The sequence below is a fragment of the Schistocerca americana genome, chromosome 1 (genome assembly GCF_021461395.2).
Source record: "Schistocerca americana isolate TAMUIC-IGC-003095 chromosome 1, iqSchAmer2.1, whole genome shotgun sequence".
NCBI classification, from domain to species: Eukaryota; Metazoa; Arthropoda; class Insecta; order Orthoptera; family Acrididae; genus Schistocerca; species Schistocerca americana.
In genome coordinates, this window is record NC_060119.1 from 121,245,834 (window position 1) to 121,390,012 (window position 144,179).

The 144,179-nt window shown below is 40.1% G+C and overlaps 1 protein-coding gene across 2 annotated transcripts; it reads right to left on the minus strand.

Annotated features, from left to right (window-relative positions):
* Positions 1-7,051: 7,051 nt before the first annotated feature.
* LOC124550257 (tRNA (uracil-5-)-methyltransferase homolog A-like) lies at positions 7,052-97,639 on the minus strand. 2 transcript variants are annotated; one of them, XM_047125298.1, is made up of 11 exons: positions 97,535-97,639; positions 76,816-77,040; positions 67,348-67,518; positions 57,174-57,332; positions 53,922-54,114; positions 41,201-41,328; positions 15,590-15,843; positions 12,816-12,924; positions 10,584-10,706; positions 9,585-9,777; positions 7,052-7,576 (listed from the first exon to the last, which is right to left on the minus strand). In XM_047125298.1, the coding sequence occupies exons 2-11, from the start codon at positions 77,035-77,037 to the stop codon at positions 7,272-7,274; spliced, it is 1,857 nt and encodes a 618-aa protein (XP_046981254.1). In that variant the 5' UTR covers positions 77,038-77,040; positions 97,535-97,639; the 3' UTR covers positions 7,052-7,271. The 2 variants fall into 2 exon arrangements, with proteins under 2 accessions (XP_046981254.1, XP_046981255.1); XM_047125299.1 differs by lacking the exon at positions 97,535-97,639 and adding an exon at positions 96,484-96,634.
* Positions 97,640-144,179: the final 46,540 nt, after the last annotated feature.

The window sequence follows — 144,179 nt, forward strand, 5'->3', positions numbered from 1 at the left end:
TTGGAAGCATTGCCCATCTCAGCCGTTGATCTGTCGAAGTGCTGACTGCTGCTGTGCAAACTCCACTGGTCATAAGCCTCCTTGTTTGACTGCTACCGCTTCTGAATATTATGTCTTAACATGTCAAAGCCCCTAAAATTTTCACTTAACCTTATGCATTTTTCTGTTGGATCTCTGCTTTGACAACATAAAAGAACATAATTATTATAAACCCTACAGTGGATGTCAAAAGGCTGGTGATGAGAACCATGAAGATAGAACCACTGTTACATTGCCATATCATTGAGGAATAAATCACTATCTTGGGTGAGTAACAATCAAATGCATTCTACAACAAGAATAAAAAATTTCTAACACCTAACAATGGGTAGGAATTATAGAAGGTATAGGATTAGGTCCACTATCAGGAACCGTCATAGAATTTACCTGGAATGGAAAAGTTTTAAAAACTGAAATGTTTTACATTCACTATATCTTGTCATAATGACAATGAAATCTATTCTTGGAATCCTTAGAGTGAGGTATAGGTTATGTATGCTTACTGATATGGTGTGTCAGTATGAAAGTTTATATTTGTGAACCAGAACTGTTTGAGGTGTTTTCAGTGCTGTTGTTAGAAGATTCAGTTAACCCTTTTTGTTTATTATTAAATACCAACAAAGAGAAAAGAGTGATCAATCTGGGAATGTGCTACTTCAATAGTATCATTCCCACCTGTGTGATCTCCAACAGATAAGCTCTTTGGTACAGGCGAGAGATTCAGTGTTATGGAGAAGTACCGACAATGGGCTGTTACTTGCATTCTCACTTCTCAAGTGATCTGTCACCCTGATGGTGTTTATAGTAAAAGTGAACTTATTCAGTTTTGACGGTAAGCTTGTTGTATTTTCTTGAAGCTGTGGACCTGTTGCTCAGTTCCACTAATTATACTGTACAGACTTCTCCATTGTCTGCAGAGGGCTGTAGCCGCTTTTGAAACAACTCTTCTGTTTTTATACATTAAAAGAATTTGCAATTGTGAATAAGGACAATGATCATCTGTAGTTTATCAAGAGTGGTTGCCTTACCATTTGGCTATCCGTGCATGACTCACAGCCAGACCCAAACTTCCATATGTCGTCAACCACGTGTCTATAGCCTGTACTTGTACATCCATCATGTATATTCCCATACAGGTCAGGTGTTGTACTTTGAAAGTCACTTGCCCGATATCGGCAGATTCTGATTATGGTGCAAAGTTCCTTTGGACATGCATGTGCCTGCACTGCAATATTGTATTTATCTGCCAATACTGGGCAAGCGACTTTCAAGTACAACGTCTGACCTGTACAGGAATATACACAATCGATGTGTGAGACATGTGGTTGACAACATATGGAAGTTTGGATCTGGCCGTGAGTCATGCACAGATAGCCAAATGGTGAGGCAACTGCTCACAATAAGCGGGAATTCCGGGTTCGAGTCCCAGACCGGCACGATTTTTCACTGTTGTCATTCCATTCAACAGCTGACGGATGCCCTTATTTGCAATTGTGAATTCATTTAATGTATTTCATAATGGCTGTAGTCGCTGCATGCAAAAGAACTTTGCATCATATCACTTCATGATAGGGAACAAAAGTAATGTGATGAAAAGCAATGACTTTTTGTTTACATGCAATCTTTTGAAATGAATTGTATTAATTTTTTAGTTCATCTTAGAATGTCAGAACAAACATGATGTTTATCTGTTATATAGTACTTGATTTATAGGACTCTGCACAATGTATACTCTTTTTATTTGCATATCTCTCTCTCTCTCTCTCTCTCTCTCTCTCTCTCTCTCTCTCTCTCTCTCTCTCTCTAGTTCTGAATTTATAGAAGTTGAAAAGCATTGACCTGATAATTTTTGTGTAATTTAAACAAAATATTGCTTCATTTTGCTCATTCATAATTTATAGCAATAGTTCTACTTAGTGACCATGTCAGTGTCATCAGTTCATGCATTACACCCATTGACCTGTTGCAAACTTCAAACTTGACCTTTTCTTTGGTCATCTCACTCTTTCAAACTCTCTAGGCTAACAATAGTAGAGAGCATAACTGGATCATTGGTGACATTAAAAAAAAGGTAAACCTAGAATCAAATAATGCATGGATCTATTAACAAAAGTTGGTGGGTAAACAATGAAAATAAGGGAGGTAAAAAATTGTAAAAGTGCTTTCTCAGTAAGTACTTGATATAATCATAATCAGATGCTGACACATTTAGAAACATGTCTTTTAACAGTCCTGTAATTATACTGAGGTGTCATCTGTTATCACTTTCATATACTGTATTTTAATATTTGCACAATGTTTAGTGTTGACAATCATAATTAAGTTTCAATTCTTTGTCAGGGAATTAAAAAATTAAACTGGAATCTCTGTTATTGAATATAGTGGTCAGAGATTTAGGGCAGTGTTAGATGCTGAAATACTGTTATGATTATCTTGAAAGCCACAGTACTGTCCTCATCCTCAACTGTTGTCTTCACTCTTTCTTTTTGAAAATTTTATTATGGCAACCATGCACATATGTGCCCAAATACACACCATTTGCTGTCAATTTCTATAAATAAAATAATGCTAAAATTGTTCCAAAAACACATCTGACTGAATTGTTCTTATGACACAGCTTTAAATCACAAGAGTGTTTTACTGGGCATATGTTGCTGAATACACCACAGCCAACAGATAGATATTTTTGGGATTTTTATAACTGCAGAGTACGAGTGACAATTTGACATTCTGGCAAAACTCTTAAACACTAAATAATTCATGATTAACTTTATAGGTTATATTCTGTGCTTAATTTATAATTTGAAAGTTAAAGCAATGTCAGTGATATGTTTACAACAAAGGAAATATTTTGCAGACGAACTTTATGTAATATCTGATCTGTCTTCCTTCACTTCCATAGAAAGTACCCGTACAAAGGTAATGTTTCTCGAACGATTCATTCACACATAATGTTCGTAAAATCCCATCATGAAGGCACCGTCAGGGATGTGGAACCAGTCAACTAATACATTCACAGTTAGTAGCAGCCACTGTATGCTAGTAACACATTATGACTAGTGCTACTAATTTACTCATGCTGATAATTAGAAGAGTTACTTCTAGATTACTTTATACCAGGAGAAAAACAGTAACTCTGAAATGAGCCTCTGGTTCTCATCTTAGACTACTAAGCTGCTTTTTTTACCTAGTACTGAAATAGACCAAAATAAGCTCTTTCTGTATTGGCAACGTCAAGGTATGTGCAATAGGAGCATTAGAGATAAGCAAAATTTACATACCTGGATCCCAGTATTCTGATGCATACCAGCAACTTGTTATAAGACTGTGATTCATACAGTATAAGGAAATTATTTTTTCATCCAGTATTATGGCTGTGAAATACACTGTTCATCCTAAACTCACTGTTGTTGTTGTTGTTGTTGTTAGCCACCAGTACCACTACAGAGTATATGTATTGGCATGTAAGTGTGTGAATCATTAGACACCAGAAGAGCCATCTACAAAATGTTCATGTTGCACTCTTCTGTAGAATAAATACTTGTTCATCTTAGCTGCATTGCACCAGGGTACTGATGAGTAAAAGTCTGCTGGCAATCCTATCTGCCAATGAATGCAAAGAAAGAAGTTTCTAAGTACAAAGCAGGCAGAATGGAGCATTCTTGTTAACTTATCTTCATGATTGTGTCACTATGACTTGTTATCGATCTGGAGGCAAGGTGTCTCATCTGGTGTGTACCCATTCATATCTATACTTCTTACAACTGCAAGTTATCTGTTTGGAACTCTGTAATGTGAATATTTGTAAAATTAAGCTGTAAACAGAAATGATTTCACTTTGGTAAACTACTTTCTATTGTTTAAACTGACTAGTGTAGCTGAGACTGTATGTATGATTTTGGAAAACTATACTTTTCTTAGTTTATCATGATTAATGGAAATTCTTTATTGCTGCTATTTGATCATCATTGGACTCTCAACTCTTTCGTGAAAGACACTTCATACATCAGTGACTGATAATTTATTTCTAAATGTATGTCATATTCTTGTTGGGAACAAATCAAAGCATAACAACAGTAATTCAAAGTGCCCTTAATCAGAACTATCCAAGATGCAATCAGTATTGAAATATCCTCATAGTGACTTTGCAGTCATTCGTATTAAGACTTGTTAACACCCTCTTGTGCCTGATTAATGAAATTTAAAACATTTGCTTTTGGGGCCAATCCACAGTCAGAGCTGCTATCTTTTATGTTTCCAAGTCATATTATTTTACAGCACTCAAATACACTCCTGGAAATGGAAAAAAGAACACATTGACACCGGTGTGTCAGACCCACCATACTTGCTCCGGACACTGCGAGAGGGCTGTACAAGCAATGATCACACGCACGGCACAGCGGACACACCAGGAACCGCGGTGTTGGCCGTCGAATGGCGCTAGCTGCGCAGCATTTGTGCACCGCCGCCGTCAGTGTCAGCCAGTTTGCCGTGGCATACGGAGCTCCATCGCAGTCTTTAACACTGGTAGCATGCCGCGACAGCGTGGACGTGAACCGTATGTGCAGTTGACGGACTTTGAGCGAGGGCGTATAGTGGGCATGCGGGAGGCCGCGTGGACGTACCGCCGAATTGCTCAACACGTGGGGCGTGAGGTCTCCACAGTACATCGATGTTGTCGCCAGTGGTCGGCGGAAGGTGCACGTGCCCGTCGACCTGGGACCGGACCGCAGCGACGCACGGATGCACGCCAAGACCGTAGGATCCTACGCAGTGCCGTAGGGGACCGCACCGCCACTTCCCAGCAAATTAGGGACACTGTTGCTCCTGGGGTATCGGCGAGGGCCATTCGCAACCGTCTCCATGAAGCTGGGCTGCGGTCCCGCACACCGTTAGGCCGTCTTCCGCTCACGCCCCAACATCGTGCAGCCCGCCTCCAGTGGTGTCGCGACAGGCGTGAATGGAGGGACGAATGGAAACGTGTCGTCTTCAGCGATGAGAGTCGCTTCTGCCTTGGTGCCAATGATGGTCGTATGCGTGTTTGGCGCCGTGCAGGTGAGCGCCACAATCAGGACTGCATACGACCGAGGCACACAGGGCCAACACCCGGCATCATGGTGTGGGGAGCGATCTCCTACACTGGCCGTACACCACTGGTGATCGTCGAGGGGACACTGAATAGTGCACGGTACATCCAAACCGTCATCGAACCCATCCTTCTACCATTCCTAGACCGGCAAGGGAACTTGCTGTTCCAACCAGACAATGCTCGTCCGCATGTATCCCGTGCCACCCAACGTGCTCTAGAAGGTGTAAGTCAACTACCCTGGCCAGCAAGATCTCCGGATCTGTCCCCCATTGAGCATGTTTGAGACTGGATGAAGCGTCGTCTCACGCGGTCTGCACGTCCAGCACGAACGCTGGTCCAACTGAGGCGCCAGGTGGAAATGGCATGGCAAGCCGTTCCACAGGACTACATCCAGCATCTCTACGATCGTCTCCATGGGAGAATAGCAGCCTGCATTGCTGCGAAAGGTGGATGTACACTGTACTAGTGCCGACATTGTGCATGCTCTGTTGCCTGTGTCTATGTGCCTGTGGTTCTGTCAGTGTGATCATGTGATGTATCTGACCCCAGGAATGTGTCAATAAAGTTTCCCCTTCCTAGGACTATGAATTCACGGTGTTCTTATTTCAATTTCCAGGAGTGTAGTTGTAAAATGCAGTCTCATTTAGGTCTATTGCTTGGGACATTATTCCACTTTTTGTGTATGTAGCCACTCTCATTTCTTTATATGATATCTAAAGTAAAGTAATGTGATTTATCTATGTTCAGTTCCCACTGAATATAAAAATATAGATGTGAAAGGCAGATATTAAAAATGTATCACTGTGGTGGAAAACTAAGTATGAAGAATTAGGAAACAGCACAACTTATAAAGGTCTATAAGGTCAATGAAATCAGTGCATACTTAAGAAATAAAGAGGGTACAACACAGAGTGAGCTTTGGAGCAGAGTGGTTGCTGATTTTTTTTCTTTTTTTTTCAGCAAGTTCTACATGTTTTTATAATGGGGTGTAAGTTCAATTTATTTGATGCAGGTTTGTATGTATCACTGATAATTCAATATGTCCACACTCAGAGTACCTGAAGCACACATTCAGACGCTGGGCTCCAAAATGTTCTGTTTTTGACATTTTAATCAATAAAAGATAAATATCATGATTGTTCATAATAGCATCTGCAGACTTCGTAGTTCTATTAAGTCACCAGTTCAGCTGCAACCTTTCAAGCATAAAACTTTACATTTGAATACTATGTCTGGATAAATTGAATCTAATTCTGTTTGTAAAAATTAATTTCACAGTTGCAAATCATCAAACAGTATAACAGTTCTGTAAACGGTCTGCATATTAATTCTTCTGATTTTAGAAGTATTTCATAGTTGAAAATTTATAAGTGAATATTATACTGTCACTAAAAAAATTAGGAAAATTTTTCGAAACATAAAGTTCTCATAGGACTTCGTAAGTTGTTATGGTGATTTAGTCACTGGTTATCATCAATGATTTAATTGCCATGAAGAATAACAAGAGTCCTACAAGAATGTTGTTTTTAATCTGTTCCTATGACACAATAAGTCAAATTTCATGCTTGAACATGGCACAAATGCTAATGTTGCAATAGTGCATGAAACACTTGCAGCTAAAAGCAAATATGCCGTCATTTAAAAAATTATAGAAGCTGTAGATCCATATTACAAAAGTTAATTATAGTAGAACCAGGGGTGCACTTGAAGTTTTCACATACTGAGACAGCAGTTTTTGATGTAGCTAAACACACAAATGGCAAAGGTTCCAAAATATCAGCTGCGTTACGAGGTGAAGTGCAAATAAAAGATACTTATTGTGTACTAAAATGTAAGTGAAAGTTGTGCTAGGGATTCTTCACATCTTAGGAGATGCAATTTTGGTACCACTCTGTGATTTAACTAAGTGTAACAATGACACAGTTGACACTTCCATGTTATATTCTGACACACAGCTTTTGTGTACAGGAGCTGACATTTTATTTTTTCCAACTGACAGAGGCACATCCACTCTGCAGGAAGCATCTCAGATTTCTTAGTATTTCTCACTGAAAGTTCAGCTACTTGTTTTAAGTATTGATCATGTAACAAGAGAATTTGAAATAATTTATTTCTAAAGCCAGCTGTTATAAATAGTTCACAATCAACTGTCCTTTAGGTTCATATCCACTGTAACATGAGGTTTAGCTTCAGCATCTTCAGGTGCAACAGGTGTAGTATTAACGTCACAGTATCGCTCAAAATATATGATAAGTTCACAGTGTGGTGTATGTGGGAACATGTCAACAGCAACAGCTCTTACTGGTACTATAGGATCACCCCAGTATGTTTTGGAAGCAGGCCGACTTAATGACAAAAAGTTTTCTCTGGCTGCTTGTGGATCACACGACAGGAACACCATTCGTGTTAATGCCTCTGTCCTGCGAATAAGCTTGATTGCTTTCTGGCCTGAAAACACAAATGAAAGATATTTACTATCATCTACTAACTGGCAATATAAGAATACACACATTCTTACACAAAAACTTCTTACTTAACCCTAAAGCAAAATTTACAAGAAAGAATTAAATGGAATAGATGAAAGCCACCTATGTATTAGTTATTAAAGCAAGGATGATAGTGACAATGGAAAAGGGGGGGGGGGGGGGCGGAGCAGTACACACCACATTTTGTGACATGAATGATTTGAGATTCCATACGTTTTGGAAGCTCAAATTTTGCTTCCACAAGTGTGCGTGACCTATCAATACTGTCTAGTAATTATGTTGTGGTGAGTGAATCATATATACACTTACAATATTTATTCTGGTTCTATATGAGTCTTTGGAATGTGTATTGTGGTGGCAGATCGATCTGTAGCATAACCTAAGGTCTAAGATTGGAAAGTAATAGATTGGTTGTGAGATTATGAAACCAAAATAATTCTACCTCTGAAAATAAGTAGGCACTATTATTTAAATGTAATAATGAACACAACGTAACAGTAGCAGTGGGTCCTGCTAATGTGTGTGTGTTGACACCGGACAAATCACTTTGCAACCTTACCACGTAGGTACTTCGATAAACAACATACTTTCACACTGTATCATCAGAGTCCCCTTTCCAAAAGTAAATGTTATACTTTTTTTAGGAAAAGGATAGACTGCTGCTCACAATAAAGATGAGGTTGAGTTGCAGATGGGTACAATCAAGAGACTGTTAAACATTATAGCTTTTGACCAAAGCCTTCCTCAGAAAAGAAAAGAAAACACGCACATTCACACAAGCAAGCACACCGAATGTACGTATGATCACTGGAAGTTGTGACTGTCATGTGAATAGCAATCTGGAGTGGAGCAGGGAAGGGGGAAGGGAAAAGAAGAGTGCTGTCCGGTGGAGCATGCAGGAACTAGAGGACTAGAGACTGCCAGGTGTAGTTGGGAGGGGGGGGGGGGGGGGGGGGGGGGTAGGTACACTGGCAGAGCGAGGCACACAAAGAGGGTGAGGGAATGTGAAAATCGAGGAGATTATTCAACGATTCGGTAGAAACTGTTGGGTGGAGAGTGTGGGAACAACACGTTCAATACGTTACTGTCGGTTGAAGCCAGGATAATTTTGGGAGCAGAGAATGTGTTGTAAGATTAACTCCCATCTGGCAGTTCAGGAAAGGTGGTGATGGAGGGGAGGAACCAGATGACCCAGGTTGTGAAGCAGCCACTGAAGTCAAGCCTGTTGTGTTCATCTGCATATTGTGCCATGGAGTGGTCTGCTTTGCTATTGGCAACCACCAAACTCCCCCCCTTCCCTGCTCCACTCCATATTATTATTCACGTGACAGTCACATTCCATTTGGCATTTTGCTGAAGAAGGCTTTGGCTGAAAGCTATAATGTGTAACAGTCTTTTCATTGTGCCTGTCTGCAACTCAATGAGTCATCTTTAAATTGAGTAGAAATCTATCCTTTTCATATTACTGTTGATATTCCAACCTGGAGTTTCCATTGTTTGTTATACTTCTTTCATTCATAAAGTTATGCTGTGAATATTTAGGGCCCTGGTGCTTAATGTTGTCACTGAGCTGATAAAGATTACTTTAAAAGTAAATTTCTTTACCACTTGTTTCAACATTTATGGATATTGGCACAAAGGACAATATATATTCTCCCACATAACACCTTTCTGCATTTAACAGTTACACATTTTTAATATGGGGGCAGGGGGGGGGGGGGGAGATAATTGTGCTGGATTCTGAATATTTATGTTTATTATTTGTAATTATTTATATTTATAATTATATTTACATTACAATTTGTTTATGCTTCACTCTTTACTCATATTTTAAATACTCAGTACAACATTAATATGTGAAAATCTCTTTTCAAAGATTATGTCTTCTTTTCACAGAAAGATATCCAATATTTGCTGACTCAATTAAATACTTAATAAAAGTGACTGATATTATAAATACAAATACTTACGTAAGCCAGCACGAGGAGGATCAACAACAGCCAAAAGGTCTTTACAGGTAGCACGACGAATAACTGAAGACAAAATCTCCTCTGCTGCACCTGAGAAGAATTCACAGTTCTCCACAGAATTGATGGATGCATTGGTACGGGCATCTTCCACAGCACGTGTAATCAGCTCTACACCTAGTACTTGCCCACACTTCTAAAAACAGAGCAACAAGTTACAGTTTGTCGCAATTTACAATATACTCAAAATAATTTTGTGTACATGAGTGTGTGCGGGGGTGGGGGGGAATTATTATAGATTTATAGATGGCGTACAAATAAATATTAGTATATGTGCCAGAGGGGGGAGAGGGGAGGGTGCAACCACATGGCTCAAAGCCATATTCAAACGGATCTGAAAATTATACTGTGACAAAGCAATATGTATATTACACTAAATTTTGTCATTGCTTCACAACAAGATAACCCACTTCAAAATGGCCTCAAATTAAAGGCTGGTTGTGGACTTAGATACAGGAAATATCATTAATTGAGTATACAGTACTGGAGCAACAGCACAATCTCAACATGGAGAAACTAACACAATGTGATTATTATGATGATTTCAGATAACGTGCCTCATCACTGATGCTGATCAAATGTGTTCTTCACTTTCTGTGTAAAGCGTTCCACCTGCTGCACAGTAAGAACAAGGCCACATTAAACTATTACTTTACTGAGCCCCTCTTTACAACGTGGTAGCTGTTCTTAAATCAATTGCTCATCAGTGTAATTGTTCATTTTACCAAGAGAATGATACTGAATAGATTAGATGAGACTGATGCCAAGAGTTTTGTCTTCACTTAAGTTAATGAAAATAACAAATTTCTGAGGTTTGTAATAGGGTATATAAGACGTATATGTTGCTACTGGCTTGGAATCAATTTCATTATCATGCAAATAAAAAAGCAGATCTAATATAAAAGATTTTCTGATGCAACTGCTTCACGGGTAATTACGTACCTTAGCCAGACAAAGTCCTATAGCTCCTGAACCACAACATACATCCAAAAGAGATGTATCTCTAGTAGGTTGGGCCACCTCTTCTACCGCACCATACAGTACTTCGGCAGCAGCACTGTTCACCTAAAAGGTTACATCCCATTATGAATTTATTTCTACATATATCTTCTGTTAATACAGATTTTTTTTTTTAAAAAAAAAAGCACCAAATATGCTGAGAATGATACCTAATACAGATACCAAAATTCAAGTTTTTGGCTCTGCTGATATATTTCTTAAAACCTGAAGACAGAGTGAAGAAAGCAATCACCGAACGATTCCAAATGAGTACAGAGAAAAAAAAATTAAATTAAATGCATGCAGTACCTGTCAGTTTGTGCCATTTACCAAGCTAATGGTGATTTCAATGCAGACTGCTAACTGTATACACACTAAACTTAATTTGGGCACTGATTACTTCATCGTTGAGGACCCCTAATCCACAAACACACAAGCGGTAATTAAAATTAAGCAAGAACATACTTATATTATAAAACGAATCACACAATTTGTTTCCTTAATTTCATTTTCAATTTGATTTCCATTTATTTATTTACAGCCCTTTACATTCTATACTAAATATAATTTACTACTTCTTTCTCAAAAGGGACAAACACATTAAACAGCTGTTTAATGTCTGATTATAAAGTTCCTTTGATATTTGGACTCACTCCAGCATTTTGAGGTTGGAAATTGTGCTCAGTTGTACTATACTCACATATGTGGGTGTCACCTATATCCAAGGTCAAAGTGCAATAGCGGAGATGTGTATGGGTGAATAGATGTGCAACTGTTGAGCAACTGACCACCTAGATGAACAAAGGGCTATCAACAGTGTCTCCTCAACGACCACTCAGCAAACATTGGTGTGTGTGGGCCTCCGCAGTAGGCGCTTGGTTCATTTACTAATGCTGGCTGCTGTTCAGTGGTGACAAAGTCTGGAATTTGCTTGCCAATACCACAACTGGACATCCACTGAGCAATGAAAGGTGGGCTTCTCAGGTGAATTCCATTTTATGCCCCACTGGCATGAAACGTCTGAAAGCGAACACACTGTAAGAACCGTCGGAAGGATCCAGGCTGGAAGAGAGAGTGTTATGATCTGGGGAACATTTTCCTGGTATTCCCTGGGTGACCTCTTCATTCTGGAAGGCACAATGGATCAACAACATTATGCATCTATGCTTGGGGACCACGTCCACCCCTACGTGCAGTTTGCTTTTTCTCAACATGATGGCATCTACCAGCTCACAAGATGAGCTTACCATACTCCTTTGGCCACCAAATCTGAGAATCTGTGGATCACATCGATCAGTTTGTTTGCGCCATGGATCCTCTACCAAGAAACCTAGGGCAGCTCATCACGGCACTTGAGTCAGCACGGCTACACATCGCTGTCGGTACCTTCCAGAATCTAACTGACTCTCTCTTGCAGCGGTCCCCACTGAAAAAAGTGGCAGGTTGTCACATTAATGTGACTAGACAGTGTACATTCTTTAACTCGTTCCACGTCCTAGTGTCTAACACGCACATAAGGAATCTGTGTACAAATAAAATTAATAATAAATAAATCTTAGACTAGCTTCTGAGAGTTTCAACCCCATATCATCTGTTACCTGTATACTGTGGTCTTGGACTATCTCATTAGAAATACATATTTTTGACTGAACCTTCAGAGTAAAAGGTTATGCTTACATTCACAACGGCCCTCCTGAATAATACAAGACCTCATTTTTCCCTAGTAGCTTTTGAAAAAAACTGCTGTTTACTTTGACAATAAACCAGAGATAAGCTGCTGAAAGAAGACCATAATTATTTTATAACATAATGTAATTGTATTTAAGCTTAATATGAAAGATGGAACATGTTTCAGAGCTAGTGAAATAATAAAAGTTACTAGAGCATTTAGAGTCTTATGTCACATTGACAATGAGGCCATTTGAGATGAGAGTAAGTTCGAACAGGATGAGGAACCATCCTGGAATTATATCTAAGTGATTACAGAAAACTTTATAATCCTAAATCTGGATGATTGGACAGAAATCTGAACCCTGCTCCTCCAGAATGTGAATCCAGTACCTCAACCACGATATCTGCACAATGCAGACAGCTATAAGCATACAATGTGGAACAATAGAAATAATAATAATAATACACAATAATATGTTATAATTTTGATTATTATTGTATGACCTGAAAGAAGGCTTCTGGTGAAATGCGTAGAGTGACTCCACAGATACTTTCCTCAATATGAGAGGCACCCATCAGGAGCTCTGGTGGAGTGGGATCAGTCCCTGCTTGCCTGTATATAGAAAAATGTAACATAATGTAGACACAAATGCCAGGAAGATTCATTCTTCATTACTATTAAAAACAGAAACAAGCAAGCTCCTCATTACCATAAAAATGCAGAAAACAAGCATGGAAATGAAAGCACTAATACTTGAAAAAATGAGTCCCACTTAGCACCCCTAATCAACTAAGACATAAAAACACAAGGTACACAGTATAGTAGTAAAGGTCCTAAAATCTGATTGATTAAACCAGCAAATTTAAGAACTACACTTTAATAAACTGTCTCAAATATTTACTCATTTTTATTGATGCCACAAGCATCTATAAATTGAAGTATGGAAGAATGGTAAAGGACACTCATTTTAGCCACTCAATTTCTTCCTTTTTTATTCATCTTCATAAACATAATCACCCAGTTAATCTCAAAGAACAATATTCAAATATCTTTGTTCAAGTACAACATCACTAATATTTACTAGTGGCAAAACCATTCACATGCCATGGCCTCACAGTCAGTCCAATTCAGAGGTATATTTATTCTGCCACATAGATTCCAAGGTTTCAGAACAAAACTACGTTTCTGAGCCAAGATTTCCTTTATCTAGAAACTGTGTGACTCTCACCATCTGTCGGCACTAATGGTGGTAATTTGGTCTGCAGTTCATTCAATATTCATGTTTTGAGGAGGACACAATGAGATGCTTATTGTGCCTTGAGACTGCACTGTTAAATTAGCTGAAGCATTAGACAAAATATAAATAAGGATCATTCAATATATGTTGCTAATAAAAGTAAGTTAATAGGGAACCCTAAAACAAAACATAACAGAAAGAAATTAAATACCTGCCTGACAATAAAAAAAGCACCCAGGAGACACAGTAGGACATCAGTGTAGCTTTGTACACAAACACAGCATAGGTTCATATGTTAATGATTAGAGACACAACACTCTGTGACCAATAGAATGGCCATCAGAATGCATTAGGGTTGTTTGTGTTTAGTTTTATTACCAAGCTTGGTAAGGATTATAAAGGGGGACGAAAGACACTGATGTCACATACTTGTATAAGTCAGCATTATTTAGCACTTGACAAGAGTTTGAAGGGGGCCTCATTGTGGCTCTCCATCTTGCTGGCTGAATGAATCGTGAAATATCCAGACTTTCAGGGCATTCAAATGTGACAGTGGCTCAATGTTGGACTATTTGGGAAGTTGAGAGCAGGCACATGGACAAGGTTCAGGTTAACCACATGGGAGGATCAGCATATTGTGCACTAAGCACTTCCCAACCCCCTCATATCTGCACCTGCCATCCTAGAATGAGTAACAGGCTCCCTGCAACATTCTTTGTCATCTCGTACCATTGGTCATAGAGTAGCAGCATCCAGATGGAGAATTACTGTCCCGTGCATGGACAGTTATTAACACCAGGGCACAAATGGCTGCATTTCGAGTGGTGTTGGGCCTGGGAAGCATGAACTGCTAATGAATGGCTTTGGATTGTGTTCAGTGTTGAAAAGCAGTTCTGCACTTTCCAGATGACCATCACTGGTGAGTATACCAATAACCTAGAGAAAGGTCCCACGATTCCAATGTTTTGGAGAAGCACAGCAGTGTTACTCTCGGCATTAAGGTATGGAGAGTCAGTGGGTACTTTTAGGTCACTGCTGGTTGTGATTCAGGAAACTGATGTACTGTTATGCCATCACAGACATCCTGCATCCTCGTATGTTACCTCTTGTCTCTATGAACTGTCTGTGCGATGTTAAGGTACTCCTATCATCAGCAATCTGTATTCGACAGAATATGTGTGGGACCAGCTTGGATGTTAACTCCATCCTAGTACCAGTATCCATGATATCAAGGACCAATTACAACAGTTGTAGGCCAGCTTTCCTCAGCAGAGAATAAAATAGCTTTATGACACCTCAAATTAATCAGTGCATGCATCCAAACTGGAGTGGATGCAATGCCATGCTGATAAGTAGGCTAGTACCGCCAAGTTCTTTGAACATTTTATTCAATTTTGTAATTACTGAAATAATATCACATAGTCTTTCAATCTATGAAGTATCATTTCGTCTCCTCCTCCCCTTCCAGGTGTTTCGTCATCATCATTATTATTATTATGTCAGGTAGTGTAAACAGAAGTCACTAAAGTAATATTGCACTGATGGCAGCCTAAAAACGTCTTCATGTATGGCAACAACAAAAACAGTAATAATTTACTTCATAGGCAATGTGTAAATAAATGCTTCTAAAAGTATGTTTTCCACATGAAGCCAAATGTTCTTTATTTGATGGAGATTCAAATGCAATCATAGCTGCAGCATGTGCTTGTTAGTCTGGGCCCACAGATTGATCTCCATTCAATTCGTTTTTCATGAGGAGCAATATTTTGTGAAAAGTAAAACAAAAACTGCATGAAGAGAAATTCATGTTGAGCAGTGATAATCAAACAAAAGAACAGAACAAGCCTCTGGAATATTAGTGAGCAAAACAGATGATGGAGAGAGGAAATATGTTTCAGAACAATCAGCAGAGAATTTTCAGTTGTTAAGGAAGAAGACCAATCTCTATGGCAAGCTGCCTAAATTGGTGGTCCTGATGACAGTGCAGCCTTGTACACTTAAATCAAGTAACAACAATTTTAATTCTTCAAATAAACTTACCTTTTGGAAATCAGTTGAAAGTAAAGTGATGTTACATTGCAATCTTTCCCTCCTCCATGCATGAAAAATTCTTTCAGCTCAGTTTTCACATCGTTCAGCTCATCTGCACTAAGTTGTTGTGGATGCAATCCAACAACAAGCATTAGCTGATCATTTGACATAGACAATCTACATGTCAGCTGCCTCCAATACCCTGATTGGTGTTCTGGTTCAAATACAGGAAGTTTTGATGACCGTACAAATTGCTCAAAAACCTAATGATAACAAAAATATGGATCAGTGTCTCAAAACCAACAAACACATCATTATGAAGTACAATGACCATGTTTCCAACAACAGAAAAGATTAAGTTCACATGGCTTTAAGGCTTTCTTGGCTTTTAAAAAAAATCATTTCCTTTTCTGATATCTTCTTAGGATGCTAAATAGCTTTACACTTGTAAAAATTCTGCAAATTTAAGGTCTTTGCCTGCAGATCACACCATATAAAACTGACAAAGCTCACACCACAAAAATTTATGTGGTATATTTTGTTCACAATATGCACCTAATGGAGGATTAAGGGAACCAACCAGCAGGCATTCAATCCAGGTGTTCATAACAAGCAGCTATATATAACACTCCTATTGTCAGGAAAGTTCCAGGACAGTTTTCTTTTCTTCTTCTTGTAGTCCCCTTAGCTATCTATACACAGTTGGCAACATTTCAGGAGGTCTTGGGAGCAAGCAGGGAAATTTTCAGCTGCGATGCTTGTAAGCTCATTTGAGCCGCCCACTGGATGCCTGCGATATCTTGATGAAGCTTTCCTTTCAATTGCCTTTTCACTCATGGAAACAAGAAAAAATTGCAAGGCAAGTGGTCAGGGGAATACAGCAGATGTGGGATGGCAATAATAGAATGTTTGGTCAGATACTTGGTAACAGATTAAGCAGTATGGGATCTTGCATTGTCATGAAGTGCGAACAAGTTCTGAAAATGCCACAAATCAGGGAGGTGACATCGGATTGCTTGTCACAAACATTTCAAGAGTTCAATATAAGGAGCTTGGTTCATTTTTGATCTAAAGGAACATACTAATGGTGAACTAATCCTTTATTATCAAAGAATGTGATTAACATTGTCTTTGTTCTCAAATGTTGCCATTTCAATTTTTTCAAGGCTAGTGATCCACAACTCTGACATTCTGCACTTTGATGCCTCATGTGAGGATCATCCCCATAGCATCAATTTTCATCCCCAACAAATAATCTTTGATAGAAGTGTGGGATCATACCCGGCTCTATAAAGTAGTTCAGCGGAAATTCTATGTTTTTCTTTTCATGTTCATCTGTCAGTACGTGAGTTTAGCATTACGTTTCTGTTTCCCTAAATCTTTGTGTAAAATCTTATGACACACATCACGATTCAAATTAAGTTCTTCTGATACTGCATGCATAGTTACACGATGGTCTTCTTTCAATAACTGCCTTACACGCTCCATGTTTACCTCGAGCAATTAAACAGAGAACCGACTCGTGGAGATAACATCTTGGACCTACTGATAACAAACAGACCCGAACTTTTCGACTCTGTATGTACAGAACAGGGAATCAGTGATCATAAGGCCGTTGCAGCATCCCTGAATATGGAAGTTAATAGGAATATAAAAAAAGGGAGGAAGGTTTATCTGTTTAGCAAGAGTAATAGAAGGCAGATTTCAGACTACCTAACAGATCAAAACGAAAATTTCTGTTCCGACACTGACAATGTTGAGTGTTTATGGAAAAAGTTCAAGGCAATCGTAAAATGCGTTTTAGACAGGTACGTGCCGAGTAAAACTGTGAGGGACGGGAAAAACCCACTGTGGTACAACAACAAAGTTAGGAAACTACTGCGAAAGCAAAGAGAGCTCCACTCCAAGTTTAAACGCAGCCAAAACCTCTCAGACAAACAGAAGCTAAACGATGTCAAAGTTAGCATAAGGAGGGCTATGCGTGAAGCGTTCAGTGAATTCGAAACTAAAATTCTATGTACCGGCTTGACAGAAAATCCTAGGAAGTTCTGGTCTTACGTTAAATCAGTAAGTGGCTCGAAACAGCATATGCAGACACTACGGGATGATGATGGCATTGAAACAGAGGATGACATGCGTAAAGCTGAAATACTAAACACCTTTTTCCAAAGCTGTTTCACAGAGGAAGACCGCACTGCAGTTCCTTCTCTAAATCCTCGCACAAACGAAAAAATGGCTGACATCGAAATAAGTGTCCAAGGAATAGAAAAGCAACTGGAATCACTCAATAGAGGAAAGTCCACTGGACCTGACGGGATACCAATTCGATTCTACACAGAGTACGCGAAAGAACTTGCCCCCCTTCTAACAGCCGTGTACCGCAAGTCTCTAGAGGAACGGAGGGTTCCAAATGATTGGAAAAGAGCACAGATATAGTCCCAGTCTTCAAGAAGGGTCGTCGAGCAGATGCGCAAAACTATAGACCTATATCTCTTACGTCGATCTCTTGTAGAATTTTAGAACATGTTTTTTGCTCGCGTATCATGTCATATCTGGAAACCCAGAATCTACTGTGTAGGAATCAACATGGATTCCGGAAACAGCGATCGTGTGAGACCCAACTCGCCTTATTTGTTCATGAGACCCAGAAAATATTAGATACAGGTTCCCAGGTAGATGCTATTTTTCTTGACTTCCGGAAGGCGTTCGATACAGTTCCGCACTGTCGCCTGATAAACAAAGTAAGAGCCTACGGAATATCAGACCAGCTGTGTGGCTGGATTGAAGAGTTTTTAGCAAACAGAACACAGCATGTTGTTATCAATGGAGAGACGTCTACAGACGTTAAAGTAACCTCTGGCGTGTCACAGGGGAGTGTTATGGGACCATTGTTTTTCCCAATATATATAAATGACTTAGTAGATAGTGTCGGAAGTTCCATGCGGCTTTTCGCGGATGATGCTGTAGTATACAGAGAAGTTGCAGCATTAGAAAATTGTAGCGAAATGCAGGAAGATCTGCAGCGGATAGGCACTTGGTGCAGGGAGTGGCAGCTGACCCTTAACATAGACAAATGTAATGTATTGCGAATACATAGAAAGAAGGATCCTTTATTGTATGATTATATGATAGCGGAACAAACACTGGTAGCAGTTACGTCTGTAAAATATCTGGGAGTATGCGTGCGGAACGATTTGAAGTGGAATGATCATACAAAATTAATTGTTGGTAAGGCGGGTACCAGGTTGAGATTCATTGGGAGAGTGCTTAGAAAATGTAGTCCATCAACAAAGGAGGTGGCTTACAAAACACTCGTTCGACCTATACTTGAGTATTGCTCATCAGTGTAGGATCCGTACCAGGTTGGGTTGACGGAAGAGATAGAGAAGATCCAAAGAAGAGCGGCGCGTTTCGTTACCGGGGTTTTTGGTAACCGTGATAGCGTTACGGAGATGTTTAATAAACTCAAGTGGCAGACTCTGCAAGAGAGGCGCTCTGCATCGCGGTGTAACTTGCTCGCCAGGTTTCGAGAGGGTGCGTTCCTGGATGAGGTATCGAATATATTGCTTCCCCCTACTTATACCTCCCGAGGAGATCACGAATGTAAAATTAGAGAGATTAGAGCGCGCACGGAGGCTTTCAGACAGTCGTTCTTCCCGTGAACCATACGCGACTGGAACAGGAAAGGGAGGTAATGATAGTGGCACGTAAAGTGCCCTCCGCCACACACCGTTGGGTGGCTTGCGGAGTATCAATGTAGATGTAGATGTAGATGTAGTGTGTGCTGAAGATAGCCAACCAGTTCTGGGATCATCTTGCCCTAAATCTCTGCCTTTACAAAACTTTTTGTGCCACTCGAAAACAATTTATTGAAAGTGCCTCATCTGTGTAGGCTTGTTTAATCACTGTTCACGTTTCACGAAGGGTTTTCGCAAGCTTAACCAAAACTCAATGTCCACTCTTTGCTCACAAGTAGCATCCATTGTCTCACTGTAACTAACATGTCAAAAATCCAGAGTGCTGCTAAGCACAGCCCTGCCACATAGTGTATTTGCGCAGTAACATGACCAAGGTCATTTCAAGGACACATACGTACCAGGTAACAGAAATAAAAAAACTTGCCCTGGAAATTTTTTGACAAAGGGTATTCATCCCATCTTAAGACAACACTCTGAGGGACAACAAACATAGACAGGCTGCTCATCAACATATACTGTTTGGTGTTCTATAACATGCAATGTAAGAAATTCATCTGGTGTTTGGCAAATAAAATAAAATAAAACAGACTGTGAGAGTGAGTGAGAGAGACAAAATGAAATTAAAAACAGAGCATGTTTTACTACAGAAGAAAAGAGAAAGGAGAAAATTTAGGTGCAAGTTTTACTGTAAACAAGAAAATACTTTAAAAAACACTGATATTTAATTAATCTTGAAAATAATAACAAAACTTACATTAAAAGCAAACAAATATATTCACAGAAAATCCCTAATGTCTATGCAGTAATATTCTCCCATTTCTCTGTGAAAGCTTGACATCTGTGGCAACTGATTCGTAATAATGTCTTTGAATGCAGTCTACTGCTATTATTACACATTATTACAGTCATACTCTTTGGGGGAGATAGAAGAGCTGTCTACAGGAAGTTAAATAAACTCATGAATGACAGAAAATTCCACTATATCATGATGATGGAAGGGTGTGAGGAAAAGTAGGATAAAACAAAAGAATGATCCTTCAGTGGGGAACCTCTGAATATGATGCCAGGAATGACAGAGGTCACACGTTCTATTAGAATTTGCTGAAAACAACAACATGTTTAACATCAACACATTCCTCCAGATGAAAACAAACAGAAGATACACATGGCAGTGACCAAATGACAATAAAAATGAAACTGTAACAATATTATGAAAACGATAGTTGCAACTCATCAAATAGTGGAGATGCTAGATGAGTCACAGATAGGCACAACTGTCGGAAAGTGAGATTTTGGTCAACAAGGCCAAGGACAATGCGCACGCACGCACGCACGCACGCACGCACACACACACACACACACACACACACACACACACACACACACTCTCTCTCTCTCTCTCTCTCTCTCTCTCTCTCTCTCTGTGTCTGTGGTTGCCAATGCCAGACTGAGGGCAGCAGCAGCAGCACCTGATGGGAGAAGCTGCTGGGTGGTGGGGGTTAGGAGGAGGTTGGGGTGGAGAGGGGGAAGGATATTGAGGGAGGGGGAATGAATGGTAAAGTGCTGCTTATGGGAGTATACAGGGATGAGGTGGAGAGAGGACAGGGCAGCTAAATTGGGAGGTTAAATGGAGGGTGGGTGGGGGGAGGGGCAGGGGGGTAGCAGTGAAGGAGAGAAGTAAAAAGACTGTGGGTGCATTGGTGGAACAGAGGGCTGTGTAGTGCTGGAATGAGAACAGGGAAGGGGCCAGATAGGTAAAAACAATTAATGAAGGTTGAGGCCAGGAGGGTTACGGAAACATAGAATATGTTGCAGGGAGACTTGCCACCTGTGCAATTCAGAAAATCTGGTGTTGGTGGGATGGCCTGTGTCATCTGTATCCTTCCCAACACCAGCTTTTCTGAACTGCACAGGTGGGAACTCTCCCTGCAACATATCCTACGTTCTCATAACCCTCCTGGCCTCAACCTTCTTTAGTCACAGTCCTTACCCAACTGGCCCCTTCTCTGTTCCCATTCCACCACTACACAGCCCTCTATTCCACCAACACACTCAGTCTTCTTACTCCTGTCCTCTCCTTTACTGCTAACCCCCCCGCCCCCCCCCCCCACTCTCTCTGTCTACCTCTGTCTAACCTCCCAATTGCATCTATCTGCCCTATCCCCCCCCCTCCCTGTATACTCCCACAAACAGCACTTTATTGTCCCCCACCACTTCCCTGCTATCCCTCCCCCTCCCACACCAGCCTCCTCCTTACCCACACCATCCAGTTGCTTCTTCCATCATGCACTGCTGCTCTCAGTCTGGCCTCAGCAACCAGAGACTGGTCATGCGTGCATGAATTGCATTTGTGTGTGTGAGTTGGCTTTGTGTGCTGCCTATTTCCAAAGAAGGCCTTGTTGACCAAAAGCTCAGTTTCTGACAGTCTTTTTGTTGTGCCTATCTGTGATTCAGCATTTTCACCATATGGTGAGAAGCAGCTATCCTTTTCATAATACTGTTACATTCCATCCAGGATTTTACATTGTTTAGAAATGAAACTGATTACATTTTATCAAAGAGTACAGGTGTGACGGCCACAAGTCACTTTAGAATTGCAAGTGATCAAAGACTTAAGTGATCAAAGAATTGTACTTCTGCTTCTACATCTACATCTATACTCTACAAGTCATCTTATTGTGCGTGGTGGAGGGTAATTAGTGTACCACTGTCACTTTCCCCTTCTTCTATTCCACTCACAAATGGTTTGCGGAAAGAAAGATTGTTACTAAGCCTCCATGTGAACTCGAATCTCTCAATTTTACATTCATGGTCTTTCCTCGAGATATACGCAGGAGGAATCAATATACTGGTTGAGTCTTTTAGGGACACATACTCTTGGTATTTTAATAGTAAACCACCCCATAGTACAGAACGCCTCTCTTGTAGTATCTGCCACTGAAGTTGGCCAAACGCTTCCATGTCACTTTCGTACATACTAAATGAGCCTGTAATCAAACACCAAGCTCTTCTTTGGATTTTTTCCATTTCTTTTATCAATCCTATCTTGATATGGATGCCAGACTAATGAGCAATATCAGACAGTAGTCAAATGAGACTTTTATGAGATATCTCCCTTGTGGATGTACTTCACTTCCTGACCGTTCTTCCAATGACTCTCTGTATGGCATCTGCCCTACCTGCATTTGGTCAGCCCACTTAAAATAACTAAGTATACAAACTCCTACATGTTTTATGACAGCTTTCAGTGATAGTTCTGCATGTAATCAACCAATAATGAGACTTTCTGCTTATGTGTAATACATTACATTTGTTTCTATCGAGGGTAGTTGGTAAACCTTGCACCAAGTTTCAATACCTTGCTGGTATCCCTGCATTTCAGTACAAGTTCTTAGTGTTGTGACTTCTTTGATGTAAATGCATCATTTGCAAAAAGCCTTTTGGAACTTTAAAAGCTATCCATTAAGTCACTTACATATATTGTGAAAAACAATGGTCTTACAACACTCCATTGAGGTACATGCGAAGTTATTTTTATGTCTGAACATTTCTCCCCTTTGAGAATGACATAATTGTTCTGTTTTCTAGACACTCTTCAATCCAATCACATTAGCTGGTCTGGTTCCCTACACTCTTATTTAAACAATGGAAAGTCCAGGATGGAACAACAAGTAGAAAAATATACATTTTCTATTTCAGAAGAAGGCCAGTTGGCTGAAAGCTTAAACGTTAAGCAGTATTTTCACTGTGCCTGTCTGCAACTCAACATCTCTATATGGTGAGTAGTAACACACACTCTTATTTTGTCAGCATGGAACAGCATCGAATGCCTTCTGGAAGTCAAAGACCACGGCATCAACCTGGACTCCAGTATCTGGATGGCTATATCCTGCAGTGGGTGTCAAATTGATAATGATGAAACTATGTATAGATACTTTGGAACCATTAACCTTATTTGTACTTTGGGCATAATTTCAAATATAGCATTAAGAGGACCAAAACAGTGTAACTCAAAGAATAAGATTTGTAAGCACATATAACACTTACCATCTTTTAAGACATTTTTTAAAAACATTTTTATGTATGAACCACAGCTTTAGCTCTCACACTATTTTTAACTGTATTTTTTTGTTGCAACTGAAATAAACCATGTTAATTCTTTATCATAGGTACACATCACTCAAAATACAAACAACGCAGAAGGTTTATTTTTTCCTGTAAGTTCTTTACAGTATTATCTATAAAGCAGACTACAGAAAAGATGGTGCTGTCATAAACCGTGGTAAAAAAAGTTTTGAGTATGATTATCAAAAATTTTGGAAATTAATTCAGGGTTTTTCTTCAAAAAAGGATTTTATTTACAAAGTTAAATCACAAGTGTAATCTACTTTTTAGTTAAGCACATTTTAAGACAGTATACAGAATTTCAGGTCTCTATCTTTAATAGTATTCAGCCAAAGTGTACCAGAACATGAAATAATTTAATTTTCGGGAAATTCAAGTTAAAGACAAAACTTCTACATCTACATCTACATGATTACTCTGCAATTCACATTTAAGCTACCATTCCTCTCCCGAACAGCGCACGGGATAAATGAACACCTAAATCTTTCTGTTCGAGCTCTGATTTCTCTTATTTTATTTTGATGATCATTCCTACCTATGTAGGTTGGGCTCAACAAAATATTTCCGCATTCGGAAGAGAAAGTTGGTGACTGAAATTTCGTAAATAGATCTCGCCGTGACAAAAAACGTCTTTGCTTTAATGACTTCCATCCCAACTCGCGTATCATATCTGCCGAACTCTCTCCCCTATTACGTGATAATACAAAACGAGCTGTCCTTTTTTGCACCCTTACGATGTCCTCCGTCAATCCCACCTGGTAAGGATCCCACACCGTGCAGCAATATTCTAACAGAGGACGAACGAGTGCAGTGTAAGCTGTCTCTTTAGTGGACTTGTTGCATCTTCTAAGTGTCCTGCCAATGAAACGCAACCTTTGGCTCACCTTCCCCACAATATTATCTATGTGGTCTTTCCAACTGAAGTTGTTCATAATTTTTACACCCAGGTACTTAGTTGAATTGACAGCCTTGAGAATTATACTATTTATCGAGTAATCGAATTCCAATGGATTTCTTTTGGAACTCATGTGGATCACCTCACACTTTTCGTTATTTAGCGTCAACTGCTACCTGCCACACCATACAGCAACCTTTTCTAAATTGCTTTGCAACTGATACTGGTCTTCAGATGACCTTACTAGACGGTAAATTACAGCATCATCTGCGAACAACCTAAGAGAACTGCTCAGATTCTCACCCAGGTCATTTATATAGATCAGGAACAGCAGAGGTCCCAGGACGCTTCCCTGGGGAACACCTGATATCACTTCAGTTTTACTTGATGATTTGCCATCTATTACTACAAACTGCGACCTTCCTGACAGGAAATCACGAATCCAGTCGCACAACTGAGACGATACCCCATAGGCCCGCAGCTTGATTAGAAGTCACTTGCGAGGAATGGTGTCAAAAGCTTTCCAGAAATCTAGAAATACGGAATCAACTTGAGATCCCCTGTCGATAACGGCCATTACTTCGTGCGAATAAAGAGCTAGCTGCATTGCACAAGAACGATGTTTTCTGAAACCATGCTGATTACGTATCAATAGATCAAAGCCCATGCCTACTACAGTAGTACAAGTTTATATGCCAACTAGCTCTGCAGATGATGAAGAAATTGATTAAATGTATGACGAGATAAAAGAAATTATTCAGGTAGGGAGACGAAGATTTAATAGTCATGGGTGACTGGAATTCGTCAGTAGGAAAAGGGAGAGAAGGAAACATAGTAGGTGAATATGGATTGGGGGGAAGAAATGAAAGAGGAAGCCGCCTTGTAGAATTTTGCACAGAGCATAACTTAATCATAGCTAACACTTGGTTCAAGAATCATGAAAGAAGGTTGTATACCTGGAAGAATCCTGGAGATACTAAAAGGTATCAGATAGATTACATAATGGTAAGACAGAGATTTAGGAACCAGGTTTTAAATTGTAAGACATTTCCAGGGGCAGATGTGGATTCTGACCACAATCTATTGGTTATGAACTGCAGATTGAAACTGAAGAAACTGCAAAAAGGCGGGAATTTAAGGAGATGGGACCTGGATAAATTGAAAGTACCAGAGGTTGTACAGAGTTTCAGGGAGAGCATAAGGGAACAATTGACAGGAATGGGGGAAAGAAATACAGTAGAAGAAGAATGGGTAGCTCTGAGGGATGAAGTAGTGAAGGCAGCAGAGGATCAAGTAAAAAGACGAGGGCTAATAGAAATCCTTGGGTAACAGAAGAAATATTGAATTTAATTGATGAAAGGAGAAAATACAAAAATGCAGTAAATGAAGCAGGCAAAAAGGAGTGCAAACGTCTCAAAAATGAGATCGACAGGAAGTGCAAAATGGCTAAGCAGGGATGGCTAGAGGACAAATGTAAGGATGTAGAGGCTTGTCTCACTAGGGGTAAGATAGATACTGCGTACAGGAAAATTAAAGAGACCTTTGGAGAAAAGAGAACCACTTGTATGAATATCAAGAGCTCAGATGGCAACCCAGTTCTAAGTAAAGAAGGGAAGGCAGAAAGGTGGAAGGAGTATATAGAGGGTTTATACAAGAGTGATGTACTTGAGGACAATATTATGGAAATGGAAGAGGATGTAGATGAAGATGAAATGGGAGATAAGATACTGCGTGAAGAGTTTGACAGAGCACTGAAAGACCTGAGTCGAAACAAGACCCCGGGAGTAGACAACATTCCATTGGAACTACTGATGACCTTGGGAGAGCCAGTCATGACAAAACTCTACCATCTGGTGAGCAAGATGTATGAGACAGGCGAAATACCCACAGACTTCAAGAAGAATATAATAATTCCAATCCCAAACAAAGCAGGTGTTGACAGATGTGAAAATTACCGAACTATCAGTTTAATAAGTCACAGCTGCAAAATACTAACGCGAATTCTTTACAGACGAATGGAAAAACTGGTAGAAGCGGACCTCGGGGAAGATCAGTTTGGATTCCGTAGAAATGTTGGAACACGTGAGGCAATACTAACCTTACGACTTATCTTAGAAGAAAGATTAAGGAAAGGCAAACCTACGTTTCTAGCATTTGTAGACTGTGAGAAAGCTTTTGACAACGTTAACTGGAATACTCTCTTTCAAATTCTGAAGATGGCAGGGGTAAAATACAGGGAGCGAAAGGCTATTTACAATTTGTACAGAAACCAGATGGCAGTTATAAGAGTCGAGGGGCATGAAAGGGAAGCAGTGGTTGGGAAGGGAGTGAGACAGGGTTGTAGCCCCTCCCCAATGTTATTCAATCTGTATATTGAGCAAGCAGTAAAGGAAACAAAAGAAAGATTCGGAGTAGGTATTAAAATCCATGGAGAAGAAATAAAAGCTTTGAGGTTCGCCGATGATATTGTAATTCTGTCAGAGACAGCAAAGGACTTGGAAGAGCAGTTGAACGGAATGGACAGTGTCTTGAAAGGAGGATATAAGATGAACATCAACAAAAGCAAAATGAGGATAATGGAATGTAGTCAAATTAAATCGGGTGATGCTGAGGGGATTAGATTAGGAAATGAGACACTTAAAGTAGTAAAGGAGTTTTGCTATTTAGGGAGTAAAATAACTGATGATGGTCGAAGTAGAGAGGATATAAAATGTAGACTGGCAATGGCAAGGAAATCATTTCTGAAGAAGAGAAATTTGTTAACATCGAGTATAGATTTAAGTGTCAGGAAGTCGTTTCTGAAAGTATTTGTATGGAGTGTAGCCATGTATGGAAGTGAAACATGGACGATAACCAGTTTGGACAAGAAGAGAACAGAAGCTTTCGAAATGTGGTGTTACAGAAGAATGCTGAAGATAAGGTGGGTAGATCACGTAACTAATGAGGAGGTATTGAATAGGATTGGGGAGAAGAGAAGTTTGTGGCACAACTTGACTAGAAGAAGGTATCGGTTGGTAGGACATGTTTTAAGGCATCAAGGGATCACAAATTTAGCATTGGAGGGCAGTGTGGAGGGTAAAAATCGTAGAGGGAGACCAAGAGATCAATACACTAAGCAGATTCAGAAGGATGTAGGTTGCAGTAGGTATTGGGAGATGAAGAAGCTTGCACAGGATAGAGTAGCATGGAGAGCTGCATCAAACCAGTCTCAGGACTGAAGACCACAACAACAACAACAGATCATTCCCTTCGAGGTGATTCATAATGTTTGAATACAGTATATGCTCCAAAACCCTACTGCAAACCGACGTCAATGATACAGGTCTGTAGTTCGATGGATTACTCCCACCACCCTTCTTAAACACTGGTGCGACCTGCGCAATTTTCCAATCTGTAGGTACAGATCTATTGGTGAGCGAGCGGTTGTATATGACTGCTAAGTAGGGAGCTATTGTATCAGCGTAATCTGAAAGGAACCCAATCGGTATACAATCTGGACCTGAAGACTTGCCCGTATCAAGCGATTTGAGTTGCTTCGCAACCCCTAAGGTATCTACTTCTAAGAAACTCATGCTAGCAGCTGTTTGTGTTTCAAATTCTGGAATATTCCATTCGTCTTCCCTGGTGAAGGAATTTCGGAAAACTGCGTTCAATAACTCTGCTTTAGCGGCACAGTCATCGGTAACAGTACCATCGGCACTGCGCAGCGAAGGTATTGACTGCGTCTTGCCACTTGTGTACTTTACATACGACCAGAATTTCTTCGGATTTTCTACCAAATTTCAAGACAATGTTTCGTTTTGCTTTTCCTATTAAACGTGCATGGCACTAATGCATCCCAGGTCCATATTCATCTTGTTTCCTGTATTGTTCTTTTTCACACTTCTTCTTCTCCTTATTCTTTTTTCTTTGGTGGCTACTATCACTGATTTTTCTGCTTCGAAGAGTCTCCTTCAGTGAATGGCTATTAGAGATCTGTGCATATTTAGTCCACCACGCACTCCCATCAGTTGACACTGTACCATCATTGAAACAGAGAGCAGCATCTACCACATCTATTTTCAAAGTATTTATTCCCATATATAATTGTTGAAACTTTCATTTGGATTTTGAGTCCTACCATGTAAACATTTTTTTAAATAATCTTGTGTCACAAAGATCCCTATATATAGGTTTTATAGCTTCCATTATAGCAAATGGCAAAGAATGTTTATGATTGTAGGTCTCATCTTGAGTAACAGCTTTCTGGTAACCACATTGTGAATCACTGCCAGGTACACAGAGTGCATGACATGGGTTGTCATCTGTGGAGGATTTATGAAAGAAGGTATCCCATACTGCCTTTTTCATTCCCTCAAGGTCATTTTTATTTTGTCTTATGGATTTTCCATAATAATACTGCAACCTGTCAATTTCTTCTTCTGTAAGTCAGTCACGTCCACTGATGAACTCACCATCAGTTCTCTTCAAATTCCTCTTCAAGTTCTTTAGTCTTATACCTAACTTTTTTCTGGTCATGACCAAAACATTCCATTTTTCCAATTTTTGTGTCAGCATAAGGTTTGAATTCACAAACTTTTTGGTGCCCTTTTGAGTCTTCATCTCCTAGGTAAGATGTATACATCACATTACATTTCTCCAATGACCTGTGAAATGTCTTCATGACATCTTCTGATCCCATCCCTCCACTATAACCATTAAAATTAATCAAACATTTATGATTTCCAGTTCCACTAGTGCAGCCATGACAGTACTTGGCAATAAATTCCACATAAATGATCTTAACACTGTCAAGGACGTAGCTGCCACTACATCATTTAGGGAACAGTGACCTCTTCATTGCCAGGATGCATCCAGGGCTGAGATGTACATGGTATTGCTGTCATTCATGTCTACACTTTGCTGAACAGCATTTTTCATATCATTTGATACTATTTCTAAAGTCTGTAGAATAATTTTATCATACCTGTCAAACCTTGCAGGGGGAGGTTCAAATGGCTCCAAGCACTATGGGACTTAACATCTGAGGTCATCAGTCCCCTAGCCTTGAACTTATTTAAACCTAACTAACCTAAGGACATCACACATACCCATGCCCGAGGCAGGATTCCAACCTGCGACAGTAGCAGCAGCGCAGTTCCAGACCGAAGCGCCTAGAGCTGTTCGGCCACAGCGGCCGGCATAGGGGGAGGTAAGTCCATAAGAGCATAGAAAATTTGTGAACTTCTGTAGTCTTTGCCTATAAATCTCATAGCATAATTAAGTTTGTGATATAAACTCTCTGGTTAGTTATGCCATAAGAATAACCATATTCGCTTAAATCACAAAAATTACAAACAATTCTTGATTTTGATGCACTACCTCTTCTAGCACGTATCTCCTCAACAACCTTCAAATCACTCTTGTCACATTCCTTACACTGCAAACCTTTATTTATTAGTTCAGTTAGAGCAGAAAGTTCAACAATAACACAACCCGAATCAATAGTTGGTGTCTCAGTATTATCAGCATTAATACTGTCCCGCCATTGTCCAAATATTTCAGTTTTAGCTTCGATGTACTTTGAGCAACTGAAGCTGATTAAAGTGTTGTATTACGTTGTGTTTCAGTATTAGAAGAGTTAATCCATTTGGTGAACCAATTTCCATAAAATTTACAGTTTTTAACACTGAACTTCTTAATTCTTCCCATTGCTTTCAAGAAGAATAAGAAACTCACGTATACAATAATGAACTCACGCACACAATTACTTCACTGTAAACAAAGTATTTGTGCCAAAACAACAGCAAGCTATGGCTAAACTCTCTGTATAAACAAAAGATAAGCAACTGCAAAGCACTCACAGGTTAGCCAACTAGTTGTTGCTGTTGTTGCTGTGGTCTTCAGCCCTGAGACTGGTTTGATGCAGCTCTCCATGCTACCCTATCCTGTGCAAGCTTCTTCATCTCCCAGTACTTACTGCAACCTACATCCTTCTGAATCTGCTTAGTGTATTCATCTCTTGGTCTCCCTCTACGATTTTTACCCTCCACACTGCCCTCCAATGCTACATTTGTGATCCCTTGATGCCTCAGAACATGTCATACCAACCAATCCCTTCTTCTAGCGAAGTTGTGCCACAAATTCCTCCTCTCCCCAATTCTATTCAATACCTTCATTAGTTATTTGATCTACCCATCTAATCTTCAGCATTCTTCTGTAGCACCACATTCCACATTTCAAAAGCTTCTGTTCTCTTCCTGTCCAAACTATTTATTGTCCATGTTTCACTTCCATACATGGCTACACTCCATACAAATACTTTCAGAAACGACATCCTGACACTTAAATCTATACTCGATGTTGACAAATTTCTCTTCTTCAGAAACGCTTTCCTTGCCATTGACAGTCTACATTTTATATCCTCTCTACTTTGACCATCATCACTTATTTTGCTCCCCAAATAGCAAAACTCCTTTACTACTTTAAGTGTCGCATTTCCTAATCTAATTCCCTCAGCATCACTCGATTTAATTCAACTACATTCCATTACCCTCATTTTGCTTTTGTTGATGTTCATCTTATATCCTCCTTTCAAGACACTGTCCATTCCGTTCAACTGCTCTTCCAAGTCCTTTGCTGTCTCTGACAGAATTACAATGTCTTTGGCGAACCTCAAAGTTTTTATTTCTTCTCCATGGATTTTAATACCTACTCCGAATCTTTCTTTTGTTTCCTTTACTGCTTGCTCAATATACAGATTGAATAACATCGGGGAGAGGCTAAAACCCTGTCTCACTCCCTTCCCAACCACTGCTTCCCTTTCATGCCCCTCGACTCTTATAACTGCCATCTGGTTTCTGTAAAAATTGTAAATAGCCTTTCGCTCCCTATATTTTACCACTGCCACCTTTAGAATTTGAAAGAGAGTATTCCAGTCAACATTGTCAAAAGCTTTCTCTAAGTCTACAAATGCTAGAAACATAGGTTTGCCTTTCCTTAATCTTTCTTCTAAGATAAGTCGTAAGGTTAGTATTGCCTCACGTGTTCCAACATTTCTACGGAATCCAAACTGATCTTCCCCGAGGTCCGCTTCTACCAGTTTTTCCATTCGTCTGTAAAGAATTCGCGTTAGTATTTTGCAGCTGTGACTTATTAAACTGATAGTTTGGTAATTTTCACATCTGTCAACACCTGCTTTCTTTGGGATTGGAATTGTTATATTCTTCTTGAAGTCTGTGGGTATTTCGCCTGTCTCATACATCTTGCTCACCAGATGGTAGAGTTTTGTCATGACTGGCTCTCCCAAGGCCATCAGTAGTTCTAATGGAATGTTGTCTACTCCCGGGGCCTTGTTTCGACTCAGGTCTTTCAGTGCTCTGTCAAACTCTTCACGCAGTATCTTATCTCCCATTTCATCTTCATCTACATCCTCTTCCATTTCCATAATATTGTCCTCAAGTACATCACCCTTGTATAAACCCTCTATATACTCCTTCCACCTTTCTGCCTTCCCTTCTTTGCTTAGAACTGGGTTGCCATCTGAGCTCTTGATATTCGTACAAGTGGTTCTCTTTTCTCCAAAGATCTCTTTAATTTTCCTGTGGGCAGTATCTATCTTACCTCTTAAGAGACTATAAAGTCATAAAAATGAAACAAATGAGGGCAAAACTTTATGTTTGGCAGAGCTGACTGTGTGCCATGGGGGCACTGTGGTGCACGCAGCCACCTTTAAATTCCTCTTATTTTGGCACTTTCTGTGGTCTATTTTCCTGGAAGTAAACTTTTTCTCACTCAGAAAACTACAGACGATTTTTTAAGACATAAATTTAAGAAATTGATTTTTTGACAATTATTCACGTGCAAGTCCCTGTAAAGGTGACCTAAAGGAAGTAGTAGCAGCAACAGCCCACACCCATGTGGAGATTTTACAGTGTCTTGACCAGTCCTGGGATAATATGGCTGTAAAAGCACACAAGACAAAATCCTGTGATTCCTGGAGTCAAAGGGGGCACATTTTTCAAGTTACAGTCAGGTTACAGATGGAGAGTATAGAAAGGAATTATAGCAGAACAAGACCACAATATATGTAATAGTTTCCGAGAAAAAAAATTAATTTGTTTCAACAGAACATTAGGGTGTTTAAAAATGAGACAGATGAACTTCTTGTATGCCTAGAAGATGTGGACAATTTTGAAGTGATAGTTGTTCTGTGCCCCTGAAGACCACATAACCAAACGCATAGAGAAGTTAAATATCAAGTAATGTAGACTAGCATCATTTTCATACAGAGTTAAAATGGAAAAAGGAAGAGTTACAACATATGAAAAAAAAAATAACAGCAAGCCAAAAATACTGAAACAAATAGTTTTTGTTTTGATCAAAACCTAGAAGAATGTGGTTGTAAGTTGTTGCTGCAGAATATATGTCTGATAATTGTAATAATCTACAGAACCTCTATAAAAAACTTTCAGCCATCTATGACAAATTGAGATACATTATTGAGCTATCTTTCAGACAAGAGGAAACATTTAGTGGTCTGTGGCGATTTTTTAATGTATATTTTTTAAAAGATACAGATGGGAAAAATGAACTAGAATCTTCATCATTGAGTTGCAATTTAATTTCAACAGTCAATTTTCCAACCTGGGTGTAACAAGATAGTAGGACACTGACAACATTTTTATAGACAGGGCTCAGGTTGAAAAAATTACATGTACCCCACTGTTAATGGACTATCCAAGTGTGATGCACACTTAATTGAAACAAACGATAAGGCATCTTACAACCCAAAGGCAGGTTCATACAAAGCAATGAGGCTTATTAAAGAGAACAGGATACAATATTTTAAAAGTAAGTTAAAAGAGGTGGGGGTATATGTAAAAAGAGATGCTAATGTGAAATTCCATTGGTTCCATAGCAAATTTGTGTCAATATTTGTAAGTTGCTTTCCTAAAAAGTTACCCAAACACACACACACACACACACACACACACACACACACACACACACACACACGTTAGCTGTGGACAACTGAGGGAATTAAAATCTCACGCAATTGGTAGACGGAAATTTATATGAAGGTCAGAATACATCAAGATATAACATTACATGCATACTACAAAAAAGACTGTGATATTTTACGGAAAATCGATAAAATGTCAAGAAGTATGTGTGTCCTGACAGTAATAAATAATGTGGATAGTAAGATTAAAACTTTATGGGATACTGTAAATGGAAGACAGGAGAGCCATTCAGTATACAAGACACAGTAACAACTAAACTAAATGACACTGTTGTGACTGATAATTCACAAGTTGTGAGTAATTTTAAGAATCACTTTCTAATTGTAATGGGCAAAGCAGTTTAAATGATTTAGTTGAAAGGGTGAGAGAATATATTTAACAATGTCATTCTACAAAACTTTAAGTGCACCAACATCCATCACTGAAATTAATATATGAGGGCTATTCAGAAAGCAGGGAACGTTTTGGCATTTAAAAAAACTAAGTACAAGAAATACATTTTATTATATACGTCTGAAGAGCGACTGACATACTACTTTTCCACATAGTCACCAAACACATTGAGGTACTTATCATAGTGGTGGACAAGCTTTGAAAGAACTTCATAGTAAAATTCTGTCACCTGAGACTTCAGCCAGAGAGTCACACCCACCAGGAGTTCTGTTTTGTCATCAAAGCAATGTGTTGCAAGCCAGTTCTTTATCTTAGGAAACAAGTGGAAGTTGCTTGGTGCAAGATCAGGGCTGTAGGGTAGATGAGGGAAAATTTCCCATTTTAATGAATTAAGGAGTTCTTTAGAGTGGTTTTCCATGTGAGATCGGGCATTGTTGTGCAAAAACAAAATTTTGGACATCAGCTTTCCTCGGTGTTTGTTTTGAACTGCTCTTCTAAGGCTCCATTATTGTGAAGTGACAGTTTTCACAAATCGTTTCATCAACTTAAGCAATAAGATCGTCAGTCACAATGCTCGGGCATCCACTCTTCTCTTCATCATGAACGTCAGTACGGCCATTTTTAAACCGAATGCACCATTTCCGGACGGAACATTCACTCATTACATTGTTTCTGTACACTTCGCACAGTTCATGATAAATTTCTATAGGTTTTAGGTTTTTTGTCAACAAAAACCATATCACAGACTGCATCTCACAACTGGCAGGATTTTCAATTGCAGCACACATTTCAAATTCGAATATCGAAAAACCAGACGTGCAGAGACATTCCCACTGCCATGGATGGATGCTGACTGAGCTCCCGAGCACACACATACCAAAATATATGCGATCGGCGCTCACCTAGCGGCATCAAACGGAAACGTTCCTACTTTGTGAATAGCTCTTATAATAATACAAATTTTAAAAAATGAAAGCTAATGTGGTCTTGCTGGAATTTCAAACATAATTCTGAAATGTTGTTCCAACTTAATAACTAACACCCTTAACGATATATGGAATGCATCACTAGCACTGGGAATGCAACTGTTAAATCGCTTCATTGGGAAGGTGACAAGAAAGACTTAAACAATTATCATACAATTTCCTTGCTGACATCTTTTTTGAAATTAATCAAAAAAGTTGAAAGTAATGAGTGTCAGCCAAGCCAATGGGAGGGGTTTAATCCCACGATCCCACGGAGCTTGTTCCCATGAAGGGAAGAACAGTGGTTATGCTGAATTGACACCGCCTGCAGACAGACAGCAACACAGAGATCATCGGAGGGAGTGGAAGAACTAGCGGACTGAGGTACAAGGACTGCAGCCTTGGCAGCAGTGTCAGGGGCTCATTTCCCATCAGAACGACATGACCAGGGACCCACATAAACATCACAGTGACTCCATCAAGGGCAAGCAAGTGAAATATTTCCTGGATCCTTTGCACTAAAGGATACAGCACACAGGGGCTCTGAAGGTCACTGTGAGAGTTGGAACAGATGACACAATTAAAAAGCCTGAATGCCAAATGTACAGTGTTGCCTGACACAGGGCTAAGGAGCTCTGCTGCAAATACTGAGCAGTGTTCTAGAAGCAGATACCGAAAATCGACTGTGTCAATGATGATGGCACACCCGACACCATGGTCAGTCCAAGAGCCATCAATGTACACAAAGATACTATCATGAAGTTCTGTGTAAAGGTCAAGAAAATTACGGTGATAGAGCAAGGCTGGAGTGGAGTCCTTAGGAAGCAAATGATGTCCCAGGTTAACACAGGCAGCTGAGCAAAGCCAAGGTGACGGATAGTTCGCATCCATTGGAAAAGTGGCAGGTAGCATGAAGTTGAGCTGTTGAAGCAATAGCTGAAAGAACTCCAGGAGGTAACAGAGAAGAGGGACACACCCCATACTGCCATCAAAGGAGTCATTGAAGAAGGAAGCATAGAAAATCATGATGGTATGACAGCAGTAGTTCAGCAGCTTCTGCATACAGACTCTCAACCAGGCTATTGTGAAAGGTGCCAGTGGCCAAATGGAAGGTGGATTGTATTAAGACAGTGTAAGATGGATGGATGTGTAAATGCATAAACGAAACACCTATAGTCTCGTTTTGAACAGTCATGGGACTAGTACAAACAGAAGAGGGTGGTCCAATCTGCTCCCCAGGAAGAACACGTAGGACACTGAGGGACTGCATACAGCTGACAGCCAGGTAAGACAAGTTGGAGGACCAAGAAAGTTGCCTATCGAGCATGAGCCCCATAAATGCCATAGTTTCAATGAATGGAAGAGCAACAGTCCAAAGATGTAAAGATGTTGAAAGAAACCAACTGCACCGCCAGAAATTCATACAAACAGTTTTTTTCAGTGGAAAACAAAGGCCACTGTCAATGCTCCGTGAGGAAAAATGATTGGGACAATGCTGAAAACACTGCACAAGGAGAGAAGTCCACAGAGAACTACAATAGATCACAAAATCTCAATGAAAAGGGAGCCAGAGATGCCCAGTGGAAGACAGGCCATAATAGGATTAATGGCGGTAGCAGAGAGAACAGAACCCTGAGGCACACCATTTTCCTGGATAAAAGTGTCCAACAAGGCAGAACCCACACGTACCTTGAAAACCCGATCTTTCAAAAATTTCTGAAGGAAATGAGGCAAGCAACCTCAGAAGCCCCATGTGTAGAGAGTACAGAGGATACCGGTCCTCCAGTAGGTGTTGTAGTCTTTCACCAATAGAGAAACACGGCCACAGTATGGTATTTTTGCTGAAAACCATTCATGACATGAGTTGACAAAATGACAAGATGGTCAACTGCAGACAGCACATTCAAAATCCACACTGTGTAGCAGTTAGTAAATTGCATGACTCAATCCACCATACCAGTCAGGTATGAATTATACATTCCATCACCTTGCAAACATAGCTGGTGAGAGAAATGGGGCAGCAGCTAGGAGGAAGGTGTTTGTCCTTACCAGGCTTAGGTGTGGGTATGAGTGGCTTCACACCAGCATCTGGGAAATGTGCCCTCTGCCCAGATGTGGTTGTACGTATGAAGCAGAAAGTGCTTGCCTGCAAGACAAAGGTGCTGCAACATCTGAATGTGAACAATGTCTGGCCCTGGGGTGGAGGACTAAGATGAAGTGAGAGAGTGAGCTAGCTCCTTCATAGCACCCACGGTTCTGAGAAGAAAAGGGTATCACCCGAGCCTCCTCAACTTGTTACCAATGGAAGGAGGCAGGGTGATAGTGGGTGGAGCTTGAAAACTCCACAAAACAGCAGCCCAGGGTGTTGGAGAGGATCCACTAAGATATCACCTGTTATGATTAGGCTGGAAATTTTGGAATGGACCTTAGTCCCAGAGAACTGTCAGAGGTTGGCCCACACAACAGAAGAGGGTGTGGAACTGTTAAAAGAAGTAGTAAAAATGAAATCCAGCTACCTTTTTTGCTATCCTGAAGAATGCGATGACACTGTGCATGCAACTGTTTATAACAAATGCAGTTTTCCACTGTAAGGTGACAGTTAAAAATGCAGAGAGCATGTCTTTGCACGCGAATTGCATTGTGCCATGCCTCACTCCACCGAGGGACCACAACACGGTGTGGTAAACATGAAGTGTGAGGAATGGAATGTTGTACGGCAGTAAGGATGATGTTTGTAAGATATTCTACCTGGTCATCACAACTGGGGAAATGTTGTTCATCGAAGGTCACTAAAGAGGAGCAAAGCCTCCACTCGGCCTTAGAAAGCTGCCATTTGGGTGTGCACATAGGTGGGCTAGGAGTCAGCAAACAGATGGCACACATAAATGATTGCGCGCGTACGTGTCAGAGAGAATGGACCACTTGAGATGACGGGCAAGCTGGGCAGTGCAGCAGGAGAGGTCCAAATGGGAATAGGTGTGAGCGGAGTCTGAAAGGAGTGTGGGTGCTCTTGTGTTAAGGCAGATGAGGTTAAGTTGACAGAGAAGGTCAGCCAAGAGGGCATCTCTCTGACAGGTTCTGGGCAAACCCCAAGAGGGATGGTGCACATTAAAGTCACCAAGCAGCAAAACAGTACAAAGGGAAAAGGTGAAGTGAGAAAGGAAAACGCAGACTGCAACAGTTTGAAGTCGTGTAGTCAGGAGATGGTTTGGCTATAAACATCTACCCAGACAAGCAGCATGACTCTCCCGTAAGATGTAATGCCATCCTCAGGGGAAAGGTCATAGTGGACCAGAAAGAAATGTGAGAGGTCAAAGCAGTTGTGTAGATAAAACTTTGATTCCTGGAAGCAGAGAATAAGTGGACGCTGTGATTTCAAGAGCAGCCATAATTCCTCTTTGTTGGATCTAAGGCCACGAATGTTCCATTGGAGGAGAGTCTTGAGAAGGAAATGGGAGGAGGGAAGAAATTAAGGGGTGTCACCTCGGCTGCTGCTGAGTGCCAAGGCTCATTGCTAGAGGGCACAGAGGCTGGAGGATCACCCTCCATGAGATCTACTGAGATGTTGGCATTCTCCCTCGGTTGGTCTGTGGAGTGCAGGGCAGAAAAATGGTTCGTGGTGCACACTGGTGACACGGAGGTCAGCTGGGTGAGTATGTCAGGCAGCAACACTGTTGAAGAGGATCTGTGAGTTGCCGAAGAAGAGGACCATTTGCCTTTGATTTCTTGGAGCCTTTCCAGTTGTCAGAGGAGGACGCAGATGTTTTATGGCTGGAGGGACATAAAAAAGCTTTGCGGGAGTATTCCTTCTATCTTTCCCAGCTTGCTGGTTGTGTAGCAGGTAACTTCGTCCCATGAGGCAAAAGTTTGGTAGCTTGTTGCACAGCTGGAGGAGGAGATGGGGATGCTATTGAGACACTGTATGATTTTAAAACTGTGGTGCTGAATTTGAGGTTGCATGTCTGCATGGCCATGTCCTTCGTGGAGTGAAAAGCAGTACTGTAAGTGCTGGATGGTAGAATGCAGGGTTTCCAACTAGCCAACAACTTGCGAGCAACAGAGTAAGGCACTTTTGCCTGCACCCAGATCTCCTGGACAGCCCACCCATCGAGATACACTGGACAATATCGGGAGGAGGCTGCATGGTCACCACTGCAGTTGATAAAGCAGGGAGAAGTAGGTGGACAATCGCCGTCATGAGCATCCCTACCACAGGTTACGCATTTGACCGGGTGTTGACAGGACATTTGAGTGGGGTATAATGATGACATTGGTAGCAGCCCATTGGGTTTCTAATGTATTCCTTGTGATAACTTCATAGTGTGATGGAAGCATTACTCAATAAAAAGTGAGAAAAAGAGTGCATGTAGGCACTGAGGATGCATCTACCTTTTTTATCACCCGATGGACTGCAATGACACCCTGATCAGAAAGGTACGTTTAAATTTCTGCCGTGGTCGGACCATTGAGCAGCCTAGTCTAAACAACACCATGGGAAGAATTCATTGTTTGATGGGCTTTGACACAAAGAGGATAGCTGTGGAGGACAAAGCTGCAAGCAGTTATTGTGTTTGAGAATCAGTAGTAGTCTCCAAAAGCAAAGTGGCATTGTGTAAACAAAAGCAGAATTTCACAGGGCCGGCAACTGCATCAACACCTTCCTGAATAATAAACAGATTTACTGTAGCAAAGGAATGATTGTCTTCAGTATGTGAAACCACAAGGAACCATGGCGTAGCTGGAAGGGTCTTTGAATTGTGAGCCTCATTCCATTTATGCTTGGCAGACATTGACTGTGAAGAAGGAGATTGGCTCATTGTGAGAAAATCCCTCATGACTGCCAGCATCTCCAATGGCACACTCCTTCCAACTAGGGGCCTCTCCTCAGAGAGTGACGCATCCACTTAGGTCATTGCTCACACTTCCTGAACACCTGAAAGAGGGACCAATTGGCAATTTGGGAAGGTAGCAGCTCAGGCAATTACCCCTCCCTAGGCCTGGCCTGTACCAAGCGATACGTGCAAACCCTATCTGTCAAACCGGGGATGGGAATTACAGATTACCCAGTATATTCGCTACTGAAATTCATCACAAATAATCCGTCACAATTTAAGAAGAGCAGTAAGCTCCATGCCTACAACACAGGAGGGAAAAATGACCTTTATTGTTCACTATTAATGCTGTTACGTGTCAGATGCATGGACCAGCCTTCAGGAGCACACAGGGAGGAAGAAGAAAGAGAGGAACCTCAAACACCAAAGCGGAGGGAGGATAGGAGAAGTAGGATGAAGAAAGTAAAAAGGAATGAAAAGCAATGGAGAGACCTCCAATGACTGCTACTGAAAATGCAGAACACATTCCCAAAAACATCCCCGACACATCAAAGACTGGGGGCCCGTGGTAGCCAAGCAGGAACCCACCAAAGAATAGCGAGCTCCCTGGGTTGATCATGTAGGTAATTCTTCAAGGAGTTAGGCATTTTTAGTGCATCATCACAATACCTACATTCGATACTGAAATTAATCACAAATAAGCCATCACAATTTAAAAAGAACAGGAAGTTCCATTCCTACAACACAAGAGGGAAAAATGACCTTTATTTTTCACTATTAATGCTGTCAGCAGGTCAGAAAGGAGTTCAATATCTAGAAAAAAGTACTTTGATCATTTTCCCCAAAACATAAAATGTCTGACATGTAGCAAATCAAATTTTACATCTAACCTAAAATCGTTTCCCCTGGACAGCACCTTCTATTCCACAGATGAATTTCTATTTAAACACTGATAGAATTTATAAAGAAAAAGGAAACTGTTTTTGAGTGTAGTTGCATGAGTAGAACTAAAATATATTGTGTTCATTAATGTTAATGCTAATCACATGAACCTATCCTATAAACTGATTCATTGCGCATCATTTCAAAAAATGAATTATTCAAATGATCAAAGGAACACGTAACTAACCAACTCTATTTTTTTATCAGACATGGCATAAACTGGAGACACAAGCAACATGGTCAGATTATGTGCTGTTGTTTTTTTAAAATGTGTGCCCATTCCCTTTTCCACCTGTAGTAGACAGTTTACAATATAAATGGGTGTTGCACACTTGACTAGAAGAAATTCTTATTCTGCGCTGCCATCAGAATATCAGCACCCCATCTTTCACTAGAAAACAGAGCAAATCAGACTTGACAGAGGAATAATTTTCCATCATTCAAGAACACAAAAAACTTGAAATTTTCTAAAAGAGTTTCCTAATTTCATGAAAACCAAAATCATAACACCAAATGACATCTTACTAAGCAAAGTGAAGGCCAAGTTAAGAAATAACATTTTTTTTTTTTTTTTTTTTTTTTTTTTTTTTTTTTTTAATGGAGCAATTACAGTAACCCTCTGGTGTCACGTCAAAAGCTCCAAATGTCAGTCAACAACAATAGTTACATAATTTTCCTTACAGATGGAAGTATTCCCATACCACAGAGCAAACAAATTCTGCAGACTTCAATAAGAGATAGAAAATAATTTAAAAATACATTTACCTTTGCAGCAAGCTTCATGCGCTGAGGGATATGTACTAAACTATCAACTGGTCCTACAGCAGTGCTACCCTGAGCATAACTGCTCACTCGGAAGCCAACAGTTCCTTCACCTGTTACAGGGTTTCTGCCTGTTGAAGATGAACAAATCACATTAGCATATTGTCATTGCAGTTATACTGTATTTATGAGGATAATCCCAAAAGTAAGGCCTCCTATTTTTTTATAAGTACAGAGCTCTGTTTGTATGGCAGCTGGCCACACTGTTATGAAGAGTGCTTCATGCGCTGTGTGTAAACATGCACATGCCGCACTGAGGCGCTCTGTCTCGGCTTGGCAGCCATTGAGAATGGAGCTCCCGTTGGATGTTGCCGCCAAGTGTGAAATGCACGCAGTTATTTGGTTTTTGAACGCAAAGCACACTGCGCCGACTGAAATCCATCGCCAATTGATGGAAGTGTATGGTGAGTCGTGCATGGATGTCAAACATGTTTGTAAGTGGTGTAGAGAGTTTGCAGCTGGTTGGACCGAAACTCATGATGAACGAAGGAGCGGAAGACCGTCAACTTCTGAGGAGACGGTGTTGAAGGTTGAGCAAAGCATGCGTGATGATCGGTGGATCACCTTGGATGATCTCTGCATGTTGGTTCCTGAGGTTTCCCAAAGCACCTCTCGCAGAATTTTAACGGAAACATTGAGCTACCAGAAGGTGTGCGCACGATGGGTGCCACGCATCCTGACTGAGGACCACATGTGGCAACGAGTTGACACTTCCCGCACATTTCTTCACCACCTTGCAGCCGAACAGGACAACTTTCTGGACTCAATTGTCATGGGTGATGAAACCTGGGCATACCACTTTACACCTGAGACCAAGCAATGTCAGTGGCAGCATCTTTCTTCACCAAAGCCGCAGAGCTGGCAGTGAGCTAGTATGACATGGGCATACAAAAACTGCCACAGCGTCTACAAAAATGCATCGACAGAAATGATGATTATTTCGAAAAATAGCTAATTGTTCAAGCTGTAAACTAATGTAAACCATTGTAGAAATAAATAGGAGACCTTTCTTTTGGGATTACCCTTGCACTTTCTCACTTTTTAAACTTTTGTGCTATTAGACAATAAATTTCATTAAATTGTCTTACATACTGCACATAACTTCTTCCAATTTCAACTTGTGTAAGGATATTTATACCACTAAATATTGTTTACTAGAAATCAGTAACAACTTTAGATAAACAATACTAACATGGCACAACACAACAACTATATCAACAAAACAAGACTACAAGCTGTCTGCCTAGAAATTATCATGCACCATCAAAACAAATAATGACAGCAATGAACAAAACACAGAGAGAAAAATGACGGAGTGTGATAAACAGCGGAAAGAACTACAACGGAGACTAACTGCACAGTAAAGAACACTCCAAATAGAAACTATGGGCACATTGTTGTTGTCTTCAATCTGGAGACTGGTTAAATGCACCTATCCATGCTACTCTATCCTGTGAAAGCCTCTTCACCTACAGATAACTCCTACAGCCTATGTCCAACTGAACCTCCTTACTGTATTCATCTCTTGCTCTCCGTAGACAATTTTTATTTTAAAACCCCACCCACTCACCTACACAAACTTTCCTCTATTACCAAATTGGTGATTCCTTGGTGTCTCACAATGTCTTTATCAACTGATCCCTTCTTTAAGTGAAGTTGTGCCATATATTTCTTTTTCCCCCTGATTTGATTCAGTATTTCCTCATTAGCACTCAGTCTACCAATATTATCTACAGCATTCTTTTGTAACACCAGCTTCAACTAACTTCTGTTCAAAACTACTCATCATGCACGTTTCATTTTCATAAAAAGCTCAAAACCAGACAAATATCCACATAAATACCTTCAGAAAAGACTTCCCAACACTTAATTTGATGCCAGACACTAAAAAATTCCTCTTTCTTCATTAAAGCTTCCTTGCTACAGCCTGTTGGCATTTTATATCTTCGTAACTTTGGTCATCAAACAATAGAAAATCCAGGATGCTATGTAACAATATTATGAAAAGCAAAGTCGCTACTTCCCATATAGCGGAGATGCTGAGTCACAGATAGGCACAACAAAAAGACTGTCACAAATAAATACAGCTTTCAGCCATTAACACCTTCGTCAACAGTAGACGTAGACACACACACACACACACACACACACACACACACACACACACAACCGCAGTCTCAGGCAACTGAAACCACACTGTGAACAGCAGCATCAGTGCGTGACGGTAGTGGCGACTGAGGGTAGGTAAGAAGGGGGTTGCCAAACATGACATCTTTCATTTCAATGACTGCTTTACAGCCTGTACCATATGAATCCTTCCCACCAACACCAGATTTTCTGTATTGCGCAGGTGGGAACTCTCCCTACAATACATCTTACATTCCCGTAACCCTCCTGGCCTCAACCTTCGTTAGTCACTGTTCTCACTCATCCAGCCACTTCCCTGTTCCCATTCCAACACTTCACAGCCATCATTGCATCATCACACTCAGTCTTTTTATTTCTCTCCTTTTCCACTACTTGACCCCCCCCCCCCCCTCCGTTTCCTGTCCTCTGTCCAACCTGCAGCACTTCACAGTCCGCCATCCCCACCATACTATCTCTCATCCTTCCCGCCCCAGCCCCCTTCTTACCCCCAGCCACTTGCCCTTCCCATCATGCACTGGTGCTGCTGTTCACAGTGCAGTTTCAGTTACCTCAGACTGCAGTCGTGCGGGTGAGATGAGTTGCATCCGCTTGCACGTGCGTTTGTGTGTGTGTGTGTGTGTGTGTGTGTGTGTGTGTGTGTGTGTGTGTGTGGTTGACAAAGCCAAAAAGCTTTATTTATCTGTGACAGTCTTTTTGTTGTGTCTATCTGCGACTCAGCACCTCTGCTTTATGGCGAGTAGTAAGTTTACTTTACATAATATTGTAACTATGTTCAACATCAGTTATTTTGCTGCCCAAAATGCAAAACTTGCTTATTTATTTTAGTATCTCATTTCCTAACCTAATTCCTTCTAGAGGGAGATCCTTATATAGCGCCACTAGGCATGCGTCTAGGGGCAGCAGCTTGAGAGGGTAGCATTTTTTTGCACTGTATTTATTTTAACATTTTACATTTTGAAATAACTGCACTTACAAATATTGTGAAATAACTTGATAGTTTAAACAAGACACAAGAACAAGAGTCAAGAATATTAGGTTTAAAACATCATTAGTTTATCAGGCGACTGAATGGAAATTCAAATGCCCAATTCCCATCTGGAATCATATTTATGAAACTGTTCAATAATATTTTAAAGTAAGCCATCAGAACAACAATCGACAATATGAGCTTTGAAATGTTATTATTCTCAGAATGCTGTCAGCTTCTAAGTTCTGTTCACTGAGAATAGGGAAAGAGGTGACAATGAAATTACATTGTTCTGCATTGTTTTTTTTTGTCTTAATGATTTTATTTCACAGTACAGTTCGGTCAAGTAATCTAAGCTAGTCACTTGATCACTCTCGTATTTAAAGTAAAAGACTCTGTACATGTGTGCCACATGGTATGATTTTGAACTGTATATTCTTTATTTAAAAACTTATTTTCTTTTGTGTTGGTGGACAATTCTGTAAGTGTCTTTAATATGAACAAGAGCTACAAAAACAAATGTGCAAAATTAAATGGAGTGTCATGTCAGAAAGTAGCAAAGGAGAAGCAAGAATGAGAAGCTAGTGTTCTAGAAAAAGGTTTGGAAGAGTAGACAAATTTTTCACAAAAAATGTTGCTTTTCGACTTTGAGTTCTAGTAGTACTAATGATAGGTCTAGAACTACAGCTGTAGTGAAAGAAGTAAATGTGAACAAAACAATACCTAAAATGAAGAAAAACAAATTGTTCCTGAATTCAAGTCTCACAAAAACCTAAGTGTCGAATCAGACATTACAAAAGAAATAACCTCATTAGTGATGATTCTGCAGAATGGTGTGTTAATGAATCAACAAATGACATTCTTTTACACTGTGGCATTAACCAAAATTGTAACAGTGATTTTTATAAATCATGAAGGTCAGTAGGCAGTAAAACCAGATATTTGAACAAAAATTTATTTAATCGTAAACGTTGTGTAGTGACTTATTATACTCTTGTAGCACCAGTGCTATTCTTTGGGCACCAAATTAATTTTTCAGAGGTATGATTGCTACTATAGGAATTTCAGACTGGAGAAATATTTCTAATATTTTATCTCGTCATGAAAATTTACTTGAACATAAAGATTTTGAGTTATTGGGTTTAACAAGGGAAAAATCACTTGAAATAGTAGACACCAGTTCGAGTCATATGTTGAGACAAAAAGTACTGGTGCAATGTGTTGAAAAGGTGTCTGCAGTAGTGAAGAAGCTAACAAGTCATGGACTTCCCCCCATACACTACATACGAGGGTCGTTCAATAAGAAACTCCCCACAACTTTTTTAAAAATCCATTAATACACACAGAAAAATGTCCTTGTTTGTGGTTCACATTTGATGTTTGTCCTGTGTGCCAGTGAAGATGGAAGAGCAATAGTACAGCATCAAAATGATGTCTACATACGACTCATGTTACAAGCACCACGCTGTTATTGAATTCCTGTGTGTAGAAAAAGAAACTGTGGTGAACATCCAAAAATGTTTGTATGCAGTGTATGGCAATGGGTAAAGAAAGTTACAGCCTCAGGAAATGCAGAAACAGAGCTCCATGATCAGCCACGCTATCACTTTGTTTCATTCTAATTACTCCCGGTATTGTTATAATTAGTTTCATCTGAAGATAATGCAAAGTTAAGAGAGTAAATAGAGTAAAGTTCTTATATAGATGTTTTCAGCTCTGAAAAATGTAACAGCATGTGGTTTCTCCATCACTTACTATACAGCCCACAGGCCTTCAATTTCAATAACCATCGGTGTTCTGCACAAAATAAATCCTACATGGAGAGTAACAAATACATTGTTCAGTCACCACTTCCTAAAAAAACTAGGGTGACATTCCAGTTGTTACCTCCTTTCTTCTGGGGGGAGGGGGGTGGGGTGGGGTGGGCAGAGGGGGGGGGGGGGAGGATCATACCAGTTTTCTCACACCATCCATTTTCTCTCTATCTATTCATTTTTATAAATGTTGAAGTGCATGGGGAGACAAGTCTAGAAGTGCAATCTCATTCTATCCTGCACTATTTATGCTATATGTATTGCAAGCTCGTCCAGCTGGAAACAGATTGCTCCCTCAGAATATACCAGTACTTAACACACTACTTATAATTTGACTACAGTAGGAACCATCAATCCAACCATGTACCTTCTGAAGCATTCCAAGTTCAAAGAACAAGATTTAACCCCACACTACAACAGACACAAGTCATTGCAAGATGGCCCACAGAGGTTTTTAGATTAGAAGTGGACACCTTTCAGCCTATAATTTTATGGGATAACTTATTCCTAAGAAAAATATCAATTCATCAAAATTTTGACACTTAAGATACAATGCAAACAATAGCCAATAGAATCAGTGTTAATATACTGTCTTCTTCAGAGCCACACATTCCTCTTGTGGCCCATCCTTCTGAAACTAATTCTGAACAATAAAAAGTACCCAGGGAAAAGATGTAATGTTTTTCAACTGCTCTGCCCTTAACAATGGATACTGTCATGCTGTTTTCACCACTTCATTATTTTGGGATGGTTTTGTAACATGCCAAAGCCCATTCCCACATGCCTACAGAATTCTCCAGTTCCCATTATTAACCTATTAGCACCTATGTAGAGCCCTAGCTACCAAGGATGACAAATTACCTTCCTCCATGAGGTACGTGATACAACTGTGATGAATGACTTAATGACACTAGGGCATGGCTCACGAACAGAGTTGCTGGACTCAATGTGAGGTGCTGCATAGATATCTGACCTTGAATCTTGTACCATCATTGTCTGCTATAGAACAAATGATGTGCTTACAGACATAGGTAACTCAACTTTACAGACTGTCATCATATGGCACATGTAGGATAAAGTCCACAAAAAAACCACCACATAATGACATTCCAGTTTGGGTGAATTATTCACATTTGTAAATTTAACACTCTTATCTCTCCAACATTTGTTCATACGCAGGATGATTATAATAGAAGTTCCAGTTTCAAAAAGCAGCAAAAAACAGAACCATAGATTAGAATGATGTCAAATTTGAATGGAATGTTATCTAGCAATAGGGAACATTATGAAAAAAACAAATGCAACAAAAATTTTAGCATTAGATGGTGCCATAATTGGCAGAATACACAAAATAAAAGATGTGAGGTACAGGGCTGTTCCACAGTTTGCATATGAGGCTCTCAGAACGACTGTCTCAATGCAGTATTGTGTGCTGCTGGTAAAGCTCTTTTACAAGAATGATGACTGCACACCAGTAGCTCTGCAGAAGTTACAGACACTCAAAAAAGCATTGATCCGATGTCTGAAAAGGATCTGGAGAAAACGATTATGAAATTCAACGCGACAGGTTCTTCCGAAATGCAGTGTGGCAGAGGGAGGAAAACAACTGATCCATTGTCAGTAGAAGATGTGGCCACAATCTGCGGGGAATTGTCCAAACTTTGGAAATGCTGTGAGCATGGTGCATAAAATACTACAAAATATCCTGCATTGCTATCCATACCAAATTACGCATGATGCTTCATGCTGATGTTTGCTCTTGAATTTCTTGCTTGCATGGAAATGGACAACAAATGGCCAAGGAACATTCTGTGGAGCTCTTTTCCACATTCAAGGTCACGTCAACAGACAGAATTGCAGAATATGGACAACTATGAGGGTCTTTTGTGCATGAACATCATTTCAACAGTGAGGATGTGTGGTAGGATCATTTTTTTGTAACAAGGAGCTGCTCCATACTTTGTACAATGAGTGAAGCAGCTGTTGCAGAGGCATTTTGGAAATGCTAGAATTATCAGCTGTCATTTTCCTATAGCCTGACTGTCCAGATCAACTGATCTTAATCCGTGTGACTTCTGGCTGTGGGGTTATCTGCTCCAATTACAAACATAGCTGAATTGAAGGCACACATTGTCCATCACATTCTTAATGTGACCCCTGACACACTCTGCTGTGGAACATGCTGTTTCTCAATTTAAACTTGTGGCAGAAAACAATGGACAGGGCACCGAACATGTCTCGTGCAAGTTTCACAACAATTGAAAACCTATTTTGTTGTTGCTTTTTATGCAGTTTTCATCCTCAGAACAATAAAAACTAAATTCATTGTTGCTTTTTGTGCAGTTTTTGGTCCTAGGACAATTAAAAACCAATTTCATTGTTGTTTTTTATGCAGTTTTTGGCCCAATTTTTCACATGCGAGTGGTACAGCAATGACGTGGAGGATGGGCTTCATACGTAACTGTGCCACAGCTGTTGAATGCCAAACTTGTGTGTTTATACATCATGGTATGCTTGGTTTAATGTGCAATTCTCACCACAGCTGTTGTATTGTGATTTGTCTGTCATTTGTAGCCAAATCCATTTACGTTATGATGCTTACACTGCTATCCAATATAAGCATCCCCCGATGATGTTTCTCTCTTCTTCAATAACATTCCATTCAAATTCGCTGTCATCCTAAGCAGCGGTTCTCTTTTTACAGCATTTTTGGAGCTATGACTTTAATTATAATCACCCTGTAGATATCCTTTGCAAGAAAAAAATTTCTGAACATAGTATGCTCATATGGTCTGTATCTAATGCCCTATAGTTTGGGAGTTTCGGAGACAAACATACACGGCATCAGGCAGTAGTATCTAACTCCGTGGTTCAAAGTCCCTTCTAACATTCTACATTGATACAACACTTTGTAATATATTACAAAAGCACAGTTTTACAATTTTTTGAACAAGCAATAAGGGTATACCTCTTGAGGACAATTTTATTAGCAGATACTAATCACAAAATAACAGTCTGTTGAGATCAATGACAGTTCTCAAGTGAGTTATTTTGAGTATCACTCCTCTCACATATATTATGCCCTGTTGCTCAAAATAAGAGTGTGTTACAATGTGTGACTAACTGTATGAAAATACAGAATTTTTTCTACAAGCAAAACTAGAACATGAAGAGTGTAATGGACAATGTCAACTGCAACAATTCCCTATGGTATTTGATTTCAAGTGCATTACTATTACTGTTAAGGCTAGTATACACAATGACATTGGGTTGCACCACTCGTTCTGTGGAATGAGTTGCATGCAAGTGGTTTCATATATGACTGTAGACACAGCAACACTAGTATACACTTCAGTTTCGTTGTTTTGTAGGTCCCCAAGTCATATCTGAAATGAAAGTTTTGGCATCTGCACATTGCATGAGCTGTGATGAAGTTAAAGCTTGTTGCGTGGAATCGCTGCATAAGGAAAAAAATAAGAAACGTGTTTTGATTCATGACTGGATGAAGAAAAGACGTCAGCTCGGTTGCTCAGCATCCTTGCTAAAATAATTTGTAATGGAAGATCCAAGAAGTTCTTCTAATTATCTTAGAATGTCACCAGAACTGTACACATTTCTTCTAAATAGAGTTAATTATGCAATAAGGAATAAAGGCATTACAATCGAGAATACTCGGCATGCTATAAGATGCGGTTTTAGTTGGTGATGACGCTTTTTCATTAACACCAACAATTACTGACATTAACAGTAACAATTATTAACATTTACAGCAATAATTATTCAAAGCAGGCCCATTAAGAAGAGAATGGTTTGCAAACTTCTCTCTTGAAGATGGATCTCAACAGTGGCAATATTTCAAACTTCTAAATTATGTGAATGGGGAGCACTGCAGCGACGTTTTAAAGAGATGAATATTGAATAAAGAATGCAGCTTCTTGAATTTGTATAGCCTTCCCTCCTGTCAACAATAATGCTTAACAAAGAGTTGGCCAAATTGAACAATGGGATTTCAGTCTTGTAGACGAGAGCACTGAGACAGCAAGAATTACACTTGCTTGTATTTTTCTTAATTCGGTTGTATATGTGTTCCTAACTCAATAAATTTTGCCCTGCAGCTCAGATATTGTCAAATCGTCTATGTTATGATCGCATATGACGGTCTCAGCGGCAGCAATATGTTGCTTATTTTTGTAATCAGCATCACTGACATCCCACAAACATCTATCCAAAGCATAGATATCCAAAAACCTAACATTATTATCCATTCCCCACTTCATATTTTAGTTTGTCTACACTCTACGAACACACATAACCTCAAAAACTCATGCAACTAGTGTCGGCAAAGTTGGAACACACCGAAAGTGTTTAGTTTCACTAACGAGTTGCGCAAACGCACAGTGCGCATGCGCAGTGGCCTGTAGTGCAGTTGCCTGCAACCTAGTGTCGTCGTGTAAACTATGCGCCTTATTATTATTATTATTATTATTATTATTGTCATTATAGTTGTAACTACACTGTGACACAGAAGAGTTATCATGATATATATATATATAAAAAAAACAAGATTCACTCTTTCTCACAGCTTTACTTCCACCAGTACCACTTCCCCGTTTCACATCCCAGTCTGGCACACAATTTTATTTTAATCTGCCAAAAAGCAAAAAGTATCAAATCAGTGCACACTCTGCTGAAGAGTGAGAATTCACTATGGAAACAATCCTCGAGGTGGTTGCTAAGCCATGTCTCCATAATATCCTTTCATCCACGAGTGCTAGACCCACAAGGTATGCAGGAGAAGTTCTGTGAAGTTGGAGGGTAGGAGATACTGAACAATGCTTCAATCTTCCAGAAACGGAAGGATACGTACAAAACTGTCATTGAGGAGAGACAAAACAAAAGCCAGGGAGGTACCAAAGCAAATCTTGGAAACAGAAGCAATGAATTGAAATATCTGAAAAGGACTGAACTTCTAACTCCACCACATGTACACATTTTTCCACTCATGGCTTCCCCTGGACAATACACCGGAAGGGATCGTATCATGACCTCAGGAAGGACTGCACTTGTAAATTACGCAACAAGCCATTCCCCAGACAGAGCATAGTGAAGCAACTTAAATCACTTAATAAAAGCAAGTCTTCTGGTCCAGACTGTATACCAATTAGGTTCCTTTTGGAGTATACTGATGCATTAGCTCCCTACTTAACAATCATATTCAACCGTTCACTTGACGAAAGATCCGTACCCAAGGACTGGAAAGTTGCACAGGTCACACCAATATTCAAGAAAGGTAGTAGGAGTAATCCACTAAATTATAGGCCCATATCGTTAATGTCGATATGCACCAGGATTTTAGATCATATATTGTGTTCGAACATTATGAATTACATCGAAGAAAATGGTCTATTGACACACAGTCAACATGGGTTTAGAAAACATCATTCCTGTGAAACACAACTAGCTCTTAATCCACATGAAGTGTAGAGTGCTATTGACGAGGGATTTCAGATCGATTCTGTATTTCTGGATTTCCGGAAGGCTTTTGACACTGTACCACACAAGTGGCTCGTAGTGAAATTGTGTGCTTATGGAATATCGTCTCAGTTATGTGATTGGATTTGTGATTTCCTGTCAGAGAGGTCACAGTTCGTAGTAATTGACGGAAAGTCATCGAGTACAACAGAAGTGATTTCTGGCATTCCCCAAGGTAGGCCCTTTGCTGTTCCTTATCTATATAAATGATTTTGGAGACAATCAGAGCAACTGTCTTCGGTTGTTTCCAAATGAAGCTGGCATTTATCGACAAATAAAGTCATCAGAAGATCAAAACAAACTGCAAAACGATTTAGAAAAGATATGAGTGCTAAAAGGAACTCGTTAAACTTTCGTTACATGATAGATAAGTCTAATCTAAAAGCCGTAAATTCAACTAAATACCTAGATATTAGAATTACAAACAACTTAAATTGGAAGGAATGCATAGAAAATGTTGTGGGGAAGACTAACCCAAGACTGCGTTTTATTGGCAGGACACTTAGAAAATGTAACACACCTACTAAGGAGACTGCCTACACAACGCTTGTCTGTCCTCTTTTAGAATACAGCTGCGCGGTGTGGGATCCTCACCAGATAGAGCTGATGGAGTACATCGAAAAAGTTCAAAGAAAGGCAGCACATTTTGTTTTATCATGAAATATGGGAGAGATTTGGGCTGGAAATCATTAGAAGAAAAGCGTTTTTTGTTGCGATGGAATCTTCTCACGTAATTCCAATCACCAACTTTCTCCTCCTAATGCGAAAATATTTTGTTGACACCGACCTACATAAGGAGGAATGATCATCACGATAAAATAAGGGAAATCAGAGCTCGTACGGAAAGATATAGGTGTTCATTCTTTCTGCGCGCTATACGAGATTGGAAGAATTGAGAATTGTGAAGGTGGTTCGATGAACCCTCTGCCAGGCACCTGAATGTGATTTGCAGAGTATCCACGTAGATGTAGATGTACATGAAAGACGATGTTCTTTTCACAAAACTCTATTGAGATAATTTATGGAACTGGAGTTTGTTGTTGACTGCAAAGTGATTCTACTGTCACTAACATGCATGTTGTGTAATGGCCACAAGGACAAGATAAGACAAATTAGTGCTTGTCCAGAGTCATACTGGCACTAATTTTACCCTTGCTCCCTTTGCAAATGGAACAGGACAGAGGATGACTAACACTGGTACAAGATACCTCCTGCCGCGCACTGTAGTGTCTTGTGGAGTATGAATGGAGATGAGAATGCAGATGTAGCACCATTTACTTTGTGCAGCATACTAAAAAATAAGAAAGAATTCTTAAATGCTGAAGCTAACAATTATTTTGGATTCAAAGGGGGAGGGCATTCATACGTCTACATTCAATGATGTGGAAAAAAATTCCTTTGTAGTGATTTCAAGGAATGAGGAATGACAGCAGTCCTATTTGCAGAAACATTCTGTGGCTTGTGGAACTGTATTGACAATTGGCACTGAACATTTCTGTGCACTGAAAAGCTCGTTGGATCATTTTAAAGAACAACAGAACCTGTTGTTTCATAGTGTAAGTGGAGAAAGTTAGGTTGTGGATATAGAAAGAGTAACCTATTGCAAGAACATTACAAGATCACTAATAATACAGTGTTGTGAGTACAGAAATATTTTCAGTCCCGATGAAACTGACATCTTATATAATTTACTTTCTGCAAAGACATATTCTGTTAAGGAATAACAATGCCAAAGATGTTAACAAAAAAGTAAAGAAAGTATGACGGTGTTACAAAAAGGTAAAAATGCTATCCTGTACTTACAACAGTTTCCCTCCATTAATGTCATTTCATAAAGTGTAAATGGTCCGATATTTATAATTATGAAGATGCAAAAGTGAGGTTGAGAATCAACATTTTGAACATAGAAAATTTGACAGGACTGGCAGAAAATGTAATAAACAGTGTGAAAACATTAATTCCAGGAATTTAACAGTAAGGTTCTACAGAATAACCAAATTATAATTCCCAACAACAGCTTGCAGCCCTGGCAGAACCACGGTTACCCCTTAATTAACAATTACATTAGTTGGCAAATTAACAACATAATCATCATCATAGCTTCAGCAAACTGCATCTGTGATTAGCAGAACACTACAATGGCACTAAAAGAATACAACAGTTTTAAATGTGAATAGGAAAAATAAATATAAAAGGAACATACCAATGGTGAATTCACATTTATTGCGGTAGCTGTCCTGTTGAGGAGAAGAACGACAACCAAGCAGCTCACATGGTAATCCATTATACATACTTTGCTGCTTCTTCAGCCATGCACCCAGTGCTGGGTTACAGCGTACCATATCACGGCCCAGACGCGTGAGCAACTGGCGCATGCTTTCCAGCTTCCGGTTCACCTATCGACACAATTTCTATGCACTGCACACATTTATCAGAGAATAATTAAGTTCCAGCTAGTTTATTTGCACAAATGTTTAGCTGTCACAATCAAACTAGACAGTTATTTCTACTGTAATATGTTTCAAATTTGGCCTTCACTATTGAATTATTCAAACATTAATCTTAAACCTAAAACATTAAAATAAAATACAATACAAGCTACATTCATACAGAGACCCTTCTTTACTGGTGGCAGTAAACACTGAACATATTTTATTACAATACCTTTCACATTTAGAAGTGCCATCACAGTTTTCTACACTTCAGATTATGGTATTCTAAGTTCTGATTCTAGTTTTTGGTCTGTCAGTCAGCAATCCTTGCTGATTTTATGTAATGTGCATTCAATATTTTCCACAGGTCTACTTTATTGTTGTTGTCTAGAGTGTAGACAACTTTCAACTGATTCTCAGACATCTCGGACATCTGTCTCATGTCATTATTCATGGTAGTCTCAACCCATTACTTCTAAAATCATCTTAATATTCTCTGCAAATGAATTTTCCAGCTTTACCCAAGATTAGATGCTAATGCAGTGATCACATACATGCCCTGACTCTCTAGAACGTGGCTGCTACAGTCATCCTCACTCACATATACACTTTCATGAGCTACCACCAAAATTGATCACTATATTTTTTAAACAGATTTCATACCTACAATACCAACAGACAAGATGATCATAATATCTCCATACCAGCAGATTAAATACCTTAAAAGTTGTCTCACTTGGCACATGTATAAGTGTGAGTTACTGCTCCATGACTTTTCACACTCTTAATGTCAGGTAGTGAAAAGCCACCACCACCATGCTCACTTTTAACGGAATCTCCCCCTTGGCAATGACACAAGACATTAATCCAATAAAAATTCACAAATCTTTTCCTAACTGTTCTGATATCCTGATATCAATGGACCTCCTAATCACTGAACCAACAATCAAGTCGGGTGACTGAAGGTAACCTCCATCACAGTAAATGTGATTCCGAATGCATGATTTCTTGAAACAAAGAAACTGGAACCAAGTATACAGCAATCAATATGTTTCTATGTTTTTTGTAATACTGTCACACATAAAGGTAAGAACCTTCTTGTTTTCTATGGTTAATATGATTCATACCAGCACAAAATTCCCCTTACTAGAATATAAGGAAAAACAGTTTTTCATGAAGTGCTAGTCAAGACATAGCACCTAAGGGAAATCTGCTCCAACTGAACTTCACTTCCTTGATCCAAGCCATCACCATCAGTCTTAGTGAAACAATGCTGAGGGTGTTGCTCCATCGGTCCCAAATTCCTTCAATTAAGGACAGTCTCAAAAAGGGAATTACAAGACCTGTGTATTACTTTGAGATACGAAAGCAATCAAACTGTGCTTGTGTACTAGATGACGTACAAGCCAATCATGATACACTCAGGATGCTGAAATATTTTTATTGTACTGGAGGTCTTACTGAAATCAGGTAGAGTGATAGAAATTCTATGTTAAATATGAGGTGTTACAAAAAATATTGGGAATTTTGTAATTTCACAGGTTGTATTAGTCTAATTCATGTGGTCTTTCATTGTGGTGTTGGTCAACATTTCTGAAATGTATCTGTCATCAGTTGTCAAGAAGGTTATATGTGTTTGCTTATGAGTGGTGATCACTGATTTGTTTAAAAATGGATCAGAAAATTTTGCTATAAAAATGGAATAAACTGTAACAAACTTTAGAAATGTTGAATATTGCTTTTGGTGAGTCTGCTATAAGCAAAGACAGGGTTTACAAGTGGCACAAGCATTTCCAAAATGGCTATTATGATGATGATGATGATATTCTGGACACCCCAGCACATCAACAACATATGAAAACACAGAAAAAGTGAAATGAATGATCACCTAATCACAAGCGGAGAAGTTGTTGATGGGGGCATATCAAATGGCTCAACTGGCTCACACCATGAAATCTGTTTCGATGTTTTTGATATGAAACGTGACGAAAAAATTTGTGCCAGATGCACCCGCTCACACTTCATCTACTGTTGAAGCAAATATACAACTGCTTGGGTAAGTCAGATGATGACAGCAGTCACAGTCTCATATACTGTTGACTCACAAGTCACTTATTTCACTACAATTTTTGTGGCATTTTCTTTGTGGTTTTGGAGCAGAGAACCACCATCTTTACCACGAATGTACTGCTTGATCAGCACACGTGCTGCAATATATTGTTGGCTTCTGTCATACTTATTTTCAAATATTTTGACAAAAACATAAAAAAGTTCATATAGACAAGAAATGAAACAAATTTTACAATGAAGGATAAGCATATGATGTGCAACTGATTACGTAACATCCACACACTGATTCGTGGTTAACTTCATGAATTAACACAGACAAAAGCACAGAAAACTGGTGTATTATGCACATCCACTCATGCCACAGCACTGCAACTGCTTTTGCATTGGTACACAGCCCACCCCACACACTGAAGTTGAGCCCCCCCCCCCCCCCCCTCCCCCTCCCACCGCCTCCCGCCTCGCCTTCTCTCCCAATTGTTTGTACCATCCTCACCAACAAATTTACATTAATACAGAATTGGCTATGCTGACTAATCCACAACATGGCATCCCCCTGCCCCCTCTTATGTTCTTACTGCAGCTGTCACTGGCTGTGGCCCGTGGCAGAGTACCAGGCAGTCAGAAGTTAAACTTACAGTACAGAAGAAAGGGAAATATTATGCATGCTCACAAAGTAATTGTAAGGGAGGAGTGGAGGGGGAGGGTGGGTAGAGGTAGAGGGAAGGGAGGGGCTGAGAAGACGAAATGGCTTCTGATGAGTCAAAGGGGACTGCAGGTCCTGAAAGTGAGACATTCTGGTACAACACGCAATAAAAATATAAAATGATTCCTTGAAAATAAAAAAGACATGAATGATTTACACAGCAGTGATGCTTCAAAACTATGATGTGAAAAGTAACTACTGGGCAATTTTCCATAACTGATACAACCAAAATAACAGACCATCCAATTACCTGTTCCTCATAAGGTATGTCCCACCATGGTGTTGTAGATTTTTTCAACATTTCAGTCAATGTTTCAGAGGTGAGCTTTACTTTCTTAGCAGCAACATCATCTGTTTCCAGCTGCAATGATCTCTTCTGTACCAGTGGATCAGGTGCAGCTCTCGCCTCCTTCAAGTAAAAACATGTTTGTGAGCATACAGCATATCTTCAGCAGAATTTATTCTCCTAAATCTTTTTTGGTCCTGCTTGTGTATGAGTTTCAGGACTTATGTGGTCCATGTGGAACATTCTTACAGATTAGTTAGGAAAAACGACGTGATCCGCTATCTTCTTCCAATAGCAGATACAGGTAAGCCAAGCGATTTCCTGCCAGTCCATGCCTTGTGTCTGAAGGGAGAAACAGGTTCAGACTGGCATGGCTTAGTTTTCAACACAATGAAACATTATCTTTGTACAGCAATAACAAAAAGTACTCTTAGTTCTATTTTATTTAGGCACAGTCACAAGAAATAATTACAACCATTACCAGTTTTGGCCATACATTGTCCATTTTCAGAATCTACATACACCTGTGACTTATGGATAGTGAAGTTGCTGATGTAGGGTCAAAACAGGTATTGATTGTGACTGTGTCTGAAAGAAATAAAAATAAGACCCTTTTCCGTTACTTTGTACAAGGAAGAAGTTCCATTGTGTTCAAAACTAATCTGTCTCTGACCCTCATCAAAGTCACTAATCTAAATAATAATAATAAGTGAAAGTATGTATGTGGATAGCTATATTACTCTAGTGTGCAAGGAAGGAAAGTGAAGGTACATATGTGGATAGCTATACTACTCCAGAGTGCAAGGAAGGAAGGCTCTGCCACCAGTATTATGCCAGCATGAAATGATACCCTAGTGCAGGCATAGCCAGGAAGATGATAACAAGAACAGATACATCTGTATTATTATTCAGTGGAATAAGACATTTACTTCCGTCACACCTCATGGTTCTGAGCATAGCACAAGACCAGACTGGCCATGTACTACTGGTGAGAGAAGTCTGCACACCGAATCACTGCACTGTCCAGTGCACATATACACACCTATGGGTGCACATAGAGAATGCAGATGACCTGCTAGTCAATGTGCAGGAGTGCCATTATGAGTACAATATCATAGTGTGCTGCGTTCCCTCTGCAGTCTCTCTCATGTGATTTTACAGAAAGTATTTGGTACAAAAAAAAATAAAAATAAATAAAAAAATAAAAGCTGTTTTACTTCTAGCTTTACAGATCAGCTTCATGGTGAAGTGCTCAGATTTTCATGAATGATCTTCGTTATTTTGATATTTCACTTGGATGAGTAGCTGACAAGGGTCCAAAAATTATCAATGTGTTCACAGCTTCACAGTAACAAAACAGTTTTACTGTCTCAATTACATTCTGTAGTAAAAATGTGGCATTGTTCTACCAGAAATAGAAAATTTGATGCCTGTTTATCTGTGCATAATAATACTATAAGAACACTGCCGAGTAAAACTGTGAGGGTCGGGAAAAACCCACTGTGGTTCCACAACAAAGTTAGGAAACTACTGCAAAAGCAAAGAGTGCTTCACTGCAAATTTAAACAAAGCCAAAACCTCTCAGACAAACAGAAGCTAAACAATGTCAAAGTTAGCGTAAGGAGAGCTATGCGTGAAACGTTCAGTGAATTCGAAAGTAAAATTCTATGTACCAGCTTGACAGAAAATCCTAGGAAGTTCTGGTCTTACGTTAAATCTGTAAGTGGATCGAAACAGCATATCCAGACACTCTAGGATGATGATGGCATTGAAACAGAGGATGACACGCATAAAGCTGAAATACTAAACACCTTTTTCCAAAGCTGTTTCACAGAGGAAGACCGCACTGCAATTCCTTTTCTAAATCCTCGCACAAACAAAAAAATGGCTGACATCGAAATAAGTGCCCAATGAATAGAAAAGCAACTGAAATCACTCAACAGAGGAAAGTCCACTGGACCTGACAGGATACCAATTCGATTCTACGCAGAGTACGAGAAAGAATTTGCCCCCCTTCTAACAGCCGTGTACGGCAAGTCTCTAGAGGAACGGAAGGTTCCAAGTGATTGGAAAAGAGCATAGGTAGTTCCAGTCTTCAAGAAGGGTCGTCGAGCAGATGCGAAAAACTATAGGCCTATATCTCTGACATCGATCTCTTGTAGAATTTTAGAACAAGTTTTTTGCTCGCATATCGTGTTGTTTCTGGAAACCCAGAATCTACTCTGTAGGAATCAACATGGATTCCAGAAACAGTGATCGTGTGAGACCCAACTCGCTTTATTTGTTCATGAGACCCAGAAAATATTAAATACAGGCTCCCAGGTAGATGCCATTTTCCTTGACTTCCGGAAGGCGTTCGATACAGTTCTGCACTGTCGCCTGATAAACAAAGTAAGAGCCTATGGAATATCAGACCAGCTGTGTGGCTGGATTGAAGAGTTTTTAGCAAACAGAACACAGCATGTTGTTCTCAATGGAGATATGTCTACAGACTTTAAAGTAACCTCTGGTGTGCCACAGAGGAGTGTTATGGGACCATTGCTTTTCACAATATATATATAAATGACCTAGTAGATAGTGTTGGAAGTGCCATGCGGCTTTTCGCGGATGATGCTGTAGTATACAGAGAAGTTGCAGCATTAGAAAATTGCAGCAAAAAACAGGAAGATCTGTAGCGGATAGGCACTTGGTGCAGGGAGTGGCAACTGACCCTTAACACAGACAAATGTAAGGTATTGTGAATACATAAAAAGAAGGACCCTTTATTGTATGATTATATGATAGCGGAACAAACACTGGTAGCAGTTACTTCTGTAAAATATCTGGGAGTATGCATATGGAATGTGGAATGATTATATAAAATTAATTGTTGGTAAGGCAGGTGCCAGGTTGAGATTCAATGAGAGAGTCCTTAGAAAATATAGTCCATCAACAAAGGAGGTCGCTTACAAAACACTCGTTCGACCTATACTTGAGTATTGCTCATCAGTGTGCAACCTGTACCAGGTCGGGTTGACTGAGGAGATAGAGAAGATCCAAAGAAGAACAGTGCATTTCGTTACAGGGTTATTTGGTAAGTGTGATAGCATTATGGAGATGTTTAGCAAACTCAAGTGGCAGACTCTGCAAGAGAGGCGCTCTGCATCGCGATGTAGCTTGCTGTCCAGGTTTCGAGAGGGTGCCATTCTGGATGAGGTACCAAATATATTGCTTCCCCCTACTTATACCTCCCGAGGAGACCACGAATGTAAAATTAGAGAGATTCGAGCACAAACGGAGGCTTTCCGGCAGTCGTTCTTCCCGCAAACCATACGCAGCTGGAACAGGAAAGGGAGGCTATGACAGTGGCACGTAAAGTGCCCTCCGCCACACACCGTTGGGTGGCTTGCAGAGTATAAATGTAGATGTAGATGTAGATTTATGGACTGCTAGAGACCACTCATTAATGTGAAAATAGATTATAAATATATATAATGAATGAAACTTTCTGGCAGATTAAAACTGTGTTCTGGACTGGAAATTAAACCTCAGCCTTTTGCCTTTTGCATGCAAGTATTCTACAAAAAGAGTTACCACAGCACAAATCATGACCTGTCCCCACATCTTTATTTCCACCAACAGCTCACCTCGTACCTTCCAAACTTCACCAGTCTCCTTTGTAACTTAGTGTTTTAATCTGCCAAGGAGTTTCATATCAGCACACATTCCCCTGCAGAGTAGAAAGGTCATTCCATATATGATCTCTGTTTAACATATCAAAAGATATTTAAAGTGAAGTAGTTCATCACTTCATTCTGAATGGGTATAGGAACAACGAGATTATACACTATTTGCTGTGAATCATTTTCATATTTCTCACATCATTGAAGGGCAGCAAGATAATCCTTTGTTAAGTTTCCGTTTCACACGTTCAATGTTAAAAATATAATGGGTTACAGATTTCTGGCAAAATTACAACAGAATTGTCAGTTTATGTTAGTCTGAATTGTCTACCTTTTTTCCTTTGAAGAAACCTGTCAACAAGAGAAATGTAAACATTACTAATAATTGATAATGCATCAATAATGAGTAACATCTACATTTCTCTTGTTGAGAGGTTTAATTTTGCTTCTTTTGCCAAAACACATGTTAAGCTGCACAAACTCACCTTGCTAACAGACTAAACACTAGCTTGTAATGGACTTGAGAATAGGGGTCTGTCCACTGCTACTCAAGGTCACTGCCTCTATTGGATGCAGGCAATCGCTGACTGATGGGAGGGCTCTCCTCCCCCTCTACCTCCCCCCCCCCCTCCCCCAGTAGGCAGCCATTACTGTACAACAGAATCCGGCTGAGAAGAGGAGAATGGACCCATTATCAGTTGAAGGAACACAGAAGACAACTGGAGCCCTCTAACAGACTTGAGTGACCAATATGAAATGGATGATGTGCAGTTTGCTAAAGAAAAGAACACTTGTTGTTAGTGCCTTTTAGTGTCTGCAAGTGCTCTTTTGCCAAGGCATGTATGAGAATGTTAGGGAGGAGGAGGATGTGACAAATGAATGGGACACAGGATATGCATCCTTGACTGACATCCTATAGTTTGCTAAGTGAAAGAATTCCACCCACAATAAAGTCTATTTGTGGTCTTTCTTTCTTACAGTGAGAAATTTGAGAATTGTGAGTGGTACAAAAATATTTCACAATGATGGTGACAATCATTTGACTAACCAAAAGAAGACTATGAGCCAACCAATTAAGTGTGCGGCCATGTGAAGGAACAAAGACTTTGGGAGAATGCAAAGAGATTGCGGGGGAAGGGGGGGGGGGGGACACTTGTGATTTGGGCCAAGAAAGAAGACACTTGTAGTCCAGACGGAAAAGGGAAGACTTTGTGCTGAGGGGCACCAACTACATGCTACCACCAAGATGCTGCCAGCCTTCTGCAGCACACCTTCCTCCATGCTGATATCAGCCAGATCACTGCCCAGTAAAATGCACTTCAAGCACTTGTCCAAGTCTGCATGCCATTTCCGTTTGTCTCACAGTAACCACAATTTAAATACCCAGGTAATGAACCTAAAAACCTTGTAACTGATAATGAGCATTTTATTTCCTTCTTCCTGAATAAAAGTAACTTGTCAATTGTATCTGAATAGCCATGGTCCAAAGACATTTTTGTTTCATAAAGTAAATATTTATGATTAATTTCCTTGCAGTCTTGCAGCTGATGTTCCTAATTCTTTTATATAATTTGCAATAGCTGCATTCAAGTGCAATTTCAGATACTGGGGTTAGTTTTTATCCAACAGACGTATGCCACAATCAAGGGCAATTCAAGATATTGTGATTCCTTAGGGAAGGTAAACCTTTCCTAGTAGATGTACACCATCACTAAAATGAAAACATGGATAATTAATGGTGCGTCCAAGAATGCTACCACGCATCAGCATGAATGTAACTGTCATCAGCTCATTATTGTTATTCTATACAGCAGTGCAGTTATGGTTGACAGTAGTGCAGTTATGGTTTACAGTAGTGCAGCTGTGGTTGACAGTAATGCAGTTACGATTCACATCAGTGCAGCTACAGTTGAATCTGTGAAGTTCTACGAACATCTTTGAGTGGAACAGGGAAATCCCAGTTCTAATTTTGTATTCATGGACAGAGAAAATACAAGTCACTTATCAGCACTGCAAAATCACTAAAATCTGAACAAAAGAGGGATGGCAATGACTACAAGTTTTTGAAGAGATATGAAGTGCTGGAAGTGAATAGATGACATTCTGCATGATGCCACGGTGGTGGATGCAGCTGAATGATAAATGCTTGAAGTCAAAGTTCTGTAACATAACATACAGAAATGTCCAAATTTATCTTAGTTTGTGTAAGCCTTGTTTACAAAAGTAAAAAGGTCTGAAAGAAGGAATAGTAGTGAAGCCAATGCTGTTCAAGGAGCTAAATTCCAGATGTCAAGTTGATCTCACTGACTTCCAATCACAACCAGATGGAGATTACAAATTCATAATGGTTTAGGGGACCACCTCACTAAATTCGTTGTTCTCAGGCCACTGAAGTCCAAAACAGCTGAAGAGGTATGTGATAACATTATTGACATTTTTATATTGTTGGGTGCTCCCTCAGTATTGCAGTCTGACAAAGGTAGAGAGTTCATTAACAAAATAATGAGCAGCTTAAATGAACTATGGCCCAATTTTAAGATTGTCCACGGTACACCTAGACACAGTCAGAATCAAGGCAGCATAGAGCGAGCAAATCAAGACATGGAAAATACGCTAACTGCATGGATGCAGGCGCACAACACTGCGGAGTGGAGACATGCATAAAGATTTGTGCACCTAATGAAGAATAGCACTGTACATTTTGGATTTAAAACATCTCAGTACGAAGTGATATTTGGCTGCTCTCCTAAACATAGTTTGTCTTCAGCAAGTTTACCTCCTGAAGCATTAATGAACATTCACTCTGAGGATGATCTTGAAAATATAATTAATCAGGTGAGTATTAGCACTGACACAGGGACTGAAATGTTGCAGGATAATGATCACAGTAAATCTCGAGTGCAAGAGGGTAACGTACCAACAGGAAAAGAGGTTGAGAACAGAGAGAAAGAAAGTATTCCTGACAATAGTGACTACTTTTTGACATTTAAATGAGTTAACTAATGCTATTAAAAAACACAGAACTGAAGTGTACAAGTGCTTAGAAGAACAAGTGCAAAGAGTGCAGCAGTGTGCGATCACTGTTTTTCAACAGTGGAAGATGGCTATACTGTGAGAGTTCCAGTTTCCGACTTTGATAAAGCAAGAGGAGATGCTGGGTTACCTTGGGTGTCATCCTCAAGACAATGGCCGATGGCTTCTACCGAATTGGGATGAGAGATGGTGTGCTGAGCCAACTATACGCACGGTAATAAATTGTTTGTTTTTAAATAATTATGGAAGAGAGAATACGATATGGCACTGCAGTTACAACTACATTTTGTTTCAGGTCCCAGTTAAGTACTTGCCCCCTAAGAATAATGTCAGAAGAGGAAGTTCCAGCAGAGAAAACTGTTGCCCTGAGGACGGTTGCGACGTCTTGGTCAGTGTGAAGCAGCCAGGGATTCTTCAAATGCAACTGCCACCAAAAATGTCAGACTCTGAGATGCTTTTGCAAAAACAAAACTGTGTTGTGCAACTCAAAAGTGCCATGGTGCACGTCGTTGCTGCAATAAATGAATTTTACATAATATGACTATGTTTTCAAACTGCAGGTGATAAATGCAACTTTCAAAGTACAACTGTTTTGTTATTACAACCATGGTTCACTTTCCTTACCTATTGGCAGTGAAAGTGTACGTTCACTAGTGATAGTGTACTATCCCTAGTCAATGTGTATTGTTTGACAGAGCTGGAATCAGTAATCCACTTTCACTAACTGGGCCAGTGAAGGTGCACTATCACCCGTGATGGTATACTTTCCCTGAAACTTCCACTTCCATGGTAACAAATACATAAATGCCACATTCAAGTGCAATTTTAATAATATATATGTTGTAAAAATTCTGATCACTACAAGCTACTGTGACAGAATCCTAAAACAAGAGTATCTTATTAAACAAGCAACTGGTCACCAGAAAGGTCAATAGCTTACAGAAATCCTCTGTATGTTGGTTTGCAACAACATAAGTCAAAAAATTTCATGTTTATTTTCATACTAGCAACTTCTCTTTTCACTAGCTGTCAACAATCTAAAAAAATTACACTACTCCAATGGAGGGAAAAAAACTATAACTACTGCTATGTCAACATAGATACGAAAGTTACGTGTATTAACTAAATGGCAAAATTCTCACCTGTTTGCTTGCTATTTGCCACATTTGGAGAAAGATTTTTATGATGTTTACTGGAATAAACTCCTCGAATTTCTGAAGGTAGCAGGTGTAAAATACATGGAATGACACATTATTTACAATTTAGGAACCAAATGACAGTTATAAAGAGTTGAAGGGCACAAAAGGGAAGCAGTAATTGAGAAGGCACTGAGAACAAGTTGTAGCCAATCCCCAATGTTATTCAATTTGTACACTGAGCAAACTGTGAAAGAAAGCAAGAAGAAATTTGGACAGAGGATTAAAGTTCTGGGAAAAGAAATAAAACTTTGATGTTTGTCGATGACATCATAATTTTGTCAGACACACCAAAAAATTTGGAAGAGCAGCTGAAAGAGATGGGCAGTTCTTGAAAGGGGGAAATAATTAGTGTGTGTGAGTGCAAGGGAACCCACTGCATAAAATTCATTTTCTGGGGATTGGTACTACATGTCGATTGGCTCCCAAGTTTAAAGAAATATTCACCATGCTAAATGTAATATGCAGCAATGTATGATCTAACATGCACTAAACCAAAAATCTCTGTATGTCCATCTTTTCAGAGATGGTTATGGGGCTTGGCTGTTTGCTAGAGGATGTCAAAACAAACACCTTTCAGCCATCTAATGTCCAAACTTATTTTATTTGGCTACCAGTTTAGACAGTTTACTATGCCATCTTCAGGCCCCTGACTGACGTGCAGGAAGATTCCACCTCGGTTCTGGTCAAAACAGGGGCCAGCATTCAAATGATGGTATCTGTAAATTTTTGCTATAGTGATCACTTCAACCACCATCTGCCAGCCAAAGCCCAAATGAGCAACCCCTATTTTTCATTGCAAACTTTTTGAATTTCGTACAGTGTGTTACTTAAATGCAAACTTAACAACTATGACCATTAAAGAAATAATGGGCACTTCACTATGAAGTGACATATAAAGCTATAAGTAACACAATTTTTTTTACTGATTAATTTCCATAAAATCTTTCTCAAAGATTGTAGGGGATGCTCCTCAATTTTGTCAGCACGGCATGTCATCTGCAGGCGGTGCAGACACTGGCAACCAATGTCTCGTACATTCTGGTTTTCTGGCAGGCACGTGTCCAACCCAGTCAGCACTGCCACCAGGCTATCATTCCATCATGCTCCAATAGATAACAACGGGTTATTCTTCACGCAGGTTCAACCTGACTCCACTACACAAGTAACCTGGTTTCTCTGTGTGTGCACCTTTAGGCAGAATTCATTCAATATTTGATGAATTAAAACATCATCTATTACATGCTACGTTGTTCCTTTAGTCTCATTCTCGATAGCTTTGTATTTCTTCTTTGAGCTTTTCTTAACTGCATTGGCAGAAACTATCTATCCAACACAACTTCCAATCGCACAAGCCATTGGCTCAGTCTCCAATAATATCTGCCCCCACACAGTCTGCACGAGCACCTCACCTCTTAACGATATGTTTTGTGCATTAGTTACCCTTTTCCTATTATTTCTTCCCATCAGGACTCCACTTCTTTACAACACACACATTCTAATTATACTCATATTTCTGTGTACACACTCACTGCACTTCCTGGCCTCCCTTCTCAATTAGTGTCCTTTACCTACTAAATGGTTTCCTTAATGGGCTCCCTCTACTTACTCCCCCCCCCCCCCCCCCCCAACAGTCTTGCGCGTAATACACAACTATTCCTGTCATACTCAAAGATGAAGATAGGGCCTTCTTTTGTCTTTACTATAGTCTGTTCTGCTGTCACCCCACCCACTCCATTTATATGATGAACACACAACTTTGAAATCTGTGCCTATCTACTGGTTAAAAATTCTGACGTATGTATTCAACAGTTGAAAATCTGGGATGATATAACAATATGAATATCAGGATACACTGGTACAAACCACATAGAAAAGATGCTAAACAGCAGACAGGCACATTTAGAAGCAGAATCTGAGATTCTAGCTATATGAAAAAGTCCATTATCAGACAGAGAAAACTACACACACAGGGCCACTGTCATCTCTAGGGCAAGTAGTGATCTCAGTTGGGGTGACACACACACACACACACACACACACACAGAGAGAGAGAGAGAGAGAGATGGGGGGGGGGGGGGGGCTGAGGGAAAAAAAAAGATTTTTTAAGACTTACATCATCCAGATATCTCACTACCTAAACAAAGAAAACATAAATTCAAAAACCTTTTAAGTTTATTCATTAATCTTCTGCTAACTGATTTATAGATGTTACTTCTATCCCTATTTGAATTCAGGAAGATATACCTGTGCACTTAATATGCTGTTCTTCCAGTTGTAGCCACTCAGAACTTCCAGAGCTCTCTTTTTATCTTCCTCTGTTCGAAAGCAGATATATATCCATCGACTTCCTCTAGCTGGAGGTTTCAGTTTTGTTGTTGAAAGTTTCAGTTTATCATTCAAGAGTTTTTTAAATTCCTAGGATAAAACATAAATTAAATGAAAAAGCCATAATTCTCCTCTATTCACTAAATTTTAAGTGTTTACAACATTAAAAATTTATTTATTTTGAAGCAGTTATAATACAGACAAGAAAAGAATGATGGACATTTTACACAACACCCAGCTTGTAAACAAAGATAATTCCTCTCCTACAAAGTACTCCATCTCTCTAGCAACAAACTTAGTAATGCAGTCCCAGAAATCTGCTTTTGTAATATCTTTCATCACCTGTGGTGAATTATCTTTAATGTCATTGACTTTAACTTTGAAAAGAAGAGACAGTCACTTATAGTGAGATCTGGAGAGTAGAGTTGCTGCAGACAGACAGTCATCTGATTTAGGACACAAAATTTTCGGACTAAGCTGGGTGACTAGGTACATTATCATTGTGAAGGAGACACAAATTGTCTTGCCACAATTGTAATCTCTTCCTGCAAATTTCCTCATGCAACCTTTCAAAAACACCTCCAAAGATGATTACAGTTGTCTGCCTGACCTTCAGGTAAGCATTTAAAATACAGCATTCACTAACAATTCTTTCTTCTTTTACTTACAAGAAGTCCCCAAGGGTGCAATCAAGTTTTTGAAACTATCCATATGGTGATGTAACTTAGGGTCCCAGGTACCTCACTCTGCTGCTATTCCCTCTGGTGGGTTCTCATTTGTTAGTAATCATGGGGGAAAATTTCATAATTTTGTATGTGCTCTAGAGCCCTCACTTTGGTAGAAGTAGCATAGTGGTTAGCATATGATTCTGATGTGCAGAAGGTTGTGGGTTTGAATCTTGTCAGGTGCTTCAATGCCTTTTTTTATTTTAAAATCTTTATTGAAATGATTTTAAACATTATTTTTATTCTTATAACTTGTTTAAATACAATTTTTTAAAATTGTAATTATTTGTCATGTTATTTTAAACACCATACTAACTTTTTCATTTGTTCTCATTATTGCTTCCTACCTTCTTTTTTATTTGGAACATTTTTGCATGTGATTTTATTGACTTCAATTTAATTCTATCCATTTTATCATATTATATTTTCATACATGTTATTGAAGTCATTATTTCTATTCCTCATTTTGCTTGACTGTCATTTCATTTATAATCCCTTCTTTCACTCTAATCTCCATCTGTATTACTTTCTCCATAGAGCAACATGAATTTATGTTTCCATTATTTGTATGACTATTGCCACTCAAAAAAATGTACATCTTGTACATAATGAAACGTATGTTTCTGACACCACCGAAAAGCCAATACAAAAACAGATTATTTCCTCTTTTTTTAGGTTGACATTTTCAAACATGTAAATATTGTGATTGATAAATAAAATTATGACATGCGCAAAGATTCCAAATGAAAAGAAAATGACGAGAAGAAAAAATAAGGGCCAAACCAAAATTTTTTACAATGATTAAAATGACAAAACAAAAGATTATACATTTTAAAAATTGTATTTAAACCAATTAATTAAATAAAAATTTTCACGGCCTAAAGTTAGCACTGAAATACCACTTGGGAATGACAGAAAAGACAAAGCTGTTAAAAGAAGTCAGACAATCACACTCTGACTGACCTCCCTTCAGGACAACAGTGCGACAGCAGTTGCACCTAGGTGAAGACAACATAAACGCCATGCCGATTGGTGGCAGCCCACTTCGATAGCAGCTTCAACATTAGCCACTTCATTATCTGACACATTGTAGCCTATTCATTAGCACTCTCTACGTAGCACAGTTAGAGATCAGCAGTCATTGCAGTTCAGTTGAGAGACTTTTGTTAGAAGCGGTTGCTAGGACCAGAAGTGTTACTTGCGTTTGTCTATTCTGAAGAAGATTGATTCAAATTTAAGTATTTGCACTTGTATTGTTGTAATAGAACTCATTTATACGAGTTGTTCAGTTTGTCTAATGAACCGAGTATGCACAATTCCTAGACACAACAATATGGCAACGAGATGTCTGAATAACATGGTGCCGACGATGTAGGAGGAATAACACAGCGACAACCTGTTAACGCTTTGAATCCAGAGCCACCAGCTGCCACAGATTGTCTTAGTTTTGTTTTGTCGTGGGCTTTTGTGTTTTGCTGGTGCCTTAATTCTGTATATTCTGAAGAAGATTGATTCAAAATTAAGTATTTTCACTTGTCTTGTTGTAATAAAACTCATTTATACGAGTTGTTTGATTGTTTGTCTAGTGGACCGAATATACAGGATTCCTAAACACAACAAAAATATTCACCACAGTCATTTTGATTCAGTATAAAAAATAAAAAACATTTGAAGCACCTGATGAGATTTTAACCTGCAAGTTTCTGCACATCAGGCTCATATGTTAGCCACTACACTACATAGCCAACATTCAGACTGCTGTCAATTTTAAGGCTCTGAAACATCACACAGCATTGTGAAATGGCTGCAGGGGGAGGTATATGGGATCTTAACTTACATCACCATACAAATGATATCAAAATGTCAATCCCACCCTGAGGACGTCTCATTGTTGGCGTTAATACAGTACAGTACAGGGATTCACTGTATTTATGTTCCGTCAAATTTATTTTATTTAACTCTGCAGCCGAATGCCCTTCCTGTCACCGCAGTCATCGAGGTAGCCTACGGAAGGGAAGCCATGTGTGCCACCATCCTGAGAATTACGTAAACTCTGTTGTGTTTGTGATCATATTTTAACTGTTTGTGTACCTTATTTCATTACATAGTTGAGGTCGAGCAGATAACAGGCACATAAAAAAGACTGACATCACTTCAAAGCTTTTAGAAAACGCCCTTTCTCAGAGCTAGTTAAGTAAAAAGTACACATACATGCAAACTGTAATGATTCTGCTATAGAACACTGTATTGTTCTTTTTTTATAACTTCCATCAATAAAATCCTTTTTTATGTGTATGGACTATTAATGATTCTCTCCACTCTGTTGGAATGTTCTCTGTTTTCCAGATTATCTGTATAAGATGAAATAAACTACTGTGCAATGCTTCGCCTCCATATTTTAGTATCTCAGCTGGGATACTGTCACGGCCAGCTGCTTACCACTTTTTAGGCGTTTGATACACTCTACCAGCTCCTCATATGTAGGTTCTGGAATTTCCTCACAGTTGTGACTGTTGCTGGAACTAGTAATTGGTGCTTCTGGATCAGAACAATTCAGTAGATTGTCAAAATACTCCTTGCTTGTCACTAAAATTTTTCTTAGTTCCATCATCATATAGCCATTTAAATCCTTCATCACCATGGTTTTGTAATTAAAACCTTTACTAATTTTGTTGATTGTACCATAAATTTTCTGGATGATGTTATTTTGATTATATTCATGAATAGATTCAATCTGTTGTTTTAGGAATTGTTTCTTTTTCTTCCAGTTAATTTTGTTTGTCTGCATTTGAGCCTGCTGATAAGCAAGTTCTATTTCAGGATTCTTATTTGTTTGCAACCATTTTTTCCGTAGGTTTTTTTTCCATAATTTCATAAAAAGGAGACAGGGAAGATCTCAGAAACTATATAGGAATATCATTGGTCAATACAGGTTATAAGATCTTATCTTGTTTTTGCTATGCCGCTTAAAACCATATGCAGAAAATATAATTGGGGATTATCAAAATGGCTTCTGCAAAAACACATTCACCACTGACAACATATTTGCAATCAAATCGATAAATGAAAAAGTTTGTGAATATAAACAAAAGATACATTATCTGTTCATCAATTTCATGAAAGCTTATGACTCCATCCATAGACCAAGCTTGTGGAATGTAATGACTGAATTTGGTTTCCCAATTAAAGTGATAAATCTCTGGAAAGTATGCATGGATGAAAATACAAGCAGGGTTTTACCAAATGGATTAAAGTCTGACCATTTTAAAAATAAAACATGGTTAAGACAAGATGTTTTGTCTCCCTTCTCTTCAATATAGCTTTAGAAAGAGTTGTGAGGAAACTCAAACTGGTACCTGCTGGGATCCTCCAAGAAAGCAAAATTAACATGTTATCATAAGCAGATGATGTAGTGCTCATTTTAAACAGTGAAATAGAGATTAGGCAATTATTTGTGGAGTTTGCGACAGAAGCATCAAGACTTGGCCTGAAAGTAAATGACAAGAAAATGAAATACACGATAGTTCAAAGATGTAGAGATCAATGGGATAACCAATCACATCTAATAGTTGGTGAACACAAATTCCAGCACATTGAACAGTTCAAATTTCTGGGATCAGTGATAGATGAACAAAATCAGAGACATATAGAAATAAAAGCGAGACTGCAAAATGCTAACTGAGCCTGTTATGCAATACAAAATCTCTTAGGGTCCAAACTACTGACTAGGAAAACTAAAATAAAGTTATATAATACAATCATCAGAGCAGTTCTAATCTATGGGGCAGAATCATGGAGCCTAATGAAAACAGACCACCATCATTTACAAGTATTTGAGAATAAAGTTTATAGAAAAATATTTGGTCCATAGTATGACAATGAATCACAATGCTGGAAGAGAAGACATAACATAGAAATCCATGAACTATCAAAACAACCAATGATAGTAAACATAATAAATGCTAGAAGACTGCAATAGGCTGGACATCTGATGAGAATGAAAGAAGACCAAATTGTGTTAAGAATATTCAGGGAGAAGCCATATGGCAAAAGACCAAGGGGGAGACTCAGGAGTACTTGGCACAATAAAATTGATTGCATATGTGAAATATAGGGAATAAATAATTGGCAACAAGAGCATCTAGAGGAATCATATGAGATTGGCACAGGAGCTTTGAGTCTCTTAGAAGCCTACTACTACTACTGCTACTACTATTACTACATCAATAAAATATTGAGCAGCACTGATCAAAAGGAACAAAGGTGGATGATTATATTCATCTGAAATGAAACGCGTAAATAGTGGGGAGAGTTACTCGAATCAACAAGAAACACCTCATTTGTGACAAAATTGAGGAGCAGTTCCAAAAATTCAAATCTTATACATCCTTAATAAATGCAAAATCATTCTTTATTAAAAACTGGTAATCAGTAAAGATAAAAATACACAAAAAATTATCATACTAAATTTTGATGTTTTCACAAATCACAAAATGTATAAATTTAATTTAGGAAACAAGCATTTTGGCATCAACAATCAGAAAGTATCTTGAGGCAGAAGGATGGTGCAACCACTGCTACAAAAGCCATTCCTTGTCCACAGCAGTGAAAAGCTGTGCTAGTCATTTTCAGGAGCTGGTGCTGTTAGAAGTGCAAGTACATTGTTGTGGAAGCCACAGGTAGCCACCATAAGAGAAAGCGACTGCTGGAGATGTCAACATTAAAGCTGTGCCAGCCCATATACTTTGGCACATCAGTTAGAAAAGTTGCAACTAGTTAACACTCATTTTAACTGAGACATGGTTGTGCCTAAAAGTGCCAATACTTAAGTTAAATATAGCTTCCATTCACACACTGCAGAAGTACAAATGAAACTATATGATTCCAGAGAACTTTTCTAGTTTCAAACATCTATGATGTACATATATATGCAGACTGAAGCAACAAATGAAAATTTGAACCAATAACTGGATTTGTACCCAGGTCTCCCTGCTCACTAGGCAGATGCACTAACCACTATGCCATCCCGGCAACTGATTTGGCACAACTGCATGGACTACCCTAACACGCCTCCCTCCTCAATCCAAATTCCCATCCATGCCCCAACCCACTTGGCATTTCCCCTAAACTCAAACAGCACTGCAGAAGCTCTCCAACTGTGCTGGAATAGCACTTCAGCATCAAACAACATGGGGGATCCTGCCTGGAACCCAGGTTAAGGTGCTTCAATCAAATGAAATTAAATTATTTCAGAGGCCTTCTCATAACTCACACATCTATGACATACATATATGCAGGCTGGAGCGACACCGAAAATTTGTACCAAGGCTGGGCTTCGTACTAGGGGTCTATTGCTCACAAGGCGGATGTGCTAACCACTATGCCACGTTGGCGCACCACATCACACATCAGTACCATCATATACAAAATATATCAGTACATATTGTTTTATCGATACACCACACATGTGATTTGAAAAGGTCTCTGAAACCATATAGTTCCATTTTATTGAAGCATTTATGTCTTGGTTTCATGCACCATCCCCAGTGTCATTCCATGCTGAGGTGCTATTCCAATACAGTTCGAGAGACTCTGCAATTCTGTTCGAGTTTAGGGGGTTGCTTAGTTGATCACACGTTCCACAGATCATTTGAATGATTCTTTTATCTAAATGATGTGGAGTGAGTCAGTTTAGAGGATATGTACAGGCTATTAGTGTTAAGACTAATTAACACATGATCACTGATTCCTCCTTGTGGAACCACACATAAAATTTTTTTTTTGTAACGGCTACCAGCTTTTGAGCAGAAATTCATCAATGGAATAGAAGGAGTTGTCCAGGAGAAATTATTTTGAATTAGATTTAAAGCTTACCTCGCTACCTGTCAGACATTTTAAGTTACTGGGCAAAGAATGAAAATTGTTTATTGCTTCAAACTGAAATTCTCTCTGAGCCACTGGCAGTTTTCAAAATGGATAATGAAGGTCATTTGTCCCTCTAGTGTTGTAGGTAGGGACATCACTGTTCTTCTCAAATTGTGAGTTATTATTTATGACTACTTTGATTATCGTGTACAGGTATTGTGATGGTGCAGTTAAAATGCCTAGCTCCTTAAAAAGGAACCTACATGATGTCCGTGGGTGAACACCACATATTATTCTTACTGCTTGCTTTTGTGCAATCAATACTTTCTTTCTAAGTGATGAGTTACCCCAAAAAATTATTTCATAAGAAATTATTTGAGTGGAAATATGCAATATATTCCACGAAGTTAATTCATTGGTTTCCAAGATTAGCAATTGTATGAGGAGAAAAATTAGTTGACTTTAAGTGTTTTAGAAGCTCATAACATGTTTCTCCCAGTTCACGTTTTCATCAGTATGTGCACCCAAATTTTGGAACATTTAACACTGCTTACTTACTCTTGTTCATGCACTACATCAATTGTGGGTATGACTATTTGTTGTACAATACTGAATATAGTGTGCTCTTTCAGAATTTAGGGAGAGTCCATTTTCTGAAAACTACTTCATAATTCTTTGGAAAACATCATTTACCATCTATTCTGTCATTTTCTCTCCAATGGGATTTGCTATAGCACTTGTATCATCTGAAAAAAGTACCAGTTCTGCATGTCGAATGTTAAGTTGAAGATCATTTACATATATAAGGAATAGGCATGGACCCAAAATTGAAACCTGTGGGACTCCGTTTGTAATTTTTCCCCAGTGACTAAAATTTGTTACTCTTCCAACATTGTTTGAATAATTTGGCACAACCTTTTGCATTCTGTTTGCCAAGCATGATTCAAACCGGCCATGTGTAAAACCATCAGTTCCATAAAACTTGAGTTTTTCTAGGAGAGAATCATAATCTACACAATTGAAAAACTTGATGAGATCACAAAAAGTACCAACTGGTGATATATTATTATGTAAGGCTTATGCTAATTGATGGGTGAATAAATAGTATTCTCAGTCAGGCAAACTCTCCAGAATCCAAACTGTGATATGCTAAGCAAACTGTTTTCAAATGTGTGTTACTGGTCTTGAGTACATTACTTTTTATATTGTCACCTCTTTTATGAAGTGGTTTAACAACTGCATATTTTAACCTGCCTGTAAACATTCCCAGTGCCAATGCTGCATTGCATATATCACTAAGGACATTACTTATTAAGTTGTTACAACTTTTCAGAAATATGCTTGAAATTCCATCAACCCCATAAGAGCTTTTTTTATTTTTTAGAATTCTTATAATTGTATTAATTTCAATGGAGGAAGTTGGTGCTAACTTCTAGTTGCTTAAGGTTTTATGGAATGACATTTTAATATATCCTCCTGCTTCTTCAACTGAACCATTTAACCCTATATTTGCTGTTACATTTAGAAAGTGATTGCTAAAAGCTTGTGAAAATGTTGTCATTTAGTTTAATTGTTATGGAACCCTGTGCAGTGACTGGCTGTTCTGTTTGACACTGTCTCGTATAATTTTAATCTTATTATCTGCATTATTTATTTTTTTCAGGACATGCATACTTCTGGACATTTTAATGACTTTCTTTAAAATACTACATATTTTTTGTAGTATGCAAGTAATGTCAGATACTGACTTACTCTGGCCTTTACGTAAATTTCAATCTTCCTCTTACATGAGATTTTAATTCCCTTAGTTACCTATGGCTTGTTTTTTATTGATCTTTTGGATAACTTTTTAGGAAAGCAACTTTCAAATACTCACAAATTTACTATGGAATAAACTGATTTTGACATTAGCATCTCCGTCGGCATGTAACAAGTGGGCCGAGACATAAATGGGAATTTGGATTGAGGAGTGAGACATGCTAGTGTAGTCCGTATAGTTGTGCGAAGTCACTTGCCTGGGTGGTGTAGTAGTTAGCACAGGAGACTCAGGTTTGAGAAGCTCAATTAACTCCAGTTGCAGTCACTACACGAGAGGCGTCATGTGTCACAGAGACGGTTACTGTCGAAGTAACCGTAATGTAAAACTCAGAATTTCTGTCATTTAAGGAATACCATGATAGTGCAAACATAATTGCATCAGGCAGATCGTGCACGTAATAGAACTATGCCAGACTGGACATGACAGGTGTCTGCAACTACACTACCCAGACAAATCAGCAGTAGCTGAAATTCCAATGAAAAATGGACACAAAATTACATTAACAATTTCTCCATAATCACAAATGTTAAGAATTTCTGAGTGTAATTAAAGACGCTCTAGAGATAAAAATATCTAGTAACACAGTAGTTTGCAGCTGCATACAGCACTGGAGCACAAACACTGTGAGGTTCAAGTAGATGTGACAGATGTAGGACAAGACATTGCCTTATGCTGCAATGGACTGAGCACCATCCAACAACAACAACAACAACAACAACATAGCATTCAGTTACCATTTGACAACAACTGAGAATCACTCAGCTGCAAGCTTGTGAATCTATTAACCACTTGGTGTGGCTGAAGCCCAGGAACCGTTTTCTGAATCTAACTTTCTATTTTTGTTAACATTTTGGTGAGATTTTAAAATATGTACACATAATTTTCCTCCCATACGACCAAGACACTGGTTATAACCAATAACATAATTTACACCAAACACAAAAAACAGGTAAATGTTTGAAGATTATCAAACCTTACACCAATTCCATAGTATTTAGGTAGTCCTCTAACTTCTATTTTGAACCTTTCAGAAGTAAACTCGTTTCTTTCCAGATATGCATATGGATTCAAAGGGATAACTGGAGCTGCTGCAACAACATTTTCACCATTGTTATTGTCATTATTTAAATTTGATGGTTGTTCCTCTTCCTGCTTGCCACCTGGTACATCTTCCAGAATGACATTTGTTTCCTCAGCCATAACCTAGAAGCAAAAAGTAAATGTTGAAATTAAAGATAATTTGACAGATACATTATAATAGTAATAAAATCACAAATATCGATAGAATATTCTGCACTGCATGAACTGAAGTTATTCTGTTGTGACCACTGCTGAAAAGAGCTCATATTTGCTGAAACACAGCAAAAGTGTTTTGATAGAGACCACACAAATATTTGTTGTTTGTTATCAAAAGAAGCCATGGAAAATGGCACAATGTAGGGGCCACAGAGCACAGAGAGGTGTGTGGGGTGGGTGGGGTGGGGGGGGGGGGGGGGGGGGGGAGTGGAAGAGTGGTTGGACACATCCAGGGGAGGGGTACCAGGAAGGGGATAGGTGTGCACTGGGAGGGGGGGGATGGCGGGGGGGCGGTGGCATATGCATGCTATAGCTCATCAAGGGATTTATTCCAAAAGCTAGCAAGTCTTATTTCAATTTTGTGTGTGGTAGTCAATAACTTGACATTAGAGCTCTTAGATCAGTATGATAAGCAGTGCACTAATCTGAAGGGAATAAGACATACAGAAATAACGGGAAAAACCTAACACAAAACATACAACCTATAGCAAAAAAGCAGAATTGCAAAATAATGGCACACTTCACACTAAATACAGGGTGTATAAAAAAGGATCATCTGATCTGGCAAGTCTATATTTCCAGAATTAATAAACATTTACAATTTTTTTGCTCCCTTGAGATGCACGGCCTATGTCAATGCCATATTCAAATTGTTCCCACACTGCAGCGAGCATGTCTTCAGTTATAGGTTCCACAGTTGCTGTTATGCGATATCTCAGTTCATTTATTATTGTTGGTAATGTAGCCACATAAACAGAGTCTTTTATAAACCCCCTCAAGAAATCATCATATAAAGTTAGGTCCGGCGACCTTGGAGGCCAGTAATGTAAGACTGAATCATTTGGTCCATCATTCAGTAACCCTTTGATTTAAGGATTATCGGAATAGTTCATGCCATCATTTAATGCTTTGTGCTGTAGGGGATCCACACCACAACTAGTACAAAAGTCACGCTGAACACTTATTATTGATGTGTACTGTGCAAAACGTAGAACACGAAACACTTTCTGTTGTCCCAACACCATTTTTACTACAAATGAAGTGGGCACACACTGCTGCTACCTAGCGGGAAACATGTAAAACTCAAGAGTTTGCCCTTTCCAAAAGTACGTTGTTCACACATGTATCTCAAATAACATAATATTTATGATTTTTTAAAAATTGGGTGATTCTTTTTGATACACCCTGTGTATTACTCTGTCTCAAACTGATTGACCCTTGCTGAGTAGAAATGTAAGCGCGGAAAAGCTACAATATACAAATCACTTCTTAGAAAATACACAAATATGGCTTATTGACAGGCAATTAATTTTAAGTATTTAATTATGTTTGAGAGAGACTACAGGAGTGTGCAAGAGATGTTGAAACTGTTATACTTAAAAATGTTGTAGGAAAATTCTTGTAGAATGTAAATAATTTAGGGTTAAAAGAGACGCATTGAGTCACTGATAGGCACAGCATAAAAGAAGTAAAACTTTCTATCTTTTGGAGTTACCCTTTGACAAGCTACATACAGCATGCAAACACACACACACACACACACACACACACACACACACACACACACACACACACACACACACACACGACTGACTAGCTGGCACCACGTAGAGGCATAGGCGTGAGTATGCATGTGTGTGAAAGAATGTGTGCATGTACTTCAGCTCCTAACAGGATAACCCTGAAAGCTAGCAAGTTTTCCTTCTTTTGTGTGTGCCTATCACCAACTTAGTGCTTCTGCTTTTCAGTGCTCCTTTAATCCTAAGTATTTATTCTTATATTCATTTTAATACTATCATAGAGAATTGATGCCAATAGACAACATGTCCAATGTGACCACCACTTTGCTGCTGTTGCTGTTCAAGATGAACACTCATTTTCTGCACTTCTTGTGACAGATACCTTCATCTATAGTGTTGCACACTTCCACAACACGAGATCTGATATCCACTAGATTTTGTGGATGCTCACGGAAGACTTCTGATTTTAAATATCCCCACAAGAAAAAATTGCAGGGACTGATGCTGGGGATTTGATGTGGCCAAATTTGACCACACTTAGGACACTGAGGAAAGCAGTGAGAAAGTACTCTTTCACCAAATGTTTCATGCAGAAAGTCAAGAACAACATCGGTTGAGTGAGGGCAGGCTACATGCATAGACCACTGCATGTGCATTTGAAGTCAAATGGCATAAATTGCAGGAGGAACTAGTTCTGTAACATGCCCATGTACCATTCAGAACTGATAGTTTTGTCAAAAAAGAAAGGTCCAATTAATCTGTGGCTTGATATGGCAGCCCAAACAGACACTTTATGACTGTTATTGTCCATTTCATAAAATGTCACAGATGTACAGTAGCCCAAAATGTCACATTCTGTTGTTTGACCAATCCATTAACATGGATGTACACCTCTACGGAGGACCAGATGTCATGCAGGACTCCTTCCACTTTCCTCTTCATAACCCAAGCAGCAAAATTATGCCCGTCTTCTTTCTACTAATCGAGAAGAATATGCAACTCTGTCATTTTGGAGGGAATAAATGAAGGTCTGAATTATGAATGTGCTGAATAGACTGATGTGAGATTCCAGGTTCAACTGTGGCTCCCCTTGTTGACTTATGGGGGCTGCATTGCATTGCCACTCTTACGGCTTTCATATTTTCAGGTCATCAGATTTGAGATACACATGGCTGCTTTGATTCTAACATTACATTATTTTCAAATTGCTGATGCAACCTAAAGACTGTGTTTTTGGCGGAAGCCCAGCTTGTGCTAAAATGTTGAAGCAAACATCTGTGTAATAATTACACTCTTTGTTTCTGCATATAAAAGAACTAACTTGGTTCTCTGTTGAGCAGTCCCTTTCCATTGTCTGCCATATTAATCACCTGAGCTGAGCTGAGCCATAGCAGACTCTTTAGGAACCACTGCATGTATGACTAGGGTTTACAAATATGTCACATTGACAGAATATCTATGAAATAAATATCAAATAGTTCATCTCGTGTGATACTCTATTTAATGCAGCTAGTCAGTGTGTTAGAACTTCAAGTTTAACACATATATTTAGGAACAACACAACAACACATATAAGTCACTGAGTAAGTTGACCTGTGTACAAGTCGGCATTTGATTAAACACTGAGTCTCAGTCTAGCGGCCGCTGCTCGGCTGGCCGCTTAGGTGGCGCAGCTGCTGCATGGCTGGCAGACAGCGCCGCACGTAGAGGACGTGCGTAATTGCGCGGCGGCACTTTGAATAATCGGCGAGTCACAACACTTTTCCCCCCTTTGAAATTGTTGCACTGATCTTGATGGAGGTGTCCTGGAGATGGCTTACGTCCATAGGCGTTGTTTGACTCGCCGTAAAGTCTCAAGGAGGAGGCTTCCCGTACGGACGGAAGTGTCCCCGATGATAACGGGTCAAGATGACAGGAGACGTGGGTGATGTGTCGGTGTCCATTGGAGGAGGAGGCGAGTAGATGTACTCTGACAGAGGATGTTCCTCCGGTTCCTGCATGGGCACGTCTCCTGGTGGCGTCCGTTCTGGTGCTGGCATCGCTGCAAGCTGATCCGAATGACGCACTGCAACACCCGTGTCCGTCTGGATTTCATACAGGCGTCTGCCACGGTTTCGTAAGATGCGGCCCGGGCTCCATTTTGGCCGCCTGCCATATCCCCGTACCCAGACGAGGTCGTCGGCGGTGAACCGGCCAAGTGAAGGCACCTGCGGCCGTGAGGTGGGAGGCCGCAGAAGATGAAGGAGCGTGCGGGGCTGTCGGCCATGTAAGAGCTCAGCCGGGCTGTGATCGCCCATGGGGGTGAAACGGTAAGACGCCAGGAACTGGAGAAGCGGATCATCAGCAGCAGAAGAAGTCAGAAGTTTCCGCATTTGAGCCTTAAATGTGCGGACCAGCCGTTCAGCCTCAAGTTGGATTGTGGATGGAACGGCGGCGCCGTGACATGTGTAACGCCGTGACGAGCACAAAAATCCGCAAAGTCGGAAGAGGCAAATTGCGGACCATTATCAGTAACAAGAGTAGAGGGGAGGCCTTCCAAAGAAAAAATGCGGGCGAGAGCACTGGTGGTTGCCGCGGTGGTAGGTGACGTGCAACGGGCAATGAAAGGAAAGTTAGAGTAGGTGTCAATTACGAGGAGCCAATAAGTACCCAAAAAAGGTCCCGCAAAGTCGGCATGAATGCGCTCACAGGGCTTCTCAGGCGAAGGCCACGGTGACAAAGATGACTTCGGGGCAGCGGCCTGTGACGCACAAGGGCCGCAGGCAGCGACCATGTGTGCTATTTCAGAGTCGCCGCCAGCCAGTACACATGACGGCGCGCCAGAGATTTAGTGCGAGACACACCCCAGTGCCCCTGGTGAAGGAGGCGCAAGACCGAAGCACGCAAAGATGCAGGTGCCACAACACGCGGCGAAGCATTGTCAGTGGAGAGGAGGATAACACCATCCCTAGCCGTGAGGCGGTAGCGCAAAGTGTAGTAGTTCCGCAACGGATCAGAAGTCTTAGCGGACGGGTGATCTGGCCAACCCTTCTGAATACAGCATAAAACCCGGGAGAGGGTAGGTCAGAACCCGTAGCAGCCGCCAGCCTGTCCCCAGTGATGGGGAACCCGTCCACAACCTGCTGCTCGGCAACATCCAGGTGGAAACACAAAAGTTCGTCCCTATCGAATGCCTGATCAGGACCCATGGGAAGGCGAGACAAAGCATCAGCATTCGCATGTTGAGCCGTTGGCCGGAAATGAATCTCATAATTGAAACGGGACAAGTAAAGAGCCCAACGCTGGAGGCAGTGTGCAGCCTTGTCGGGAAGTGACGTTGATGGATTAAACAAGGAAACAAGTGGTTTGTGATCCGTAACAAGATGAAATTTTGAGCCATAGAGAAAAACGCCAAACTTATGAAGAGCATAAATGATGGCCAAAGCTTCTTTCTCAATTTGAGAATACTTTTGTTGGGCATCCATGAGCGTTTTGGAGGCATAAGCGATGGTTTGTTCCGAACCGTCAGAAAAACAGTGTGCAAGGACTGCACCGACCCCGTATTGAGAGGCGTCTGTGGCAAGAACAAGATGTTGGCCAGGTCGATAAGTAGCCAGGCACGGGGCCTGTTTCAGCATAGTCTTTAATTTCCGGAAAGCCGCGTCACATGACGCGGACCAGTGAAAAGGCACGTTTTTATGCAACAGGCGATGCAACGGCTGAGCCACCGACGCCGCAGATGGTAAAAACTTGTGATAGTATGATATTTTCTCCAAGAAGGCCTGCAGTTCCTTAACAGACGTAGGGCGAGGAAGGGCATCGATCGCAGCGACAGTGTGTTGAAGCGGACGAATACCATCCCGAGAGATTTGAAACCCCAAGTACGTGATAGATGCCTGAAAAAATTGTGATTTCTGAAGATTACACTTAAGACCGGCAGTCTGTAAGACATTAAAAAGTGTGCGGAGATTTTGAAGATGTTCTTCAGTGGTGGAGCCAGTGACAACAATGTCGTCCATATAATTGATACACCCAGGGACAGGGAGCAATAATTGTTCCAAGAATCGCTGAAAGAGAGCAGGGGCGCTAGCAACCCCGAATGGCAAGCATTGGTATTGATAGAGGCCGAAAGGCGTGTTAAGGACCAGAAACTGCCGGGAAGCAGCGTCGAGAGGAAGTTGATGTTAAGCTTCTGACAGGTCAATTTTAGAAAAATACTGTCCTCCAGCAAGTTTAGTGAACAGTTCTTCAGGATGGGGCATAGGGTAAGTGTCGATGAGGCATTGAGCATTTACAGTGGCTTTGAAATCGCCACAGAGACGAATATCACCATTGGGCTTAGCAACTACAACGACAGGAGAGGACCACTCACTGGAAGTGACAGGAAGCAAGACCCCTGACGCAGTGAGACGATCCAACTCCCGTTTTACCCGATCACGAAGGGCCACAGGAATGGGCCGAGCCCGAAAAAACTTAGGCCGAGCAGTGGGTTTGAGCGTGATATGAGCTTCAAAGTCGGTCGCACAGCCTAAACCAGGAGAAAAAAGGGACGAAAATGTCGTCGACAAGGAATCCAGTTGAGCATAAGGAGTAGCATCAGAGACGATATTGACAGAGTCGTCTATGGAGAACCCAAAAACAGGAAAGGCATCAAAACCAAAAAGATTTTCTGCGTTGCTCTGGTCAACCACAAATACGGGAACAGTGCGAACGACGGATGTTTAAGATACCTCAGCATTAAACTGTCCCAAGAGAGAAATCTTCTGTTTATTGTACGTCCGTAATTGCCGAGTGACAGGGGACAGGAGTGGAGAACCCAGCTGAAGATACGTCTGAGAATTAATGATAGTGGCGGCAGAACCGGTATCCACTTGCATGCGAACATCTCGACCAAGGATTTGGACAGTGAGGAATAACTTCCCTGAAAGGGAAGAACTGCAATTGACAGACAACACAGAATCAGAATCAGCGTCACGTTCATGTATGCGGTCGGATTTACAAACGGAAGACACATGACCTTTCTTTTTGCAATTGTGACACACAGCCCAACATTGGGGACAATCCTCGTGTGAATGTTTCGTAAAACACCGCGGACATGAAGGAAGTTGCCGGGGATTTTGTTGCAGTCTCGTAGTGGGTTGTTTACGGCTAGGCCGAAGCCGCGCGTGGGAGCATACTGCGGCCACGTCGGCCGGCGAGGCCACGCCGCACGTGTCGTCAACAGCACACAGAGGTTGTATTTCCCCGACATCACCCCACGCTTCTATTTGCGCCCCAGTGGCGCGAGAAATTTCAAAAGACTGCACAATGGAGAGAACTTCATCTAGAGTCGGATTCGCCAACTGAGGGGCACGTTGCCGAACTTCTTTGTCGGGCGCCGACCGGATAATAGCATCCCGGACCATGGAATCAGCATAGGATTCTTTGTGAACGTCAGTAACAAACTGACACTTTCGACTGAGGCTGTGAAGTTCGGCAGCCCGAGCGCGATAGGATTGATTCGGTTGTTTTTGACAACGATAAAAGGCAACACGAGAGGCTACCACATCCGTTTGCTTTTGAAAATAGACAGACAGAAGTGAGCACATTTCAGCAAAGGACAAAGACGCAGGATCCTTCAAAGGAGCCAATTGCGACAACAACCGATACATTTGAGGTGAAATCCAGGAAAGGAACAGAGACTTACATGGTTGTTCGTCCGTGACATGAAATCCCAAGAAGTGCTGTCGAAGACGTTTTTCATAATCAGACCAGTCTTCCACCGTCTCGTCGTAAGGTGGAAAAGGAGGTACAGCCAACGACGAGAAATGCCCCGCATTTGACGCCGCGACGAAATCGCGAATCGCCGCTGTTAGAAGCGTTTGCTGATCGCGAATCGCTGCCGTTAGAAGCGTTTGCTGTTCAAGGAGATTTTGCAAGAGTTGCTCGACAGTAGCCATGGAACCCTGTGAGTCAACGGTGAAAAGGAAAAATCCACTACGTCGTCGCCAATTGTTATAACTTCAAGTTTAACACATATATTTAGGAACAACACAACAACACATATAAGTCACTGAGTCAGTTGACCTGTGTACAAGTCGGCATTCGATTAAACACTGAGTCTCAGTCTAGCGGCCGCTGCTCGGCTGGCCGCTTAGGTGGCGCAGCTGCTGCATGGCTGGCAGACAGCGCCGCACGTAGAGGACGTGCGTAATTGCGCGGCGGCACTTTGAATAATCGGCGAATCACAACACAGTGGTCACCAGCTGGTAAGTTTAAAAGGCTTTCAAATGCTTTTGCTAATATTTGTAGTTTTCAACTGTACACTATGCCTAATACACAAGTGTTCATTTCCAAATACAACAAATAAATTCAGCTGAAAAGTCACTCATGGTTCAGAAAAAGTGGGGAAAAAAATTACAATTTTATGTATGTAACGTGTTTGCCCGAACCAGTTTCATTTCCTGTGAGAGATGCAAAGGTTGGCAAAATGCTCTAAATGATCAGAAATGTATAATTCCCCACTTCACAAAATATACAAATGTAGTATCCTATAGCAATATTATCAGTGACTCATAATTAGAATCTGCAACTCAAACAAATATCTAGGTGTGGATAATTAGGCATTGTTGGAGGAAAAGCAGGTGTCAGGCATTTGTTCATTGGAAGGTTACTCTGAAAAGGCAATCAAAGCAATCAATATACAAAGGACATTGCTTACAAAACACCTTGTGCGACTCACCCTAGAATATTACTTAAAAAAGAGAGACCTGCACCAAATGGGACTAACAGAAGATACTGAATGTATAAAAAGAAGGGCAGCATGAATTGTCACAGGTATGTTTGACCCATGAAAGAATGTCGTGAAAATGCTGAAAACGCTGTACAACCAGGTGCTTGAAAATAGATGCTAACTACCAATAAAGATCTATTGACAAACCTTAAATAGTCAGAATCGAGAGATGAATCTAGGAATATACTAGGAGCTGCTACATATTATTTCCATCAGCTGCCCAGATGAACATCAGATTCATTACAGTGTGTACAGTCATTTGAGCAGTGATTCTCCCTACTCTCCACACACAAATGTAATGGGAAATGACCTTAATATGGGAAGTACACTTCACAATGGTTTGCAGAATATACTCGTAGATGTGGATGTGGTGTGTTCCTTACAAGAACTGCTGGCTATCATGTGCATTCATTTCTTAGAATCCTAGATGGAAACGTATACATCTGTAGGAATGTAACACTACATAACTTAATTAAATAATCACTAAAAAGTTGAGGACTTATGAGTGGGAAGGTTGGGTACTAGTGCAATGAACAATAATGACAAACAACAGGTTTTTTTCCAAATAATTAAATTACTGCAGAGAGCACTGAAATGATCTCAAAAATTAATAGTTCTTAGTGTTAGTTACTTGCTGATATGATGACACCAAATAAACAAGCAGCATAATGGGGTGAGGCTAGAATAGTGCCCTAGTGTTTGTTCGATCAAAAAACAAATGACTACACATGTTCCACATGAAATGGGATATGGAACACAGTTACTAACAAGTAGCTATGTATTCACCAGCATAAACACGACTTTGCCAACATGAGGTGAAGAACTGATGCCTCTCATAAGAGAAATGGCCAGGGTGAGATCCAAAGGATTGGAACATACTTAACTCATGAGTGTACTGGCCATGACAAGTGGGAGCTCGAATCTCAGCCAGTCCCCAAGTGAGCACATGTGACCGTGAGTCGAGGGGAATGTCTTGAGGCATGAAGCTCCGATTTACATACTGAGCTGTGTTGCTGGTGTAAAGACAATGCAGCGTCGGCAAGTCTCAATACTTTGCACCAAGTGTCAAAGATACAAAGTACACAGTCACATCGCATGACTGTCACAGTCTGTGAAAGGGGCCAAACTCTGATGATGTCGTTGCAAAGGGAAGATCAGAACTGAGAATGAGGTTAGCCCAGAGGAAGCCTAGTTAGAGGTGGAGCTATTGTATTGGTCCCAGAAGCCAGTGACCATAAGAGGTGGGTGTCCACCACATGACAGGGCAGAATCACAGACTTTGGGTGGAAGTAAGTGCATGTCACTGCATTAACACAGCTGCATAAAGCTAGGTGCATATGGAATGGAGCTGGACTGCCATGACCAGTGTATGGTGAAGGGGCTGCCACACAGCTTGCCCCCCCCCCCCCCCCCCCGCTCAACTCCCTCTCCACAAGAGGTAAGTGTGGAAGAGGAGTGCGATGGCCACAACGAAGACTGGTGCCAATGGACTACTGTTGTACACGCAATGAAGCTGGCGACAGCAGCATCTATTTTAGCTGGTGGCGACTTCAATCATCCCACAATCAACCAGGAAAATTACAGTTTTGTTAGTGGTAGGCATGATAAGACATCCTGTGAAACATTACTAAATGCCTTCTCTGAAAAACACTTAGAATATATAGACAGAAATCCTACTCATGATGGAAATATATTGGATCTAATGGCAAGAACAGGCATCATCTCTTTGAGGATGTCCACATCAAAACTGGTATCAGTGACCATGATACAGTTGTCGCAACAATAATTATCAGAGCACAAAGGACAACTAAAACAAGCAGAAAGATTTATATGTTCAGTAAACTAGAAAAAAAAATCAGTAGTCATATCTCAATGAGGAACTTAAAACTTTCAGCACAGGGCAGGAGTATGTAGAGGAACTCCGGCTAACATTTTTTAAAGAATAACGGACCATGCAGTGGGTAGACATATATCCAGTAGAACAGTTCATAATGGGAGGGACCCCCCATATATACAGTTGCTGTGAAGGATCTACTAAAGAAACAGAGATTACTGCATAATAGGCGTAAAATAAAGAACAGAGCTATGGATAAAGACATACTGAACGAAACGTGTTTGGTTGTCAAGAGAGCAATGAGAGCAATGTGTGAAGCCTTCAGTGATTGCCGTTGCAGAATATTGACAAATGATGTTCCACAAAACCCAAAGACATTCTTGTCATATGTAAGGGCTGTTAGTGGAATCAAATTTAGTGTCCAGTCCCTAGCAAATGAGACAGGAACTGAAATTGAGGTTAGCAAAGCAAAAGCTGAGCTGCTAAACTCTGTTTTCAAATGTTCCTTTACAAAGGATGACCCAGGAGAACTGCCCCAATTTAATCCTCTTGCCACTGAAAAGATGAGTGAAATAAGTATTAGTGTCAGCAGTGTTGAGAAACAGCTGAAATCATTAAAATTGAACAAAGTACCAAAGCCCAATGGAATCCCTATCAGATTCTGTATTGAATTTGCACCTGTCTTAGCTGCTCTTTTAACTATAATCTAGTTTAGATCCCTTGAGCAGAAAACCACGCCCAGTTCTCGGAAAAAAGCATGGGTCACACCCAACTACAAGAAGGGTCACAGAAGTTATCCACAAAACTACTGTCCAGTATCCCTGACATCGATTTGTCGTACAATATTAAAACTTATTCTGGGCTCAAACATAATGTGGTACCTTGAACAGAATGACCTTCTCCCTGCCAAACAGCATGGTTTCCAAAAACACTAATCATGTGAAACACAACTCACACTTTTGACACACGGTACACCGAAAGCTTTGGATCCAGGCAGGTAGGCAGATGCAGTGTTTCTTGATTTCTGAAAAGCATTTGGCCAGTACCACACCTACATTTATTATGAAAAATGTGATCATATGTGGTACCAAGTGAAATATGTGACTGGATTGAGGACTTTTTGGTGGGGAGGACACAGCATGTTATCTTGGATTGAGTGTCATTGTCAGATGTAGAAGTAACTTTGGGTGTGCTCCAGGGAAGTGTGATCGGACCTTTGCTGTTCATGTCATATGTTAGTGACCTCGCAGACAGTATTAATAGTGGCCTGAGACTTTTTGCAGATGATGCACTTATCTATAATGAAGTATTGTCTGAAGGAAGCTGCATAAATATTCTATCAGATCTTGATAACATCTCAAAATGGTGCAAAGACTGAAACTTTGCTTTACATGTTCAAAATATATATCTAGGCATAACACTTTGTGAGAATATGAAATTGAATGATCACATAGGCTCAGTCATGGATAAAGCATTGTGATTAGCACTGCAGAATACTGATAAATGATCTTCCACAAAACCCAAAGACATTCTGGTCATATGTAAAGGCTGTTAGTAGATTTTCTTGCGATAGTTTATGTCTCTTCAAGAGTCTGTCAGGTCAGTTTCTCCACATTCCTGTAACTTTCTCCCACTGACCAAACAAGCTGTTTGTTCACTGGGATGTACCCTGCCATACACTCCATAGTGGTTTGCGGAGTATAGGTGTGGACATGTGTCAGCTGGTGGCACATGGGATGAGGAGTGACGAGCTGGCCTGGCCAGCGTTGTTGACAGGTGTTGGGTCAGGGGCAGATAGAATACTGAGGAAGTGCAATCAGTCTACAAAGTATATTACTTACAAATCACTCATGTGACTGATTCTAGAACATTGCTCAAGTGTGTGAGACCCATACCAGATAGGAATAACAGGGGATATTGAACATATATACAGAAGGGCAGCACAGATGAATGGTCACAAGTTTGTTTGATCGGTGGGAGAGTGTTACAGGAATGTGGAGAAACTGACTGACAGATTCTTGAAGCTAGATATAAACCATCCCAAGAAAGTCTACTAATAAAGTTTCAAGAACTGGCTTTAAATGACTCTAGGAAATACAGGGTGTATCAAAAAAATGTATACACACTTTGAACTGTCATAGACAATTTACTTCCCGTTCTACAAGGTTAAATATCTGTGAGAAAGTAATGTTATGTTTCTTCAACAGGTGGCAGCAGTGGCAAGGAAGTAACTGCAACATGGCAGATGTGTGTTTGAGCTTTGAAGCGTGGAAGCACATGATTAAGTGGTACTGGAAGTTTGAGAATGCAGCTGCAGTTCGAAGACAGTGGAGAAGTGAGTATGGTACAGAACCACCTTCAAGGTTAACAATTACGCGTCTACGAGACAAATTCGAAATGCATGGAACAGTGTGTGATGTGCATAAAGGTCGATCAGGGCGACCTTGTACAGCTACAAGTGATGATTCCACAACTGCGGTCTTGGAACTGTTACAGCGTTTGCCTCAAAAATCTTCAAGGCAAGCGGCACGTGAGAGTAACGTAAGTGCTAGTAGTGTGCTACGCATTCTGAAAAAAGGCAAGTTTCGTGTGTACATTCCAAGGCTAGTGCAAAAGCTAAATGAAGACAATCCAGATCGAAGGTTAGAATTCTGTGAATGGGTTCCGGAGATGGTGAAATGTGAACCAGGATTTATGGGTAGCATAATTTGGTCGGATGAAGCCCAATTCAAACTCAATGGAACTGTCAATAGGCACAATTGTGCGTACTGGGCTGAAGATAATCCTCAAAATTACAGTTGAAAAGTGAATTTTCCTGGTGTAAATGTGTGGTGTGGTTTGTCTGCAAGGAGACTCATTGGGCCTTTCCACATTGAAGGTACTGTTACTGGAGAAACGTACCCAACAATGCTTGCTGACTCCATATTCCCTGCCATTTGTGCATTATACGGTAATGATGAGTTTTATTTCCAACAAGATGGCGCCCCGCCACATATCATAGGGACATACGAGCATACCTGGATCACAATGTGCCAGGTCAGTGGATAGGACGCAGGGGACCAATCGAGTTTCCTGCACGTTCTCCAGACCTTCTTATGGGGCACAGTAAAAGATGAGGTGTACAAACGTAAACCATGTAACCTGGACATACTTTGGAATGAGATTTAGGCGGTGAGCGCCGAAATCGCATTGGACACTTTGGTACGATGTACGGAATCAGTGGTGACTAGTACTCAGAAATTTATTGATGCTGAAGGCCACCAGTTTGAACATTAATCACATTTGCAAACTACATTTATTTTTCCAATTGGACTTTAAGCTTTCCATTTCCAGAAATTTAACATTGTAGAACAGGAAATAAATTTTCTATGACACTTCAAAGTGTGTATACATTTTTTTGACGCACCCTGTATACTACAACCCCATACATATCGTTCACATAGGGATCACGAGGATAAGATTACAATAGTTACTGCATGCACAGAGGCTATCAAACAATTTTTTCCCATGCTCCATATGTGAATGGAATGGAAAGAAACCCCAATAATTGTTACACTGGGCGGCACCACACCATACACTCCATAGTGGTTTGTAGAGTATAGGTGTAGACATGTGTCAGCTGGTGGCACATGGGATGAGGTGTGCCAAGCTGGCCCGGCCAGCATTGTTGACAGCTGCTGGATCAGGGGCAGCTCCATCATGGCTTGGTGGGTTTCCAGCTGTGCCCTCCGCAGTGGTGTGGTAGGCTGGCATCTCAGGGGGATTGGCAGAGGGGCGCGTTGGGCAGTGTCAGCAGTGGTTCGAGAGTTGGCAGCAACGGGCATCTGCAGTGTATTGATAATAATGGTGGGGGGGGGGGGGGGGGGGGGGAAGGAGTGTTGTGAGGTCGGACAGCATATTGCTGAGCTTCAGTCTACTGATCGAGGCGCTGGTAGAAGTGCCTCGAAGATGTAGTGTGAGCATCTTGGAGACCCGCTACAGGACCTGGCGGAAACCACAGTACTGTGGGAAAAGCACGGGCCAGTGAGCATCAATATACAGTATGATGAGGATGGGTGAGGTGAGGTCATTGTGAAAAAATGTCCTGTGTTCACCATAGCTCTGGGATAGGAGGGGTCACAGGCGAGCCATGCAGTCCTGCAAACCAGTGACAAAATAATGCGTGTTGTCACCTGTGATCAGATGGCAGGATCTGGGAAGTCAATTGGCATGCTGGACATAGACAAGGTCAATGGATGATATCTCCAGATAGGCCTTGTGAGTGACACGGAAGCCAAGAAGCAGCAGAGGCAGTGCAGCAGCCCACCTACTGCTGTGGCAGGCAAGGGCTGTCTCCATGTACGGTGCAGCAATTCCATCATGCTGTTGGCAGCTCAATGTCAAGTGCTGGTCAGACCTGCAAGGATCCACTAGCACACGAAAGATAGATATTTGTGTCCTCGGCCTCTTGTGATATGGTAAGGGCAGCTGAAACAGGCAATCCATGTGAGGATGAAGGAGGCAGCTACTGGGGCAGTGGTGACATTGGGTATTGGTGTTGCCTCAGGGCAGTTGGTGAATCTGTCCATCATGGTGAGAAGTTAGTTGGAGGAAGGTAGAAGGCCAATGATGTCCATGTGAATGTGGGCAAAACTCTGCCTGACATTGGTAAGGAGCCAAAGTGTGTGTTGGGAGAAGGGAGGGGGCTATGTGGCAGTTGACCTTGGTGTACAGACAGGTGAGGTAGATACAGGGCTATTGTCTCGACCCTGGTAGCCAGTGACAGTAGCACATGGGTGTATGTTCACATGGCAGAATTGAGAGCTTTGGGGAGAAGTACGGGATGAAGAAAGAAACTCACTGCATTAGCAAACGTCTGTAGCAAGAAGGAACAGGGCTGGCCTGCTAAGAATGATGTGCGGTTTAGGGATGCCATACATCCTTCACTTAATGTGTAAAGATATGGATAACCAGGAGGTTCTGGTCCCCTTTGTCTGCAGGTATATTTACAAAGTGGTCTGAACAACAGGCAGATGTGAAAGTTCTTACATAGGTTACGAAAAAAGTGCCTTCTAGATCTCACAGGTTCAACATCAATAAACATATTGGTTAGAAAAGTGAATCTGCAACACACTGTCAGCTGCGTACACTACTGGTCATTAAAATTGCTACACCAAGAAGAAATGCAGATGATAAACGGGTATTCATTGGACAAATATATTATACTAGAATTGATATGTGATTACATGTTCACGCAATTTGGGTGCATAGATCCTGAGAAATCAGTACCCAGAACAACCACGTCTGGCTATAATAACGGCCTTGATACGCCTGGGCATTGAGTCGGAGCTTGGATGGTGTGTACAGGTACAGCTGCCCATGCAGATTCAACACACTACCACAGTTCATCAAGAGTATTGACTGACGTATTGTGACGAGCCAGTTGCTCGGCCACCATTGACCAGATGTTTTCAATTGGTGAGAGATCTGGATGTGCTGCCCAGCACAGCAGTCGAACATTTTCTGTATCCAGAAAGGCCGTACAGGACCTGCAACATGCGGTTGTGCATTATCCTGCTGAAATGTAGGGTTTCGCAGGGATCAAATGAAGGGTAGAGCCACGGGTCATAACACATCTGAAATGTAACGTCCACTGTTCAAAGTGCCGTCAATGCGAACAAGAGGTGACCGGGGATGTGTAACCAATGGCACTCCATACCATCACGCCGGGCGGTACACCAGTATGGTGATGACGAATACACGCTTCCAATGTGCATTCACCACGATGTCGCCAAACACGGATGCGACCATCATGATGCTGTAAACAGAACCTGGATTCATCCAAAAAAATAACGTTTTGCCATTCGTGCACCCAGGTTCATCATTGAGTACACCGTCTGTTGTGGATTGGCAGGAGACCAACCCACTAAATTTAGAGGAAGCCGAAAGGCAAGCGTTTTAGCTCACACAGGCTGGTGTGAAGTCTGGAACAGGACAAGGAAATTAGAACTTAGAAAAACGGACGCAGATGGTGGAATACTTAACTTTAATCCATTAATGTTGAACGTAGCTCTTGTCTGTATATTATTTACAATATCAATAGCAACTCATAATGGCGCCTTGCTAGGTCGTAGCAAATGACGTAGCTGAAGGCTATGCTAACTATCGTCTCGGCAAATGAGAGCGTATTTTGTCAGTGAACCATCGCTAGCAAAGTCGGCTGTACAACTGTGGCGAGTGCTAGGAAGTCTCTCTAGACCTGCCATGTGGCGGCGTTCGGTCTGCAATCACTGATAGTGGCGACACGTGGGTCCAACGTATACTAACGGACCGCGGCCGATTTAAAGGCTACCACCTAGCAAGTGTGGTGTCTGGCGGTGACACCACACCATCGCAGATGGTCCTGTCTGTGATGCAGCGTAAAGGGTAACCACAGCCATAGTCTCCGAGCTGATCGTCCATGCTGCTGCAAACGAAGTCGAACTGTTCATGCAGATGGTTGTTGTCTTGCAAACGTCCCCATTTGTTGATTCAGGGATCGAGACGTGGCTGCACAATCCATTACAGACATACGGATAAGATGCCTGTCATCTCAACTGCTAGTGATACGAGGCCTTTGGGGTCCAGCACAGTGTTCCGTATTACCCTCCTGAAAGCACCAATTTCATATTCTGCTAATAGTCATTGGATCTCGACCAACGCGAGCAGCAATGTCGCAATACGATAAACCACAATCACGATAGTGTACAATCCGACCTTTATCAAAGTCGGAAACATGATGGTACGAATTTCTCCTCCTTACACGAGGCATCACAACAATGTTTCACCAGGTAACACCGGTCAACTGCTGTTTGTGTATGAGAAATCAGTTGGAAACTTTCCTCATGTTAGCACGTTGTAGGTGTCAGCACCAGCACCAATCTTGTGTGAATGCTCTGACAAGCTAATCATTTGCATATCACAGCATCTTCTTCCTGTCGGTTAAATTTCGTGTCTGTAGCACGTCATCTTTGAGGGGTAGCAATTTTAATGGCCAGTAGTGTAACTGACAGTGTTCTAATACTTAGATATAATAGAGTAAATAGATCCCAAAGTTGTAGTGGATACACACGAAAAAAAGCTTGAAATGTCTGTTTAAAATCATAAACAGGAGTAGCAAAATTCTCTGTTCATTCAGTTTCAAAAGCAGATGACTTCTTTTGGCAGAACAGATTCATTGATTGTGCCAAGCTTTGCACCCAAAATTAGAAAAGTAGTACCACAATGATTTAACACAACAGACATATTTTCTGTTGGAGTAAGCTGATAGATCTGAGTGAGTATGAAGACTGAAAATTATATGGAGCCCACAAGTTTTGATCATTTCATCAGATGTACCATCTACATCGAGATTATTAGAGGAGGAGGACAAGCTCTGAATGCTTTAAGGATGGAGAAGGAAAATGGCTGTGACCTTTCAAAGGAATCATCCTGGTACATGCCTGAAGCAATTTAGGGAAATCAGAGAAAACCCAAATCTGGAGACTGATCTGAACTGTCATTGTCCCAAATATGAGTCCAGTATGCTCACCACTGTGCCACCTTGCTCGATCATTCAATCAGAGGGATTCTTCACAGGAATTAAACATGCTCCACTGTTAACAGCTGTATTCTGAAAAGAAATTAATTGGAAGGAGCAACCAAGCTTTGGATGACCCAATGGGTCAATGGAAGCATCCGATTCCATCAGTCTGCTTTGACTCATGACGTAAGGGTGTTGTGGTGTGTGACGTCATTACAGCACAGTGTTTATGAGTTGGTTGTTGTAGAAATCGTCTTCTTGTGTTTCATGGTGCCCTCTGGTGGTGGTGGGCGTGCTGAGTACAATGTGTTGTATTGCGTTCATTTGAGCCTTGGTGTTGGATGTGTGAAGCCGTTGGCAGTGTTTGTAACTCCAAATGTAAGGTTTGGAAATTTTTTCAAAGAGTTATCAATTTTTTAGTTTACGTGTTTGGCATTTTCATTAGGTGTTATTGGCTTGTTTGTACTGTGGTAAGACGTTTAATTTGTGCGCATGTGTGGCCAACCTAGTTTCCAGTGCCAGAATTTGTTGGTGGTAATTAATGTTGATTCTTTTTTTTTTTCTCTCTTCTTCTTGAGTTGTGGTGTTTTGAGCATTTATGGTGCATTGAATGTGTTTTAAGTTATGTAGGGATGTTTGATTTGTGGATTTTTGAGGTGGGATTTTGGTTTCATTTTTCGTACTTGTAGGTGTTGGTTTTTTGGTATCAATAGCTGTGGCTAGCCTATGTAGGTCACCGGAAATGATCGATTCCCATTTTCATAGTTGTAGGTGTTGCTGTTTTGGTATCATCATCTGTGGTACACCTATATAGGTCAAGGGAAATGTCAGATTCCAATTCTCGTAATTTTATTTGTAGGTATTGGTGTTTTGGTATCGTCACCTGTGGGTGACCTATGTAGGTCAAGGGAAGTGTCGGATTCCTTGATATTGGAGAGGAATGTTATAATTTTTCTTTTCTTTTCGTTCATCATTTTGTATGTTGGGATCATGTTTTTTCTTTTCAAGCTTGTTCTCACCCTAAAACCACAATTTCCCGCAGTTGTCCCATTAGTTTATATTTTTGGAGGGAGATGTTATTGTCTTATTTATACGTATTTTCGTGTTTGTTGCCGTGCGTATGTAGTGACGTCATAGGTGCCATATTGAAGACACTTAGAATAGACATTTCCGCCATATTGATGACGTCATGGGTCAAAGCAGATGGGTGGAATCGGGCACTTCTGTAATCCCAACCCAACTATTGTCCTTCAACTACAGCAGTGTGTGTCAATCTCAGTTCAGCTAGAGTCCAGCAGTAGAATGACCCAGTGGAGATTGTACGGCAAAGTCCTCACAATCATGATGCTGCCCACAAGCCATTAATCACATGAACGAAACTTAAAACTTCCGGGCTGATAGGCCGTGGCCAATGTATAAAACCCTCCCCTGACGTTTCGTCTCCGACTGCCAGAGACGTCAGGGGAGAGTTTTATACATTGACCACTGCCTGTCAGGCTGGAAGTTTTAAGTGAAGACAATACCGGTTGTGAAAGCCTACATTGTATTATCACATGAATGAAAATACAAAGTCAAGTATAATTACAGAGTTGTCCAAAAAATGCAATTGTTGGTCTACGTCTTTGACCGAAGACATTTTTATGGAGTGATGTCTCAATCAGATGTGCAAATGTTAACCTGAAGATAACTAGGAAATGGTATTTACCTGAGTGTGTTGTAGCACCAGCGAAGTATGGTGGAGGTAACAATTTTCTTCCCTCCTTTGTGCTCTGATCAGTATACCTTACTAGAAAGTCATGCAGTCCACAGTCTCAGCAAATTTCCACAAGTACCAAAGAAGATAAAAAATACTTAAAGACACAGCCTGCTAAATAATCTGGACAATTAAATGAACAAGAGTAAAAACAATAACGAAAATTCTCAGATTTCGTAAGTACACCTAAAGTTTCAGATCACAGCATGGAATGGTTAGCCTACACATATTATACTTCAAGGAGATTAAAAATCATATCACTAAGCATGTAACAGAACTCTACAAACTAATTACATCAAATTAGTAACTTTGAATTACTGTTACGAACAGCTAATGTTTCTAGCTTTAAATAAAGTACAATTATTAAACATGTCAAGAGTAGAAGGAATTTGACATTTTAAATGCAGCCAAATCAAACTATATAAGACACAGGTGCCTGAAATTATCTTTCCACATTATGGCAGAAGGCTGTACAAATAAGTTCGCCCAAAATGTTTATCAGCTGATCAACAAACAAGCCATTTTCGACATTTTCAAACCAAAAACCATTCCATTTAGGCCTAGTCTTTGTCATAAATAAATAATGACTCATGATACATTACATTGATTGTCATTTCCGTAAATGCCATTAAAATACGGTAACGGTAGTCCTTAGATTAAGAAAAACGACAAAAAATTAGATTATGACTGCACTCGGAGCTTTGCATTCACTGATCCACGCTGGAGCGTATGCGTTCTAAAATTTTTAATGGTACCATAATGCATGTGATAGCGCCTTGAAAATGATTTAGTAATTTCTGGGAGGGCAGTTATCATAGGCGATGATTTTCTTATATAGTTAGATGCTACACATAATATGTTCAAGTCTGCTATGGCATGCACTGCAGGTACTGTTGAATAATAAAGCATCACACGATAATGGCTATGGCCCCGAAAGTGCAGTAGTGTCCATATAACGCACGATTTACCGATAAATAAAGAGCCTTATAACATGTCAACACACCTTTTCCAAACCAAAACATTCACCTCTTACCACGCTGACAATCCCGATATAAACAAACAATTCCAAAGACTTTCACACACATATCATTGGTACCAACTCTTTGAAGCAAACTTGTATATCTCTTAGCTGAGCATCCACAGGCATGAATAAATTACACGTGCAACGTCCCTCCCTTCCCCCGCACAGAGCAACTAACCTTACTGTGAACCTATACTTTGTTTAAAAATTACTTATTTCAAAGCACATGAAGTGTTACAGCCCACCATCTTCTTGTTTTCCTTTTGTTTTGCAAAGACAAAAATAATTAGTCACGTTCGATGACACAAATGCACAGTCCTAGTTCTATGCACCATGCACGTTTACGTTGGCTATGGACGACTTCTATTGAATGTTGGCTCGCTTTGGCGCTGTCTCATAACCTGAGAACCTGCAAAAGAAAACTGCAGGTACAGCTCACCTCTGGCTGTTGGCATAAGGTGAAGAAGTACCTGTGGGCAAAACCACAGGACAAATGAAAATGTAAAGTTGTTGTGGAGTGCAATACTTCCTTTTTCAAGTGGAAAAAAGTTTTCCTGGAAGAAGCAAACGGAGAACAAAGTCTAGTACAGAAAATATAGAACAGAGATCAAGTGTATTAGAGCAAATATGGTAGAAATGAGTTTCCACTATGTCTAAATATTTTCTGCAGAGTGCTCAACTTACGTGATCTAAAAATCAGTTTTCAGCTTGTCTACATGTATTAAAATTTTCAGCTGTATGGCAAAGACATATAGCTTTGTAAACTTTCCTTGTGTAATGCAAGAGTGTTGTGCAAATTAATGCAGGCTATTAGTGTGTATTGGCGGGTATATTTTCGTCGTGTAGAGCTACCTGTACTTAATAAATATGAAGACACGCACTGAGAATATACTTGAAGAATATGCTTGAACGTTTTATTACTTGGTATTACAGAAAAAGATGCACAGTTGCTGTATGTAAGTTGTAAACGACAAAACAGTAACAAAGGAACAGAATAAACATAAACATAAAAGTTATAACTCCAAGGAGTAGGCACAACATTATTCAGCGATCCATGCAGCAGATTCAAACTTGGCGGTTTATGCCATTCATTTGTTGCATGCAGTCACTGAATTCGCAACTCAACTGTATCTATGGATGGAGTGAACGGAACTAACGTGTGCGGACACTGAAGTCGACATGAGTAGCGGTCGCTACAGGAGCTTGCTTTGTGAAAGCGGAGAGTGGTGGGTCTTTTCTGAACCTGACCGGGAAGTGGACATTTCATCTGGAGTGGGTGGTGCGTATAAGTTCTGCATCGACCTGTTGTGGCGGCGGTGCTGGAAGTTGAGGTGTTACACCTGTCAGGCGTTGAGCTCTTACCATAAGGTGGGTGATGCCTCCTTGCAAATGTAAGCCGCCTTCACTCTGCTAAGAGACACGGTGGCCTCTTTGCCATTTATTATGACGACTATTTTGTGTGTGTCTCAGTGCAGGACGCGATAGGGTCCAGTATACGGTGGCTGTAGTGATGGCTTGACGCAGTCTGTACATAACATAACGTGCGAACAGCTTTCAAGGTTGCTATGTACAAAAGTTGTTGGACAACCATGCTTGGAGGACTTTGTGGGTTTGATTTGGCTTACATGTTCCTGTAACTTCTGAAGGAACTCTGGTTGGTCGTCCATTTCAAACATTAGGCCTGTGTCGACAAACTCCCTTGGTAAGCGCAGAGTCTCGCCATAAGCCAATTAAGCTGCCAAGGACTCTATATCTGGTTTGCCTGTGGCTTGTAGACCCAACAGGACTGTGGGTAGTGCAAACGTCCAAGATGTCTCACGGCACATTCACACAGCCTTCAGTGTTCAATGCCAATGTTCAAACATGCCATTGCTGGCCAGATGATAACTGGTCGTTTTGTGATGGACGTAGCCACAGAACTTTGCCAGCTGTGTGAACAAATCTGACTCGAACTGTGTCGGTGGCGATATGGATGGACAGCCGAATCTCACCAGCCAGACTGATGTGAAAGCGGCGGATAGTGTTTCTGCGGAGATGTTGTCCATAGGTACTACTTCAGGGCATCGTGCATATCTGTCAATCATTGGGAATATGTATCACTGGCCATCCGATCGAGAGAGTGGTCCCACCACATCAAGATGAACATGGGCGAAATGTGAAGAAGTGTCTGGGAACTCTCCTATTGGGGGATGAATGTGGCGAGTGATTTTGCAAAACTGACAATGCTGGCAAGTTCTCATCCATTTGTGGCAGTCTCTTTCTATTCCTGGCCACACGAACCTTTGAGACACTAGCTTGAATGACGACCAGACTCCTAGGTGGCAAAGATAATGTAAGGACTCGAACACTGGCCTGTGATATGCAACGTGAACAAAAGGGCGTGATCTGCCATGTCATACTTCACAGTACAAATTCATGTTCTCTTCAGGAACGTCGACTCGCTGTAACTTGAGTGCTGCAGTGTCATCATGCAATACGGCATGTAGCTCGGAATCTTCTTGTTGCACCCTGGCAAGCGCCATCATGTCCACAGGCTGTGAGACATGAGACACTCTAGAGAGGCAGTCTGCAACCACATTAGTGATGTCTGATTAATGGCGGATGTCCATACTAAACTGGATAATAAATTTCAATTGGCTGTACTGCCATGGAGAACAAGTGTTGCTGTTTATCTTGAAGGCATATGTTAAAGGCTTGTGGTCGGTGTATATCACAAACTCTTGTCCCTCAACCTGTGGTCGAAAGCGCTTGATTGGTTGATGTATGGCTAAATGTTCCTGATCATATGTGCTCCATATTTGTTGTGCAGGTGACAGATTGTGCGAGAAATAACCCAGCGGTTGACAGGCATTTTCCACCCACTGTTGGAGGACTGCACCAATGGCTAACTGACTGGCGTCCACCACTAATGCCAGTGGAGCTTCAAGCTTGGGATGCATCAGCGGTGCTGTTTGTGCTAGGCTCTTTTTGGTTACTTCGAAAGCTGCATTCATCTCCTCAGACCACTGCACAGGAGAACTGCTCTTAACCTTGGGACCAGCCAGTGCCATGTTCAACGGTGCCTTTTGTTTGGCAGCACATGGTAAATGATGGTGGTAAAAACTGAGCATTCCTAAGTATCTGCGTAGCTCTTTTATTGTAGATTGCTTGGGTAATTGCAGTACTGTTTCAACCTTCTCAGTGAGTGGTAATGAGCCTGAAGAACATATTTGATGACCAAGGAACTCGACCTGATGTTGGCCAAATATCCATTTAGCTGTGTTTAACACCATGCTGTACTTCTCGAAATGCTGAACAACTTCTCTCAGGTGCTGGCGATGTTGCTGCTTGGATGATGAATACACTAACACATCGTCCAGATAGGCAAAACAAAAGTTCACCCTCACAACACAGACTCGATGAACCTCTGCCAGGTTTGTTCAGCATTACACAAGCCGAAGGCCACAAACTCGCTTTTGTACAACCCGAATGGCGTAATAGTAGCAGTCCTTGGAATGTCCTCTGTTGCCATAGGAATCTGGGTATACGGTTTTGCGCATTCTGTAACACTGAATACAGTGGCTCCATGCAGTGGGTGGCTATAGTCTTTTAGTAATGGCACTGGGTAGCGACAGGCATGGTCCGCGAGTTGAGCGCTCTGTAACCGCCACACAGGCCCCAGGTTCCTCCCTTTTTGGGTAATAAATTCAGTGCAGATGACCATGGACTATTTGAGGGTTGTATGATACCCTCTGGTAACATCGTGTCGAATTCTGCTTTAGCTATGGCGAGGCGTCCTGGAGCCAATCGTCTCGGCTGGCAAGAGACAGTAGTTTTTATGAGGTGGACCGTATCGTGCAATACTTGCTGTGGCTCGCCTGGAGGCCTCGTTAAGGCCGTTAACTCATGCAGCAGTGAGCGACACTCCTCATCTGCAACGTGTATGACCTTGATGTATGTTCTGGCATCATGATGGCACCCAGTGGTTGTTAGTCTGGTAAGATTGTCTATTCGGCGGGAATTCACTACATCCGGTAGGAGCTGATAGTGAGCTAATAAATCGGCACCGATTATTGCTTCAGCAACGTCTGGTACAGTAAAGTCCCATGTGAGTTGGCAGCGGAGCCCCAAATTCAATTCTTCATGCCGCGTGCTGTACGTTGCAAATGCTGAATTATTTGCGGCAGACAAGCTAAATGCAGTGGATGGCCTGCAACAGTGGCACTCTGGGCAGGATACTAAGGTCAGACCCTGTGTCTATTAAATACGTCCGGCCTGATACCCTGTCAGTAATGAATAGGCGTCGGGATGTAGTTGAGCAGTCGTTGGCGTCTACGTCCAACCGCTGTTTATATTTGGGTAGACTCACCAAATCTTCTGTGGTACCAGCAAGTGGTCGGACCAGCATCTGATACAGACTGAGTCGAGGAACAGCTCCTAGATCGTTGGTGGCTATGTCCTCTGTAGCGACTAGGACCCCCTTGTGGCAATAGTGTGCCAATCTGTGCGCTCAGTGCATCAACGTTGGCAGACAGAGCGTCGTAATCTGCACTTGAAACGGGAAAGGCCATGGACATGACACTACCAGACATTGTCTCAGCACTAACCTGTTGGTTCAGAGCGACGGCATCTTGGATGCAGTCAGCCAGTCCCACAACAGCATCCAGAGACATCTCTGTCTGCGATGCGACGATCGCGTTTACCTGCGGCGGCAGACGGCTTCTCCATAGTGTCCGTAGAAGCTTGTCGGGCATTGTTCTGATGTCCACCTTGCTTCGGAGGTGACGCAGGTACTGAGACGGTTTTCTGTCGCCTGTATCTTCCTGAGTCAGCATTTGTCTGACACAGTCCTCCTGCGATGCTGAAACTCTATGAATAAGCTCAGTCTTTAATCTTTCGTATGCATTCTCTGTCGGTGGTGCTGTGATTATATATTGAACTTCGGAAGCATAGCGTTGCTCTAGCTGACTCACTGTTAATGCAGACTTAGTTGTATCCATTGTAGTTCCAGCATAGCAAAAGCTGGCCTCAACCTGAGTGAACCATAGAACTGCATTATGTGGCTAAAACGTTGGGAGGCTAACAGCCAGTCTCGATACTGCAGGCGATTCCATTCTGCAATCAGTTTTGTCGCGGGACCGGTTTTCTCAAGACTGATCATGTCGGGAACACCACTGACGGGTATATTTTCTTCATGTAGAGCTAGCCATACTTAATAAATATTCAAACACGCGCTGAGAATATACTTGAGCGGTTTATTACTTGGTATTACAGAAAAAGGAGCACAGTTGCTATATGTAACTTGTAAACAACAAAACAGTAACCAAGGAACAGAATAAATATACACTCCTGGAAATGGAAAAAAGAACACATTGACACTGGTGTGTCAGACCCACCATACTTGCTCCGGACACTGCGAGAGGGCTGTACAAGCAATGATCACACGCACGGCACAGCGGACACACCAGGAACCGCGGTGTTGGCCGTCGAATGGCGCTAGCTGCGCAGCATTTGTGCACCGCCGCCGTCAGTGTCAGCCAGTTTGCCATGGCATACGGAGCTCCATCGCAGTCTTTAACACTGGTAGCATGCCGCGACAGCGTGGACGTGAACCGTATGTGCAGTTGACGGACTTTGAGCGAGGGCGTATAGTGGGCATGCGGGAGGCCGGGTGGACGTACCGCCGAATTGCTCAACACGTGGGGCGTGAGGTCTCCACAGTACATCGATGTTGTCGCCAGTGGTCGCCGGAAGGTGCACGTGCCCGTCGACCTGGGACCGGACTGCAGCGACGCACGGATGCACGCCAAGACCGTAGGATCCTATGCAGTGCCGTAGGGGACCGCACCGCCACTTCCCAGCAAATTAGGGACACTGTTGCTCCTGGGGTATCGGCGAGGACCATTCGCAACCGTCTCCATGAAGCTGGGCTACGGTCCCGCACACCGTTAGGCCGTCTTCCGCTCACGCCCAAACATCGTGCAGCCCGCCTCCAGTAGTGTCACGACAGGCGTGAATGGAGGGACGAATGGAGACGTGTCGTCTTCAGCGATGAGAGTAGCTTCTGCCTTGGTGCCAATGATGGTCGTATGCGTGTTTGGCGCCGTGCAGGTGAGCGCCACAATCAGGACTGCATACGACCGAGGCACACAGGGCCAACACCCGGCATCATGGTGTGGGGAGCGATCTCCTACACTGGCCGTACACCACTGGTGATCGTCGAGGGGACACTGAATAGTGCACGGTACATCCAAACCGTCATCGAACCCATCGTTCTACCATTCCTAGACCGGCAAGGGAACTTGCTGTTCCAACAGGACAATGCACGTCCGCATGTATCCCGTGCCACCCAACGTGCTCTAGAAGGTGTAAGTCAACTACCCTGGCCAGCAAGATCTCCGGATCTGTCCCCCATTGAGCATGTTTGGGACTGGATGAAGCGTCGTCTCACGCGGTCTGCACGTCCAGCACGAACGCTGGTCCAACTGAGGCGCCAGGTGGAAATGGCATGGCAAGCCGTTCCACAGGACTACATCCAGCATCTCTACGATCGTCTCCATGGGAGAATAGCAGCCTGCATTGCTGCGAAAGGTGGATATACACTGTACTAGTGCCGACATTGTGCATGCTCTGTTGCCTGTGTCTATGTGCCTGTGGTTCTGTCAGTGTGATCATGTGATGTATCTGACCCCAGGAATGTGTCAATAAAGTTTCCCCTTCCTGGGACAATGAATTCACGGTGATCTTATTTCAATTTCCAGGAGTGTAAACACAAAAGTTATAACTGCAAGGAGTAGGCACAACATTATGCAGCGCTCCAAGCAGCGGATTCAAACTTGGTGGTTTACGCCATTCATTTGTTGCTGTGCAGTCACTGAACAATTGTATCTATGGATGGCGAAAACGGAACTAACGTGTGCAGACACAGCAGTATGTGAGTAGCGATCGCTATAGTATCATCGCTGTGTAGTGCTATTAAATATCTTCCAATCCATATGTGGCATACAGCAAACCAGTGCTTAACAGTATTGGTTAAAAAACTGTCTTGGTTGCTATTTTAGTTTTTTATTTTTCAACGACACGTTTTTAAGCCTAATAATTTTACTTGTATTTTATTAAAAAAAGTTTTCTTCCTAGAAGTTCTAGCTCCGAATGACGCAGTATTGAGTGTTATATGGACGGCCTCTTTATCTGAAATTATGGTCCTGTGTTTTTAATGTTCTGGTTCTAGTGGTATATGATACGAAAAATCTGTTTATGTACTGCATCCGTGTGCTGTATTATACACCTTGTTTTTTTCATTTTAAGTTTACCACTTTCATTTATATTTTACTTCTAAGAAATACCAAATTACAGTATTTGCGCTTTCAGTAGTTGATCTGTTTATACGTGCTTATAGGTTATCCAAGTCTGCACAACGCGATCGCGATTCTTAAATAGATGTATTTGTTTTCTGTTTTCTATGTAGATAACCTGAAGATGCCGAAATAAGGCGAAACGCGTCGTTGAAAGATAAAATTGCAACCAAGACTATTTTTATCCAGTACTATTACATATCTGTCTTATAGATAAAATGATATTACAAAAAACTTGTTTTTATGTGTCAGTGACTAATTTCGAAGATATTTGTTTTACTCTGTACAAAACTGGAAACTTGACATATCTAGTATCACTGTAACATATGATGCATAGACTAAAAGTTAAACTAAATTGACCAGTGTTGGCGCCAACGTTGTCATCAATGTGTGGACGAAGGGCCAAGTAGCGTATCCATTTGCCGAAGTTGGAAACGCTACTTATGCGACTTTGAAGATCGCTAAAAGTCACACTTTTCGCAGCGAGGAGCTTCACGTGAAATTAGCTTCTCCCTGTGTGAGAGCAGGAGCCCACAAATGTTGAGAATAGGTATCTCGTAGACATCCAATATGCTAATAAGGGGCTATCTGCTGAGGAAGAAAATCATTTTCGAATGTAAGAAACAGAAATCTAATATAGGTATATGAGAGGCAGCACTGATTCGCATTAAAGTTACAAGAAACTTTGTGATATCAGGCAGCTGAAAACACTATTATCACTGCAATACACATATTGCATTCTGAAGATCGCCATTTCTAAAATGTCATTTTAAGTCGATTTAAGCGTTTGGAAATTATCTACAATTCCCCATAGGTACATCGGAAAGTAATGTATTGCCTAAGCAATTCTGTTTTGTTTTTATTTTTAGAATTAGTCAAGATACTGATAGATTGCAGCTGCTGTAAATATTCTTGAGTAGTATGGTCATTAATTTTGTAATCAACCTTGGTACTACTGTAAACAAGTCATTATTCAGTGATTGCAATAATTTGAATATTGTTATATTTTTATAGGATTTTAATTAGGCTCAAAAATAGTTTTAAATCTCTAAAAGCACAAATCAGTTTTATATTTTCACTTCAGTTTTTAAACTCAGTGACTGAAGCAAAAAATGATCTTCATTATACAGAAATAAAAAAGTACCTTTACAATATTGACTCTTTTCAGTAATATGAACCTTAGCAAGTCCAGACTTTCAGTGACAACACTTTTCAAATCCTGTTCATCTCTTCAAGCTTGCTATAAATATGTGATTTTAAGGAATTTGTGAATTCTACAGTGAGATTCCTACCACACGGTTTAAGTACAGTTTGTACTTCATAAAGTATTTCTTTATTTAACTGAAGACAAGACCCATTATTTTGTAATGATACTAGCTATTCACATATGTAATCAAATAATTCAAGACACACACTGTCCAATAAATGAGTTCATTTGTGAGCAGATCCACCTAATGTCAGATGCTGAACCCAGCACATAATTGTTGTCAATTTTCCGTGTTAAGCAGTTAGGCAGTTCCCACAGAGTTATTTTTTTAATTAATATTTTATTGACTTTTTGTAGGAAACAAAACAGCCATCACAGTTGCTTAGGTTTGGCACTTCAGTTAAATTTAAAGTACAACTACTATATACATACATGAAATTACAAAATTACAGTTACAAATTTAGTATTTTATATGTCAGAGCTTTATCTCGGCCTCTCATAAGTAATCTACACTACTCAACAAAAATTTGGAATACTGTCGTAAAATATAGTGTACAATACTAGGGGTCTCACTGATCTAGGCAATTCATGTTTTATCCAGTTAGAGCCCACATACTGGACGGTGTTTACTGCTGGTATGCTTTGTGGCAGTTCCCAGTCATGTAAACATACTGCTGCTGCAGAAGCACACTGCAAGCATCCCAGTATTAACAACAGGTTCATTCAGTTTGTGTTCAGCACTGCAGTAACAGGCCACATGGAGGCATGCAACACTTTGATAGAGTCAGGATAGTGGCTTAACTTTCAGCAGGTCATACACAGCAAAGATGTTGCCGATCGATTACATGCCACTCAAAGTGGTGTCTAAGATGGGGAGAAAATACAGAGAGACAGGAAATGTTAACGACAGACGGTGCAGTGGTCGTCTTCGTATGACAACACCAATGCAGGATCGTTTCCTCCAACAGTCAGCTCACAGGTGCCCAACATTAAGTCACAGAAATATGGGAAAGACTTCTCCCAGGCAACAGGGATACATATCTCAGACCAAACAGCGCCTAGAAGATTGCATCAGTGTCGTCTTCATTCAAGAAGCCCAATGAGAAGTTTTGCACTGAACCAACGGAACCGAAGCAATTGAAGGACCTGTGCTGTTGCCCTTCAATGTTGGACTACTGCCGAATAGAGTAATGTCCGATAAGTTCAGGAAGTCTATCTGTTTGCAGGTCAAATGTTCTGGGCGGCAATAATGATGGGATGGTAGACCCTTCTAATTCCTAGCTATGGCAATTTGACTGGCCCCCAATACCTCCAAGAAGTCTTACAACGACTGTAGGCCCTACAGACGTGAAGATGGTGACAACTTCATCTTAGTTGATGACAATGCAAGACCGCACTGTACTCTACCAGTGTCTTGGTATCTTCAAAGACGCAACATCAATCGAATTCATTGGCCAGCACAGTCCCCAGAAACAAACGCGATTGAGCATGCATGTGGCCATTGCACAGTATCCAAATCCACCTGATAGTTTTCAGGACCTCACTGAATCTGCCACTGGGGTGTGGAACCTCATACGCCAAGATAAACATGATGTTCTAATCCAGAGCATGCTTCACAGAGTGGAAGAACTCATCCATTTGGGAAGAGGACATGTCAATACTAAAGACTGATAATAATCATCATGAGATAAAAAATTTTCGTTTGTTTTTGTTTCCAAGATGTACACTTATGACAGAGTTTGCTTTGTTTTGTAATTTCTTTTTTGTAACTGATAGAAATCGGTCTTATTTTCTGAAGGAATTATGTTTATTTTGTTAATAACGTATTGTACAAAGCTCAGTGGTTGTACTATAAGAAGTCATCATAGTAAACGCTATCATATTGCAAACTTTTGTCAAGGTGTGTATTAAACTATTGCTTTTTTGGTTGTTCTCACTCATAAAAATGTTAATATTTGTTGATAAGGGAATCTTCGTTTTTACAAGGTTTTTGCACAGTTTTTTTGATGTGAATCATGTATGGAACATCCCAAAATGATATGGTCAAGATCCCCATTGTCTTCTGGATGTTCATCGCATGTGAGAGAGCCTATCACGCCAATCATGTAGAGGTGTATGAGGAAACATCCATGTCCCAATCTTGTTCTAATAACTGATGTTTCCTTAAGAGATTTTTCTGACCGTATGATGGGTTTTTTGGTGTATTCCATTGGCCTGAAGCGAACAAAAAGCACATGGAGAAAGTCAGAATATGGAAGCTGTATTAATGTTGGTTCTCCTTCTTTGATGCTTTCTTTTGCAAGACCATCTACTATTTTGTTAGGTCAAATATCTGCCGCCCCCCGGTAGCTGAGTGGTCAGCGTGACAGACTGTCAATCCTAAGGGCCCAGGTTCGATTCCCGGCTGGGTCGGAGATTTTCTCCGCTCAGGGACTAAGTGTTGTGTTGTCCTAATCATCATCATTTCATACCGATCGACGAGCAAGTCGCCGAAGTGGCGTCAAATCGAAAGACTTGCACCAGACGAACGGTCCACCCGACGGGAGGCCCTCGTCACACAACATTATTATTATTATGTCAAACACCTAAGTGCCCCTTTAACATTATTAGATTACCGATTTATTTTTGTTGTTAACTTTCATTGTTAGTTCCACCACATCATAGGTAGAACTGTTATCGTCTTTCCATTTTCTATGCTCTAATTGCTCCAAAAGAACTTCTAGTCAGTTAGAATTAATTGCTTCTTAAACAGCTGTTAAATCTGCAGTGAAAATACTATTTTATGATGGTAATAACACCTTTTAAGCTATCTACAGCCTAGGGCAATAAATGGCAGCCAACACCATCATGAGTTTTGGATCTGTCGGTATACATACATATAAATTTGGCTATTCCTTTTCTAGGTAAACTATTATTTCTATATTTGCTCTAAGTTCTTGACTCATTCTGTCTGGTAGATAAAAAAATCTTCATGTTGGCAGACTGTTTTTTTATATCTTTATTGGATGCTGGTAGCACTTGGATCTTTCATGTCAAAAGAAACACAAATGTGAGACATCAAAAGCCTGTTATAGCAGCAGTGTTCATTTGCATTCATCTGAGTACCCGCTTTCTGCCAATGGCTTATCTTTAACTATGATGGGATGGTTAGTTGCTACAGATCCTTGAAGCAGAAATTTTTTAGCAAGTAGTTTTCTACGGGTGTCAAGAGGTATTTCATTGGCCTCTTTTAGAAGGGTGTTAGTTGGTGACGATTTCATTGCTCCTAGTCACTGCACAGTAGCTTGATACTGAACTACTTTTAGGTTTTCTGGTACATTTTGTGGGGCATTTCAAAATAGAAAACTTCTGTAGTTCATTACGGAGCGTCCATGTATAGGATAAGCCATCTGGCCGGCTGGGTTCCTCATTACACACAGCTTAGAGCACATAAGACATTCAGAGCTTTTTTTCTCTTTTTGTAAGAGTATGATTAACATATTCTGTCCAGGTTAGTCTGCTCTCCAGAAAAAGACCCAATACCTTTGCTGATGTTCGTACATTAAACCTAAAGGTCCCAGGCTTATTGTATTCATTGGGTATGTTCGTTGTTTTCGTGAAAAGGACATTTCTCAGCAAGCATTCCGACAGTAGATCACTAGCATTATTCATCCATGAGCAACACAATTTCAGGCTGATGGATACTGTATATCTGAAAACATTATGTGTTTATTGTAGCGCATTAATATTAGTACCAAACACACGTTCCAAATTTGCTACAAATATAGCATGAAGAGGGGACTAAGAATAGCACCTTGAGGTAAACCTTCCAACACTAAGAAGGGCACATATAAGCTGTTGTCTTGCTTTTTAATGTATACAGTTCTAAAGTATAGATAGTTTTGAAGGAAACGAAGACAAATGTGTGGGACACATAAGTCATCTATATTCTGCAAGAGTAAGAAAACGTCTACAGCAATATTCTCCCAATATATCAAAGAATAATAGTGTAAGGTAACATGTCTCATTGAATACTTTTTCAATGCGCATTGCAAGGACATCTAAATAGTCAACAGAGCTTCCATCCGAAAGTCATATTGTGACATTGGTAAATTTTTATTATGTTCTAATGACTACTCCAATATAATTTGAGGAAACATTCAAAGTCTTTACTAAGCACAATGACAGTGCAATTGGACGATATGATTCTGCTGTCGAAGGATCTTTACGAGGCTCAGTATAGATACAATAATTAGTGTGGTTCGTTCTTGAGGAACTTAGCTTTTTGAACATACTGCATTAAAGATCTGTAACAGTGTCTTTTTTGCTGCCATTGGCCAGTTGTATGTCATAAGGTAATTTATTTGATCATTTCCCATGGATGTAGAACATTTAAGTACCATTTCTAATCCTTGGATTGTAAAAGGTTTTGTAAATAATTCGCTAGATGCCTTTGCTTCTTTGTGAATACTCTTTTCAAACTGTGATATTTCTCCTTCTGCTAGCGGAGGTACAATAACAATACAGGGTGATTCAAAAAGAATACCACAACTTTAAAAATGTGTATTTAATGAAAGAAACATAATATAACCTTCTGTTATACATCATTACAAAGAGTATTTAAAAAGGTTTTTTTTTCACTCAAAAACAAGTTCAGAGATGTTCAATATGGCCCCCTCCAGACACTCGAGCAATATCAACCCGATACTCCAACTCGTTCCACACTCTCTGTAGCATATCAGGCGTAACAGTTTGGATAGCTGCTGTTATTTCTCGTTTCAAATCATCAATGGTGGCTGGGAGAGGTGGCCGAAACACCATATCCTTAACATATCCCCCATAAGAAAAAATCGCAGGGGGTAAGATCAGGGCTTCTTGGAGGCCAGTGATGATGTGCTCTGTCACGGGCTGCCTGGCGGCCGATCCATCGCCTCGGGTAGTTGACGTTCAGGTAGTTACGGACAGATAAGTGCCAATGTGGTGGCGCTCCATCCTGCTGAAATATGAATTGTTGTGCTACTTGTTCGAGCTGAGGGAACAGCCAATTCTCTAACAAATGCTTGCTGGATGCGTGCTACATTTTCATCACTCGTTCTCGGCCGTCCAGAACTTTTCCCTTTGCACAAACACCCATCCTCTGTAAACTGTTTATACCAACGTTTAATACACCACCTATCAGGAGGTTTAACACCATACTTCGTTCGAAATGCACGCTGAACAACTGTCGTCGATTCACTTCTGCCGTACTGAATAACACAAAAAGCTTTCTGTTGAGCGGTCGCCATCTTAGCATCAACTGACGCTGACGCCTAGTCAACAGCGCCTCAAGCGAACAAATGTACAACTAAATGAAACTTTATAGCTCCCTTAATTCGCCGACAGATAGTGCTTAGCTCTGCCTTTTGTCGTTGCAGAGTTTTAAATTCCTAAAGTTGTGGTATTCTTTTTGAATCACCCTGTACTTTCACAATCTTTTTTCCAAGAAGATTTATTTTGGATTTTAAGGAATCGTTTAGTATTGGCATCCTCTTTCTTATAGAGGATGGCAATTATTGAACTACACGAAAGCCAGCCACAGTGGCCATGCGGTTGTAGGTGCTTCAGTCTAGAACCGCGCGACCGCTACGGTCGCAGGTTCTAATCCTGCCTCGGGCATGGATGTGTGTGATGTCCTTAGGTTAGTTAGGATTAATTAGTTCTAAGTTCTAAGGGACTGATGACCTAAGACGTCCCATAGTGCTCAGAGCCATTTGAACCATTTTGAACTACACGAAAACAAACGTAAATTAGTTACAAACTATGGTGAGTACACATTTTATACGACATTTAAACATCACTGCAGATATTTGGATTTATGTTATGACATGTTCGATATGTTTTCCATAATATGCGATGATGTGACGAAGACGTATATCGAAATTCTGCATCATCCGCTGAAGTGACGGAACATCGATGCTGATAATGACGTCCTGAATGGCCGTTTTCAGCTCAGTAAATATTTTAGGGTTATTGCTGTACACCTTTCCTTTAATATAGTCCCACAAAAAGGAGTCGCATGTGTTCATATCCGGAAAATATGGCGGACAATCGAGACCCATGCCAGTGGCCTCTGGGTACCCCAGAGCCAGAATGTGGTCCTCAAAGCACTTTTCTAGAACATCAAACACTCTTCTGCTTCACTTTGGTCGAGCTCCATTTTACATGAACCACATATTGTCGGAATCAGGGTCACTTTGGACAACGGGGATTAAATCATCTCCCAAAACCTTCACGTACTGTTTGGTAGTCACTGTGCTGTAAAGGTATGTTGCACCAATTATTCTGTGACTGGACATTGCACGCCACACAGTCACCCATTGAGGGTGAACAGTGTGGTGCCACCGCCAGACACCATACTAGCTAGGTGGTAGCCTTTAAATCGGCCGCAGACCGTTAGTATACGTTGGACCCGCGTGTCGCCACTATCAGGATTGCAGACCGAGCACCGCCACACGGCAGGTCTAGAGAGACTTCCTAGCACTGGCCCCAGTTGTACAATCGACTTTGCTAGCGATGGTTCACTGACAAAATACGCTCTCATTTGCCGAGACGATAGTTAGCATAGCATTCAGCTACGTCATTTGCTACGACCTAGCAAGGCGCCATTATCAGTTGCTATTCATCTTGTTAATCATGTACCGTCAGACCGACGTTCACCTTTAACGGATTAAAGTTAAGTATTCCACCAGCTACGTCCGTTTTTCTAAAGTCTAATTTCCCTTTCCTGTTCCAGACCTCACGCCAGCCTGCGTGAGCTAAAACGCGTGCCTTTTGGCTTCCTCTAAAATTCCTGGGTTGGCTCTCCTGCCAATCCACAACAAACAGACTGTTCAATAGCGTAATGCGTATTATCAGTTCTCCAAATGCGCCAATTTTTGCTTATTGATGAACCCATCCAAAGGAAAGTGGGCTTCATTGCTAAACCAAACCATACATGAGCATACTAATTCCCATCAAGCCACATGGTCAACTGTACAGTTTCAACGTCCTAACACAGACTGTCACCCTGCTGTTGCAAAAATTTTCACATGTGCTATTGCGCACTAATTTACAGTAGTAGCTCTATTCATCTGAGAATCTCTTTTTACAAGGATATGGGACATGTCAAAGTATTTAAAGTTTAAATTGATTTGAAATTAGCTAATTCGTATACACATACATTTACAGACTTCTAGTTAGAGACAAACACACACACACGCACACTCACACACACACTCTGTAGTGAGTGAGATGTTGAGCTCAGAAAGAGGAAGAGGTGTTAATATTGTTCTATACATAGCTTGGGTGTAAGTATTCATAGAAAGGAAAAAAAAACATAATGTGGAGGTGTTATAAGGAATGATGGATGTTTTATAATCATTATTATTATTTATTTGTATAAGATTTTCTTACCAAACCTCTACTCTCTTTTATCTAAGTTATCCTTCAATGTATAAAATGTATTGCATAACAGGTACTTTTTAGCTGCCTTTTTAAATAAGTATATTTTTGAAATTTCTTTAATCTCTTTTCGTAATTTATTGTACAGTTTTATTCCTTGATAGAAAATGCTGTTTTGAGTTTATGTTTATTTTTTCGTGCTAAATGTAAGTTGAGTCTAACTCTTGTTGCATGGTCATGGAAAGAGCTGTTTGTGCAGTAATTAGCACTGTTATTTTTGATGTGTGCAATTGACCGGTAAATGTATTCACATTGGACAGTATTTTGAACAGATCTTAACAATGAGCTCATCTAGTATTTTTGGTTCTTATTCTTATGGCTCTTTTATTCAGTTTGAAAACTGTGTTCATATTTTGTGCATTTGTTGCCCAAAAAAGAATGCCATAACTAAGAACTGAGTGTACATACGAATAATATGTAACTAAAAGACGCTGCATGTTACACACTGATGATAGGATTCTAAGGGCATAACAGGCTGATGACATTCTGTTTGCAAGTACCTTTGTGTATTGACACCACTTCAGCTGAGAATCAATATTCATTCCTAGAAATTTTGCATTTGTTTCACAGTCTATAAAGGAGCCATCTACAATTAATTTAACATTGTAATTTTTCCTCTTCAAACTGAAATTCATGCCATTAGATTTCTTTGTGTTCACTGTCACTTTATTGCTTATTGACAAATCTAAAATGGTTCAAATGGCTCTGAGCACTATGGGACGTAACATCTGAGGTCATCAGTCCCCTGGAACTTAGACCTACTTAAATCTAACTAACCTAAGAACATCACACACATCCATACCCAAGGCAGGCTTTGAACCTGCGACCGTAGCAGTCGCACGGTTCCAGACTGAAGCGCCTAGAACCGCTCGGCCACTCTGGCTGGTATTGACCAATCACAAACTTCCTTGAGAGTGTCATTTGCTTTCTCTGCAAGGACTTCTCTTGTTTTCTAAGTGACTTTAATATTGCTGACATGAGCGAAGAGAATTATTTCACCATGAGTAACGCTACTGGGAAAGTCAGTCATGTATATCAGGAATAGTATTGGTCCTAATATGTTACTTTGTTGAACCCCTATATTAATGTATTTTGGTTCTGATAAGTGTTTTACTAAATGTTTGGATCTATCTGAAGTGTGTGTTATCTCTACTCTTTGTACCCTATCTGCTAGGTATGACCGAAAACAGTCATTAGCTACCCCTCTTATTCCTAATGCATCTAATTTATTTAATAGAATCTTGTGGTCAACTGTATCAAAGGCCTTAGAGAGATCCAAAAATATGCCTGTGACACACTCATCTTTATCAAGAGCAGCAAATACAACTTTTGTGAATTCTACTATGGTTGGCTCCGTATTTTTGCCACTTTGGAAACCAAACTGTTATTCGCTTAAAATATTGTATTTATTCAAATAATTCATTAATATGTCTTTCGTAATTGCTTCTATTACTTTTGAGAATGGTGACAGCAGGGAAATGGGCCGGTAATTTTCTATGTCTTCTGCATTATCTTTCTTAAGCAAAGGTACAACTCTTGCCTGTTTTAACTGCTCTGGAAATGTCCCTGATGTGAAAGATTCATTTATCATATTTGTTAAGATGCCTTGTGTAATCTATAATCCCTATGCATTGTTTTAGTACACGTATTGGTACTTCATATAAGCCTACTGACTTTTTATTTTTTAGTTTTTGAACAGTTTTAATGACTTTAATCTCTGTGGTTGGAAGTATCATCTTTGTATTTATTGCAACATCATTTACAGGTGTTATATTTGCTTTGAGGAATTATTTATGTAACTTCTCTGCAATACTTGAAAATTCTCGTTTACATAGTTTGCTAAGTGTTGTGGATCATTTATTACCTTATTCCACTCCCTTAGCAGTATGTTATTCCGCATTTGTTTGCCTCTCCCCATTTCCTTTTTTATAATATCCCAGACTGCTTTACTTTTAGTCTCTGCATTATATATTAATTTGTCATTAAATGACTTTTTTTCAGCAATCAGCACCTTCCTATAGATCTTTTCGTATCTATGATAGAAATTCAAGATTTCTGGATCATTGCGAATCTTTTTCATGGAACTGAGGTGTTTAAGTGTTTGTGAGGACTTCTTAATACCTGCTGTTATCCATCTATTTTTGTGAGATGTTGATACAGACATGCATACTTTTGGAAATGCCTTTTCAAAGTTCAGTTTAAACAATGTGGAGAATTTAGAGAATTTCCTATTCACATTGGATTCCTTATCCACTTTATCCCAGCTCTGTTTTTCTAGTTCTTTTGAAAAATCTTTTATTTAGATTTCTGATAGATGTCGTTTGTAGGTTTGTAGTTTAGGGAAGGCTACATGGTCAATTACTGATGCAGTCATTGTAGTAACCCTTGTTGCACTATTGACCAATAGGAACATGCCAAAACTTCGAAGGATATTTATGAAGGTGCTGCTGGATTCACTTATGATATTAGTGTCGATGTTAATGTCCCCTCACAGAATTATGTTGACCTTCGGGCTTGAGACTTTATCTAGAACTTATGTTTGAAAAAAATGTCCACACTACCATTGGGAGATCTACAGGGTGTTACAAAAAGGTACTGCCAAACTTTCAGGAAACATTCCTCACACACAAATAAAGAAAATATGTTATGTGGACATGTGTCCGGAAATGCTTAATTTCCATGTTAGAGCTCATTTTAGTTTCTTCCACCTACGCTTAATGGAACACGTTATCATCATTTCATACGAGATACTCTACCTGTGCTGCTAGAACATGTGCCTTTACAAGTACGACACAACATGTGGCTCATGCACGATGGAGCTCCTGCACATTTCAGTCGAAGTGTTTGTACGCTTCTCAACAACAGATTCGGTGACCGATGGATTGGTATAGGCGGACCGATTCCATGGCTTCCACGCTCTCCTGACCTCAACCCTCTTGACTTTCATTTATGGGGGCATTTGAAAGCTCTTGTCTACGCAACCCTGGTACCAAATGTAGAGACTCTTCGTGCTCGTATTGTGGACGGTTATGATACAATACGCCACTCTCCAGGGCTGCATCAGTGCATCAGGGATTCCATGCGACGGAGGGTGGATGCATGTATCCTCGCTAACAGAGGACATTTTGAACATTTCCTGTAACAAAGTGTTTGAAGTCACGCTGGTGCGTTCTGTTGCTGTGCGTTTCCACTCTATGATTAATGTGATTTGAAGAGAAGTAATAAAATGAGCTCTAACATGGAAAGTAAGCGTTTCCGGACACATGTCCACATAACATATTTTCTTTCTTTGTGTGTGAGGAATGTTTCCTGAAAGTTTGGCCATACCATTTTGTAACACCCTGTATATACACACAAAATGGTTAATTTCTTAATGATATCAAACCATGTTAAATCAATAGCTGATATTTCAAAGTGTTTGCCTTCACTTTCTGTACTGAGGTCATGTCTTGGTTTGAACTGTGTTCCTTTTCTGATATAACTGCATGATCCTCCACCCCTTGAAGCAGTTCTACAGTAAGAGTTAGCCCCTTCATACAATGATAATACTAAATCTTGTATTTCTGTCGCTACACCAGTGCTCAGTAACACAAACTACTGTGCAGTTCAAAGATTGGAGCTTAAATTCTAATAGTTGTATTTTATTTTTTATTGATTGCATATTTTGATGGAGGATTGTTAAGTCTGTGAAATGCCCCATGTTACTCTTACCAGTGGTTTGTTTTCTTTGTGACATCTGGTATGTGTGATATTTGAAGTTTTAAAATATGTCTTGTAAATGATTGTTTCAGTATTTTTTAAACTGCTGAAGATACTCTTTAGGCAGGGGAAACTGTTGTCTGGATTTATCCTTAAAAAACCGACTTTTCCCACCCATGTGTGGCCCGAGATCCACCCCCTATACTTTTATAAATGAGCTGTACCAATTTTCCCCCTCCTAGTCCTGTTTAGGTGTAGGCCATGCCTAGTGAAACCCCATCAGTTGATAGTTCCGACGGGCACCAGAGAAACATGAGCATAGCTGGCTGTTCTCATATTCGTCACTAACCCCACACTGATTCACCTCACAGCTCCATTAAGGTGTGTTCGTCCATGATGCCAGAACAGCTCAACAAAGTGTACTTTGTTGCCATGAGGCAGGGAAGCTATCTTGTCAAGGTCACCACCTATGTCATATTCCCCATCCCTGTCCTAACTGTTTCCAACCCCACCCACTATCACTACATGGTCCTCTTTTGTAGAGTCCTTACATAAAGACCTTAAGTCCTCTATCATGTGACTTAGCCTTGCATTTGGTTTGAAGATACTGGTGGCCTGGTACTCTGCCCCTAAACTTTCCTGTGACTGCGGGCTTACAGCTCACCCATGGCTACTACCTAGTAGCAGCACTTTCTTCTTCCTAACACTTTGTACATTCCTAGGCTTCTTGGCCTCGATTGAAGTGTGCTGCACATTTCCTGCTCCTCGTTCTACCTGAGGCTCTTCTCTAATTAACTGTGGCAGTGGTCGATACCTGTTTCTGGTGTTGATGATAAAACTGTCAGATAGTGTTCTCATTCTTCCTATCCTCCTACCAGCTGCCAGTTCCCAACCACCCTCCTCCCCCCTATCTCCCTTGATCCTTATCACTTCCCTCCTTGCTTCCTCCAACTGTGCCTGAAGGGCACAGATTTTCCTTTCCTGTTCCCCAATCTAAATGTGCCTTCTGCATACTCTGAAGTTCCAGCAGAGAGCCTCTTCTCTTCTCCCAACATTCTCCCCACTGCAACCCTCCAGTGAAAATATTTTCTACAAGACTGGCAACGAAACACTCTACTCACTACCCTATAACAGCTCCCACATTTCTCACTCCTCGTCATTTTCGAAAGAATAATTAATTTAAAAGAATGTTTTAAATTTGTCAAGGACGCGAGATTGGTTGTGTGTAAACAAGAAACGACACAGAGGTCTTATGTGCGGTGGTTGTTGTTCTTGTACTGATTTAGAGATACAATGACAGAAGAATGAATTTTTTACTACTTTGCTTTTAGAGAATTTACGTCATCAAGCGTGTTTGGTCAGGTTTTTAAACGTTTATAGCTCGGAAAATTTAGGCCTAGATCGCGTCTATCTAACTAGTAAACAATACGAAATGTGGTAGTTAAATACGATTTCGGAACGTTTAATTACACTTTTATTGCGACAATATACACTGATGAGATTAGCAGCTGTCTTTTTTAAACGAATTTTGCACTATCAAGAAAACTTGATTAGAATTTTTTGTGTTTATGTCAGGAAAAATTTCGGGTTATGTCGCCATTATCGGGACTTCAGCAATAACGCATGAACACTTAGCATTCTACCATGGTATAGGATGAAATTTGGGATTTCTTGTCGCCTTCTTCTAAGGAATGGAGGCTGATGCTGCTACATTGATCATATTTACAAATTTTCTGTACGTACTATGGCACCCTTCTAAAAGACCAAATGTACTACATTCTTCGTCTAAAATTCTTTGGTATCTAGGTGAGTTCGCTTTCCTTACATTCCGCCTCATTTATGGTTCATAGGTAATATTAAGTTTGGAATTATATACTGATATTTCAATTGAAAAGTAGTGATAGGAACCTATTGGATACGAGTTAACTTTCTATTCAAATGTGTCTCCTAACAATTCTGAACAAGCAGATAAATCAACAGCCGATTTTTCCCAGTGTGGTACAGTAAGCATTGTCAGGGACCCATCATTTAATATAAATAAATTCAATTGATTCATTACTTCCTAAATGGCTTCTCCAAAACTGTTGATTTCACAGCCTCATGAAGAATTACGAACATTGACGTCTCTGCATATTAAAAATAGTGGACTTAACAGATTAAATGATGAGTACCATTCTGTCGTTGTTACTTTAGAACTCAGTAGATAATCCATTGAGATTATAGTTAAAAATTGTGATGATAATGTACTTTTGCTGCTACCACTCAGAAATTATGTACATTGGTAAAATCTATTTACTGTATGGCAAAAGCCACAGAAGATCTTATTAACAAAGCTATGTCTTCTTTTCTGTCATTTATATCTTGGTGGAGAACACAATACCCTTTGAACTTAAAGGGAGGTTTACTATCTTTTGGTCCAAAAAAACGATTCCTTTAAATGGCATTTTTGGATCCATGAAAGTGTTTAGAACCCACCCCTGAAACAGTTTTTCCAAATACAGAACAGAAAATGCACCTACCTGAAATTGACCTTTTTCACGCACCAGTTTCTTTCTTTCGGAGTACGAGTTATTGTACCAGTGCTTGGGAGGAAACACACAAAATTCGAAAGAAAGTTTGAACTCGTGTGGCTGGAAGTTAGCCTCCAAGCATTTGCATTTTGGTGTGAAGACTGTGGAGATTGCGACTCTCCTCGCAGTGATCAGCTTCAGCGAAGGAGATTCAGCAAATCTGAAGACTATGACAACGATTGACGTCACCCTGGGACTCTATTCGACGCAGTTCGCCAAGCATTCAGACGACCACCTGTTTCAAACCGCCGAAAGCCTCTTGTCACCGGCCGTACGAGCGGCTCTCGAGCGGTGCAGGATGGCCCAGATCGAGCAGAACGCCCTCTATGAGGAAGAGGAAGGACTAGTTTATGGACCCAGGATAGCAGATTGAACGTACGTTACATGATATTGCATTTATATGTAGTCAAAATTTGAAATCCGTTTTTCTCTAAATAACATTTTTTTATTGCACGGTATGGTAACTTCAAATCTACTGAACCTATTGGCATGATTCTTTGTTTCTGACGAAGCTAACTAAATTGTCTAGGAACTGTACCACTTTTATTCCGATCCATCAACAATAAATATTTTTATTTGGTCGACGAAGTCGAAAAAGCGATGAAAAAGAACCCTGTTTTTTTTTCAAATGGCTGCCATTTTGTTTCCTATGGTCCAAAGAACTTAAGCGAGGTACAACTCCTAAAGAATCTTATATACTTCGTTAACGTCAATTCAATTTTGATTTCAGATAAGTCGGCTGACCTTTGACATACCGCGCGTGGAGGTCTACATCGAAATTTTGTTTCGTTCCGACGTCACTTCCGCTTTTGCTCTTCGACATTTCAGGTGGAAAAAATTCCAGTTTGTAGAGGAAATATCAGTTAACATTTTGACCAAATTTGACATTGATGTCTATAACATATCCCGAGAAAAAATTCTGAAAGAAAATGCTTTTTTCGGGCCAAAGATAGTAAACCTCCCCTTAATATCCAATTACGGATTGAACAACGTTTCACAAATCCCTGCAATATTGACATTTTTCAGGAAAAGTTCATGCTATAAAGTGTCCTTGTTACAGACTGCTGAAGGGTGTTTCACCGTAAAATTTTCATTAAATGTATTGTTTTAAGATAAAATACTAGCAGGTGTCTGTCGTACAGCTAATGAGTCTATCAACTTCATGTTTGGTGCCTGGGCTTGTCTTATAAGTCCTGCAATAAGGTTCACAAGTTTTCAATAATTTGTGTTTTGCTTGGCACATCTGAAGGAGAATGGTGCCTGTGTTTGTTTCCTTCTGACTAGGAAATTTATGATACTGTGGGCAATATGGATTTGCTGCAATGGGTTCTAATGGTAGTACACTTTCATGATGAACAACTGTGAATCATGATACAATAGAAGTTACTGGATATTTTGTTTCTTGTCAGCTCTGCCTATATGTTGTGAACCTGTGATTTGTGTTAGGTAAGCTGGGGTAAGCTTGATGGCCTCTTCTTATCATTGAACTGTCACGACTTTTGCATTAGGTCTGAAGTTACTGGATTACTAGCTTTAGTGTATATAATGTTGAGGTCAGCAGAAGCTTTCTTTATTTTTCTTTGCTTCTCACACTCTGGACACCTCTTTTCCATTAAGGTATGATTCCCTTTACAATGAAATTGCGATATGAGCACTTATCTGCTGAATTATCACTACAAATTTTACAACGTTGCTGAAAACGACATTGACTATTAGTATGGCTGAATCTTAGGCAATTGAAATACTGCGTGGCTGTTGCTACATATGATCGTACTTGATATCTCATCCAGCACTCACTTATGTGTTCCAATAAGCTTTGTGAAGCAAAAACTCTAAACACAGATTTTGTATGAGAAAGATTTTCATTGAAAGCGCCCCTGACCTTCCTTCTGATGCTGAGAACTTGTGTTGGTGATTATATGGCTCGAAATAATTCCTCATTAGTAATTTTCAGATCAACATTACATATTATACCACGCTGTGGACGGGAATGAAGGCTGACGATTCTACTAAATTATTTTCAACTTTTGATGAATTCCGTTCTAATTCTGTTTCTCTCTACAGATCTGATGCCAGCTATGTTCTTTCGGTAGTCTGCTTTCGCTTGAAAAACAAGTTTTCCCAATGCGATCAGGTGCATGGCCCCAACATTTCCGGCCTTTCCCTCTACGTGTATGTAAAAGGACCTGATGAATCGAGTTTATATCGATAGTTCGTGGATATAATGTACACAGATTCTATGTCTGTCATTCTTACTGAATCAGTGCTGTTGATCACACGATGCACTGAAGTTGTTTTTACATCGGTTTTGGAAGAATTTTCAGTACACAAAGCAATATAACCAGTATCTTGTTCCACAGTGTGTTCCATGTTATTGTCATGCAATACGTTTGAAGTTACTTCGCCAGTTTTATTCGGTAATGTCTTTCTTTTTGCCTGCCGCTTATCTTTATTTCTGGCTATCTCATAACGTTTGATTTGCAACTTGCAATTTGTGGTATCGACATCCATGTTAAAGGTTTCGGTATCTTCATTCTAATTAATCAGAGACACAGTCTCGCTTAGTGTGTACCATGACCCTTGTGTTGCCAGTTCCCCCCTATTTAACCGTAATTTTGAATGACCGCCTTCACCACATCGTCCACTGTCCATAGTAATAATATTCGCTAAAGAATGCGAAACACAACAAAAAAAAGCACCAGTGTGGACTGCAGCTGGCTTTAGTAGTTGAAAACTTATTTCACAAAGCAAGAAAATACAGAGCGATGTAATTTTTGGTCTGAGTCTTATTCGGCGTTGTTGTAGGTACCCCCCTGGCTACGCCGTTACAGCCAGGAGTAACCAGGCTATGGTGCGATGATGAATCACGAGAGCAGAAAGGGGAATGCGAGGCATGAGAACCGATCTTATTCGACGGTAAAGATGTGGGGGAACCATTAGAATTCTGGGTAAAGAGTCGATTTTACTTTATTAAATACCGGCATTAAAGATCAAAATCAACTTTCAGTGTAACTGGTACTAGGAGGAGCTTAAGGATCATCAAGACTTCGCCATGATAATAACAGTACGCAGAAAATTAGTAAATTCAAAAAATAAATGAATATTTTTAACTTACTCAAGAGGTACAAAGGGATGCGAAGTATTATGATCTAAGCTAGAAATATCAGCTGTACACCAAGCTCGCCTGTCAGCGATAGGAAGTACTTTGAACCCGTTCATATATGACAGTCGGCGATTGAATGTCGACTGATACTGTTCTTTTATAATATTCAGCTATACCATGCTCTCAGAACTTGTTAACTTCGTGAAAGGAGTCGTTTAATAATGTTAAAACGCTACTATTTTACGGTGTTTGCAAATAAATGCATCGTAATGGCATCCCAGGACGTTTGTCGTAGAAACTAGGTGCTTGGACCACTAATTGAAATCACAGGTCGCTTGATTCCTTCTTCTGAAGTATCCAGTGCGCTACCAGATCTGCGTTTGAGGACATCAGCTATGAGAGTTCCACAAAGTGCGGGTGGGAGAAAACCCTATATGCCGAGATTCACTAAGATAATCCAAGAAATGATCATTTCTTAACAAGTGCAGTCTCTCGTGGGAAGTCTTGACTAATACACTGAACTTAACCTATACCACTTTCTACAGAATCGTGACTGAACTGAGAAACTTCCATGGAGTTTCAGATATACTAGGGCAGTTTGCATATGTCATCTCTATGCTGGAGATAACCAGGCTTTAGAACATGTTGTCGTGGACAGTGGTACACATGATGAATTATTCACAACGACTATTTCGTCGAAAAATCGGTGTTGTGGTGAAAAGCTTCAATTTGCAATCAAGAGTGTCAAAAGGAAAACCAGGAAGCAAACTGTGAACTAAAACAGACTGAAATCTGTGGCTTCAAGGTAAAACATCGAATTAAAATTGTGCATATCATGCTTTGTGAAAAGTATGTCGTGAAATGGAATAAGTTCATAACAATGAGAAGTCCCTCCCCCCCCCCCCCCCCCTCCTCAAATGGACCATGGATCTTGCCATTGGTGAGGAGGATTGCGTATGGAGGAGTATCTGTGGAGAGGCCAGACAAATGTGTGGTTCCTGATGAGCGGCAGCAGCCTTTTCAATAGCTGCAGGGAAAACAGTCTGCATGATAGACTGAACTGGCCTTGTAACATAAACCAAAATAGCATTGCTGTGCTGGTACTGCGAATGGGTGAAAGCAAGGGGAAACTACAGCTGCAATTTTTCCTGAGGGCATACAGCTTTACCGTATGGTTGAATGATGATTGTGTAACCTTGGTAAAATATCCCATTTGGATCTTCAGGCAGGGCTGCTCAGGAGGAAGTGGTTATCAGGAGAAGCAGAACTGGCGTTCTATGGATCAGAGCATGGGATGTCAAGATCCCTTAATCGGGCAAGTAAGTTAGAAAAATTAAAAAGGGAAATGGATAAGTTAAAGTTTGATATAGTGGGAATCAGTGAAGTTCGGAGGCAGCAGGAACAGAACTTCTGGTCAGGTGAATATACGGTTATAAATACAAAATCAAATAGGAGTTATGCAGGAGTAGGTTTAATAATGAATAAAAAATAGGACTGCAGATAACCTACTACAAACAGCATAGTGAACTCATTATTGTGGCCAAGATAGACATGAAGCCCATGGCTACCACCATAGTACAAGTTTATATGCCAACTTGCTCTGCACATGATGAAGAAATTGAAGAAATATATGATGAGATAAAAGAAATTATTCAAACAGTTAAGGGAGATGAAAATTTTATAGTCATAGGAGACTGAAATTCGATAGTAGGCAAAGGAAGAGAAGGAAAGTAGTAGGTGAATATGGACTGGGGGCAAGGTTCAAAATGCTTCAAATGGCTCTGAGCACTATGGGACTTAACATCTGTGGTCATTAGTCCCTTGAACTTAAAACTACTTAAACCTAACTAACCTAAGGACAGCACACACATCCATGCCCAATGCAGTATTCGAACCTGCGATGGTAGCAGTCGCGCGGTTCTGGACTGAGCGGCTAGAACCGCTCAGCTGGGGGCAAGGAATGAAATAGGTAGCTGCCTGGTAGCATTTTGCACAGAGCATAACTTAATCATTGCTAACATTTGATTTAAGAACCATGAAAGAAGGTTGTATACGTGGAAGAGACCTGGAGACACCAGAAGGTTTCAAATCTATTATATAATGGTAAGACAGAGATTTAGCAACCAGGTTTTAAATTGAAAGACGTTTTCAGGGGCAGATGTGGACTCTGATCACAATTTATTGGTTATTAACCGTATGTTAAAACTGAAGAAACTGCAGAAAGTTAGGAATTTAAGGAGATGGGGTCTGGGTATACTGAAAGAACTAGAGCTTGTAGAGAGCTTCACAGGAGCATTAGGGAACGATTGACAAGGACAGAGGAAAGAGATACATTAGAAGAAGAATGGATAGCTTTGAGAGATGAACTAGTGAAGGCAGCAGAGGACCAAGTAGGTGAAAAGACGAGGACTAGTAGAAATTCTTAGCTAACACAAGAGATATTGAATATAATTGATGAAAGGAGAAAATATAAAAATGCAGTAAATGACGCAAGTAAATGTAGTCAAATTAACAAAATAACTGAGGATGGTCGAAGTAGAAAGATATAAAATGTAGACTGACGATGACAAGGAAAGCGTTACTGAAGAAGAGAAATTTGTTAACATGGAGCATAGATTTAAGTGTCAGGAAGTCTTTTCTGAAAGTATTTGTATGGAGTGTAGGCATGTAGGGTTGTGAAACATGGACGATAAACAGTTTAAACAAGAAGAGAATAGAAGCTTTTGAAATATGTTGCTACAGAATATTATGTTGGTAGATCATGTAATTAATGAGGAGGTACTGAGTAGAATTGGGGAGAAGAGAAATTATGGTACAATGTGTCTAGAGGAAGGGATCGGTTGGTAGGACACATTCTGAGGCATCAAGGGATCACCAATTTACTAGTGGAGGAAAGCGTGGAGGGTAAAAATCGTAGAGGGAGACCAAGAGATGAATACAGTAAGCAGATTCAAAAGTGTGTTGACTGCAACAGTTACTCGGATACAGTAGCAAGGAGAGATGCATCAGACCAGTCTTTGGACTGAAGACCACAATGACAGCAAAAAGTTAAACTCTGTCCATCGATTACGAGCAGTTCATGGGTTAAACACTATAAACAACCACCAAGAAGACATATTGGAAAAGAAGACAGCTGCAGCAGACATCATAATGCCAGCCATGTACTGGAAGGGGAGACTGCTGCGCACAGGGATCATGCAAGAGGCAGGTCATCACCACGGCAGACAGAGGGTGTGATGAAGTCCAAAGTTTATTGTGCGGGCAAATGGGGAACATGTGGAAAGGTAATTTTTGTTATCTTGCAAGTAAAAAACGGAAATCATTCTTTGCCTTTTGAGAAATTGAGCAGTTATTTCATAGTGTTTTTTCACGTTACATAAATGTATCAGTTACTGAAAGTCATGTAATCAAAAGTTTTGAAAATGGAGAAGGCTAAAGCCTCAGATTGGTATTTTAAGGTCCGTTTTTCCCCTGATATCGCGCCCATCAGAATGAAAATGTCTGTCCAAACAAGTCTCAATGAACCCAGACTTCCTAAGTGGGTCATTGAATGCTCAAACTTCTAGCATAAAAGAGCCACACTTTGTTAACTTGTGAGTATGTGCAAATGAAAGAATCTGTTTGTAATCAAATCAAGTAACCATGGCACATTTCCGTCTCAGAACTGATTTGTTGTTACACTACATGTTTCAGAATTCATGGGGATTGTAAAGCGTCTCTTACAACAAGACATTTTATTCTTATTTATTTTTAGGAAGAAACTCTTCTGTCACGAGTAAAGACCTGTAATGTCAATGATTTACTAACAGACGTTAAGGAAAAATTCCGAGGGTGTGTGTATGAAACGGAAAAATTAAACCTCTATAAGTAAACTGCATTCATTTTTCTAAAGAAACAAATGATATTGCAAGGAAGTGGAGACTTCGTTGTCTTGTGATTCACTTATGTTTTGACACTCAATATACTAGGCCCTGTGATAGAGATTTTTTATGGAATAATATTTCCATTGACAGACATCAGTGTCCGCAGTTACTGTAGCAAATCGTTTAATATCAGCATACTGAATTTATTTTATAATTTTATATTTTTCACAAATGTATCAGGAAATTTTGATCACATAGTTTGAAGGCAAAGTGACTGATTGCACATTGTCATTTCAATATTTTATTCTCCTCATGTCAAAAAAGCAGATCTGTCTTTTTCCATAGTCTGATTGAATATTTATTACCAATTTTTATGTGGAAATCACAATAGTATTTTTATGGTGGACTAACCTTTAAACAGTGATGACACTCAATAGCCATCATGACCCAATACAATGAAAGAATATAAGAGACATGACCCAAGGGTGTAAAGGTAATAGTTGTTCAATATTCTAAAAAGATTAATTATATATGGACGTTTGTAAAATTACTAACCACATTGTGCAATCATGTGTGTAATGTGTCCTTCCTGAGGCAAACTCATGCCCATGCACAGCATATTTTTTATTAATTTAAATAATCGTGTGACATTCATTTTCCATTAAGGAAAGATATGTTACAAATTGAATGTTAATATTAATGCTGCCACATACATGTTTAATCCAAACCGCAGTACCTTGAGTTGTTGACATTCGTCTCTGTATACTAAAGCCATGTTCTGTCTGCACTTCTCTGGCAACTGAATCTGTCGGTGGCCACCTATCAAATGAAGACTGGACAGTAGTTCTTCCTGTATTTCCAGACTGTCGTTCTGAGGTTCAGTTATTTTATTTAATACCCATGTATCTAGTGTCACTCTTACTGATCCATCCTTCTTCGTCACATAGTCTAAGGGATTACAATATTGACTCTATAATTCTCTGTAATCCGCAAATTCAACATTCTTTGAGTTTCTTTTTCGGTAGCATCTCGTTTTGCTAATGGTGTCAGTACCACATGGGGTACCTGCTTAAATGGCTGGGGTGCCTTAACTTTAAATTGATAAGGTTCTTCCACATTAATCCTAGTTTGCTGGAGAACCCTCTTTTATACTTTCTAAGTAAGTGTTCCAGCTCTCTTTTTCTGTCTTGATCCATTACATTAATGTTACCTACTTTAGCCCTTATCTCATCGTTAGTCACTTTAACTTCTTATATAAAACCAATGAAGTGATTAATCTGAAGAAAATAACTCGTTTAAGACAATTGGTTTGGTTCTGGACAGAGAGAAAGTACCAGCACTGCTGTATGTGAGATAAGTGGAGCCTTTGGTCGTATGCGTTACGAAATATTGCTTGAGAAACTTCAATTTATAGGATATGTAACACACCAACGAAAATAATTACCAAAATAACAGAAAACAATGTTTCTCAATGAAACTTCCTGGCAGATTATAACTGTGTACCAGACCGAGACTGGGACTCAAGACCTTTGCCTTTCGCAGGCAAGTGCTCTACCAACTGGGCTACCCAAGCACAACTCAAGGCCCCTCCACACAGCTTTACTTCTGCCAGTAACTTGTCTTCTACCTTCCAAACTTTACAGAAGCGCTCCTGTGAACCTGTGGCTAAGCCCTGTCTCCTCAATATCCTTTCTTTCAGGAGTGCTAGTTCTGCAAGGTTCGCAGGACAGCTTCTGTAAAGTTTGGAAGGTAGGAGACCAGGTACTGGCAGAAGTAAAGCTGTGAGACGGGTCGTGGGTCGTGCTTGGGTAGCTCAGCTGGTAGAGCACTTGCCCGCGAAAGGCAAAGGTCCCGAGTTCGAGTCTTGGTCCGGCAGACAGTTTTAATCTGCCAGGAAGTTTCATATCAGCGCTCACTCCGCAGCAGAGTGAAAATCTCATTCTGGAATGTTTCTCAGTGAGAAACAGACATTCTCTGATGAAAATTATTAAGGCAGAATACCATAGGGATCGGTTCTTGGACCATTCGTTTTCGTAATTAACATCAACGAATTGCCACACCATGTTTCCCAATCTGTGATCTGTTGTGTAGGTGATACTTCGATAACTGCAACCCATCAAGACACATCAATACTATAACAAATGTCACTGGACTCGCTAGATGCTGCAGTGAAATGATTCTCCTCTAACGAATTGCTGTGAAACCCTGATAAGATCCACATCTTCTGGCAGCACTGTTTATAGATATGGAAAATAGAATGGTTAAGCTTTTAGGATTCTATATGGTTTCCAAGTTGATCTGGCATGGAGAGGAAAAAATGTAACCGTTGTCTCATGAGTATTCTTATCCCACAGTGTCTATAAGTGAGAAGAACAATGTAATTACAGATTTATAGCATAAAGAAGTTAATGTTTGTTTGAGATAGTGTTATTTATTATTATTGTTTATACAAAGCTGTTTCGTTTCATAAGTTCCATGTTGAGAATGGGAGTGCTGCAGTACAACAAAGGCAGTGTCACTGAGCGAGGTGGGGGGATGATGGCTCAAGCCTGCGTCCAACTATCCTGATTTAGGTTTTCTGTGATTTCCCTAAATCGTCTCAGGCAAATGCCGGAATGCTTCCTTTGAAAGGGCACAGCTGGCTTCCTTCCTGCTTGGTTACTCCCCCAACCTCAACCAACCAACAAAGGCAATGTCTTTGTCATTTGGGTCAGAGACAATAAGTTGACCACTACTACTACCACAGCAGTGGTCAGCGACATGAAGAACATCCTGCCGCCTAGTGTTGCACCCCTGTGGGCATCGTTACGAATTAATTAAATAATGTAATTAACTAAAATAATGAAATAATCGAAAACACAACATTAATGCATGTCATGTGTAATGGATCTGCCTGTTTTATGATGTCAGTCTATTAATATTTGTGATATGGCAACTGTGAATGTGTAATGTGTAATAAAATGTGAATAAGTGCAAACATTTAGTTCCCTGTCTACTTAACCTTAAAGTATTAATGGATTTAAAAATTTGTGAATGAAGATGAAGGATAAGATTTAATGAATGTTTAATTGAATTTATCAGATTAGCAAAAGGTTGTCTTTCAAATTTTATTTTTATGAAGGCATAATCATTAGACTTGAGATAGGCCTAAGTTATAATTTTGAGTAAAAACCCAACGCCGGCCGCGGTGGTCTCGCGGTTCTAGGCGCGCAGTCCGGAACCGTGCGACTGCTACGGTCGCAGGTTCGAATCCTCCCTCGAGCATGGATGTGTGTGACGTCCTTAGGTTAGTTAGGTTTAAGTAGTTCTAAGTTCTAGGGGACTGATGACCACAGCTGTTAAGTCCCATAGTGCTCAGAGCCATTTTTGAAAAACCAACAAGATAACGTAATCTTTGGTTTAGCAGTGATATCTATTAGATTCACTGTAACAAAAGAGTGACATTTCTCCAACTCAGGCTCTCTCAACAAACAAACCTGCTGATTAAATTTAAAGTGGATTTAACTGAATGTAATTAAACCTTTAGCTGCGTTGTATGCCATGGTTACAAGAATTCTGAACATAGTCTGACTGATTAATTGAGAGGAAGTCATGACTACCCAAGGAGGAGACACATCAGTCATCTTGGTAAAAGAATGTTAAGTCTAACATACCTAACACGGAAACTGAGAGACTAGTTACTTCAGAATATTTAAGGTTGATGTATTTTGAACTGTTCCAGTCTTGAATTTCGTATGAAATAATATTATAATCACTTTATTTATATAAATGACATACAGAAAAAACTCAAGAGAAATATATGGGGCTGGATCACTAGATGATTGTCGATCTCTGTTTAGCAATCTTAATGTACTTAACTCTGTATATATATATGTCTCATTGCTATATATGAAACTGAATGTAAAAGAATTTCAAATAACCAGAGATATGCACGGGCTCAACATGAGAGGAAAAATTAAAATGATTATTCCAAGAAACGGATTGGCAAAAGCAACCCACTCACTTAGTCAGTACCATGAAAATCTTTAACAAACACCTACCCCCATGGCCCATGTCTCATAAATTACTTAATAGCAGATTGTATATATAATTGGATATAAATCCATTTTATAATATAACAGATTCTTATGATGTACAGAGTTTGTAAATAAATTAAAATTTAAAAAGTATGACCAAATGTCAGCAATTGTGTACGTAATTAAGTATATCGATATTATGTGTGAGAATTTATTTATTTCGCGTTCCATAGATCCATATGGGAATATATCCCTGGATATAGAACGAGTCAAGGTTTTTTACAGATTATTGTTTTGTACACGGATACATTGATCTTATCATTAGATTAAAGAAACTGTGAAGTTTAGCATATACCCTTACATATTACTTAAGATACTGGACATCTGAAAGAATATACAGTCATACATAAATTTGGGTATTGTTCTTAAGTTATACAGGCGTCATATACAGAGATACATAAATTGGGGTATTGTATTAAGTTACACTGTATTTACAGAGTATCATTAATCAATTGTAGAGGTCGTACAGTAAGGTTTAAGCACAAACAACAGATTCTATGCACTTTTGCTAAGACATCCATTAATACTGTAACAAGATTCTTGTAAAAGAAACTGCTTTAGATTTTCTTTAAACTTTGGCAAGTTTCCAGCCAGTTCTTTAATGTGCTGTGGGAGGGCATTAAAAATCTTGGTGCCACTGTATAAAACCCCCTTATGGACCATGCTTTTCGTTTTTAGCTCATAATGGATATCCAGTTTCCTTTGCGTGTTATAACTGTGGTACGAGCTATTGATTTTGAATAAGCTGCTATTTTTTGAGACAAAGCATATCAGGGAAAAAATATATTGGGCAGGTGTTGTAAGGATTTGTAGAGCTCTAAACAGATCCCTGCACGAGTGCCTAGGATGTACTCCACACACACTTCTTATTGTTCGCTTCTGTGCATGGAACACTTTTTTTGCTATTGGTTGATTTCCCCAAAATATTATACCATAGGCCATAAGTTGGTGAAAATAGCCAAAATATGCAGTTTTTATTGTGCTCATTTTTCTAGTGTCTGAAATTATTCTTAAGGCAAACGTTGCTGAGCTTAACCTTTTGCACAAATCTTGAATATGGTGGTGCCACTTCATTTTGCTATCTATATACAGACCCAAGAATTTGGAGGATTCAACCTTCAAAATCTCGTGCTCACCCATTTTTAGGTTCATTTAATTAGTAACATTTGTGTTAGAAGAGAAATGAATGTAATTTGTCTTCTTTAGGTTGACTGTAAGGCCATTGGTTTCAAACCAGTGTGTCAAATCTGCAAAAGGTTTATTTGCAGCCTCATTTGACACATTCCCTGAGAGATTATTAACTGGTAAAGTGGTGTCGTCAGCAAACATGAGTGTTTTCCCATATTCTGTACATAGTGCTAAGTCATTTATAAATATTAGAAAGAGCAGTGGGCCCAATACTGAGCCTTGAGGTACTCCTGCAGTAATGGAGCCCCATTCTGAAGATACCTGGCCACCATGCAGTCCTTCCACGATTACTTTCTGCTTTCTACCACACAGATAGGATTCAAGCCACGTGCCTATGGTTCCACCCATTCCTAGTGTCTTGGCTTTACTCAAGAGAATATGGTGACTTACACTGTCAAAAGCTATTGACAGGCCACAAAATATTCCAACTATCATCATATTATTATTTATGGCTTCCATAACATTGTCAACAATGGCATGTATTGCATCCACGGTTGATACCCCTTTCCGAAAGCCAAACTGGCTACTGCTGAGGATGTTATATTTACTAAGATGCTCAACCATTCTGCTGTGCATCAATTTGTCTAGTACCTTGGAGAAAACTGAGAGTAATGAAATTGGTCGATAGTTTGTAGCCTCAGTCATTTCTCCCTTTTTATAAATTGGTCATATAAACCCATACTTTAGCCTGTCAGGAAAAACACCTTCTTCCAATGACATATTACTAATATGGCAGATGACTGTACTTATTTCTTTACAACAGTATTTCAGTAACTTGCTGGAAATTTTGTCAACTCCAGCAGAATTTTTACATCTTAAAGACATAGGTTACTTTTTTCTAATTCTATCACTGTTGTTTTTCGAAGATGCATCTCATCTATTTTGTTAGTTAAGCTGTTATGCAAATGAAGCAGGGAGCCTATTCCATTGTATACACAGTCAGTGGCGAATAAAGTTGAATAAACATGAATGTACTTTTGTAAATGTAGCACAAGTTCTTCTGGTTTGTGATTGTTTAAATCATTGTACATCTGCGTCTGCGCCACTCAGATCACCAATAAATTGTCCTGATTTTGCTTATATTTCCCATTGTGATTAAGAAGCATTTGTGAAGTATTATTGTGATAGTCTTGCTGTTCATTTGCTTAGCTACATCTTGCCCACTGTGCTGCTAAGCAGAATTTCTTCGTTAGTTTTCTTGCAAATTAATCATAAATCATTTATAAATTGTTTGATTCTTGTTTGCTAATAGTATGTTGTTACATTCTTAATGCTTGAGCAACTTCTCCAGCAATTTTAGTAGCATACAGCTACTCATCCTTGACCACCATATGTTAATGTAGTCACTTGAAATTGCTTACTACTGAACTTCTTCTTCTTATGAGTTTTGTATTTTTTGTTGATGTATGTATTGCCTCTTTTTATTAATGGTCAGGTATTGTCACAATCCTTACATTCACTTCTCGGTATACCTTCAAATTGGTCACAAATAGTTTTTGGAATCTGATGTGATTTATTAATACTTGGCTCCCTTTCTTGATGCATAATTCTTCTTATAAGACATCGGTTTATGAAGATATCTTCTGGCCCTGCAGAACTCTCATCCACCTTATTCTTCAGAATGTAAATGTACTTGTATTACTGAAGACTACTTCAACGAGTATTTAAAGACTTGAGTGTAACAAGTGGATTTGTTGCTTTATTTAAATACAATAGACCTTTTGGTGTAAGGGATTTTAAACGACTGACATTCCTTTTTGTAGATCATTGTTAATGTTTCTTCAAGAAAGGTCTCCAGTTCATGGAGTGATGCATGGTGTTGAGTTTTATCTGCTACACCTATGCAGACAATGCAGAATATATATATATATATATATATATATATATATATATATATATATATATATATATATATATATATATATATATATAGACACACACACACTTCTGGAAATTGAAATAAGAACACCGTGAATTCATTGTCCCAGGAAGGGGAAACTTTATTTACACATTCCTGGGGTCAGATACTTCACATGATCACACTGACAGAACCACAGGCACATAGACACAGGCAACAGAGCATGCACAATGTCGGCACTAGCACAGTGTATATCCACCTCTCGCAGCAATGCAGGCTGCTATTCTCCCATGGAGACGATCGTAGAGATGCTGGATGTAGTCCTGTGGAACGGCTTGCCATGCCATTTCCACCTGGCGCCTCAGTTGGTCCAGCGTTCGTGCTGGACGTGCAGACCGCGTGAGACGACGCTTCATCCAGTCCCAAACATGCTCAATGGGGGACAGATCCGGAGATCTTGCTGCCCAGGGTAGTTGACTTACACCTTCTAGAGCACATTGGGTGGCACGGGATACATGCGGACGTGCATTGTCATGTTGGAACAGCAAGTTCCCTTGCCGGTCTAGGAATGGTAGAACAATGGGTTCGATGACGGTTTGGATGTACCGTGCACTATTCAGTGTCCCCTCGACGATCACCAGTGGTGTACGGCCAGTGTAGGAGATCGCTCCCCACACCATGATGCCGGGTGTTGGCCCTGTGTGCCTCGGTCGTATGCAGTCCTGATTGTGGCGCTCACCTGCACGGCGCCAAACACGCATACGACCATCATTGGCACCAAGGCAGAAGCGACTCTCATCGCTGAAGACGGCACGTCTCCATTCGTCCCTCCATTCACGCCTGTCGCGACACCACTGGAGGCGGGCTGCACGATGTTGGGGCGTGAGCGGAAGACGGCCTAACGGTGTGCGGGACCGTAGCCCAGCTTCATGGAGACGGTTGCGAATGGTCCTCGCCGATACCCCAGGAGCAACAGTGTCCCTAATTTGCTGGGAAGTGGCGGTGCGGTCCCCTACGGCACTGCGTAGGATCCTACGGTCTTGGCGTGCATCCGTGCGTCGCTGCAGTCCGGTCCCAGGTCGACGGGCACGTGCACCTTCCGCCGACCACTGGCGACAACATCGATGTACTGTGGAGACCTCACGCCCCACGTGTTGAGCAATTCGGCGATACGTCCACCCGGCCTCCCGCATACCCACTATACGCCCTCGCTCAAAGTCCGTCAACTGCACATACGGTTCACGTCCACGCTGTCGCGGCATGCTACCAGTGTTAAAGACTGCGATGGAGCTCCGTATGCCATGGCAAACTGGCTGACACTGACGGCGGCAGTGCACAAATGCTGCGCAGCTAGCGCCATTCGACGGCCAACACCGCGGTTCCTGGTGTGTCCGCTGTGCCGTGCGTGTGATCATTGCTTGTACAGCCCTCTCGCAGTGTCCGGAGCAAGTATGGTGGGTCTGACACACCGGTGTCAATGTGTTCTTTTTTCCATTTCCAGGAGTGTATATAAAACACGGATGATGTGACTTACCGAACGAAAGTGCTGGCAGGTCGATAGACACACAAACATACACACAAAATTCAAGCTTTCGCAACAAACTGTTGCCTCATCAGGAAAGAGGGAAGAAGAGGGAAAGACGAAGGATGTAGGTTTTAAGGGAGAGGGTAAGGTGTCATTCCAATCCCAGGAGCGGAAAGACTTACCTTAGGGGGAAAAAAAGGAAAAAAGGACAGGTATGCACTCGCACACACACACATATCCATCCGCACATACATGGATGGATATGTGTGTGTGTGCGAGTGTATACCTGTCCTTTTTTCCTTTTTTGCCCCTAAGGTAGGTCCGCACATACATGGATGGATATGTGTGTGTGTGCGAGTGTATACCTGTCCTTTTTTCCCCCTAAGGTAAGTCTGTCCGCTCCTGGGATTGGAATGACTCCTTATCCTCTCCCTTAAAACCTACATCCTTTCGTCTTTCCCTCTCCTTCCCTCTTTCCTGATGAGGCAACAGTTTGTTGCGAAAGCTTGAATTTTGTGTGTGTGTGTGTGTGTGTGTGTGTGTGTGTATATATATATATATATATATATATATATATATATATATATATATAATGGAAGGAAACATTCCACGTGGGAAAAATTATATATAAAAACAAAGATGAGGTGACTTACCGAACAAAAGCGCTGGCAGGTCGATAGACACACAAACAAACACAAACACAAACATACACACAAAATTCAAGCTTTCGCAACAAACTGTTGCCTCATCAGGAAAGAGGGAAGGAGAGGGGAAGACGAAAGGAAGTGGGTTTTAAGGGAGAGGGTAAGGAGTCATTCCAATCCCGGGAGCGGAAAGACTTACCTTAGGGGGAAAAAAGGACAGGTATACACTCGCACACACGCACATATCCATCCACACATACAGACACAAGCAGACATATTTAAAGACCAATTGTGTGTATGTTTGTGTTTGTTTGTTTGTGTGTCTATCGACCTGCCAGCGCTTTTGTTTGGTAAGTCACCTCATCTTTGTTTTTATATATATATATATGAACAAAAAACAGATTTGTTTGGATAACGTATCCTCTCTATGGCTGCATTGTAAGTTTAACATACATAACACATTTTGGGGATACTACACAGAAAATTATCCTCCATAAATATCCAGTTCTCACTAAGATACCTTAACCTGTTAGTGCCCAATTCATTTTTAGTTAACATACATTCTGTATTTTTGGAAAACAGTGTCCTATCAACCCAATTTATAGAAATATGAAGAAATATTGTTGAGTTTTTGCCTAAATGTGAAAGTTTTGGCTATCATCATTTGAGGATGCTGGACGATTGGCAGTTGTTTTCTCATTACACTGCTTACTAGGAAAAATTGACAAGGGATGAAGAAATTGCTAATAATGAACGTAAAATAACATTTCAAATCTATTATTTATTTAACAATAAGTAACATTTACAAAATTCTTAACGTAAAAGTTCTGCAAAACTGAAACTTCACCAAAGCCTGATATGAAATTCGGGGAAGCATACCATGCAGAGCATAACATTAAACTTCCCCCATTATGGTCCTCAGCTTTCCTTAGGAGTTCTCATACAGGCATCGTCTTTGTTTTATTTGAACATAGAGATCATCGTCCTCAGACCAATAACCTCTTTCACTGAACAATTGATGATAGTCAGTAAAGATCAAAAACCCAACAAATACACGAATTTAATTGCATAAAACTGAAAATTTTATTTCATTTTTCGCATCCTATCGCCTTTTTCAGTTTCCTCTACAGTCATACTTACACCTTCTTCTGAAAAGAGTTCTTCAAAAATATGCACAGGAGAGAGACCATAGAACTTTTTTTTTCAGTTCATCTGACAGACAAGAATCTTTCTTCCCTAAGTCAGGAAATGAATATTTTGGAACCTGATCACACCATTAACTTCCTCTTTAGGAGCTCTTTTAGGACAAACACAAGGAATATCTTTGTTGTCTCTCTCGGGTAAAATTTCAGTAGTATCTGCAACACTGCTTACATACATATTTACTAACAAGTCATCTTCAATATTTTCCTCATCAGGCTGCTCATCTATATGAGGAGGTAAAGCTTCTGTTTCCTTAGAAAGTAAGTATTCTGCTGCCTCTTCAACAGTTTTAAAAAGACAGTGAGCCATGGCAAAGAAATATGAAAAGACCAAAAAATACAACATTTACCACAGAAATGCCCAGTCTCCTCAGATGAGGACAGCAAGTTTTCATGCACTGGGACACAAAATGTGATAAACTATTTTTGCCGCAAAAAGTTCCAAACAGTATCACAGAATAAAATCACACAGCAGCCAGAGAATGACAGTGAGCCTTACCTTAGATGCAGCCACAAAAATAAAAATAGAAATAACCAGCAGGCTCTGTGAAAATGTATAATTTCTGTTAACAATCTTCAGCTGAATAACTGTAGCAGAGAAATAACAATGGCACCCATTGTTGATGTAAAGCTTACTTTAAAACAACAAAAGTTCATTGTTGGTTTGGAGTAGCATACATTGTAATAAGAACAGAAAAATGGAGTGTCTTCAATCGAGGACAATGCCCGCTAATGGATTAATGTAAACATGTAAATAAAGTAAACATTTATTATCTCCAAATTGAATCTTTATTCATAAATCTTGGAATATGGTGACACAAAATGTATCCAGCAAAAGTAAAAATGTGCTTGGTGTACAGAAAATATATATGATTTATTGCTACTTGCTACACTATGTAGCATTTGTAGCAAATAGCTATGGAACAGACATCTAAGCTTATCTTAATGTTGGTATTTAAGCTACATGATCAGATGAACTTTACATTTTATTCTAATTTGTCAATACCTATAAACAGAAAGTAGTTATAGTGCTTTCAGCCATAGTGCTTTTATCATGCAACATGCATGAGTCTGAATTTCTTATTATATGTGTAATCTTTACATAATGCCTGCAAGTCAGACGCTAATGGTGTGGTTATGTAACATTTTTTGATTTTCAAAGATACTCCTATTAAGGTTATATTTGTTTGTGTAGTGCTGGTATATGTTTTTATATATACACCTTAAGACAAAAAAGACACACCACGAATGAATTATCTGAATGAGATGGAATCTGGTAGATGTGCTGTACATGTACAACCAAACAAATGGTTACAATCTCAGAAAAAATGGATTAGTTATCCAAGAGAATAAACTTCACAAATTGAGCAAGTTCATAGTGTGTTGGAGCATCCCTGGCGTTGATTGATACAGTTATAGAATGTCCTCTTGAGAGATATGTGCCAAATTCTGTCCAATTTGCACATTAGATTGTCAGAATCCTGTGCTGGTTGAAGAGCCCTTCTCATAATGTTCTAAACATCCTCAACTGGGTAGAGATCAGATGACCTTGTTGGCCAAGGCAGATTTTAGTAAGCACAAAGACAAACAGCAGAAATTCACGCTATGTGTAGGGTGACATTACCTTGCAGAAATGTAAGCCCAGAATGACTTGCCATGAAAGGCAACGAAACAAGGCATAGCATACTGTCAGTGTGCCACTGTGCTGTAAGCTTACCATCGACGACAATCAAAGGAGCCTTGCTACGAAAAGAAATGGCACCCCAGACCATCAATACTGGTTGCTGGGCTATGTGCCAGGTGACAGTTAGGTTGATATCCCACCACAGTCCAGGGGTATCACCAGAGACATAATTGCAGGTCACTGGGACTTAGTTCAAAGTTTAACTCATCACTGAAGATAAATCTACTGTAGTCAACAAGATTTAAGGCTGAAGACATGTCTGGAGATGCTCCAGACAGTGGTGGGACACCAACCAGACTGTCGCCCGCCATATGGCCTGATGACCAGGAACCAAGAGTAATGGCCTGCAGTGCCATTTCTTTTCACAGCACGACCTCTTTGGTTGTCTTCATGTGTGCCAAACCCTATCTTCGCCAGCAAGGTCGCCAGACCACTCCCTCATTGAGAACATTTGGAGCATTATGGGAAGGGCCCTTCAACCAGCTTGGGAATTTATTGATTTATCATGTCAGTTGCACAGAATTTGGCTGGATATCTCTCAGGAGGACAACCTACAACTCTATCAATCAATGACACACCGAAGGGCCAGAGATGGACCATTATGTTTTTGACTTGCTCAGTTTGTGTAGTTGTTTCTCTTCAATAAATCATTTTTCTGAAATTTTAATCATTTATTAATCTGTACATGTAAATGAAATCTATTGATTTCTGTCTCATTTGGATCATTCCTTTGGGTGCATCGCTTTCTTTTTGGTCTTAAAAATTATAGCTATATACATGATGTGTTCCAGCACTACACCATAGTTAACATAATGAGATAATGGAGAATCGCAGTGTACCCAAGGAGGATGCCCTGAATAGAGACACATGATGGAAGGTAAAAGAAATATACCAAAATGTTTTTATTAATTGGTATCTGTATTCATTAATTCTATAATAATAATAAATTGATGACAGAAATACCTGTAAGATTTGTGGCTGACTGGAAAAATGTTCTTAATTTTATGCTTTGAATAAGTACTGTTGTTGCTTGTGCGTGATTTGAGGCAATGACCAGCACTAATTACCACACAATGAGACTGCTGATTTACTGGCTTACACAACTCGTGCACGAATTGCACATGCCTCCCCATCACATGCAAGCCAATTGAAATGTTGCTGCCCCTAAAGGGCCCTACACATGTGGCAATTTGTTGGGTCACTGTTCAACTGACCAACTCAGTGGCAGCCTCCACATGGTCTGATCAACAGCAGGCAGCAGGCCTGGACCATATCACTGGCTGCTTGTTGTTTAAGTTAGGTTTGTTGAGGATACCATTTGGTGTAACAAAGGTGCAAAACTTGAATTTGTTTTGACTGTTTAGAACTGACAAGGCCAGACAAGGGAAGGGAAAAGACAATGTTTCCTCAAAAGAAGAAATCATGCCCACTTCATTTCTGAAGGTGCTGTTATCTGACTGTATCCACAGTTTTTTTAAGAATTCTGAACTGCTAAATCTTCATGCCACATTTGAAGAAAAATCATATTGGAACTGTGATGAGAGAAGCTGCAAACTGTGAGGGGGGCTCTTACTGTGTTAAGGTTTCTTGCTATTGGCAGAACTTATCAAGACCTTTAATTCAGTGCAGCTGTATCTCCACAGTTTTTGTTTAACATTATTCCAGAAACCTATAAGCTTATTTACAAATGTTGAGGAAATATATCATACTAAAACAAAACTAGTTGACTTGCATTTAAATTTATGTATTTATTTATGCATGTAGCATACAAAATGTCCTCTATTAGTTTAAGAAACTCATTTCAAAGTAGAAATACAAAGATTGCAAATGGTGGTGGTGCTCACCATGTTGCTGGAATGTGGTACATTTATATTGGTAACATTGACACCATCGAAAGGACTCTCAACAGTGAGTACATATATGTGTACAGGAATCAGTCAGTTCTGTGCCATGTGTAAACATGGACATATGTTGTATTTATGTTGTCGTTAATAAATATTGTTACCATTGTAGCAGTTCATGGTTGAGAAGTAAAAAGAAGATTGTTATTCAGAAAAGTAATGACTGGCTATGAACTAAAGAGGAGACTGTTATTTAAAAAGTGTTTTTTGTGAAATTGAATATGGTTAACATTAAGATCCAAGCATTTCATGGAGAAGACTATGGGAACTAAAAATGGGAAATAGAAATGTAGCTGAAAATAAATAAATGCTGTGCTGCAAGAGCAGAAACGAGCACAAACAAGTCGGAAGCTTGGGAAGAAGGTAATTTGACCGCAATGAACCAAGTATATGGAGCGATTTTGAACAAGTAACTGATATTCATGAGTGATAAGGAAACTGCATTTGTGATAATGAGAAAGTTCAATGAATTACAACCTAAGGAGTCGACAACACTGAAAACTGTGTGAAGAAACAAGTTGGTCAAACTGAAGTTAAGACTATAGTAACATGGTGATATTTTTCAGCAATTTTTTAAAAAGATAATGAGCAAATTAAAATTAGCAGGCATTAAAGTGGCAGAATGGGAGGAACTAAACTACATGTAGAGAATCTTGCCAGAACTTTTGCGTTGTGTTGGGGACTTGATGGACGTTTTGAAGGAAGATCAGCCAGTCAAATAGATTAAAGGTAAAATTCAAATGACGGCTGTAAAAAATAAGAATGGAAACAAAGGTGTAAAATCCAGTGCTTTTGGCGCTGAATAGAAAACCAGTGCAAGCTAACAGGAGACGTTACATAGCAGATGTGGGAAACCAGGACATTTCAAGGGGGACTGTTGCCAGTCAGGAAGAAGCAGAGATTCGTGGAGGAGGTCATGGCAGTTAGAACATGGGCAAAGTGAGTAGCACATTGTAGGTAACAAGATGTAGCCCATATGGTCAAAGTGAACAGTGTGGTTCAAGTGGCAGCCATCTATGAGTATGCTGAGGTTAACAACACAACGGAAACAGTATGGGCAGCTTTGTAACAGAAGTACAAATCCTGGTGCATGTAATAACATTGAGTCATGTAACAGCACATACATTGATTGGTTATTGGCTAGTGGTTGCACAGTTGTGGAGTTAGAAGGTAAACAAAATCTACAGAAGAAATTCTTTGTCATGACAATTTAAACCTAGAACATGGAGTACAAGAAGTAATGAAATATGCTCAGAATTTAAGATCTAAAAAAGAAATAGTTACAACACAATAGTTGTGATGATTTTACTGCTATATTTAGTAAGCAAATAAACCACAAATTTCCTAAATTGTCACTGAAAGGAAATATACATCCAATACTATTTCTCAAAGCATTCAGTAATATGTTACGTTGAAACATGGCTTGATTATAATGAGATTCATCATAAGTTACATGAAAGGTGACACATAACAATGGGGAGTGCTCCAGTTAAGATTTTATGACTTATGAGTTTTAAATCACTTTTAAGTCTAAATACTGGATTGAGGGTACTCAAAAGAAATTGCATGAGGAATTGTTAGTTACCAAGCCATATAATAGTAATTACTGGAAAGGGTATAGCCATGTCGTGGAGGGGCACATAAACAAGACAAAATACTTGGATGACCCAAAAATAAAGGAACATTTACTGGAAATAATTATTAGCAGTTTACTTTGCAGAGTAAAGGGTAAACATTTGAAAAATATTTCATCATTATTAGAATACTTAGAACAGACAGACACTGTAGAAAAATTATCTGACAGATGGCTGGCTAATGATGACAGTAGTAACCAACCCATACTAACAGTGTGGTAGCAATGAATGGTCCAAGGGCAATTGAAGTTGTAATACCCAAAAACTAGAAAGAGGAACAGACATTCACAAGTACCATAACACAGTACATGAGTAGGAAAATACTATGTATAATAGTACATACTTCAAAAAAATATATATCTAAAAACAAAGATTCTGAAACTTACCAAACGAAAGCATTGGTACGTTGATAGAGACAATAACAAGTACACACACAAATTTGTGTGTGTGTGTTTGCGTTTGTTATTGTCTCTATCAACATACCAACGCTTTCATTTGGTAAGTTACAGAATCTTTATTTTTAGATGTGTGTGTGTGTGTGTGTGTGTGTGTGTGTGTGTGTGTGTGTGTGTGTGTGTGTATATATATATATATATATATATATATATATATATATATATATATTTCCCATATGGAATGTTTCCCTTGATTATAGTACATAGTTCAAAATAGAAATAATAAAGGAAGGGAAAGCTAATAGGCTCTGTGGAATGGCTCAGTCCCCAGAAGCATACGTAGAGCCCCCAGAAGCATACGTAGATGAGACACATGTAAGCGACAGTTCACTCATAAAAATGTGATAACAATAACAAATATCTGATGAACTTTTGCAAGAATGTGATGAAAAAAACAAATAAGTATTTCAAACCAAAAATTCTTGGTTTACTACAAAATATACCAACTTATATTGTCCTAGATCCAGGAAGCGAAACTTGTGTTTTTGGTGAGAGATTCCTGGAACAGAAAAATTTATTAAACAGTTTTCGTCAGCTACCTTAAATGAAATAAAACTTATTGGTGTTACAGGTACAAACGATAAACTAATTAGAAAAAAATGGCTGATATAGTTTAACATTGAAGATTATACATCTGAACTTTCAAATATTAGGTAGTCAGACTGAATGCTACAATTGTGTTAGGCATTGAGCGGATAACATAAAACGAAGTATCATTAAACTATAATGAAGAACTTTTCCATGTGCACCGAACATAGGAATAGTTCACTTGCTGTTAGATACTAGTACATGACAGTTGTTAGAAATAAAATTTATAGCTGAAGCTAATAATATTCTTAAAGAATATTCCTAATAAACAAAAGATCATAACTATCAATAATGACCAGGAAGATGTAAATGGGATTGTTAATATGTCTACAAGCTTAAGTCAAAGTGAGAAGTATACGCTGATATCAGTATGAAATGTGGCTGGGATAATTAAGAATTTCGAATGTAAGTGAAAATAAAATCACATAAACTGTATTGTATTAGATCTTATACAATATCTATGATTTTAATAAAGGAGAGAATTGGAAATTATTGAAATTTTGGACAGCTGTTGCAGTAATCCTTTAGTAATGGTCAAAAAACCAGATGGATCAGTCAACTTAGTATTGGATCCATGGAATGTAAATAATATAATAGAGCTCAAAAGGAATAGGCCACCAACAAAACTGATTAATTAT

What these genes read in the sequence shown, in the direction of transcription:
- LOC124550257 (XM_047125298.1), bottom strand. Translation starts at nt 77,037, where the DNA reads ATGGCTGAGGAAACAAATGTCATTCTGGAAGATGTACCAGGTGGCAAG. An exon ending in GCATGAAGCTTGCTGCAAAG is followed by an intron (nt 15,844 to 41,200) that starts GTAAATGTATTT and finishes TGTTATCATTAG; the next exon opens with GTTTTTGAGCAATTTGTACG. An exon ending in CACCAGAAGCCTTCTTTCAG is followed by an intron (nt 10,707 to 12,815) that starts GTCATACAATAA and finishes GTAACCTTTTAG; the next exon opens with GTGAACAGTGCTGCTGCCGA.